We start from the raw sequence: 137146 nt of genomic DNA, 5'->3' as shown, positions 1-137146 counted from the left end.
GGAGTCATTTGCTGCATTCAAATCCCAGCCCTTAATTGCCGGCGCTAACCTTGAGCAGCGCTGGGCTCCTGGTGGCACAGACCCAGCCCCACTGCTGGGCTGGACCCTCTAGAGGCCCCATAGGACTGGGTCTGGGGGACCAAGGGGCTGCCAGGGCTCTTGGTCCCACCAAAAAGATGTTGAGGTCTCTGTGCCATCAGCTGGTGATGGGCTCTGCACCGTCCCACTTGTCCCCAGGAGAGGTCGTGGAGCCTCTCAGTGGGGCATGAGCCCCCCCAAAATATCCTTCCCCGAGGCGGCACTGCTCTGCTCAGGGCTTCATTTATCATTCCTGGGGGCTGATCCAGGCCAGCCCCCATGGGGAAGGCAGGGGGGTTCTCACCCAGCTTCAGGGACCCTGGGGACATGGGGCCGGGTGTTGTGCATTGGGGCGGCTGCGCATCGGCATGGCCATATTTCAGGGCAGATGTGCATCCGTCCCGGGGGCTCTGCGCTGGCAGAGGGTGGCTGCTGGCACCCCAGGGCACCCCAGGGCAAGGCTCATCCCAAAGGAGTGTTGACCACCTTGGGATTTTGGGGGGCATGCACCCACAACCTGCACGGCCTTGTGATAGGAGGGGAGGCTGGAGGAGGTTGAATCTGTGTCCCCCCCCGCCTCCCATTGCTGGGGAAGGGGGAAGTTTCGCTGCGACTCAATTATAGGAGATTGTAAAATCACATTAGGAAAGTTGGCATTTAAAGCTTGATGCGTTTGGACAGTGTGTCTCTCCCCGACTCGGGGAAATCGATTACCCGTCAAGAGGGCTGGGCGGGCTGGGGCACCCCGCTCGCTCACACCGCGTGCACCGTGCACGCTGCTCACACCGCTCACACCGCTCACACCGCTCACACTGCTCACACTGCTCACACCGTGCACCTTCCACCAGCAGCCAGGATCGGGCAGCCCCAGGACCCCCGGCCGGGGCAGGAGCTGAGGATAGGGCTTCCTTGGGGCACCCATCTCCAGTGTCCCCCCCCCCAGCAGGGCAGGGGATGGGTTCCTGTCCCAAGGCAGGGGGGTGCCCGTGCCCCCGCGCTGGGGCGTGGGGAGCCAAGGGGTCCCGTGGGGCTGCTCCCAACCCCCCCGCGGCGGCGAGCAGCACGGCTCAGCGCTTTTTTATTTAATAGCCTTGATTGTGAATTCCTGTCCTGTTTGCTCACACGTGCGTGGCTCAGCTCCCGCTCCCGCCCAGCAGAGCCCATCTGCTGCCGAAAGCCCCCGGCACCGGCACCGGCACCCGACTCCCTCCATGCTGCGGGGTCCCTGCCGGGGCCACGCTCGCTCCCCAAACCCTGGGTACGCGGTGGGTGACACCCAGGACAACATGGGAAGTGTCACTTTGCCTTAGGCTCGCTTCTTTCCACTCCACGTCCCACAGGATCTGTCCCCACTGTGGTGTGGGTGGGGATGTACGGCTTTGGGGGACGAGATCGCCGTTATATTGGGGTGTTCTCCGAGGGCTCCTCTGATGGGCCAAATTCCACCCCCCTGGGCACAGGGAGAGCTCCAGGCGCCTCGGGCACAGCTTCAGGCACCGTTGGCAATGCCGGGCTGTGCCGGGTGCCGGCATCACCCTTCCTGTCCTGGCTGTCCCGGCTACCCGGAGAGCCCCTGATTAATTCCCTGAAACCTGCAGTGCGCAAATGAGTAATAATCCCAGCAAACGCTAATTGGTGAGCTGCGTCCTGACAAATTGATTTGCCGGCGCGGTCGCGCGGCGGGGCTGTGTTAACATCGCACGCCCAGCCGGCCCCGCAACCACCCCGCAGGGGGGTCACATTGGCCCGTCGGGCGCAGGTCCCAGAGCCACGGGGCCGGACGGCTCCTTCCTTGCTGGCTCCTGCCTGCACTGGGGTGGTCAGAGATGGTGGGTGAAAACGGAGTGATGACCGAAGTCTTGCAACTTCACCTCGCCATGGGCTCAGGGGCTCCTGTCCTCTGGAGAGCACGATTCTCCAACCACAGGAGCATCAGGGGAAGGAGGTTGGCTCCAGGGACGCTCCAGGGATGCTCCAAGGGCTTCCTGTAGCCAGCACTTCCACTATGTTCCCATGACACCAGATCACCAGGAAGGACTCAGGATGCTGTAGCCAGGCTCAGTCTCGGCGCCCGAGAGCAGGATGAGTGGGGACAGTCCCTGCAGGGATGGGGACAGTCAGAGACGGTGGCTGGGATCCACCACAATGTCTCCTGTGCCTCTCCTGTCCCCTGGATGACATCCCCTGGGCTGGCAACAAACCTTTCCAAGTCTGCTCTTGCCCTCCCAGCTCCAAGGCCAGCAGAAGGAGGCCAGGGACAAGCGGTCCCATCTCCTCAGCACCCAGGTAATGGTGGAGCAGCACTGGCTCCTACCTCCCCACAGCTCCACCTGAGCCCCTTCATCGTGGGGCTGGAGTTCCTGCCCTCCTGGCAGGGCAGAGGGACCACTCCAGTCCCAGATAGTTTTTGGGGAAGAGGGGCAGCCTGGAATGGGGAGCCAGGGGGCTCACAGCAGGGATGGGACCCGACGGGAGCCTCAGGACCACATGGGGGGCACAGGCAGCCCCCTAGCCCCCCAACTCCAGCAGGGGGGATCAGGTGGGGGTCAGAAGGGGTGGAAACCTGGGAAGGAGCATCAGTCCCCACCACCCTGGCTCACCCCGGCTCTGGCACCCGTGTGGCTTGGCCAGCCTCACCAGTGACTTGTTGCTGCCGAGCTGGGCAGGAGCCCCGGGCTGCGCCGCTGCCGCTCGCTCTCGTCAATTCTTTATGGTGCTGCATCTTTAATAGCTTTACAGAGCCCATTTAATGTGCTCCGAGACATGAAGTGCTGTCTAATCAGCACATTTAGGAGAATTGCCCACATCCTGGTCTCGCTGCCATAAAACAGTGCCCACAGAAGCATCTGTAATTAATGCTTTTTTTTCGCTCGCTCCCTCTCTCTCCCACTGAATCAATTTATAAAGCGCGGACTTCCTCTGCGCTGGAGCTTTTAGGCTGTTTTACTCCGGCATCCGAGGTGACTAGGCAGCGCTCGTCAATTAAGCAGCTGTGTATAATGGATGCTTCAGAGTGAAAAACACAGTCTGATTCCCAGAAATGATCAATGCGCATTTTTCTCACAAAAACACAGGCTCACACGTACCCACTGGGCTCCTCTCAACCTCCCGGGGTGGAGCGAGGCCACCGAAAAGGAAAGGGGGGGATGGTGGTGGTGTTGGAAAAGAGCTTCTCTTTTCTCCTGCCTTTGGAAGGAAAAAGATAAAACGGGCTGAGAATTAGGGACAGAACTAATTACTGTCACCTGCCTGGTCAGGGACCTGCCTGCTGTCACCTGGAGCGGGTGTGAGGTCCCTGGGGAAGGCACCGACCACAAATTGGGGGTCCTGTGCTGGGGGGAGCGGGTCAGTGCGGCCATAGAGGGTGGGAGGGAGGAAACCGGGACCCCCGGGGGGTCCTGTGTGGGATGACCCCCGGCACAGCCCCTGACACTCTGTCTGGGGCTCCCTGGGAAAGTTTGCAGGTTTTATTGCATGAGCCGGAGGTGGCTCCTAATTGGGAACAAGGAAATAAAAAGGGAAAGAAAGGCCGGGGGGAGGAGAGGGGGGTGCTGGGCCGGCTGGGAAGGGCCAGCCACCACCCCCCCCGTCCCCCCCGCTCCGTTTTGGGAGACTTCAAAGCCTCTTGGCGCACAAAGGCGGCTGCCTTTGCTCTTTTCCGTGCGGATCAAAGCCCCGCGGCAGGGAGGACACCCACCAGCGTTTGGAAAACTCAGCAGTGCGTGATGCCGTGTGGCCCCCAGCGCCCCCGGCCCCCCAGCTCCCAGCAATGCCCAGCACCTTCTGGCATTGCTGCCTGCTCCCTATTCTCACTGCCATGGGATGAGACAGGAGCTGAGCCCTCCTACGCTCTGTCCTGGCCATCAGCCCACTGCGGGTGTCCCCGTGTGCCCCCAGTGCCCTCCCCGCACCCCAGTGTCCAGCTCTGGTTCCTGTCACCCCATGAGACCTGCTGCTCCAGGGATGGGGACAGCACCACCCTGGTGCTCAGCACCATCGTATCCGCTACGGCTGGTGTCACTGTGGGGGCTCAGGGACAGGGGTGGGAAGGTGATGGTGTGGGGTCAGGAGCAGTGTCCCCCCAGCAAAGGCAGCCACGGGCTCTGGCAGTGCCACCGTAACCCAAGCCCCGAGCCACCCTGCCAGCTCCCCGGGCGGTGGGTGACTAACGGTAACCTGCTCCGAAACGGAAAACTTATAATGGTGTTTAAATTGTTTTGAAGCAAGACCTAATTGGGACCATACACCTGGGCATCGTGCTAGTTTCCGAGCAATAATTGGCCTCGTAAAGAGGAGGGAGCAGCACGGCCAGGCTGCGGCAAGCGGGATGCTGGGATTGGGATGCCAGGAACAGGGTGCCGGGAGCGGGGTGCTGTGGGAGATGGGGTGGTCCTGCCAATCCACCGGGCTTGGCAGCCCCCAACTGGGAGCCCCGCCAGGCTCTTGGCTCTGGCAAGCTCACGTCAAGTAATCCTGGAACAACAAGGCTCTTGGCCATGGGGGCTGTGGCTTTTCCAGGAGGGATTTCAGGGCCAGCTCTGCCTGGAGCCAGGCTCGGGGGCACACAGTGCCTGATTTGCATGGTCTCGGTAGCACACAAAGGTGGAGCAGCGCCGGTGGTGATGGATACGCTGGCTCGGTCACCGAGGCTTGGCTTCCCCCTGCCCAGCCCCGCTGCGACTCACGGGGCGAGGATGGTCCCATGGGAGCAATCACAGTCCCAGTGGGGCTGGGGGCACCCTCTGCTGCTGTCTGGGCTGTCAGAGAAAAGCAAGGTGCTGCGGAGAAAATGGCTTTTGAAAAAAAAAGGAAAAAAAAGCCCAGTTTAAATCAGTTATCAGCCTTGGAGGCCATAGGCTTGGGAACAACCTGCTGAGGATGCGGGAAGGTTTCGGTGCCAGGTAGCAGGGACAGCAAAGGGAGCAGAGCCGGTGGCTGGGATGGCACGGATGGATGGCAGATTTCTCTTCCCACCCTGCAATGTTCCAGCTGAAGGCTGTGATGAGGCTTTTTATTTCTCTCCTGCAAAAATATTGATTGCAATCATTATTGCCCTGCCTCCCCACAGCTCTCATGGCCTCATGCCTGCGTCGTCCTGCCGAGACTCCGAGCGGGGCCAGGCAGCGTCCCGCAGGGATGGGACAAGCGTTTCGATGCCACAGCTGAGCGGTGCCGTCAGCATCCATGTCACATTGTCCCTGGCACTAGGGGAGTCAATGCCAAAGCTGGGAAAAAACTTCGATAGTCCAAACTGGAGGCTCTTTGGGCAAGGAAGCCCTTGCTGGTGAGGGCCAGGGGGCTGTGGGACTGGGGACTCCCCCCCCAGAATGGCCACAGCCCCCCCCGCCCCCCTCCCCTAAGGGCTTCCAGCCAACGCAGGAGGTTTCCCATTCCTTCACTTTGTTTCCAAAATTGCCTTAATAAATCCATCCGTGAGCTGAAGCCCCCTAATAAACATAATTGGGAAAATCCAGGGAGATGGTGGGGGCACGGATCAATCCCCCCGCTGCTCCCACGCCTGCCCCCGCTGACCTCTGCTGCACTGGGGCAGCCGGTGTCCCTGCCTCCCTCTGTCCTCGGCTCTACGGCTGAACTGCCGTAACCGGATTTACGGCCACGGGCTGGAATACATCACCCGGGGACAGAGCCTCTCCTGCACTGTGTATGTCTCCATTAATCTTCCCCGTGTGCCACAGGTCACCGGGCCCCGCTCCTCGGGAAGGAATCCCCGGCTCCTGGGAGAGATGGGGCAGAGGAGCAGAGCCTGGAGCTGCGGTGGCCACCGGGCCACAGTGTCACGGCCAGGCTGGACCGAGGGGACGGGCAGGGGTGTGGGTAGGGGTCTCCTGCCCATCAGTTTGCCAGCGCAGTGCTCGCTCGGCTGCGGCACGATGCTGCCTTCCCGGAGGTCGCGGCTCAGCTGTAATGCCTCCCGAAGCCTGACTGTGTTAGCCTGCGGCAGTCTGCCAAAGATTAATATGCAGAGTGGGGGGATCCTTCCCATCCCGCCCCCCCTCCAGCGCGGGTGCCACGATAGGAGCCATTTGAGTGAGGGGAACGTAAACCCGAGCCGAGCGCGCCTGCCACGGGAGCGGCGCAGGAGACGATGCTCTTATCAGAGCAGCGACACCAACAACTGGGCTTTATACATTTTTAATAAATCATTTTAAATTCTTCACTGTCAGGAGGATTGAATCAGGTTCTTCCCTGGCTGAAAGGCTGAGGGGCTGTGCCGGTTCTCCGGGCAGCCTGACACTGCTGTGGGTGCATGGGGGGCTCCGGTCCCACCAACGGTGTCACTTGGGACCACCGGGCATTGCTCAGGGCCACCGGCACCGGGCTGTCCTGCCGCAGCGGGCTTGGGAATTGTTCACCTTCCTCTTCCCCCCATTCAGTGTCCTCTGCCATGCCAGGGCCACTGATAGCCCAGCAGAGCCCTGACGAGCTGGGAGCAGCCCAGGGGAGAAGGGGGAACTTGCTGAAACAAGCAAATTGCAATGATTCCCCTTTTCCAAGTGTCAGCAGATTTGGAAGGGAAAGAAGCAAATAAGTTAAAGGTGAAGATCTCCCGGGAGCCTCCAGCTCTCTCCGGTTTCGTTCCCAGAGCCCAGCTTCCAGCCCAGCTGCCCACAGACACGCACTCCCCCCGGGCTGCCCCCTGTGGCAAGGACCACCTTGTAGTCCAGGCTGACAGCACACGCTTCGTAAATGCAATTAAGCAGCGTAATCGAGTCATTTGGGTGAGAAGGAAACAAGTTGCAGAGCAATGGAAGGGAAATAAAAAAAAAAAATCTGTGCAGGAGGGAGGTATGTAACACCGCACGCAAGGAGCAAATCCAGAAGAACCATCACACCCGGCCCTGATCGTCTCCTATTCCCAGGAACCGGTTGCTCACAAAGCCAAAAGGTTTCACCCAAGGAGCTGGTGAATCCCCTGTGATGGAGCTCTGACCCCCTGCCAAGGGAGGAGGCACCCCGGGCTCTGTGGGCTGAAAGGTGCCCTGGGGACCATCGGGGAGGAGGTGATGCCCATGGGAAGAGGGGGACAGTACCCAGCAGGAGGTGGCTGTGACTGCTGACCCCTTCGCTGCTCTGCGATGGCTGGGGTGCTGCCTGCTGTGGGTCCCCTTGGCAATTAGAGGCATGGGGACCCCCTGGACCCCCCCCTTGGCTGCACCTCCACCCAGCAATGCTGCTGAGTGCTCCCGCACAAAGAGGCTGCGGAACGGCCCTGTGCCGGATATGAAATGTTCCCAGGTGAGATAAAACCGAATCACCTGTCAGTCAGCCCCGTATCTCTTCATGGCATCAGAGACTCGTGACTAATAGGGCTGGAAAATGCACCACAGGCTGGAATCTGCTCTTCCTTGTGCTCTCATCCCCGCTCACAAGGGCTTTCACCCAAGCTTTTAAGCGAGGTTAAATTTTTCACAAAATACAAGCAGGGAAATAAAAAGGCATGGGATCTGGTCTGTCCATGGAGAGTGTGGGGAAAGCAGAGAGCGAGGATGCAGCGACCCTGGGATGCTCCCCGGTCGCTGCTGGGATGCAGAGCTGGCGTGGGGCCATGCAGGGGCACGCTTGTGTCGTGCCCTGGCCCCAGGAGCACACGGGTTCTTCTTGAACCCCCACAGCGTGGGTGTTGTGATATCCCCTCCGCGCTCTTATGGGGTGAGAAGTATGCGGGGGGGCTCTCGCGGGAAGCCTGACTCCATTCTGTGTTTCAGAGCTGGGAAGACCCTGGGGGGAAGTCGCAGGAGCGATGATCCATCATGTGCCAGTGACCCGGACTGGGATATTTTTAAGCAGGGAATAAAAATAGACTCCGGCTGATGGCGAGAACTCACTCCCGGCATCACTGTCAATGGGGGCTGGGGGCTGTGCTGGGGGGAGGAAGGGTGCACCCCAAGCCCTCGCACCCTGGCCAGCCCATCCCCCTGCCATGGATGGTTGGTCCTGGCCTGCTCTTAGGGCGGCCCTTGTGTCACCACCTGTGCCCTGGGGACCGTCACCCTGCCCAAGCAAACCCCTTCCTCCTGCAGCCTCAAACGCCGGGTTGTTTGTGCTGTGCCCCCATAGAAATCGTGCTGCCTAATGTATGGCTGCCTGTGAGATAATGCAGGCTGCCGCTGGCCCCAGGACCTGACTGAAACAGAGATTTGTTTCAGCTGAATAACTTGCTGAATCTATAAATAAACTGGGAGGGGAGTTGCGGGGGGAAAGCAAGCACAGAGCACAGGAGCTTCTGCCTGCCTGACCCCTGCAGCCCCCCAAGGCAGCTGCCCCCAAATAGTGCCCAGCCCCACACCTCTGCCACCTCCCACGGCAGCAGCACCCACGGGGACAGCGAGGAGGATGCTCCTGGGACACGGCTCCTTGCCCAAATGGGAGCTTTCCGTGCCTGGACCAGCCACTTGCCCACCGTGCCCCCCGGCTCCAGCTCTCCAGGGCTGGCCCCAGCCCTTGGGGGGCTTCTGACCCCAGGAACCCGGGCAAGGGGCCATATGGGACCAGTTTCTTGCTTTGGGCTTCCAGTGGGCAAACTGATCTCACACCAGTGAGATTTGCGATCCAGGAGCGAGCCCACTGGCTGGTATGGGGTGAGGGGCAGTGGATCCATGCCCCAGCAGCAGCTTGGAGACACCCCTGCTCCTGCCTGCCTGCCTTCCTTCCTCCTCCTCCTCCTCCTCCTCCTGCTCCTTTACGCCTGGCTGCCCATGGCGGTCTCACTCCCGCTCTCCATTTGCTTTCCCAACAGATGTTGGTGTCTCTCCTCTAACGAGCATTTTAACGCCGGAATCTCCCTCACCCCCTTGACTGGGAAGCAAAAAGCTTGACATCTCCCATCAGCATCAAAGTCACTCGCCCAAACGCCCCCCACCCCCCCGCGCCCACCGGCCGGTGATGCCGGAGCCATCCCAGGAACACCATGAAGGCACTCAGCGCCCACTCCCCACCGTGTTTCTGTCCCCCACGGTTGCCCCGTGCCCTCTCCCTGCCCGTGGGGACCCACCTCTCCAGAACCCCCCATCCCAGCAGTGCCCCTTGGAGACCCGCCTTTGGAACTGGCTGGGAGCTGTTGAAAACCTCCCGGGATTTGCCGTGGAATGGGGACCGGGGTCGTTAGCCAAAAATCTGAAGCACCCACCTGCCCACCCACACCTTCGTTATCACCGATGAACCCTCAGCCCCACGCATGGCTGTGCCCGGGGGGTATTAATTACAGGCAAGAGCTGGGGAGGGGGGATGACACGAAGGTGCGGTCCCCCCGCCGTGTCCTTCAGCATCTCTTTGTGTCCCCGTTGCCAACGCGGGAGGGCTGGGAGCAGGGCAGGAGACAGCGATCCCAAATATCGATGCCGGCCCCGATCAATGCTATCTCCTTTTTCCATGCCTATGAGCTCATTGATTTTTTCTTTTTTTCTTTTTTTCTTTTTTTTTTTTTTGTTGTTGTTACCTCTCTGTTTATATAATGTCTGAACTTTGCACAACTGAACCGTTTAATGTGCAGAAAAAGAGCCCTGTTGCCATGAAAACGGACCTGCAAATGACAGCGCGAATGCGGAGATATCCCTGTTTTATTGGGCCATACGGAATGTATTTTAACCTTGATAAGTCAATAACTTTTCGTACAAAAGGAACGAAAGCGGCTACGGCTTTCAGAGCCTTGAATGCGTTTAAAGCGGAGAGTAATGGCCCGGTTTTAATCCCCTGGAAATCGTTCTCGTTCTGAGGGCCAGTCATTTCCAGAGCAGGCTGACATTTTGGTCAAAGAATTACAGCCTGCATTTGTCAGGATGAGAGATGGAAACCCTCAGCGCTCCGGATTGCTAGCGCCGGTCAAAAATAATGATATTAAATTAAAGGGACACCGTCGTCTTAAAGACTGGGGGCGACGAGGCTTTCCGAGGAGGAAAACTTTGGGTGGGCTCCCGGGGGGCGGGCCGCGGAGGAAGGAGTTCCCCGTCACCACCCCGGGTCCCGCTGATGCATTATTTATTTGTGCTGGAGGAAAAGGACTTCTTCAAAACCTCTCTCCTCCGGCAGTGAGGGTTCCCGCTCCCTTTTTGCCATTCCATCCCTCTGGAAGTGGAAGCGGAGCCGGTCCCACTTTGTAGAGCTCATCCATGAGCAGATTAATTAAGGCTCTCCTTGTGTTCCCAGCATCGGCTGGGTGAAATTTATGTTCCGGGCACAGCGTTCACGGGTTGCCTGAATCACAAATGTGTGTTTCTCCTCTGTAAAGTCTTTAAAAAAAAAAAAAAAATGGAAAAAGTCCCCAAGGATGTACCCGGGGAGGTCAGAACTGCTGAATAGCATCTTCTTGAAGGCAGTGCCCAAACACCCTGTCCTGGGTTGAGAGACACAGGACTAACTTTTCTTCTAATGCTGGGCAAAATTGCACTTTTAGAAGACTCTAGCGTCTGAATTTGTGAAAATATTTACTTTATAGCCAGCCAGGCTCCGTGGGACTCAAGGTTTTAGTGTTTTCGAGCCTTGCCAGGGGCAGGGACGAGGAGGAGCAAGGCCTGGGCATTTGACCCAGGCTGGCCAACAGGAGTATTCCATACCATGAGCGTCACAGCCGATATAAATTAGAAAAGTTTGCTGCGTAGCTGGCTCTCTCTCCCCGATGGCAGTGGGTCCAGGCAACTCCTTGCCCCGGTGCCGGAATCCTGAGCCCTTCCCTTCCTCCTGAAGCCATTGCGCTCCCAGTGTCCCACATTTGCTGTCCCTGCTGGGATTGCACGGCTTCTGCTGAGAGAACGGGCTGAGTATCGTTCCTGCATATCTTATATCAGTATCGGGATTAATACTGGTTCTTTAGCATTATTGTTAATTATTTAGTCTTAGTCTATTAAATCTATTTATATTTCAACCCTGGTGTTTCTTTGTGTTCCCCGATTCCCCTTTCCGGGTGGGGAGGGGTCATCGGGTGATAGAATAATTGTCTAAACGACGATAGATTGTTAGGGGTTCTCTCAAACCGTAACGCACCCACCTTTTGAAGTTGGCTCTTTCGAGACGGATCTCTTCCCCGGCAAAAACGCCGTCGCCCTTTCAAGTCCCTTGTGAGTGACTTCAGGTGGTTAAAACATTTTTCTGAGAAGAATGAGGGCTCCTGGATTGTTTTTTTATTTTATTTTATTTTTAAGTGTGTGTGTGCGTGTGGAATAAAAAGCAATCTTTCTTCCTGACTTACTAATAGCTTTGATTAAATTATCTTTGAAAAATCTAAGTGCTGTTCGCGAATCCATAATGGTTTTATTCTTATCGCTGGCCTATATGGCAACGCAGAAAGCAGACAAATAAGCTGCAGAGGACGTACGAAGCCACGCAAGAACCTCCCGGATCTATGAGCTAAAAATGTTTGAACTGAAACAAATGAATAGTATGAATAGCCCCGCTCGAAGAGGGAATTTATTCAATATAATGTATTTTCACAGGGAGGATAATACGCATTATAATTGCACAGAGGAATCGCTCTCCTGAAAGCATATCTAGCTATTATTTTAATTTCTCAACCTTCAGCGTGCGCTGGATCAGGAGTGGTGACTGGAGCATCTCCCCACCTTTGGAGATACCCGGTGTCCCCAAACGGCTCCCGGGTTTCAGCTCTCCTCCTGCGCACCCAAATCCCTGGGGAGCTGCCGGGGGCTGGCCTGGATGGAGGAGGTGGAATGGCCTCGGGAAGAAGCCAAACCACCCCAAAACTCCTCAAAGCCGTGTGCTGCAAAGCAGGAGCCGGGGAGGAGGGAGGCGGGAAGGCAGCGAGCCCCGGGGGCACACACTGGGGTGCTTTGGGGGTGCTGGGTGGTGTGGAGCTCCATGTGCACATGCACAGGGCTCCTCGTCGTCATTAGGGGCCAGAGTGAACGGGCTGCTCCTCAAAGCTCTCTCTAACCACGGACGCTCGCACTGTCACTGCCTGTGGCAGGGATACACTGGGTTTGGGGAAGGAATAGAGGGATGAGAGAGTTGGGGGGGTTCAGGCTGGAGAAGAGAAGGCGCCGGAGAGACCTTAGAGCCCCTTCCAGTCCCTGAAGGGGGTTAAAGGAGAGATGGGGAGGGACTCTTGGTCAGGGAGGGGAGCCATAGGATGAGGGGGAACGGTTTTAAACTGAAAGAGGAGAAACTGAGATGAGATCTGGGGAAGAAATTCTCTGCTGTGAGGGTGGTGAGACCCTGGCCCAGGTTGCCCAGAGAAGCTGTGGCTGTCCCAACCCTGGAGGGGTTCAAGGCCAGGTTGGAGGGGGCTTGGAGCAACCTGGTGTGGTGGGAGGTGTCCCTGCCCAGGGCAGGGGGTTGGGACTGGATGGTCTTTAAGGTCCCTTCCAACCCAAACCATTCTGTGATTCTATGAAATGGGCTGAATCTGCTTTGTCTGACGCAGGGTTGGGAGGGACCTCAAAGATCATGGAGTTCCAACCCAAACCATCCATGGTTCCATGATTCCATGACTCCAGTGCTGACGAGGGCGGACCCAGCGATGACAGCGCTCGCTCTCACTGCACAGACGGCGGGGGCTCGGCGGGGGCTCCAGCCATGCCATGGGGGTCGCCAGCTCCCCGGGGGTGTGTGTGTGTGGGGGGAAGACGCTCTCCCCGTGCCCTGGAGGGTCCCGGGAGGGCTCCCCACGACTCCCGCGTCCCCACCGAGCCCACCCCACGGGGGGAACACCCCCCTCCGCCGCGGGGGACTACAACTCCCATCGTGCCCCGCGGCCGCTTCGAATTTTCCCGCGAAAGATGGGGGCGGGGGGGTGGCGGGGTGGCGCGTGCTGCCGGGGAGGCCCCGCCCCCTGCCTCCTCCTTCTCCCCCCGCCCCCCTCCTCCTCCTCCCTCCTCCCTCCCCCCCCCCCCCCCCGCAGGACGCGCGGCGGCGTCCCCCTGGTAACGCGCCGGGGGCGGGGCCCAGCCGCGTGCGGCCGCCGGGCCCCGCGCGGGGCGCTCAGTGTCGCCGCAGCCGCGCGCCGGGCGGGAGGCAGCGCCCGAGGGGGGTTGGGGGGGGGGGGGAGTGCCGCGCCCCGCGCCCCGCCACCGCCACCGCCACCGAGCCCGGCCACCGCCACCGGCATCGCCACGCAGCGCTGAGCCGCGGCCGCCCCTGCCACCCCCCCATCCCCCCCCCCCCCCCCACCTCAGCGTCCCCTCTGCCGCGCCACCGGCCGGCGGGCACCGCTCGCCGCCGCACAAAGGAACCGGAGGACCCGGCGGTGTGATGCCCCCGGGAGCCCCCGCGCCGCTTGAGCCCATCTGCGCGGGGGTTATTTTATTTTAATTTTTTTTTTATTTGATTTTATTTTTTATTTTTTTCCCCTCGGATATTTTTCTCCTCCCCCCGCCCTCCCCCGTCCCCGTCCCCCCCCCCCCCTCGCCCCCCCCCTCACCGGCCCCGGGGGCAGAGCACCGGGAGCCGCCGCACGCTGGCCGCGCACGGGGCGGGGCGGGCCGCCGGCGGGGCGCGGGGCCGGGCGGGCGCCGCCGCTGCTGCTGCGCGGCCCGGGGGGGGCGGCCCGGCGCGCCCCGCACCGCAGCGGCCGGAGCCGGGCCGGATCCAGCTCTGACGGTAACGGGGGCCCGGCGGCGGCGGGTACCGCGGGGAGGGGGGGCGGTGGGTTACCGGTGAGCTGAGGGGGGGGGGGGGGGGGGCGCGCAGGGAACCGGGGGGCTCCGGCTCCCGGGGCGCATCAGGAGGCGGCGCCGCCGCAGCGCGGTGCCCGGCGGTGCCCGGCTCTCCCCGGTCGCGCAGCCGCGGGGAAGAAGGCACGGCGGGCGCGGAGCCGCCGCCACCGGCTGGGGACCGGCTCGCTCGTCGCTACCGGAGAAGAACGGGAGCAACTTTTTTCTTTTTTTATTTTTTTTGTTTTTCCCCCTCTTATTTTTTATTTTTTTTATTTTTTTTTATTTTTTTGTGGCTTTTTTTGGGTAAAGCCTGACTCGTAAGTGGAAATAAAATATCCACGGGTGCCTCCACGAGGAAAGCTGAGACACTTCCAGCGTGAGCCGTCCGTGAGCTGCTGCTGCCTTTTCTACCGACCCCAGCTGCCCCTTATCGCCTGGAAAAAAAAAAAAAAAAAAAGAAAAAAAAAAAGGGTTTTTTTATTCTCCTCCGCCCGGAGCCGGCCGGGGAAGGGCCCAAGCCCGCAGGGACACCGGAGCGGGTGGTGGCAGAGCCAGGACACCCGCCATCGACCTCCGCGCTGGTGTGGATACCGCCGGTCACAAAGGAGAGGAGAGGAAAAGGAACCACCCTGCGATGTTTTATTTAAAAGCCCATCTCCCCGGCTGCCTCCCGCGGTGTCGGGTGGCTCTGCCGGAGCAGAGCCGTCTGCGGGTGAAATGCATTTCCCGAAACGAGCTCCGCCGCGGAGGGAGCATCCCTGTGGCATCTTCTGGACCGTCGACGCTGGGAGGACGATTCTCACCGGGGATGAGGCGTCGTGGTCCCCGAGAACGCGGCTGAGCATCCGCCGAAGCTGCCTCCGGCTCCGGTCGGGGACGAGCGGGATGTGCCGCCTCTCCGCCTCGGTCCCCAAGAGAAAAACGAGGTGTTCCCGGTGCCTGTGGAGGTGGCTCAAACCCAGCTCAAACCCAATCCAGCTCCGGGGGAGAGCCGTGAGATCGTGGGAATTTGATGGCCGGAGAGGCAGGGCCCGGAGGCAGCGAGCCGGCGGCAGCTCGACACAGGGCTCGCCGCAGGGCACCCGCTGCACCGGGTGAAACCGTGGCACGGCTCCGGCCCTGCGGGTTTATTTCCCAGGAGAGGCGGCGGTAAAGTTTTACAGCAGCCGTGCGTGGTGTTTTCCAATTTGCTTGGCATCGGGCAGTGGCGGTTTGCCTGGCTCCGGGTGTCGGGGCGCAAGTGTCTCTTTAGGGTTTGGGGTTTTTTTTTTTTTTTTGGATATATATGTGTGTATGTATAAATATGTGCATTCTCCTACGAGGGATGCTCTTGCCCGGAGGCTGCAGGCAGCTTGCCTGGGTGGGCGACGTGCTTTTGTGGAGGGCAGAGTGCTAAGGGCATGTGGCCGTGGGGCCCTGCAGGCGTGGGGGCAGAGCCACATGGCCCTTCTCTGGGTAAGCAGCGTCTTGCTCGGGCTGGTTTTGTGGAATTTGGCAGTTTTATACCTTCCCGTGCCCCTGCTGTGGGGTTTGACCATCTAACGGGCCGGGCACATGCCATACTTGCCGGTCCCCGGGTGCCTGAGCCGCTCCGGTGGGACCCCAGCTGGCAAATCCTTGGCATGTGGGCTCTGGTGTTGGGGGACAAGGTGGGAAACACCCCTGGCAATGGGCACCCAGCATCCCAGGCTCTCAGGAGGGACTTTTCTTATTAAGGATCCCTAAAACTTTCCGGAGTGGGTTGTCAGGTGCCCAGGGGGCGAGCGGCCGTGTGAGCTGTGTGCCGTTGGTTTGGGCTGCCTTGAAGCCACAGGGGAAGGAGAGGGAAGCTCTCACCATGTTGCCTTCCTCTGACCTTGTCTGTAGAGCAGGGGGAAGAGAAAGCCATTCCCTGGCAGTGGGAGCCTGGCTTGTTTTCCTGGCTTTAGGAATGGTTTTCCTGCCGGCTGGGTGGGTCGGTACCGGTGGGGTGCGTTCTCCGTGCCGGAGCTGTGAGATGGGCCCCGTTTCAGCTGACCGTAGCATTACAAATTGAAATATCTCAGTTGGGAATATTTATCCCCAGGCTGGAGCAGAGAAGCCCACGGAAGGAGGGGATGGGGTGGCTGCTGCTGGGCCATGCCCCAGGGGACAGAGCCCCCTCCAGGAAAGCCACATCACCCCATTTTTTTAAGCCCCTCTGGTTATGTTTTATTTGTGCCCGAATCACTCGTCTGTCCCTGAGCAGGCTGCGGAGGAGCACGTTTTCTCCCAATCCTTGTTTTTTAATTCCAGCCTGCTGCCCTGCCCGAGGAAGGGCTCTGGCTCCCCGGGCCGAGGGGCTCCCACGACCCCGTGGCGGTGGTCGGCACCGAGCTCCGCGCCCGCCGCCCTCCCCGAGCTGCCCCCGCGCTCCCCGCCGTGCGTGCGGGATTAGTGCCGGGCCTCTGCATCCCTGCCAGGCGGCAGGGGTAATTTTTGCCTGAAGCGGGTTTTTCCTGCGTGGCCTGAACTTGTGTGTGTGGGGGGGGGGGGGAACCTGCGGGCGAAGCCGGGCCTGACCCCCTTGCACCTGCGGCACAGGGAGCTACGGCCCCCTAAATTTTTGGTGGCCAACCCTGCCATCCTCCTGCTATCGGGGTACCCGGGGCAGGGATGCGGGTCCCTGAGCGTGGTGGGTGTCGAGGGTGATGGGGCTGGTGGTGGAAGCCTGGTGGCCCCGCGGCTCCTTTTGGGGGAGAGAGCGGGATATCCTTTGCTAGCAGAATAAGGTCCTTTGCTGGTGGTTGTCTTGTCTGATCCTCAGACGGGGGGGGGGGAGTCCGTGCCCGGTGTCCCCCCGTCCCGTGTCCCCCCCCCCCCGGGGGCTGGCTGGTGCCGCCCGCAGGGATGCTGCAGCTGGCGGGGTGGGCCGGGGGCTGCACCTGCCGGGACCCCGCTCCCAGCCCCGCCGGCATCTGTGCCGCCGCATGTCCGTCTGCAGCGGGCGCATGCATGCAAAAAATAAGACATTTCTTCTTTCTCTTCTGCCTGCGCATTCCTCAAAAAGCTAATATTCATGAAAGGTAATTCAATCAAACCGCGATGCCTATCAGCTAATGCAGCAAAGCTGGCGCAGGGGTGAGAATGGGAGCCAGGAACACAAAAGCCCTGTTTTATTACCTCCTGCTTGCCTGAGAATTGCTTTTCTCCCTCGAGTGAGCCGGCTAAAGCTGGCTTTATTATGTTAACCTATTTGCGTGTCAAGAGCTATTGTGCCTCTCTTTATCTGTGTTTGTATTTGCTCGATGCAGGGAATAAAAGGACGAGGCGAAAATGGATGGCTGGTCAGTGCTTTGCACTCTGGGGGCACTGATTGGTTGCTAAGTGATTTGCATCCCCGGTAATCGCTTTTATCTCGGAAGGATGTCGTGTATAATTATAAGCCTACTGACATCTTTTGAAATCTGCCTAATGGGTGTTTTTAATTTACATGGGAAGCAGGGGCTATTTGTGTTGCTCTGATTACAGGTTGCGCGAGTATATGGTTTAAAATATAGATATTTCCATAGACGTGGGGGACCGTGAGTGATGAGGGTGTGATTTTTGGCGAGGCTCTGCTCTCCCGGGGACGGGTGGGAGAGCAGAAGTCGCCGTGCGTGAGTTTGGGGTTTAATCTCTTAGCACAGCCCGGGCTGGTGCTGGACCATGTGCTCGGCCCGTGTTATCAGCCATTCCTACAGCCGTCCCGTGAAATAAAGCAATAAAGCTCTTGGCTTCTGCAAGCTGGACCCGGCTGTGCTGCTCGTGGCCGTTTACCCCCAGGAGCTCCCCCCGGCAGCCCCAGGGTGAGGCATGGGTTGGGGGGGGAGGGGGGGGGCATGCCACCGAGCCCCCACTCCGGTCATCTGTGCCAGCGTGGTGCTGAGCATCCCCACCGTGCTGTGGCCGGGTGGCGTGGGGGGCTGGCTGTGCCGGTGGGGGGGGGGGATGGACCCCGGGCTCTATGGCTCCCCCCTCGGCCTCCCATGCAGAGAGTGCTGGGTGCTTCACTGAGTGTGTGGGGGGGGTAAATATTTAACTGGTGCCCTGCCAGGTCGTGGTTCTCGGGAGCCGTGTGATCCCGCGTCTTTATTAGAGCTGCAGCTGGTGGGTTCACACGGCCGTGGTGGAGCCGCCGTGTTCTCTGATGGCAAATAAAACTCCTGATCACCTGCGGTCCCACTGCCAGCCCCGGGCACCTGCACCCGGCGGGCTCCCAGCCACGGGCACACCGGAGCCTGCTGAGGAGTTAACGGGGCTCAGGGTGTGCTCCTGGTGTTGGGGGCATCGGCAGTGCCGTGGGCGCATCTCTCGGGTGGGTGGTGGGATGTGGGTGCTCTGAGACTGTCCTGAGTGTGTTTGGGTGCGGAGGAGCCCCGGTGTGCCAAGCAGCCCGGCAGCAGCGCGGTGCCGTGCCGGCATCGTGCTTGGCTTTCCCGCTTTCTGCCTCCCCGGTGGTAAATCATTGTGGGGTGCCAGGGAAGGGTGGAGGTTGTGGTGAGATGAGGGGTGTTGGGGTCCTTCCCAGGGCTTCGTGTGCCAGGACTGGGACATCTCTGAGGTCCCGACGCGAGGTCGGTGCTCACGATGGGCGCAGGGGCTGGGGTCCCTCTGCAGCGGGTGCTGGGCTGTGTGAGGGTGCAGGGCAGGTCCTGGGGGCAGGTTACCCATGCAGGCAGCTCGCACCAGCTGCCTTCCTCCTCCTCCTCCTCCTCCGGGAGAGACCACACCTGGACTGTAAGTGCTCCCAAGCACGTGCTACCTGTCTCCCTCCGGCAACACACAAGGTGACCCCATGGATTTGTAGGGATGAGGGGGTTTCGTGGCACATGGCCCTGCGGGCAGCGCTGTGCCGGGCTACGTGGGTCCCGGGAAAAGTCGATCAGGTGGGGGTGAGTGCCAGACCCCGTACCCCGGGGTGCTGTACCCTCCTGTGCGGGCAGCCCCGTCCCGTCCCTGCCGGCGAGCCGCGGGCGCCGCTATTTATGGCTGACTGTAAACAAACTCCCAATGAAAGAAAGTTAATGACCTGAGACTGACGGGAGCCTGCTGGGAATTTTTATAGCCCTTGGGACTCCTTTCGCTGAAGAGAGAACACATCAGCGTTTTAACCCAAAACGGCAAGCCGGGGGGGTGCGGTGGCCGGGGTCCAGCCCCAGCGCGGGGAGGGGTTGGCCCTGGGTGAGGAGGGGGTTTTCAGTGGGGTTCTTGCAGGGGGGACCTAGCTCCTGACCCTCTCCCTGTTCCCCCTGCGTGGGAGTGGGCTGCGCAGCCCCCTCCTCGTCCTGGCAAGGACAGGCATGGCCTGGGGCTTGGGGTTCTCCAAGGCTTTCGCCATCTGCCTCTTGTAGGTCATCTCTGCCGTGCTCCAGGCTGGAGCGAGGGCTGGCTTAGCCTCGCTGGTAACCACACTAATAAAGCCTTAATACCCTGCAGCAGGGAGATTTTGCTGTCGGAGATAAATATTCATGTTGCTGTCGAATTCAGCCTTGGTTACAAGATAAGGGAGATGTTGGGGAGACGGGAACGCTGTGGTGTGGGGTGCTCCACAGCCCCCCTACCTTGCCCACCCGGCTAACGTAATTAATATTGCACCCTGGCTAATTGCAGGGTATGAATATCACCGTCGGTGCTCTTGGGGGACAGGATGGGGAGCACAGCGCAGGGTGCCCCGCTCGCCGTCTGCTCCCTTCCCCGCCACCTTGCACACACAGCCTCCGTCTGCGTGCGACGCTTGATTTACCGAGAAGAGTTGGCAGTTAAACCTGACAAATTGAAGGCGGTTTTAAGTGGTTCAGGTTAATTAATAGTCAGGGAAGTATCAATTTTTTAAGGGATGTTCTTGGCTCGCAGGGAGAACCAAAGCTTGACTTTCCCTGTGCATGTCCCCTGGACAGGGGGACAGAGATGGACTTGGTGGCATTGCTGTTTGGTTTCTGACCCCCAGCCTTGTATTTCTGCCTAAATTTCTCACCCCGTGTGGCTGGTGCTGAGAGAAGCGCTGGGATGGGGGGCAATGGGGCCATCCTGTATGACTGACCACAGTGCCAAAGCCCCAGCGCTCCTCCAGGTGCCCTTTGGGGGTCTCGTTGTCCTCTCTCTTTTCATGATGACCTTCTGCTGCTGGGGTCTGTGCCATGGCAGCAGCACCGTGGCGTACGGCCGTGCCACCCCGGTAGCTGGAGTGCTTTGGATGTGTAGCAGTGCAACTGGGTGGCCACATTGCCCCTGCTCGCACGGGGGACCTGCAGGTGGGCTCTGGCATTAATGGGACCATCAGGCTCCGTCCCGTCTGGGACTGGGAGCTGATGTGGATGAGCTGAAGCTCCCTTTGCTTCATGCACTCCTGACCCAGATGCTCACACCTGCCGAGCTTGGGCTGTGGGAATGCCGTCCAGGGTTCAGGTTTTAAGAAAAGTCATAACAAAAGGTTAAACTTATGTATAAGAAAGAAAGGTAGAAAAAGGCAGTGGCCGGTCTCTGGGGGTGAGCAGTATAGAAAGCATCCGAGCTGTGTATGATAAAAACTTGATGGTATGGGGACCCGAGCAGCGTCTGCGGTGGTGCCGGCACACCGGTGCCACGGGGTGCGGGAAGGGTGGGCACCGCCGGGCTCTCACGCTGGGTCGTGTCCCGGAGCGGCACAAAGCCTTTGCCAGGCCACCTGCACCATCTTTCTCAGCGTGGACTGGGATGCGGATGGAAGTGGTGGTTTTTCAGCAGCCCTAATGCTTGGGGATATGAGAGATTAAGGTTAGTGACCATTTTTTAACTCAATAAAGGGGAAGACAAGCTGGAGTCTGCAGTCCAGAGATATAATTAGTTCGCAGCAGTGGTGCTTTCTTGATTTAGCTTCAGAGAGCAGAACAAGACAAGGATGTTATACCCAATTAGCAATAACATACAGTCTGAGCCTCGCTAGGTGAGATAACAAGCCATTTTTATAGCTCTTCTTTACGGACCTTTTTTTTTGAGGGAGGGTGGGGAAAGGGGAGAGGGACTGAGTCTTTATTTCTTTTCATCTGGGAACAATTATTAGTGAGCTCAGAAAGCCCAAAGCTGAGTGATAGGTTGGCTGACACAGATGATTAAAAAAAAAAAAAGAAAAGCTGAAACAGCCTGGAGCTGGGCTGAGTCCGTCCGTCCGTCTGTCCCAGCGGGCTACGCGGTGGCCCCAGGGCAGCCGGGGGGAAGGCTGGGTGGATGCTGGCTGTGTCCCGGCAAGGACACAGGCAAGGGCCACCCACGCACCGTGGATGTGTCCAATCTCCTGTTGCTGCGAGGGTTTATGGCACGTGGACTGGCAGCGCTGCTCGCTGCCCGGAGGGACACGGTGCCTGCGGGGCGGCCGTCGGCGCTGCTGGCAGCCCGGCCGTGTGCCCCCCGGCGACCACGCCGGTCCCTCAGCAATGTGACCCCCGGCCGTGTCCCCTGCACAGCACCGGTCAGATGCCAGCTGCCTGCTGCCTGCCAGCGCCACGTTCCCGCTTTATATTGCAGATCGATGGCCATTGATTTTTCCTCCCGTGTAGACCTGGACGGGTTGGGGGCTGTGGAGGGTTTTTGTGCACGTCTGGCTCCGGCTCTCCCGCAGTCGGCGCATCCTGTGCCGGTCTCCACAGCCCACCCACCCTCCCACAAGCCTCTGTGCAGCGGCGAAACTCAAGGACATCGGAAAAAACAGCCTTGTAAAAAGTCTAGAAAACTCAGGTTTCATTAATCAGCTTTTAATAACGGGCTTTGCTATTTACGTGGGTCATTTGCAGGTTGCTCTCCCCTCTCCTTGCTCCCCGGGGCAGCACCACCAGCCCCAGTTCCTCCTGTGGTGCCCAGTGAGGATGTGGCTGTGGGAACTGGTGGGGACCTGGCTTCTTTTGGGGCACCCATGGGAGCAGGGTGGCCCGGTGCTTCCCTCTGGGCAGGGCCAGTGTGGGGCATCCCTGGGGACACCCCTGTCCCAGAGGGGTCTCAGGGTGGGGGACATTCTCCCTCCTGGTGTGTCCCCTCTGAGCCACCCGCCTCCCATGGGACAGAGCCAGGGGATGGGACAGGAGCCGCTCACACCCCTGGGGAGGGCAAGGGGCTGCTGTCCCTTCCCCTGTCCTTCCCGTCCCCTTGGCAGAGAGTTGATGAGCAGTGTTCCCTGATCGGGGTGGGTCTCTGGCCACACGGGACCCCTCGAGTGCGTCCCGTGGGGTGGAGAGACCCACCCTGGGGGGCATCTCCCCTTGTACGGCGCTGATGGGGACAGGGACGGGGGAGAGAGCCCTGCTCTCATCCCCACCAAGCGCCGGGAGAAGCCGCAGAGCCGTTCTCCGGCCTATTAACGCCCCACGATGATCATCAGCTCTCGTCGTAATCATTAAGACTATTAGAAAGAAATGTTGGCTTGCAGCTAATGTCAGACTTTCTGTTCTGCTTTGCAAACGCGCACAATTAATGCCAATCAGCCGGGGGAGGCAGCCAGCTCGCAATCACGGCTGCTCCGGCGCGGCTGTCAGCTCTTGCCATCCCGGCTTGTACATTTTCATACAATTGCTATAAACATCCCAGGGAAACTCCGCGTTCTTCGGCGGGTGCGGGTATTGTTCTCTGTTCCTTTTAATTACTCGGCATTCAGCAGCTCATCCGGCCTCGGATTGGTGGGGGAAAGTAGGGCTTTGTAAAACAAATATATAAATCTCGAGAGATGCCTTATTTTCCCCATTCAGTGGCTGCGTTAGGTTATCTACGGCTAAATAAGAAAAGCCTGTTTAATTTTTCTTTGGCTTTTTCTTCTTTCCCTCCCCCCCCCCCCCCCGCCCTTTGCGTTGCTTTTTCCCTGCTGGGACACAGGCCGGTCCCTCTCCCCTGGGGAACCCCAAAAGCAGGGCCAGCTTGGGAGAGGGGAGGGGGAGGAGCTGGAATTACTTGACCGGATGGTGGTATAATCCTCGTTACAAAAGTACACATCAATTATAAGAATTCCTACAGTAATCTTAGAAATCTATCTTTTCTGCTGAACCAGCTCATTAAAGAGCACCATTCATTTCCATCTCTCCGGGTGAGAAGGGTTTAAATCTCCAGAGCTTTGTATTACAAAATAGACTTAGGGTGATGGACTCTTGTTAAATATTAAAAGAAAGAAGTTGATTCCTTCCCCCCCCCCCCCTTTTTTCCCCTCTTTTCCCCCAGACTGGCGGCGCAGACGAAGCGTAACGTAAGGAGGGGAGGGTGGGAGCTGAGGGGGGGGTTCCCCGCCGTGAATAGCTTCCCCATCTGTTGGCGGGGCGATGCGGGGCTGCGCTCAATGGGCGCCTTTGAGGACCCCGTGCCTCCCCTCGCCCGGGGGACCCCAGCCAGCGCTGGGGGCAGAGGGAGGGAGGTTTCCCGGGGCCACCCTGGCAAGCCCCTGAGCCTGTGCTGGACCCGGCTGCCGGCACAGGCAGGGCTTTTGTCTGCCGGCGGGGCAGCGGCCGGCCACGGGGCGAGGGATGGGCACAGAGCCCCTTTGTGTGCAGCTGCACCCCGAGGCGAGCAGGGGCAGCGGCGACGGAGTGGGTATGGGGAGCAGCGGTGGGGATGGGGAGCGGGTACCCGAGGATGGAGAGCGGGTACCCAGGGATGAAGAGTGGATACCTGAAGATGGGGAGCAGGCATCTGTGGATGGAGAGCGGGTACCCAGGGATGGGGAGTGGGTACCTGAGGATGGGGAGCGGGTACCCAGGGATGAAGATTGGTTACCCGAGGATGGGGAGCGGGTACCCAGGGATGAAGAGTGGGTACCCAGGGATAGGGAGCGGGACCCGGTGATGAAGAGCAGCGGCCGGCCAGGGTCGAGGGCGGTGCGGGGCGATGTGTGCTCTGCCGCCGAGGCTCTGTGCAAACACGTTAATTTGTTTTCTTTCTTGCCTCGCCTTTCAGGGTAATTGGTTGCATTTGAAGCCTTTGTGAAAGCCTTTGATTATAGTAATTTCAGCAGCGCGATCTACCCTGGATTCCTTCGTCAGATTCTTTCACAGCTCAGGCGCTCGGGGCTGTAATTACCGAGCGGCGTGCGCCTGGCTGCCGTGCACGGTGCAGCCGGACGGGCGGCTGGCCGGCCTGGGCACCGCGGTGCTGCCGCAATAACTGCGGGGGTCTCAGGACCCCCCCCCCCCGTCACTGTGGGGAGCAGGTGAGCCCCCGGGATGGGGCAGGAGGTTCTGTGCTGGGTGCTTTGGCCTCTGCGGTGTTGAGTCTGTTGGGTCTCAGCTGGGAACGTGGGTGCTGCACACACCCACGGGGTGGATGCCCATCCTGGGCTGGGTTCCTGGTTTGTCTGATTCCGGGTCGATTTTAATTGCTGCTCTGGAAGTCTCCCTGGAGCCACTTGGCTTTTCTGCTGGTTTGATCCCTCATCTCGGCTGGGGCTGGGATCAAAAGCCCTGTGAGCATCCCAAGCATCTGGCTCTTGGTGCCAGGAATGTTGGGCAGCTCGGTGGGCTTATCCCCCCGACTCCTCTCCCCTGTCTGTGTGCAGGATGCAGGGAGAGCGTGACCGTGTCAGATGAGTGAGGTTTCACTTGGAGAGGCTGAGCAAAGGCTCTCACGGGTACCAAATGACAGGGGGATACTTAGGTCTAGGTAGATCGTGCCCACACGCTATGCGCTGGCCCTGCCGGGACCCCGCTGCATGCAGCCAGCGTCGGGCTCTGCCAAAAACACCGAAGGCACCCGAGCGGGGCCCTGACCTTTGCTAATGGGGCCGTTCCCCCCCCTCACTCTTGGCATTTCATTCCCAGTCCCACGTAATGACCTTCTCAGCAGTGGTGTGCCAGCGTCTGCCACTTCCAATTACCCACGCCTGCCCAGAGCCGCAGCCTCTCCTCGCCTGGCGGCAGCACGGGGGTTTCTTCCTCCCTGGCAGGATGGCAGCAGGGCAGGGGGGACATTACACCGATGTCCCCCACCTTTCCTGCTCGGGGACCCTCAGGGACCTGCCGGTGCTGCCCAGGGCTCCGGCTGCTCTGCCCTGGGGCGCTGGAGACGCTTGGGTTTCCAGAATCATTATTAACCTGTTCGAGAGCTGTTCCCGCTCGCAGCTAAAATAGATCTTTAATCTCTGCCCAAAATAGCTCATTTGATGAGAGGCCTCCTTAAAGCTGACACATAAATTTAACCAGGCTGCCCGAGCCCTGCGCAAGGATGTCTGCAAACGCTCAACATCACTCGAATTGTGGTGTTTTTTTTTTTTTTTTAATTCCATCCTTACGGCCACATCTAATACCTTATTTCTTCCATTGGGTCATTCGTACCGGTTGGGAGGCAATTTGGTTGTATCCTCTGCTGCCGGCTGCGGCAGCCGTGCTCCTGTCCCAGCCACCCTGGCCCCACACATGAGAAAAAGGATATCTTGGATTTTTATTTTTTATGTTGATGTTCCTAACGGTCCAAGGTTTCTCCTTGGAGCCACCCTGGGAGCAGAAACCTCTGCGCTGGGTGGGGTGGGATGGGAGAGACCTTTCCTCGTCGCTCCCTTAAGATACTGGCAGAGAGGGGATGCTCTGTCCGGCCGCCTGTACTCGGTGCTGCTCCTTCCCTGGGCGGTGAGCTCTGTGCTGGTCCAGTGTCCTGACAGCCCTGAGAAGGCACCATCCTGGTGGCAGTGAGACACCAAAATGTTTGCCTCCGTAAGCAAAGGCAGGCTGTGGGGCAGTGGGAAACCGGGATGCTCAGTGTGGGACCTGCAGCCGCCCCCCAGGTTGGGGCTGAGATGGGGCGCAGGCAGAGTCTGTCCCTGCCTGTCCCCATGTGTCTCCTGGTGTCTCTGTGCTAGAGGGGACCGTCCCCTCCCCGTGCAGGGTGTGCTGGGGAGATGCTTGTGTTCCCAGTGGGGTGTGAATCGTCTCCTCCATGGGCTTCTCCCTGCAGGCTCTGTCTCCCAGGATGGGGGATGATGGAGAAGCTGGGAGGCGAGGGACCCCCCAGGTGCGCAGCTGAGCAGGGTTCAGCCGCCGGGGTCAGCCCCACAAGCTGAGGGCACAGCTCTGCCCGGTGCCAGCCGGGTCCTGGGCTCACCCAGGGCACCTTCTGAAGCCGCTCAGCCGGTGTGGGTCGCTCCCCCAGCCCCCCCCAACCCACCCGCTCGCCCGCCGCCCCAGCGAGATCCCGAGCAGCAAAATAATCACTTCCAGCATCATTATCCGTTGCAAACCCCAGCTTCCAATTTTAATCAGAGGAGCTGGTGTTGCTTTAAGATCTGCGGGTTTTAAAGATCACAAGAGGGGTTAGAGAAAATTACCCTTGACTCTTACATGCTAATGTAATCTCTAACCAGATCTGCAGCACTGCAGCTAAAATTGCTTTTTAGATTAACATTTAATTATTAACAGGGCCCCCTGAAAGGCCCGGGGCTGGAGCGTGCGGAGGGGAGCGGATTAGCCGGGCAGGATGGAGCGGCGGCCGGGCGAGGGGAAGGTTGCGGCACCGCGCCGTGCTTTATGGCAGCCCTGGGCATGGCGGCCTCAAACTTTTCTGCTTTATTTTATCTGGTGCTCCCCTCACCCCCCCCCCCCCGCGCCGTGATTTACATCGGGGTGACCTTTCCCGCGCTCGCCCGTCGCGGGACCGAGCTGCGGCGTCACTCGAGCGCCGTGTCCCCTCCACCGCCTCGCCTGGGGGACCGTAAATCTGCGGCTGGATGAGAGATGGGCACGAGCTGGCACGGCAGCTGCCCGCACTGCCGCGGTGCCAGGCGGCAGCGCCAGCTGAAATCCCACGCTTGCCCTCCCCCCCCCCCACCTTTTGTGCGTGGAGGGGAAGCCTTCCTCCCCTGGCACCTCCTCGCCCTCGCGGGAGGGATGGCATCTGCTGGGAAACCAGTGTCCATGGGGTCTGGGGACGGTGGCAGGAGCTGTGGGGGTAGCACTGATGGATGTGGGGAAGGGGTGGGTGGTGGGTTCCTCCTTCATCCCAGCATGGAGGGACAAGGGATGGGGGTGTCCCTGGTCGCAGCAGGTCGCCCTGGCACCATGGCAGGCAGGTTTGTTGTATTCAGCATGCTGGGGGGGGGCTGTTAAAGGCTTTTGCTTAATTTATCGGTGCCGCCGGCTTGTGAGGATTGCTGCCAGCCTTGGCCTCGCTCCCACGCTGTCCGTCTGTCTGTCTGGCACTGTCAGAAGCCTCTTGTGCCTCTCCTAGGCGGGGTGACCTGGTCACCTCCTGTCCTTGTGCCGAGCCCAGCCCTAGCCCTGTCTTTTAATAGCCGGGGGGGGGGGGGGGGGAGATGCAGCAGTGTGACTCGAACAGCTTTGCAGCATCCCCGGTCCTGCCCCCCTTCCTCTCCCAGCCCCCAAAACTCCCTTTTTATGAGTTTGCACCCCAGCCCCCCCCCCCAGTAATGCCCGGTAAGGACTCACACACGTTACACCGGAGCCTGGATGGTGACCGAGACCTTGGCCCTTGCTTTTCCCAGCTGCTCCTGCCCAACCTGCTGCCCTCCCCTCTGCCCTCGTGCTGCCCGCCCAGCGGCACAGACCCAGTTCAGGCTGAGACTTTCAAAGTTCCCTACTTTTTTTTTTTTTTTTTTTTCCAAACCTTCCCCCCCCACACCCCCCACCCCGTCACATTTTCTTTTATCTAAATCCTTGCCTGCGAAAGCCTCTATCGACAGCTGCGCCGGCCTTATCTCGCCGGAGGGACCTTCGCGGGGCTCTCGGAGGAGATAAGCCTGACTTATCAGCTGCTGATGTCAGAGGAGGTGCCAAACCCTCCCGTCACGGGGGCTTTAGACATAGAGGGTGTGGGTTGTTTGGTTTTTTTTAATTCTTTTTTTTTTTTTTTATTAAAGTCACAAAGACCTTGGGTTTATAAATAGTGTGATGTAGAGATAGGGCTTCGAAATTAGCTGGCCCGGAGTTGGGGGGGTGGGAAGGAGTGGTTGGAGAGGGGCTGGGGAAGGATGGAGGGGGATGATGCTGTAGGACGCCGGGGCTGGGGCTCCTGGGGGACCCTGGTCTGGGTGTCCCCAAAGGACTCTACTCCTGGCATCCCTGAGAGCGGGATGCTCTCCCCGTGTTCCGCGGTGCCGGGTGGCAGCGGGGCCATCGGCGGAGGCTGGGGCAGAGGCCGTGCAGACTCGGGGCGGTTGGGCAAAACTGCTGAGTGTTGTCTTTCCTGCCACGAAAGAGCCAGAGCAGCTTGAACTAAATCGGATCCTGCTGATTGGAATTAGTTCAAATGCAGATGGAGCTAACTAAGCCGGCGCTAAGCGTTCGGGCAGCCCAGCGCCCAATTCCCATCAGCTGATTCAGGGGCTTTTCTGAGCGGCATTAACGAAATGCCACCGCGGCACAGATGCCCATTGTGCCGGGCGCCCACCCTCTCGCCTACGGGTGCTTTAGGGAGCCGGGGGGTGCCCGTCAGGGTGCTGGGACAGAGGGACAGTGTTGTGGTGTGTGTGGCACCAGGGCCCTTGTGGTTATGAAGCCTGCCCGTGAAGGTGGGGTGAAGCGCAGTGTAGCTGTTGGAAAAATCATCTCCACCGCCTGACGCTGGGAGATGGAGGCAAAGCTGGGGTCTGAATTAATTGGCAGCTTGATTTAGTTTGGCGTGTGGCTCCCACGTCTCTCCCCGGCTGATGCTCATGATGCTCCTGCTCCTCATGGCTGAGGTTGGGATGATTCCGAGAGGATGCTGGGCTGTGCGTGGTGGGGCCCGGAGAGCGGTGTTGGGGAGAGCACCCCTGCCGTCATGGGGGTGTCCTCAGGGGATCTGCTGGCCCCCCAGGGCCAAGGGCACCCACAGCTCTTGTGACTGGCCACCAGCATCCCCCCTTCTCTGGGGACTCTGGGGCTGCATCCTCATGCACCCTCCTGTTGGTACCTGGATTTTGTGACCCACCGGTGGCCACATCTTGCCCCATGGGGTGGGTTGGCCTCTCTGCTCGCCCCATACCACCGCTTTCTCCTTGCTCTTGGGCTCCCTTTTTCCAGGGGACAAGCAGGGACCTGATGCACATCCGGCATCCCACGAAGCCCGTGCCTGGGGCACGGGGACAGGGACACGGGGCAGCATCCTGGCGCTGAGCTGGCCTCGCTGCAGGGGAGGAGGTGACATCCGCCCGCTAATCGGCCAGATGGTGACAGCCGACAGGACGCCAGCCCCGAGGTCACTGCGTAGGTGAGGCTCAGGTACCCGGTGCCGCCGTCCCCCGCGTGGCCGCGGGTGCCCTGACCCGGGTCCACCCCGTGGGGACAGGGGGTCGGCGCGGCAGCTCCCCGGCACGGATGCAGCCGCCGCCGGTGCCGCCACGTGCCGGGGGAGCCGGGGCTGCGTAATGAACCCCGAGTCCCGGCGGGGAGAGGCGAGCTCCCTGGCAGTCAAGTGCGCTCAGCCTCTGAATAAGAAGCACTTCATTCTCTTTTCAAACTGTATAATTTCTGCCTGATTGTAATGGCATATTTTAAAATTACCAGAAATCGAAGCCAGAAAATGGATACGGCTGCTTTTACTGCGAGCTGCGTTAACAAAGGATATGTAATGCATGAAATAAAAACACCTCCCTACCCCCCTCCTTTTTTTTTTTTTAAGACAGTAATAGGAGAAAATTGGTTTTGAAACTGAATAAAAGTCCCTTTCAGAGGAAATCATTTCTTTCAGGGTACCTTTGCTGAAAGTAAAATAGTGAATAATGAAAGGTGGTTACATGATTGTCTTTCATTTAGAGAGCGCGAGGACAGATGGAATCTGGGAGAAATGCACGATTGGAATAATTGCATGGTAACAAGGCGCTTGTTGTGAAATTAGTATCTTAAGAAAGTAGTGAAAAAGGCTTTTACTCATGAATACTTCATTATTAGGAGAAAACAGCACAATTTGGGTTCTCCAGACACCTGCTTGGTATTAGATGACTTCCTCCTCCCCTCCTGCTCCTCACACCTTTCACTAACAAGTCTCTCCCTTGCCCCCAGTTTGTAGTGTGGGGAGGACTGGGTGAGACCCCCAGCCCCGTTGGGCACAGCCCGCCCACGACACTGGCACCCTGTGCAGGTCCCACCATGGCTGGCCATCCAGCCCAGCGACGAGCCCAGAGCCTGGACCCCCCTGTCTGGTGGAGGGGGGCTCGGGGAGGGAGCGAGTGGCAAGTGTGTGGCTACCATCATCTGTGCACTGCGGTGGCTGCGATGGCACGTTTCGAAGGGTGACATTGAACCGTTGGGGCAAGGAGAGCCCTGGGCACAGCTTGAGGAGCATCCGTTTGTGCTTTGCTGCTTGGCCAGTGGTGGCCACAGGCTCTGCCAGTGTGTCCCCAAGGCCACCACCGCACAGGTACCCTGGATGCCGACCCCAGCAACATTTGCCAGCGCCGAGGCGTGAGGGGAAACGTCCCGTGTGCCTGATGGCTCCAGGAGGAGACAGTTGCCCCGCGATGAAGTGATGAGCGCAGCCGTGACCCCCCCCAGCCACCAATAAAGGTTCAGATCAGAAACTGCGACGTCGGAGGATGGGCACCGCTGCCTGCTTTTCTGCTGCTCCTGCCCACCTCTCCCTGCCCTCTCCGAGTGGGAATATCGCTCCCCGCGCCAGCCGGAGCGGTGGGAGGGTGTCAGCAGCAACCGGTTATAATTCATGCCCTCCGCGGCAGCTCGTGAAGGATGTACAATTAGCAGAGCGGTGGCGGCGATGACTTTGGCCTGACCCCTCCAGCTTTTGTCGAGCAGATTTCGATGCCAGCTGGGAGCTGGCGACGCATCCCAGGACCCCGAGCGGGACTTTTAAGGCCGTTTTTCCCCAGCTTTGGCCGAAGACGGTGGGGGTCGCCAGCTGGCACTGCCAGGAGCACAGTGCCGGAGGGATGCCCTGGCTCTGCCCCATTCCCGAAGGGAAGGGTGGAAATCTTTGCAGGAAGCACAAACCACCTACCGAGACCTTTGTATTTGTTTTATATACATTCATATTTATTTAAGGCTTTCGGAATTATTTTATTTATCTCCAAAGGAGCAAAGGGCTCTGAGCAGCGTGCCTGCCTGAGGTTGGCGCCGGGAGCTCCTGCCTCCGGCTCCTCTGCCCGGGGAGCAGCTGGGTGGGCAGGAGGGTGGTGGGCAACGTGGCGGGCAGGTCCCCTGGGCTGACCGGTGTGTCTCCTCTCTCTCGGCAGGACGTGGGCCGGCGGTGGGGGCGGCACTGCCCACCGGGAAGCCCGGACCATGCTGGCCTGCCTGCAGAGGACCCAGAACCCCCCAGCCCAGCACCTCCCCTGCCCCAACAAGGCGCTGGAGCCGCGCAAGTGTAAGTGCCCCTGGGGACGAGGAGAGGGGGGTGTGTGCCCACTTTGATGCTGCTTCCCTTATTGAAAAAGACATTTATTTAACCGATAATTAAAAAGAGCAGGAGAAGCCGGGAGCGGGGGGTGGACGGATGGATGGCGGGGGGAGGAAGGAGACAAGATAAGCAAATTAAATTGGGTTGCTCTGGTTGATAAGTTGAACTTCAGAAAATGTTGCAGAGCTGTCTGGGAGCGCGGCGGCAGAGGATGCTGCTGTCGCCTGCTCTGCGGCCCCCCAAACCTCCCCGGCCCTTCCCCCCCTAATTACTTTCCCCATTTTGCCGCAGCTCGCCTTCCCCAGGAGCTGGCCTTTCAGATAAGCTGTAAACTAGTTACATTAAAATGGGATCCAAAAGGTCACTCCAGTAAAGCACCTGTCTCTCCCAGCCTTTGTCTCTCAATCCAAACCATGATTAAATGTATATTTAATGAGCCTGCTTTAGGCAGGCGTGTTTGACCTCCCCGGCTGGGAAAGACGCATTAAGATTCTCAAGTGATGAATGTGTGTTTTAAAGAGGGGAGTGGATATTTTTCTGCTGGTCTCAGTTGGATTTTTAAACATTGCCGGCTGAAGACAAATCAGCTGCTAAAGCTCTGCTTGTTAGTCTGTGACAGCCCCCGGGCATTTGTTTAATGATCTGTGTTTTCCTGGAGACGGTTTTTTCCCCCCTCTACCTGGGCACCCCGGCGCAGCCGAGCGAGCTGGGAGCGGGGTTTGGGCGATGCTCGGCCACCCTGGGGACCCCCGGCATCGCTCCGGCGGGGCTTGGGTCCCGCTGGCAGCCAGGAGGGTTATTTTTTGGGTGAAGGTCCCCAAACTCCAGCCCGGCATTGCTGCAGGGAGCGGGTCACCCGGGCCAGAGGCAGGGTGATGGGCTCCTGCGGGTCCCAGCATTGGGAAAGCACTTGTGTGTGCATCAGCAATTGTGGGGGCGGGGGGGGATCGGAACCCCCCAAGCTGTTTGTACCCAGACACCCATTGGGGTGCCAGCTCTCGGGGGTCTCAGCCAGTCTGCCAAGCGGGTGCATGGACCCCCGCACGCTTGCGCCTCATCAGAGCTTGCGGAGCCGCTCGGGTCTCCTTCTTATTAGTGTCTGGAAGGAAAACGGATGTTGCTCTTGTAAAATTATTCCTAATCCGTCACGCCTGAGCAGCGCGTGGCGGTGCAGGGCTGGCGCGAGGGTCCGGCTCCCGGCGTGCCTCGTTGCCGTGGGCTAATGAGCTCAGCCGTGCCCGCACGGGCCGAGACCCATGGGTGTGCTGAGCCTGGCAGGGTTTTCTGGAGACCTAGTCGTGGCTCAGAGCTGGGGACCATCTCCCTGTGGGGATGCTGAGGAGCAGCACCCTGGGAATGGGGCCCAGGAGCACCCTCCTGTGGATGGGGATTGGTGCATCCCAGCATTTCCTACCCCACCAGAGACCCCTGTGGAGAAGACGCTAAAATAAGGAGGTTTGGGGAGTGGGAGCCCGTAGGTGGTGTCCCCACGCAGCAAGGCACTCATCAGTGGGGAGAGCTACTTCTGGGTGCAGCCACCTGCATCCTGGGAGGGGTCCCCAGCCCCGGGGTGCAGGGGGTTCCCTAAACCACGCCGGTGCGAGGAGGGTGGGTTGCAGAGGTCTGACCCCAAGGCAGACCCCATTAGGTGCAGGGGAGAGGGGTTTTTGGTTGATTGCACCCCATCCCTCGGGGCATCCCTCACTCGCCCGAGATCTCTGAGGCTTGTCCCCCACTGGGGCATGTCCCATGGGGTGGGCAGCGTGCGGTGGTGGCCACGCTCCCCGGCAGGACCCCTGCGCCGCGCTCGCCGCCAGCCACCGCCAGCCAGGTCACCTTAATCAAAGTTTAGCTGCCCGTATGTTTCCGCTCATTATGGGCAAATCCAGCACGTCTCGCTCCTCTCTGCCTCCCGCTAGTGCAAATTAAATTGCAGGTGACATCCAGGGCCACGCATCTGGTTTGGAATACCATTTTCCCTTCTTTATTTATGGCACCTGCGGTAAACGCGGCGCAGAGGGGCCGGTGAGCCGGCACCCGGGGCCCAGCCTCCCGCCGCCTCCTAAACGCCCGCGTAGGTAATCGACAAAGAGAGCGTTCTCTTAAAACGAGGCACAATTTAGAAGTGCCTCTGATTACTTAATTTGCTCCTGAGTATCTCAGTAATTATCTTTATGGGTCTTATTTCTGTCCTCTGGCATTGTTTCTGTCGATATTAAATGAGTCTGGCTCTCGGCACATTGGCCGTCTGGCCCGGCACCACTGTGAAATCCTATTATCCTGCCCGCGCTGCTGATTAATTTTTGTATTAATTTCACGTAAAAGGTGAGCTGACTAATTTTCCTGCCCGTGCTGGGAGCTGATGGCCCCGGTGCCTTCGCCCCCGCCGGTTCTGCCCCTTGGCTCTCCTGCTAATTACCGTCCCCCCCCCGTCTCGGTGCCCCACGCGCCGGCACGGCCAGGTCCCAGCAGGCTCAGTGCATCCCGCAAAATCCATCCCAATAAATGCCGTAGGTGACTTTGCCACGGTGCTCGCCGTTGCCAGCTCACGGCAGCGGCCAGTTTCCCTTGCCGGTGATCCCGGGGCTGCACCGTGGGTACCGGCCCGGCATGGCGGCATCGCATCCTCGAGGAGGATGCAGGAGGCAGCAGGAGGGTGCCCGGAGCCCTGCCTGCCTCTGCCCGCCGAGGAGCAGGAGCCTGCGGAGACACAGCATCCTCAGGAAAATATCACGTCCAATTAACTCCGGCAGCCTGGTCCCTTTTGATTTTATTCTGTGCGCATTACAGGAATCCTGAGCTTTATTTAAATTATAAATCAAATAATACCGCTCTCAGCTTGGCCAAACTCTTTGCTGCTCTTGCTCTCTGCAGTAATGTAGCGGTGGCTTATATTTAATTAAATGTTACTTTCTCTGTGCCCTCCTTCAGCCTGCGCGGCTCTGCCGTCAGCCTGGGGCTGGGCGTGCGGATGGGGGGGTGCGGGATGCCTGTTCCCATAAGGGGGTGGGATCCATAGGGAGCTGGGAGTGATGGGGAACTTCCCGAGCTCCCTCCGTGCTAACATCACGTTTCGCTGTGGGAGCATCAGCCACCACCTCCCACCGTCCGTGTCCTTCTGGTGGGGCTGGATCTGGACCCCAGCCTCGTGCCGGGGGGGTCCCGTGGGACCTCGTACCTCTGCCCTGTGGGGACAATGTAAGAAATGGCTCTCAGGGGGTGGCGTGAGCCGGCGCCAGGGTCCGGCTGGGTTATTAAAACGCTAATGAGGGGTGATGGCCAGGGCTCAGAGAGCAGCAAAGTGTTGGGGACCCGGCTCCAGGGTCACCCACACCTCTCTTCCCACTCACCCGTGGGGGCTCTCATCAACGATAAAAGTGTTTAATTGCATATGGGATAAAGCCCTCTTTAATGGCTTCTCGTTACCCAATTCTACTTATTCCAAGGGCATTTTCATTAAAGTAGCTGCAGCAGGGCTCTGCTTTTGTACACACCCATAAAATATCATTTTAATTTCATGAGGGGTTACACATGAGTGAAATAAGATTAATTCTTTCATTTTCAGTTTCTGGAAGGGATCGGTTAATGATAGTTCTGTGTATTTATATACGTGCCATAAAAAGGAGTTCAATTAACTGCCATGCCCAAAATGTGCTGTTGACTTGCACTTTCCCTGCCAGGAAACGCTGCAAAAACACTTTTCGATCGGTCACGTGCGCGGTGGGAGATGGATGGGTGAGGGGGGGCTGCTGGGCGCCGGGGCAACCTCTCCAGATGGGACCATCTCCCACCGGGTCCGAGCCTTGGTCTTCGGGTGGGCTTCGCTGGTAATGCCCTGGCACAAGAGGGGTTTTGGTTTGTGTCCAAACTTTCCAGGAATTCACGATCCGTCACCCACGGAGCAGGTTCCTGGGCATCGGTGGGGCTGTGGGGGGCTGCAGACCCAGGGACGAGGCACCCGATCCCCGCAGCCTGTGCTGGGGATGCCCACCGTGCTCCCCTTGGCAGGAACGGGGTGCCATGGGCAAAACCTGTGTCTTAAAATTAATCAAATGCTAATTTACTGTTGCTGATAGAGCGCAGGGGCTGGGGAGCAGCTGGGCTGAGCTGGGGGGCTGTGGGCCATGGTGGGGTCCCCCCCGGTGACGGGGTCCCCTCGGCGACTGCGTGGTGGGATGGCATCAAGGGGGCATCAGGGCTGTGTTGGGGCAGTGTTGGGTGTCAGAAGGGTGGCATCGGGGCAGTATTGGCTTGGCACTGGGGGGGCATTGGGTGGGTATCAAGGTGGCATTGGGACAGCATTGGCGTGGCATTGGGGTGACATTGAGGCAGTATCAGAATGGCGTTGGGGTGACATGAGGGTTGTGTTGGGGTGGCCTCATGGGGAGCCTTGGGGTGGCATCAGGGCTGTTTGGGGTAGTAGTGGGTGTCAGAAGGGTGGCATTGGGACAGTATTGGGGTGACATGAGGGTTGTGTTGGGGTGGCCTCACGGGGGGTCTTGGGGTGGCATCTGTGTTGGGGCAGTGTTGGGCCACATATGGGTGGTGCTGGTGTGGCATCATGATGGTCTTGGGGTGGCACCTGGGTGTCATAAGGGTGGCATCAGGACAGTATTGGGGTGGCATGGGGGCAGCAGTGGGGTGGCACTGGGATGGCATTGGGGTAGTATCAGGGTGGCATTGGGGTGGCATCGGGGCAGCAGTGGGGTGGCACTGGGTTGGCATTGGGGTAGTATCAGAGTGGCATTGGGGTGGCATCAAGGTGGCATCAGGGCAGCAGTGGGGTGGCACCGGGGCATCCTGATGGCCACGATGCCGCCCTCCCTCCGTGCCTCCTGCCCGGCGCCATTCGCCTTTGCCGCGCCGGTGGACGTGGTGGCACGGTGCATGGCGGCGCGCGGCGCTAATACCTCGTGGAGGAGACAAATGGGAAGTGACACGTGTGTGTGTAGACGGGTATTTGTGGTGACGCTTTGACTGCAGATAATAAAGTGCTCGCCCTGAGGTGATCCAATTCAGCAGCCGCCTCGGCAGAGCCGCGCGCCGTCGAGGGGGAGAAGAAAGGGGAGGGAAAAAAAAAAAAAAAAAGAAAAAAAAAAAAAAAAGGCCCGTCTGAAATGACATGTCAGCCTAAAAAGGGAACGTGTTAACGGATGAATATCTGGGGACGGCGAAGCCCGGCGCTTCCCTTTGTGCTTTGTCATGAATTTTGTTGTCTTTGCAGATTACGGCTCTGCCGCGCGGGGTTTGCCACCTACGTTTTATTCAGATGGATTTCTCCCGCTATTATTTCTGTAGTTGGTTTTAATTTAAGCCCCCGAAGCCGGGGCGCGTTTGTCTCGGCTCCTCACGCTGAGGATGCTCTGCCGGAGGATGCTTTTGTCCTGGCTCCACACCGGGGGCCGGGATACGGGGGGGTGTCCTGCGATGGAGGGGATGTGCAGGGGGGACGCAGCATTTATGGGGACAGCCACTGTGCCGGTCATGGGTGGCTGCTGTCACTGCTGGGGCTGTGCTTGTGGAGGGGGGGGCTGGGGACCGTACCGGCGCACGGAGCCCCCCCGCCGCGGCGCGGTGGCCTCTGCGCCACCCATCCTGGGGACACCGTCACCATAGAAACCACCGCAGTTCACAGGGTGGGAAAGACGGTGCAGCGTGACAGCAGCCCAACCTGCCTGGCGCTGAGCGAGCGGCGTGGGGCGGGGGCAGCGCCGGCAGCCCCCTCTGCCCGGCTGCACCCCCAAAAACTGCTCAGGGGATGCGTGGGAACCACGCCGGCTCCCACGGCTGCTCTCTCTGGGGCTGGGGGCTGCACAACCCCATGCCTGCCTGTGGGTCACCTAGGGGCAGCATCCCCCAGCTGACCCCCCCCAGCGCCGTCTGGGACCCCCAGAGATTTGCCTTGCCCTTGGGAGGGGGTCGCTGGCTCCAGCACCCCCCTCCCTGGCCCTGGCTCTGACCTCTGGCCCCGCGGGGCAGGCGGGGGGGACCAGGAGCTGCTGCCTGCGGGGAGGGGGCAGCCCATTCCTGCTCAGGCAGCTTTACAGCCCCAGGGCTTGGACCCAAACTTCCAGGACTTTATTGATTTGTGAAACGCACCAGGTTTTGTTTGTTTTCTTCCAAGTGTTTTCCAAATATTGAGGTTTCTTCCAAGTGTTTTGCAAATATTTAGGGTTTAGCTCTTTGAAAATCTGCTCCTAGTATTGCAGGCGGAAAAAAAAAGGGGATTTTTTGAAGCTTTGAAGATATTTGGATCTTCTTGCTGCGAGGGGAACAGGGAGCCTGGTCCCAAAGGCAGGGGGACGAGCTCTTGGCTCATGCGGCGTTTAATTCATTTGGAGGCTGCAGCACTATTATTTTTTTAATAAGAGCCATTGGCACGCCGACCACCGAGTGACACCTCAGGTCCCCAGCCTCTACTCCTGCCTCCACCCGGCACTTTCAGCCTCCCTCCCCTTCCCACCCCCTCCTGCCCCTGTGCGAATTAAAAATCCTGCCTAATTGCTGCCCTTTTGCCCCACCGGCTTGGGAAGGCAGAGCAGGAACGAAACAGGAGCTCAGCGCACTGGAAACACCAGTGCTTTCCTGTAAGAGGAGCAGGGCGAGGATGGGGATGGAGGCGAGGATGGGGAGGCAGGGTGAGGATGGGGATGGAGGCGAGGATGGGGAGGCAGGGTGAGGATGGGGATGGAGGCGAGGATGGGGAGGCAGGGTGAGGATGGGGATGGAGGCGAGGATGGGGAGGCAGAGTGTGGTCTGGCAGGATGCTCGGGGCAAGGCAGGATGGTTCCTGGGAAATGCCCCTTCCCAGGGTGAATGTGGCGATGGGACCAGGTGAAACCAGGGTGGGCAGAGCAACTGGGGCTTTGTGTTGTGATTTGGGGCAGAAAACCTTGGTCAAGCTCTTGGGCATTCCTCCTAATGGCATTGGGGCAGGAGCAGGATGGCATTGGGGTGACATGGGGGTTGTGTCAGGGTGGCCTGAGGGCATCATTTCCAGTGCCCGAGCTGTGGGCATGGTGCTGGCCTCTGCAGCCTGCTGAGCATCCCTGGCAAACCCTCTTGGGCTCACCCGAGCCCACCAATGGTGCTGAGCCCCTGCCCGGGTGCCAGACCCCGCTGCCTGGACAGACCTTCACAGGGAGGAGGAGCTGGCATCAGCTCCAAGGGTCCCAGCACAGATAGGCTGGGTCCCCAGCGCCAGACTGGTCCCGCTGGGTGGCTCTCACCATCAGGATGGGGTTACCCCTGAGAGATGGGGTGTCCTACTGCTGGTTGCCCTCTGTGGTGGAGCAGCTGGGATGTGCCCGTGGTTTGCCGGGAGCTGTGCTGTGGCAGGAGGAGTGTGGCAGCCCCAGAGGCTGGGGCAGCCCCAGTATCAGCTCTGTTCCCACCTGAAAAGGGGCAAAGAGCGTTTTCCTTGGGGGCCGCAGGGAAGCGAGGTCCAAGCAAGGCGCCAGGTAGCTTCCAGCCGCAGCTTCGCCTTCAGCAGCTTTATAAAGATTTACCTCCGAGATTACTCCTTCCGTTTGTCGCGAAATATTTTAGTACTTTCGATGTGTAAAAATAAGGTTTGTCCCATCTTATCTCGCAGAGGAGCGAAGGAATGGAGGAGAGGGAGGGAGCTCATCTTGCCTGTCTGTGGCAGGCAGCGCATGTCTTTCGTGCTGGCTGTTAACCAGTTAGGTGCTATGTGCTGCCACCACGTCCCCACTCGGCTTGTCCCTGCTGAGTTCTCGCTCAGGGCTGGGGTTCTGCGGGTGCTGATCCCCGGGACAAACCCTTCCCTGTGCACCCTGATGTCCTGTTCGTTGTCCCCTTCCAGAGCGGGGCAACCGCAACCTCTCCTGCAGCATCATGGCTAGAAAATTAAAGCCATAAATTGCTGGTGGGTGAGCTTGCCCTCCTCCAGGGAGGAGGGGGCTCAGCCAGGGATGCTGCTGCCAGCCCCAGGCCAGGGGACACCCAGGACAGTTGGGCTGTGGGAGCAGTGTGGAGCATCCTTCCTGGTCCTGAGCATCCTTCCCAGTGCTGAGAATCCTTCCTGGTCATGAACATCCTTCCTGGTACCAAGCATCCTTTCCGACGTTGAGCATCCTTCCCAATGATAAGCATCCTTCCCGTTATCAATCATCCTTCCCATTACCAAGCATCCTTCCCATTATCAAGCATCCTTCCTGATGATGAGCATCCTTTCCAGTGCTGAGCATCCTTCCTGGTGCTGAGCATCTTTTCCTGGCGCTGTGTTGATCCCACAACTGCTTTAACCGAGCAGACACTGATTGCCAGAGCCCCGATGCTGCCACTTCTGTGAGCTCCTCGGGTGCCGAATTGTTCGCCTGACTGACAGCTGAGCAGCCCAGACAGGTCTATTATTTCTATGGGGCCCAGGCCCCGCGGGCCTGCAATTTAGGTCTGCGCTATTAACCCTGCCTTGTTCTCCACTTTATAACCGCTTTAGTGCCTTTAAAAGTGTACAGTTAAAATCAGGGTTAATTAGGGGCCCGGCAGCTGGGCTTTGCCGGCTCCCATTGTGTCCCAGCGGAGCCGGGGCCAGGGGTAATTGGGGACTGTTGTGGGTTTGTGCCGGCCGACTCCTGCGCGGCACAAGCCCTGGATCGTAGGCCTCCGGTTCGTCTTGGTCTCTCCTGACATAACGATGTCTTCAGTTAGCTTCCTTCCCCTCCTTTCTCCCCATCTTTCCTTCTTCCCCAGGCCTTGCAGGCTGTGGCTGCAGCTGGGCACAGCATGGGGGACCTTGGGAATGCTGGGGATGCCAGGGATGCGGGAGATGCCAGGGATGCGGGAGATGCAGGGGATGTGGGAGATGCCGAGGATGCCGGGGATGCAGGAGATGCCGGGGATGCAGGAAATGCCGGGGATGCTGGGGATCCCCATCAGACATTTTGCACAGACCCGGCTGCTCCGGGCATGGCAGGGCAGGAGCTCTCCGACCCATAAACAGAGATTTATTCTGGATCACGGCACCGGTGGGGTCTGGGATTTACATCTGTGTCTCGAACTGGGTTTGGTGGCCAATTTGCTAAAGTAAAAAGTTGTTTAGCTGGAGGCGTAATCTTATAAGCCTGTGCTGCCATTATAATGGCTTCTCGTTTCTGCCTGGCTTTCCAATAATGCTTTGAGCAGAAGCTCGGAGTAATATAAAAAGCCATCGGATTATTACTGCAGGCGATGCATTTTCCATTTACAGTAATAAAATACTGAAGAAACAAAACAATTTAAAATTCCAATAAAATTCAAAACAAATCTTTGGCTGCTGAGCAGATTCAATTATTTAGCTGTTATTGAGTGCAGGCTGGAAAAAATAGAGCAGGTCAGGGAGGGAGGGGGAGCCCGGAGCTGGTGGGGGGAGTGTTGGCCGCATCCCGTGGGAATGCTGGTGAGGGAGGGAGGAAGCCGGGAGCTGGCGAAGCATCTTCTTGGAGAAGCGGCTGTCCATGGGTGTCTGTCCCCGGGCCGGTGGCTGGGTTTGGTTTAGAGGTGGCGAGAGCCAGGGATGCTCGTGTGTCGGCAGCCGCTGGAGGTAAAGGGTGCCAGCCGGGGGTCTGTGGCACATCCCACCCAGTCCCGATGTGATGGCTCCAATGGTTCAAGTTCAAGAGGAGGGAGGGGGGGGCCAAACCCGGCGGTGAGCGCCTGGTGTCAGGGCTGCCTGACGGGTGACGGCAGTGGTTCGGAGAGTTTGCATCTCACAGTAATTACAGCCCGTTAGAAAGCAGTAATTACTGCGGAGAGGGGGGAGCGGCGGAGCTGCGCAGCCGCCAGCGTGCCGGGAGCCGCCGGGAAATCGGGCGCTCTGTAATTTTCCCAGCGGGGGTTCGGTGCGTCACCCTGATATGTGACAACACACCGAATTGGTGGCTTGTCACATCCAACCCAGCTGGCGTGAAGAGGTGACAAAGGCGGCTCCGGGCTCCCCACCGGCCGGCTCGCGGTCGGCCGTGGTGCTCCACGGGCGCGTACCGGCACCGGGGCTCACGGGTGGGATGCCCCCCTCCAAGCTCAGCTCACCGGGGTGGGCAGCTCTGCCCATCCCACAGCGATGGGCAAGTCCTGGGGGGCTGCATGGGGCCACCCCAAAAGAGTGTCCCGTAGACCTGGTGCTCAGGGACAGGGTTTTGGTGGCTCGTGCTGGGGAGCTGTGGTGCCCGTGGACGATGCTGCTTCCCTCCCTCCAGCGATGGCCCCTTTTTTTTTTTTTAAAATTATTTTTGCTTGAAAAGGAGAGCTTCCATGGAATGGGCTCATTAGGGATTCCGCAAGTGTCACCAGCTAATTAGTGTCATGTTAATTGAGTATTCACGATGCTGCCACCTCCAAGGACAGCAGTGCCGGCATGAAGGGGAATGCAGATGTGCGTGGCTCGTGGTGCCGGGCGACCTGCCGTGCCATGCCACTGGCCAGGAAGGGTCCCGTTCACAGCCCCCTGTGCCCGCTGCCTCGGGGGGTGCCCGTGCCCAGCAATGCCCAGCGTGCACGCTCGTGTGCCCTCGTGCAGCTCCTTGGCTGCTCTGCAGGTGCCACCCAGGCTTTACGGACGATCACCAGTTGATGCCTGGGATGTGCCCAGCAGGGCTGGTGGCACAGCCTGGGACACGGTGTCCCTGCACGTGTCCCACCATAGGGAGCTGCTGATACCATGCCTCCTGTCTCCCGGCAGCTACATTAAATCCTACTCAAAAGCCCTGGTTTTAATTGGCTTAATATACTCGTTAATAACAATGTCTATTTAAGACACCTGTAAAAAGCCCATAACATTAGCTTAATGGGAGGAATGGCTGGTGAACGCTCCGCCGTTCTGCCTGTTAAATTACTGCTGCACCGCTCTGATGGAGAGGACGGAGAGCGGCCACGGCCTCTCACTCCTGCATCTCCCCGAACATCACTCTGCTGCCCCGGGGTGGGGGGGGTAACATGGAGTCCTGCAGCTGCCAGTGCCCCAACCTCCCCCTGAATCCTGGTTTTAAGGTCGTGCCTGGCTCTTCCAGGCATGCTCGTGTCTGCAGGCACCGGCGCAGGACTGAGACAGGCATCGCAGATCAATTATAACGACCGCGTTAGATGTGCTGAATGCACCTGATGGCGCAGCTCTTCTGCAGGAACTTTTGTCACCCAGCACACGGCAGCATCGGGAATCGCTGATCCCAGTGGCATCGGGAGCAGAGCACTCCCGGCATCCCCGCAGGGATGCTGGGTGCCTGCAGTCCCCTTCCGCCGTGGGGCTGCGCTGCCTGGGAGCCTCCAAAAGTGCCTGGTGGCAGGGGAAGGGTCCCTGGGAAGGGCTGGGGCTGCTTGGGGGGGGGGGGTACCAGCCCCAAGCCCCAGCCCCCCCTGATTTGACCATCTCGCCCTTGCAAAACCTGGCTCCGGGCAGGCACCGTGTCCAATGTCCCCAGGGTGCTGCAGACATCGCCTGGCCGATCCAGGGGTTTTGGGACCGGCTCGGGAGCAAACGTCGTCCCCCATGTGCCGGCATGTATGTGCATGTGCGAGTGAGTGTGTGTGTGGAGATTTTAAACACCTAATTTATTCCATCTATTAGATAGATTTTGTAGATTTAATCATTTTCACAGTTGGTGGCTCATTGGATACTCAAGATAAACTCCAAATGAAAGTATAATGGGTACGACAAATGAGTTTTCACACCAGAATGGCAGAAACTTGCTCGGGAAAGAGTTTGAAAGGCACAAAAATATATACATATATAATTTTTTTTTTTTCTGCAGTGGCTTTTGCTGACTCCAGTAGGTTACCACAGTTAATTTCACCAGTTTTGTTCATCTGTAAAATTGCATAAAAGTGACATTTTTGTGCTCATTATAGGAACTGCTGATTTATGGCTGGTAAATGCAATGCTTTTCCATTTTTGGTGAGGTTCTCGTAGCAGCGCAAAGCACCCATGAAATTGCTTGTATAATGTAGTTTAAATCCAATCTCGGAGAAAGATTCCCCCGTTGGGTAAAGTGACATTTCCATTCTCCACACCGAGTTTATTTTAGGCCACTTAGAAGTTCTGACTCTGTCAGTGGGAGGGGGCAGGTTGGTGCCCTGACCTGGTTTTTGCCGGGAGCGGGTGGGAGCCGGAGCTGGGCAGGGGGGGGGGGGTGACGGCTGCCGGGGTGCCGCGTCCTTCTCCTCCCGGTGGCACCGGATTCACCCTACGCTTTGCTCCCGCAGGTGAGACGGCGGCACCCATGCATTCCCCGCGCTACCCCAGCCCCGCCGAGCTGGACGCCTACGCACAGAAGGTGGCCAACAGCCCGCTGACCATCAAGATCTTTCCCACCAACATCAGGGTCCCCCAGCACAAGCACCTTAACCGGACGGTCAATGGCTACGACACCACGGGGCAGCGCTACAGCCCCTACCCCCTGCACGCCGGGGGCTACCAGGGTCTCCTGGCCATCGTCAAAGCCTCCGGTAAAAGCGTGGTGAAGAACTCGGAGGGGAAGCGGACTAAGCTCTCGCCTGCCCAGGTCGGCGTCGCTCCTTACCCCGCGTCAAGCACTTTAGCTCAAGGTCCCTCCTGCGCCGGCCAGCTGAGCTACCACGGCGGCCAGAAGCAGCTGGAGGGTCCCGTGCCACCCAACGTGACGGTGGCCGCCTCCGTGCTGCCGCTGGCGGGCAGGAGCCTGGCCCTGCCGCCATCCAACCTGCCCTCCATCCAGAGCATCATCTACCAGATCAATCAGCAGTGCCAGGCGCAGGGTGCCCAGCCGGGCTGCCCGGCCGTCGTGGCCACCAACCCCAGCCCGGCCAAGCACGGCGCCTTCCCCGGCACCGCCGCGTACGCCGGCGCCGTCCTGCCGGAGTGCCGCAAGGGCGCTGAGCTGGCGCTGGGCTCCAACCCGGCGGCGGCCCTGGGACCCAAGGCGGGCATCTACCCCGAGGGTATGGACTACCTGGTCTGGCAGCAGAAGCAGCAGCAGCAGCACCTGCGAATGTACAGCGGGGGCAGCGGCGGCGGGGGGGCCCTCAGCAAGTCCCCCGAGACGTGTGCGGGCGCCTCGCGTCCCTACGGCCTGGGTGGCGCGGCCGAGAAGGTGAGCTCGTCCCCCTTGAACTGCATGCACGGCAACTTCTCGGTGGGGCAGTACTTCGCCCCTCCCTGGAACAGCATCTTGGTGACCCCCAACAGCGACTGTTACAACCCGCCGGAGCTGGGGGCCGGGCCCCGCGAGCTGGGGGTGCCCCCCGCCGAGGGGCTGCCCAGCAAGACGCTCTGCAATACCTCCATCCTCAGCAGCAGCCTCCAGTCCCTGGAGTATCTCATCAACGACATCCACCCGCCCTGCATCAAGGAGCAGATGCTGGGCAAGGGCTACGAGACCGTGTCTGTGCCAAGGCTCTTGGACCACCAGCACGCCCACATCCGCCTGCCCGTCTACAGATAAGGAACCGATGCTGCTTTTCCCAAACCCAGGGCGAGGACTTTGGCAAGGAGCCGTGCTCCCCTCCGGCACCGCGCGGGTACCGGACCGTGGCAGCGAGGGCAGGGGGGGGGACGGGGAGGGGGACACGGGGCTGGTTGCCGAAAGGGCTCCCGGGACACTGGCATTTCACCGGGGTCCCCAGACTGGATACACCTGGAAGCCGAGAACGAAGGACCGCTTGTCTATATAGCTCAGAAATCATTTTATCTCCACGAATGTGAACAGGGAATCGCTACGAGTTGCTGCTATCCAGGGAGAGGAGGCTCCGTTCCGTGCCGGCGGGCGCCCGGCCGGGTCCGTGTGGGGCAGAGCCCCGTGCCGTGGCCGGCCGGGGGGGGCTCACCGGGCAGCCGGCCGGCGTGGTGGCCACAGGGAGCTCGCACCTGACCTGTAGCTGAAGTCCGTAACTTGCACTGCTTTGATTAAAGCTAATAATTGGGGACAGTCTGGAGGCTATTTAAGAAAAACACTTGAAAACTTGAACAGTTTTTTTGTTTTTTTTTTAAATTTTATTAATTTTTTTTTTTTTTTTTTTTTTTTTTTTAGTTGACTAGGCTGTACATCTACGTGTTGGCTGCTACAGAGTCTCCTCCCGCCCCTCTTCCTCCTCTTCCTCCTCCTCTCGCCCAGCCCCACGTTGGCCACCGGCTCCTATTCCCACTCAACTGGGAGGTTCGGTGCCCACCCCCCCCCGCCCCCAGCCCCTCTCCTGCCCCGCGGCACCCCCGGGAACCTGCCCAGGTCTCACACTTCCAGGCTGTTTTCCCCCCCACCCCTTTACTGTCAGTTCTACCTTGGTTGTGGGTTAGAAGCGACCACAGCACCAGGGGCACTCACATACCTCCTTTTTTCTCCCTTTTTTTTTTTTTTGTTTTGTTTTTTTTTTGTTGTTGTCGTTGTTTTTTTAAAAAAAAACAAAACCAGTTCCAAAATGCTCATTACGATCCGTTATTCACTATGTGTAATTATGTGTTTAATAGATTTATTCATTTAAAAAAAAGGCTCCGCACCACAAAATACGAAGTGTTTTGACGTTTAAAGGAAAGAAAAAAAAAAAAAGGAAAATACCCTGATGAAACCCAAGGTGATTGTGCTCGGTAAAGAGGTACTGTATCCCTGAAAGGCCTGTTCAAGCACTAAGTGCATTTACAAATCTCTGAGAATGTTTTTTTTTTATACTAAAATCGACCATTATATTCTACTGTGAGAAGTGCTGGCTGCACTATATTGTTTTAAAAATGAGAGAAAACAAATGGAAAAAAAAAAAAACAAAAAAAAAAAACAAAAAAGAAAAAGAAAAAAAAAAAAAAAAAACCAAACCACAAAACCCGCAAGCTGTGTGTCCGGATGGTGTTTTTCCCAAAGTAAAACCAGGATCTCGCTGGACGTGTGCTCTGGAGTCTCTTTGCTTTGCTGTGGCCTCCCCTGGGCACCCTCCCGGAGTCGGGATCCATCCCCCCTTTCCTCCCGCAGATTTTTAGGGCACGGAGGAGCACCTATAAATAACCTGCTAACGACACTGAGCCATTAATCCGGACCGGGCGCCAGCCTCCGCCTCGCACCCAAAGGGTGGCCGGGCGATGCGGGCACACGTGGGCCAAATCCCCAGGGATTAGGGCTATGGCCCCATGTGCTCCCGTGGGATGCTCGCCCCTCGCAGCCCCGAGGGCCGGGTGATGGGTCCCGGGGGGGCCGGGTACCACATCCCCATCCCGGGACTGGTGGCCACCACCGGTGCAGCGGTGGCATCTCCCATGCCATCCAAGTTTGCCACCAAGTTTCCCCCCAGAGGGAGGGTTCCCGGTGCCGGGGCAGGATGGGGGCTCTCTGACAGCCCTGCTCTGGCTGGGGGGGGGCTGCTCTCCCTTAACCCAGACCCACCCCCCTGCTCTGCTCCGGCAGCAGCTTCCCAGCCTGAACAATGAGCCGGTTGCATTAGGATAATAGTATTAAATCCCAAATAGCTCTGGGCGGAGGGCACGTCTCCCCGGCCCCCGCGTCCCGCGGTGGTGACATATGGCGTGTCGTTATCCCGGCCGGGGAGGGGGCTGAGGGGGGGTGGGAGTGAGGGGGCTCCGCTGCCCAGTTGCACCCCTGCCCACGGCTGCCTGCAACCCCAGCACGGGCTGGGGGGGGAGCTTTATTTTCCACTTACCCACCTGCAGAATTAGGATCATTTTTAAACCTGTTCCTGCCCCAACTTGCCCATGGCCACTGCTGGCTGCCGGACTGGTGTCGGGAGAAGCCCATGGCGGGGTTGCAGGAGTAGCTGGGTGTCTGGCAGCGTGGAGTAGCCACGACCCACACCAGAGCCACCAGCCTGAGCCCTGCATGGTTGGGGTGGGGGGGGGAGAGGTGACACCCAAAATACAGCAAAGCCATGAGTGTTGGCTGGGAACCACTAATGGGAGGCAGAGGGATGGTTCACTGGGGGCAAAGCTTTATTCTCCTTATTTTTGGCCCCTGTGCTGCTCCCCCCAGCCCTGCCAGGGTTGGGGATGGGGTTGGGGACAGGGATGGGGACAGGGACACGGCCACGTGCTGCAGCCGGGGAGCGCGGCTCCGTTTGCTCTCTTGCCATAACGGCGGCACGTGAGGTTCTGCCGATATTTATGGCATGCCGGGAGGGGACCGCTCCGTCACCGGCAGCGAGCGGCGTGACAGCCGATCCAGGGAACAAAGAGAAATTGGGACAAAAGGAAATTTTCACCGAGGTTAATGTTACTGGGCTGGGGGGGTGGGGGGATGCCATTGCCTGCTTGCGCGTTAAAATTAGACCGGCTGGAGAAAAATATTTGCTTAGATCTTTGTCGTTTAAAAGATGCCACATCAAAAGAAATGCGAGGCTGAAGCATGGCGGTGCTTTAAGTGGTGATGGGGGCGTCCTGCTGTGCTGGGCACAGCGTGGCAGCCCCACTGCAGCATGACACAGCCTGGGCTGCCCTCACTGTCCCCTGACCCACGGCACAGGGCTCCCCTGGGCTTTGGCGGCTACCAAAGGGGTGTGGGGGGGGGCCCCACAGAGGCCAGGGCTGCCCGGTGCAAGGAGTCTCTTTTGGAGGCCCGAGGAGAAACTTTTCTCCGTTAGCGGTGTCCCTGGGAAGGGGGATTCATTAGCGCTGCCTCCATCATATTTCCCACGTCGCCATAAATCAGGGTGAGCGGCTGGAAGCGACGGCACGATCCATCTTGCCGGTCTCGCAGTCATTACATTTCATTAGGAGGTACGCGGGGTTTTTATTATTTAGCAGGTTAATTCTCCCCTCAGACAGCTCCTTCTGGGAGGAGGATTTCACTGCGCACGGGAAGACTTCAAATGGGTCATGCCAAATAAACGGGTCCTTCCTTGGTGGGCACCTGCCTCCAGGTGGGCGCTCTGCAGCGCCGGCTCCAGCGGGCACAGGTGGGCCAGTGGGGACCCAAAACGCACGTCACACCGGCTAGAGATGGGGCAAGGGCCCCCTCACACACCCAGAGATGTGTCTCAGCACCCAGGGTGAGGCCACCACCGTCCATAGCCCCACCTCGCCCCAGCAGGGCACAGCACCCCACAAGTGCTGCAGGAATACGGGGGGGGGACCAGCTGTTCCTGGTCTGCAAATATCCTCCTATTAAAATAATAATAATAATAATTTCTAAGGCAGGCATGCATGAGGCTGATATTAAACTTAGTGGCTGCCTTTGCTGTTTGGGAGTGAGGAGAAGAGACAGGCAGTATAAATTGCATGGCTGCAAAAGGACTTAAAAAAACCCATCTCTCATTTTGATTGATATTAGCTTCACAAATTAAGCTTTAGATTTATCTAAAAATAAATTTGCTTCCGCACGCTCCGCATTCTGGATGACAAGTGCTTTTCTCTTCCCTTTGTTGGGTTTGTCACCGCTGGCAGGGCGGCATGGGGTGGGGGGGCGGCGGGAGGGGACTTTGCCCAAGCACCCCCAGCCCGCCAGCCCCCTGGGTGCCCCCCACCTCTGCGGCCATGCCTGAAGGCAGAGAGTTCAATAGCTCACGGATTTGCAGAGCAGGCTGTGAAAGGGCCAAAGGCAAGCCCCGCAGGCCCGAAGGTGGCAGAGGAATCCTGTGCCGGGATGTCACTGTCGTGGCCACAGTGTCCCCCTCCCCACCGAGCCATCGCAGTGTCCGGTGTGATGGCACAGGGTGCTGGGGCACGGCCGTGTCTGCCCATCCTGACTGCTTTAAACCCCGCTCACGCACAGGCCCTTGGCTTCGGGACATTAGAATTTCCATGGGGATGGGGGGAAAAATTAGTTTATTTCCAATTACACTGGAAAATCCCGTCTCCAGCACCATAGCTGGGGGCAGCCGCCGTGCAGAGCCTGTCTCCGGCACACCAGGCAGCCGAGCCCCATGTTGGGGGTCCCCCAGCCTGTACCCCCAGTGTCTGGTGGGGGCTGGGCGAAGGCAAAGTTTATCATTTTCAAATAACAGGCGGCGTGAAAGTGGGAGCCGGCTCAGCTCCTCATTCGATTATGCAGCGAGGCGAGAGCTGAAACCTCAGCCTCTCCTAAGTAGTGATAATGAAACTTATTCATTCCCTCACCCTGGGGAAATACTTAAACCACAATATGAGAGATATATGTAAATCACATTTAAACGGAGACAGTGCAGTTAAAGCTAACGACGAGTAATCAAGTTTGAAGATGAAGTGTCCCCTTTTCTGCTATACCATTTGCTTAGTGAGCTGGGCTGCCTCCAGGGTCCCTGCCACCATGTCACTGTGCCACCACGCCATCGTGCCACTGGTGCACACCCACATTGGTCCTTCAGACCTACATGATGTCCAGTTGAAAAAGGGAACTACGTCGTTGCAGGCGGCTGTGAGGCGAGGTGAGCAAAAAAAAGGAGTACCACCATTAAAGAGATGATGGGATGGGATGGGATGGGATGGGATGGGATGGGATGGGATGGGATGGGACGGGATGGGACGGGATGGGGAGCATCCTGCTGAGTCAGTGCTGCCCATCCTGCTGCCCATACTACTGAGACCTCAACCTGTACCTGCTGGGAAGCCCCCAGGTCCCAAACTTCAGCCCCACTCCCTGCCCGAAAGCAGAGCAGCCAGGCAGGAGTGGGTCAACGGGCTCATCCCGTGGATCCGCATCCCACAGGCTGGTCCCCAGCCGAGGACAGGGCGAGGACCGCAGAGGGACACCGGGACGGATGCCCAGCTCGGCTGCAGACCCTCTGTTTGCCCCCGCTCCGTCTCCCCCCAGCCCAGGGCTGCCCAGCCCCACAGCCTGCCCGGCCGGGTGTGGGGCAGGAGACCGGCAGGGCCCGGCCCCGGGCTCCCCCCCCCGTGCCTACCGGGACCGGGGCCGGCATCGCACGGTGTGTGCTGCCCTCCCGTGGAACAGCGGCCGCGGCGGGATGCAGCCCCGCATCCCTGGCCGTGCACCGCAGCCGTGTACGGCATCTGTACCCTGCAGCCGTGCACTATAGCCGTGCACCGCAGCCATGTACTGCACCTTTACACTGCAGCCACGCACTATAGCCATGCACTATAGCCGTGTACTGCACCTTTACACTGCAGCCACGCACTATAGCCGTGCACTATAGCCGTGTACTGCACCTTTACACTGCAGCCACGCACTATAGCCGTGCACTATAGCCGTGTACTGCACCTTTACACTGCAGCCACGCACTATAGCCGTGCACTATAGCCGTGTACTGCACCTTTACACTGCAGCCATGCACTATAGCTGTGCACTGCAGCCATGCACCATAGCCACGTACTGCACCTGCACGCTGCAGCCATGCATCACAGCCATGCACTATAGCCGTGCACCATAGCTGTGCACCGCAGCCATGCACCACAGCCGTGCACTGTACCTCTACACCGCAGCCAGGCACCATAGCTGTGCACTATAGCCCTGTACTGCATCTCTACACTGCAGCCATGCACCGTAGCTGTGCACTATAGATGTGCACTGCACCTGTACACTGCAGCCATCCACCATAGCCATGCACCTCAGCCGTGCACTGCATCTGTGCACTGCAGCCGTGCACCACAGCTGTGCACCGCAAGCCCTGCACCAGTTGTGTACCAGAGCCATGTACCGCACCTATACACCACAGCCGTGCACCACAGCCGTGCACTATAGCTATGTGCCATAGTCATGCACCATCACCATGCACCACAGCCGGGCACCGCAACCATCTAGCAGAGCCGTGCACTGCAGCCATGCACCGTACCAGTGTATCACAGCCCTGCACCACTGGCCATCCACCGGAGGAGTGTGGGGGTGCCAGGGCCGGGATCTCCTGGGCAGAGCAGCCAAGGCTGCGAGGGCAACGCTGGGTGCTGCAGCCAGCCACGACCCCCACCCGCTGCTCGGCACAGCCCTGCCTGTCTCCGCAGGCACAGGGTGCTCTGCTGCACGTCCCGTGGGATTCTGCCTGCTCTGCAGCGTCACGGTGCCCTGCCAGGCTGACAGCACAGGGTCCCACGGGAGGGTCCGTCTGAGGAGGAGCGTGAGCTCAGGGTGTTGGGTGGCCACCCGCTGCCAGCATGGCACGGCACGGCACGGCACGGCACGGCACAGGGAGCAGCCGGCTCCTGCCTCCCTCCCGGAGACCTGCCTGCAGCGATGCCCTCCCAGCCGGAGTCAGCCGATGCCAGGAGGAGGCGGCGGTGGCAGGTCAGTCTTTATTACTAAATAAATAGTCGTATAAATCTTGTGCAAAAACGTGTGGCAAAAAAAACATTGGCCTTGATGGGCAGAGGGGGCCCACGGCAGAGGTTCCCGGCGCGGCACAGCCGACGGCCCCGGCACGGCAAAGCGAAGCGGTGGCACTGGAGCAAACCTGTGCAAGCCGGAGACCCCCAGCACCTCCTGTCCAGGCTGGACACCCACTGGGACAGCGGCTGCCAGAGGGATGGAGGCTGCATAAATCCCTGAGGAGCAGACAAGCACCATCCAACCTAGTCCGTGATTCTGCTGGCCGTGCCCTGGCCGTGCCGGGGCTGTGCCGGGGGCCGGGGCAGAGTCCATCGGCTGCTGTGCTAAAGCGCGGAGTTCGAGGCTTGGCCGTGCCGCCGCTCCCGTGCCTCCGCCGTCCCCACGGTCCCCAGCGGCACCACCACCTCCTCCGGCTGGCAGCTCTTGTTTAGCTCCACCACGCGCGGCACCACCGTCGACCAGCGATCTACGGAGACAGTGGGAGTTTGTCAGAGCCGGGAGCCTGGGGCTGCTCCCCCCTTGCCAGTCAGCTCCACGCCACCCGGCCCCCAAATGCTCCTGGGGTTCATCAGGGGCTGCAAGCAGCGTCCCGAGGGATGTTCCCAGCCCACCTCTGTGCTCACCTCCCCACAGCCCCCAGAGGATGCTCCGAGCCCGCACTCACCTCTCCGCAGCCGGCCCACGGTGTGGGAGAAGCCGTAGTACTGGTACGTATCGCTCTTGCCTGGGTCCTCGCTGATGATGCCCAGATTCTGGTTCCAGTGAGACCAGTTCACCTCGTCCACCCTGTGGGGAAGGTCAGACCCTGAGGAGCTGCATGGAGAGGCTGGGAGCCAAGACGGCAGCTCCTGCATCCCTGTGCCATCCCACCACCGGCAATGCCACCTGGCTCCAGGTCAGTACAAACTACCCAGCAAATGAACGCACGATGCCAGCACCCCAAAATGCTGCTCACTGTGGTGGGAGAGGCTCCACTGCTCCTGGTCCCCAGCTCCCCAGGGCACCTGCCTTTACCTGAAGCACCAGCGGCGGTCGGGTGTCCCATCGGTGCCCTTCCCCACAGTGACCATCTCCCCCGAGCGAAAGGCTCTCCGCAGGAACACAGGGAAGGAACGCTCGATATCCAGGATGGTGGTGGCCCACTGCCGGGGACACCAGGGACCCCTCAGCCACTTGGGGATGGAGGCATGGGGGGGTCCCTCGCCCAGGTGGTGCTGCTTGGGGTGGTACCTGTAGCTTCCAGATGTGCTTGCTCTCCTTGGAGACTTGGCCCACGGTCTCACCCATGAGAGCAATAAGCATGTTGAGGAGGAGGACGAAGGTGAGGATGATGTAGGTGACGAGGAGGATGATGAAGACTCCAGGGTACTTGGCGCTTTCGAGCATCTCCAGGTCGCCCATGCCAATGGTGAGCTTGAAGAGGTCAAGCAGGAAGGTGCTGAAGGTCTGGCTGTCCCGGCAGGAGGGGTAGGTTGGCACCGTGCAGTTGGACTGCTCCTCACCACAGGACTCACTGCTGGGACACGGGTTGAGGAGGGACACCAGAGCTGGGGGAGAGGGGACAGGGACGGTGAGTCTGCAGGGGCAGTGGCAAGGATGGGGTCCACAAAAGGTCCACATGTGGCTCCATGCCAGCAAAGCCCCTCTCCACCAGAGGAGGAGGCAGGTGGGATGGAGTGGGGGCTCCGCAGTCCCCTGCCTGGCCCTGCCGTGCCACAGGGCTCCTCCTTCCCCCAAACCCCGCCTCGTCAGCCAGGTGCCTACCTGATGCATAGCCAATCATGAAGAGCAAGTAGACCAGGAGGAAGCGGAAAAGGTCTTTGAAGAGGATCTGCAAGTGATGGAGAGGGCGGTGAGATGAGCTGGACCACAGTGCCCAGCCATGTGCAGGGGCACCATCTCCGAGCCATGCTGCAGGGATGGTGGGGCTGAGAGCAGGGCATTGGTGAGCCACAAGAAACCCTAAAGAAAGCATGGAGAACCCTCCTTTTGGGCCACATATCCACAGTGGGCTCAGCCCAGCTGGAGAAGGAAAAGATCCTCCAACCCCACCAGACCTTCTGGATCATGATGCTGTAGGTCCCTGTCAGCTTGAGCCCCCGGGTGAAGTACAGCGCGTTCATCCAGCCCAGGACCAGCGCGAAGACCATGACAGCCAGGTATGCCTCAATGCCACCCAGGTACAGCCCCGCCGTGACAATCACCAGCACCGAGTAGATGAAGCTGGAGGAGAGCTGGTGTCAGAGCCCACAACGACAGCCACCACCAGCAACCAGCCCTTTCAAGCCCGGGGGTGCTGTGGCTTGGGGTGGCCCCAGGGGTTCCCCACGTACTAGAGCAGCTGGAAGGAGCCGTCTATGAAGAAGGAGTTTATGCCTGGACACTTCTTCATGAACAGATCTTTGATCTGGGGAAGAGAGGGAGAGGTTGAGAGAGGTCAGAGGACCATGGCAGGGTCCTGGTGTCCAGGGGATATTGCAGCAGGAGCTGATGCCTTAGGACACGAGGCTGTCACCCTCAAGTCTCTCCTTGCATGGAGACCACAAGGGCTCAGCTGTCCCACTGGAGGACCCCCTGCCTCACCACACTGACGTTTGTGAAGAAGAAGAGGATGCCGGTGAGAAGGGTGATGATCTCCCCAGCCAGGCGCAGGTAGTCGACGGTAGTGGTGTATGGGTAGGGGGGCTGCGGGGAAAGAACAGAGCTGAGCTGCTCCACCATCCCAGGGATGCTTGGGGCAGAGACCCAACAAACCCCCCTGCCAGGAGCTGCTGGCCCATGGGGCTGTGGCATGGTGCCACGGGACTCACAGTGCCTTCCATGGGGCGGTAGTAGGCGACAAGGGTGAAGATGACCATGGCGCAGAGGTAGGAAACCACACTGATGTAGAAGGAGACGGCCCCGAACTTGCGCCACTTGTCACGCAGCAGCTCGTTGATGGGCTCCACGGCCAACATCTCATGGCGGTTCTGGTGGGACACGAGTATCGTCAGCGGGGAGCTGGCCCTGTGGACCCCCCAGACCCGCCTGACCCACGCACACCTCAATCTTGCTGTTGTAGACGAGGATCTCCAGCACGGACACCTCCTCCCCACAGGTGTCCAGCGAGGAGAGGTCATAGAGGGAGGAGTAGACGGGGCCGTACGCCCAGTCCTTGAACTTCCGCGAGAGGTGCCGGGCGTCCTCGTCCGTAATCTCCCGACGGATGATGTGCTGGAAGATCTGCCAGAGGGAGGACCACTCACCACGGGCCAACCTGTTCCCAGTCCCCGCCTCCTCCCACCCCACCCCAGGTACATCCTCTCCTGCCGCTGCACACCCCAACCCACCCCCTGTACCCTTGGGCTGCTCCTGGGATGCAGGGACACTGTCGCAGTGGGCAGCCCCCCAGGATACTGCAGCTTCTGCATTTTTAACATCCCCCACCCCCACCGCTGGAGGATGAAGGCAAGTGAGGGGAAAGGATGGGATGAGCCAAAGACCTGGGGTTAATTAGGGAAAGGTTAATTAGCCAGGTTGACAGACTGCATGCCAGGTTTCCAGCATCATCTGCAGAGGGAAGCCGTGCTGCTCGCTGCTGGCAGGGACATGCACTGAGTGTGACAGTGCTCAGCCGAGAGCTGACAAGGGCTCAGCCCTTGCAGCCGGGGACAGCAGGGTCCCAGCTCGGGGTGTGTGGGGGTCACCGTACCCCGATCTTGCCGGTCTTGGCAGCCATCATGAGTGGGGAGAGGCCGTCGTTGTTGAGCAGCGCCTCCAGGTTGGTGTCGGGGAAGAGCTTAGCGCACTTGACGAGGAGCAGGTCGTACATCTTGGTGACGAACTTGGTGTTCTCGCGGGTGTTGTCGGCGATGGCGACCAGGGCGTGCAGCACGGTGTTGCCCCGGGAATCCTGGCGCCGCAGGTCCGCCTGCTTGTGCCCGTTCTCCGTCAGGTAGTGCACGATGTGGGGCTGGTTGGTGCAGGCGGCCAGCGAGAGGGGCAGCTCGCCTGCGGGGACAGCACGTCGTCGGGGCGCCCATCACCCTCGCCCCACCACGGGGCCATCCCCGGGGCTCACCCGGTCCCCCCGGGTGACCCACCGGCTCCCTGCCCGCTCACCGAAGTAGAAGTAGCCACCCTCGTCCTTGGGCTGGAAGAAGCGGCCGCGGGCCTGGGCGTGCACGTCCGCTCCCTTCTCCACCAGCAGCTCCACGTAGTGCTTGCAGCGGCGCTCGATGGCGATGTGCAGAGCTGTCTGACCTGCGACAGCGGTGCCTGTCAGCCCCCACCTCATCCCATGACTTCCCCCGGGCCCCTAACCCCCCTGCCCCAAGTCCCCCTGCCTCCCCAGGGTCCTCGATGCTCTGGTCCCCAAGCCCTCCAGCATCCTCCATCCTCCCCAGGGTCCTCGATGCTCTGGTCCCCAAGTCCTCCAGCATCCTCCATCCTCCCCAGGGTCCTCGATGCTCTGGTCCCCAAGTCCTCCAGCATCCTCCATCCTCCCCAGGGTCCTCGATGCCCTGGTCCCCAAGTCCTCCAGCATCCTCCATCCTCCCCAGGGTCCTTGATGCTCTGGTCCCCAAGCCCTCCAGCATCCTCCATCCTCCCCAGGGTCCTCGATGCTCTGGTCCCCAAGCCCTCCAGCATCCTCCATCCTCCCCAGGGTCCTCGATGCTCTGGTCCCCAAGCCCTCCAGCATCTCCCATCCTCCCCAGGGTCCTCGATGCTCTGGTCCCCAAGCCCTCCAGCATCTCCCATCCTCCCCAGGGTCCCTGCTGCTCCGGTCCCTGAACATCCCCAGGATCCTCCATGCCCAGGCAGGGCCAGCGGTGGCCCCAAGCCCCCCTACCTCGGTAGTAGACATCCCTGAAGGGCGAGTTGATGAACTCCCGCATGTTGCCCGTCTTCTCGGCGATGTCCAGGAGGAGGGGGATGGTGTCATTCCTGCCCCCGCTCAGGTTGAGCAGCGCCTTGGGCAGGCAGGTCTTCCCTGTGGAGGGCTCTGGGAGCAGAGGGTGTTAAGGGGGGGCTGGGGCGAACCCCCCAGGCTATGGGGGTGCCCAGCCCCACAACCCTGCACTCCCCGGCCAAATCCCCAGCTCATCCCAGGCAGTGCACGCCACAGCCCCTTGTGCCAGGGCTGTGCATCACCATCCCCGTGGGGACACGGGGACCACCGGTGGTCCAGCACAGCCCCAGTACCGTGGGAGCGCAGCCCCAGGTGCTCACCTCGAAACTCCTCATCTGTGAGGCGCTTCTTGTGGGTGAGGAGGAAGGAGAGGAGCCCATCCAGGCCGGCCGGGGACCCCCGGGAGACGATGTCAAAGAGGATGGGTCTGTTGAAGACCTTGAGGACGGGGGGCGGGTTGGGAGCCGGCCCCTTCGTGCCCGGTGCCTGCTTCCTGTGGGAAAAGCAGCAGTGCTGGATGGAGACCAGAGCCGCTGCCGCGGTTTCCCACTAGTGCAATGAGCTCGAGGTGACTCAGCTGCATGGGGGGGGGCCCCCCCAGCCGGGGTCACCCACGGGGCCGGGGCAGCCTCCCCACCCACAGCAGCCCATTGCTCCCAGTATGAACGACAGGGGCTGGTGGGTGCCTTGCCAGCTCCCATCTGGGGACTGCAGCATTTTGGGCCCCCAGCTGTGACCCCCAGCTGTGCCATGCCGTGGGTTCGGCCACGCTCCATTGCCGCGGGTGAAGCCAGACCGGTTGGAGCAGTTGGCGGCAGCGGGACGGGCTGGGGACAACCGGCCGGCTCCGGGAAATAGGGGGAGGAGGGACAGTGGCTGCCCCAGCCAGGGATCTCCGGGGCTGGGGGCACGTGGGGCACACCAGCCCCCTCCACCCACCCACATCCCTGCCCACCCAGGGGACCGAGCTCCCCCCGGGGCACGGGGATGCCCCGCTGCCCCGAGCCAGGCTGTGCCCCCGGGGTGGGGACAGTGGCTGGGGGCCACGGCAGCCGCCCCAGGTGCCCGGCACAGAGGGGCATTGTGTGCCCTGCGGCGGGTTGGCCCCCCCCCGGCTCTGGTTTCCTGGCGCAGGAGGGTGGAGGCCCTCCTGAAAAGCCCTTTCATGCCGGGGAGCCAGACGTCCGCACCGGCCAGGGGAGCGGCTGGGCGCACAGAGCCTCTTTCACGGCACGGCAAGGGGGAAGGGGAGCCATGCTCCCGGCCCCACGGCACCGTGGGGCTGCAGACCCACACCAGAACACAGCACGGCATGGCACAGCCCAGTACCGCCACTGGGACTGGCTGGGAGCTGGCCCATGTGCGTGCTCCCCCCTGCCCAAAGCACCCCAAAGTGCCACTCCAGGAGCCACGGGGGGGTCTTGTCCCTGTCCCCAGCTGCCTGGCACCCCCATGCCCATGGTGCTGCATCCAGTGGGGTGTCACAGAATCAGAATCACAGAATCACATGGGGTTGGAAGGGACCTCTGGAGATCATCTAGTTGACCCCCCCTGCCAGTGGTGTCCCCCACCCCATCACTCCCCCCAGCACCGGGGTGCACGGGCATCCCCGTACTCACTCTGCGACCCTCCTGCGCCAGCGCTTGTTCTCGCTGGGGTGGTGGCGGTAGGTGCCGTAGTCGAAGAGAGAGTCCATGGGGGCTTTCTTGGGCCCGGGGACCACGGCCGACTCGTAGATGGTGGACTCCAACAGCTCCATGGGCTTTGGGGGACCTTTCCGGAAGGCGCCGTGGAATTTCATGCGGAGGTTTTGCTTGCCATCCCCAGCACCGGGGGGGCCCCGGGCTGCCTCGGCAGGGGACGGGGTGTCCTCGCTCTCAAACAGGTTGGCCAGTGAGGAGAGTGGGAAGGAGTCGTTCTGGAGGGACCCGTCATCCCCAGGGCCCTCCCCGGCATCGCCGCGAGTGGGGTCTTCAGCATCTGCCATGATCCCTGGCCGGAGGGAGGGGTACGAGCAGCCTGGGGGGCTGCAAACCCCAGCTCCTTCCACGAGAGCAGGAGACCTGGCAGAGGAAAACCCAGCGTCATCTCCAAATAACCCTTGTCCCTCCCCGTCCTCTCCCACGGGGCACACAGGAGCAGGTCCCTCTCCGTCCCCAGCAGCAGTTGGGACCAGTGGGACCCCCCCCACAGCCCAGGGTCTCCTGGCCTGCCCTGACTCTCCTTGCCGCCCACCTACCCGGCCACAGGGACCCCTCACGTCTGCAGAGGCCCCACCGGCTGCAGCGCTGCCGGCTTCAAAGCGCAGCCGTAAGGGGTGAGGGCGAGCCCGGCCCCGCTGCGGTCAGCCTGGGTGCAGCCCAGGACAGGGCACAGAGCAGACCCTGTGCGCTCCGATCTGCCGCCCAAGGAAAGAAAACATTCCTGGGATACACCCTGCGCCCGGGGAAGCACCCGGAGGCAGAGGGGAGTTGTCACCGCAGCGGGGCTGGGAGCAGGACCGGGGCTGGTCCCCGATGCTCCATCGCTCCTGCAGCCCCGGGGGGGCTCGGTGTGACCTGGTCCTGGGTGCCCACCGTGCTGGCAGTGCCACGCTGGGCACGGGGAGGGGGCCAGACATGGGACAGGGGAGCTACAGCCTGAGGGAAGGCAGGAGCAGCGGTTAGGACAAGAAATTACGGGTTTAGGTTGCCCAGAGGGAGACGGGACTGCAGGAGAGCCACGCTACCAGCACGGAGAGCAAAGCACCGCACCGTGCCCCCGGCATCACCGTGCCCTGCCAACAGGTCTCTCCGGGACCCACAGGGGCACGAACAGGGAAGGCAGACATGTCAGTGACCCTGGGTTGTCCCCCAGCCCCTCTTGCCACAAAAACATTCCCGTGAAACACATCAGCGTTAAGGCTCAGCCCAGCTCCTGCCTCTGGGGAGCTCAGCCCTCCCTGCAGATCCCGGGACAGAAAAAGCAGCCGGGAAACGTATCATTTTCTGCTGGGCTGGAGCTCTGTACAACAAGCCATAATGGCAGGCTGGGCCCTCCCGGGACAGGCAGGGATCTCCGCTGGATAACGTGCTTCTAATTAGGCAGCGTGTCCCACAGCCGCCCATGGCAGCCCCACGGTGGGAGCACACGATGCTCCCACAGACACGGGGGATGAGGGCTGCCAACAGCCCCCAAATCCTGCAGCAGCAAGGGGGGGGAGCTCAGGCAGCGGTGTCCTCCTCCCCACCACCCTGCGGGACACCCAGCGGGGACGGTGTAGCCCTGGGGAGACGTGGGGCAAGCCGCAGAGCCGACACCGTTTCTCCTCCTTGCTGACTTCCCTGCCATCGCCCTCTCTGCAAGAAATTCCACAAGCACCTGCCAAAGCCCGCAGGTCCCACACCCTGACCCCGGGCAAACACGGGCCCTCGCATGGCCGATTTGTCCTTGGACAACAGAGGGGATCGCCAAACACACCAACCCCGCGGGCCATGCATGGGGACCGTGGGGACGGAGCACCTAACTCCTCAGCTGTGCTGGGAATCCCAGCCCCGGGACAAGCGTAGCTTCAGGGAAAAGTCCAAACTCATCATGAGCTGTCACATGCGGTCGGAGCCCAGGGCAGAGCCTGGCACAGGACAATGTTCCCCATAGGAAGCGGCTGGGGACTCAGCCGGGGGACTCGGCTGGGTGGCAGGCAGCCCTGGGGACGCTCCCGAGGCTGGAGCCTGGGAAGATGTGGGGCAGAAGTGAGGGGACAAGTGGAAAGGGCAGGTGGGGCTGGGACCAGCACCGGGGCAGGAAGCTCGCATCGGAAACGCCAGGCTCGCTGGCCGGTGCCGTCAGCCCGGGTGCTCCCGACGGGCGCAGCCGCTGCCAGGAAAGGTGTTGTCAATGGGGTTTTATTTGGCTTGTTAGTTATTTGAGTTTTTTATTTTTCAGACTTCCTCACCTCATGGAATAAATGATTCAAGGCGCAGCTCCCCGCGTGCTGAGGCTCGCCCGCACGGCCCCGGCTCCAGCGTCCAACACAAACTCTCCCGCCCGCTCCCCCACATGCGCTCCCTCCTCTCCCCAGCTTTCCACCAAGTTACCTCCCAGCCAGACCCAGTAACCCCAGTTAGTCCCCCAGCTCCAGCCCATCACAGGGGCACAGATGCCGGCACCGACACCGGGACATGCCCTGGGTGGGCATCAGGGAGGATGCCCCTATTAGGGGGTGGTGCAGACTTCGCCACGTGAAAGTGTTCCTCAAACTAAAGCATGAAGGGCTCCAGCTAGGAGTGAATCACTGAAACCACATCGTGTTCACGTTCAGCCCTGGTGGAAATGCTCATCCGGAGCGAAGCAGCCACCTCCCAAAGTAAACCACACCACCGGGGCCACGCTCACCTGGGTGAGGGCCATGAACTTGGCACGGTCCAACAGATGAACTTCAAAGCTGTTGGTAACCCCTTCCCAAAGGGAATGCACCCAGCACCTCACCCTTGCAGTGGTGAGCCCCCGGATTGACCAGACAGGCTAGGACCCCTGGTGGTGCCATGGGGAGGGCCATGGGGCTGCACATCCTGCAGTCCTGTCCTCATCCCGGGGGCTCCATCCTGCCCTGGTCCCTGTGTCCTGTCCCAGGGGCTCCATCCTGGCCCGGAGGCTCCATCCTATCCCGGTCCCCATGTCCTGCCCCGGCGGCTCCATCCTGCCCCGGAGGCTCCATCCTATCCAGGTCCTCGTGTCCTGCCCTGGCGGCTCAGTCTTGCTCCAGGGGCTCCATCCTACCCGAGTCCCCGTGTCCTGTCCCAGCGGCTCAGTCCTGCTCCAGGGGCTCCATCCTATCCTAGTCCCTGTGTCCTGCCCCGAGGATTCCATCCTGCCCTGGTCCCTGTGTCCTGCCCCGGTCCCTGTGTCCTGCCCCGGGGACCCCATCCTGCCCCGGGGGCTCCATCCTACCCTGGTCCCTGTGTCCTGCCCCGGGGGCTCCATCCCGCCCCGTTGTCCGTGTCCCGCCCCGGTCACCCAGCGGTTCCGCCGCCTCCCCCCGTTTTTGCGGGACCCCGCAGCCCCCCCCGCTCCCGGTCCCTACCGCCACACGTCCCCCGAAGGTTCCCGCAGGCTCCGGCGCCTCCAAGTCGCCGCGGGGCCCGTCCCGGAGAACGGCCCCTCCCCGGCCCGGCTCCGGGGGCGGGCGGCACCGGGACCCGCCTGCGGGAGCGGCCCCCGCCCCCGCCCGCCCCCTCCGGCCCCCGGGCACCGGCACGGCCCGAAACACCCTCCAAAAACAAGCCTCAAAATACCCTTCCTGAAACACACACCCCCACACATACCCCCCCCGCCAGGAACAGCCCCAAAACACCCTCCCCCGGAACAGACCCCAGAAACACCCTCCCTGAAACAGCCCCCACCAGGAACAGCCCCGAAACAGCCTCCCTGGGAGCAGTCCCCCAAAACACCCTCCCCAAAACAGTCCCCAAAACACCCTCCCCAAAACAGTCCCCAAAACACCCTCCCCAAAACAGTCCCCAAAACACCCTCCCCAAAACAAGAGCCCCCTCCCCCCCCCCCCGAACAATCTCCCTGAAACAACCCCCCCACAAGGAACAGCTCCGCAACAGCCCACCCCTACCCTCACCCCCAGGAAAAGGCTCCCAAATCTTCCTCCCCAGAACAGCTCCCCAGGAACAAGCCACAAAACGCTTTCCCTGAAACAGCCCTGAAAACTCTCCTGCAAACAGCCCCCCCGCCAAGGCACAGCCCCTCGAAACACCCTTCCTGAAACAGCCTGCCCGAGGAACAACCCAGAAACACCCTCCCCAAAACAGCCACCCCTGATCACCCTCCTCAATACAGCCCCCTTCCCCCAGGAACGGCCCCAAACCAAGCCCCAAAACACCCTTCCCGAAATAGTTCCCCCAGGAACAGTCCCGAAACAAGCCCCAAAACACCCTTCCCGAAATAGCTCCCCCAGGAACAGTCCCGAAACAAGCCCCAAAACAGCCGCGGAGGTTACCGTGAGTTTTTATTAAATTTTGCTTCCCTGCCCCGCGGCGCGGGGCTCGGCAGCACCGTAAGGCGGTCGGTTAATAAGGCAACTCGTGCTTCCACAAACACGGCATCGGGACAGTCCCGTCCTCCCGGCTCCAGCCGTCCCGGCGGAGGGGGCTCGCTCCCACACAGGCGCCGGAGGAGTCGGGGTCACCCAGGGAAAGTCATCGGTTCCTCCGCCGCGGGCACCGCCGGCATCATTCGGGAAGTTTCTCACCCCGGTGCAGCCCGACAGTCCAAGGTGGCACCGGGAGGACGCTGCCACCAGCCGCGCTTCATCCCCCCCCCGGTACCGTGGCAGACGTCAACCCGGCCGTTAGGACTAGAAACACTCGGTTTCTCCCTCTTTAGTACAAAAGCTTGGGAAATCCTACGACGACGTGGGCTACGATTGTTTTATTGCCGTATTCTCAATAGAAAATTAATTTTTTTTTTTCTGGTGGTTTGTTTTTTTTTTTTTTTTTTAGAAAACAGGTTATTCCACTGCAGATCCAGAGGAGAATCAAAGTCGCCTGACAGCCAGGGAGCAACCCCCGGCTGCCTGAGTGATTTAAGACACAGGTAGCACCCGTCACACCTTATTTAAGCCCTGCTAGTCCCCCGCCGGGAGCCTTTAGGCTTTGTAGCTCAGCTCAGCGTTCATCTTCGTGTACATCTCATAAATGGCATCCAGGATCGGGGTGACCCTGGAGAGAAACTGATGGATCTTCTCGATGCTTTCCTCCTCTTTGACTTCTTTCCCCTTCTCTAACGCCTTCAGCAAATCCGATTTGTACGGGAGAGCGTAGACCGAGCCCTAGAAAACAGTGGGAAGAAGCTGGAAGGATCCCACAAACCCAAAGTCCTTCCCAATCCCACATGCAGGACGCTGGTTTGGGTTGTTCCCGGGCACCTCCGAGCGTCCGGAGACCCTGCGGCGTCCCCATTTGGGGACGCCGCAGGGTCTCCGGACACTCGGAGGCGCTCGGGAACAGCCTTGAGGATGGTGGCTGGACCCCTGGAAAAGCAGGGATGCGCAGAGAGAATCCCCTGGAAATACTGCTCCAAATAGATCATCAGCATCCCATGTTTCCAAGCCCTTAATTCCCTTAAAGCCCATCAATTTTTGGGGCAACTGGGCTTAAAGAAAGGCTGCTTTTTCTCCGGGGAGATTACGAAGGCTCACCATGAAGAGCTTCTGCAGCATCCAGCCGTGGTATTTCTTCAGGGCGATCTCGTAAGCCTTCATGGCGTTCACACGGATGAGGTTCGGATGTTCCTCGTCCCGCTCGCCATCGGAGATGCTCTGCAGCAACACCAGCATGAACTTCAGGCCCCTGCGAGAAGAGCGGAGATGTCCGGGTGGGGAAGGGGATGCTGATTCCCAACCTCCAGCAAAGCACCCCCTGAGCCTGGGCGCATCCAGGGTCCTCCAAAACCTCCCAGCTCCGGCAGCACAACCCCTCGCAGGGCTGATTCCTGCCCCTGTGCCTTCCTGCTCATGTACCCCACGTTGCTCCGGCCAGATCCAGCCTGAAGGGACTCCAGCCGGTGTTCGATGGGGTCCCCATGTGCCGGGACACAGCCCGGAGCAGCCCCCGACGCCGTGAATCACCTTTTCAACCACATCAGCGCCAGCGTCGCGCCCGTCTTGGGCCAGGCCGAGCCGTGCATCTCCTTCTCCGCCTCCAGGATGTTCTGCAGCGTTTTGAACTTGGCGGGGTTGGAGTCGTAAACCGCCCGGATTTTCTGAGAGAGCAGAGAAAGGAGGTGGCGGGGGTGGTGGTGGTGGGAATTGGTTCCCGGGAGCTGCCGGGAAGAGGGGCTGCGGGCTGGTGCTCACGGCCACGGGGCGGGGAAACGCGGTGCCCGCAGCGAGCGCCACCGCTGCCAAACGGCGCTTTCATCAAGGAGCCCCATTAATAAAACACGCGCGACCCAGACGAGCCGCCGCTGAGCCCGAAAGCTCCCCATGGGAAGAAAAGCCCTTTTAAGCACCTCCGGGTCTTGCCTCTCCAATCCCACGGCATCTCTGCCAAGGGGTTCAACCCCTTACCACCCCCCCCACGCCCCTTCCTACCTTGATATTTCCAGTCAGGTCTGCTTTGACCGGCGAGTAGACGATGGGAGTCCCCAGGCAATCTGTGGAAACACGGAGGGAGGACGATTAGTCATTAGGGGACACAGGAGACACCGCCAAGTCCCAAGTTGTAGCCCAAGAGGTTTCACCTTAACCACCGCCAGCAAAGGGCTCTTGAGGCTTCACACACGGCCGTGGGGAGCGGTTGCCGGCCCTCCGGGTCACCTCGGCCCCTCCAGCGACCCTCCGACACCCCCCCATCCTCCCGGCTCTGGGACACGGCCCCGATGTGACAGTCTGGAACAGCAGGACAGGCACAGGACGCTCTCTGCCTGTCCCCAAGTGTCCTGCCCGGCCGAGCGCCGCCACCGAGCTGTCACACAATAGCCGACATTGTGGAGGGCAGCGGAGGGCGCAGGCCGTGGTGGCACAAGGGCGGCCATGCCCACAAACACCCACGGCCCCGGCTTGGGGCGAGCGGTCACGGGTGGGATCCACGGGCTGGGCCCCGAGCAATGCCTCCGGCCGGGGCGTACCGGGGGGAAGGCGGCCGGGCCCCGCTGAGGCGTCGGCGGCTCCCCAGGGACGGCGGGACGTTTCCCAATGGGGCTGCCCGGCAGGTTTGACAGGACCGTGATGCAACCCCGGCCCCGCCAAGCTGCTTCCCCGGCGGGCATCAGGCACCGGGGACGAGGAGCAGTCGGGCCCGGCGGTGAGCACCGACCGGGGCGGGGGGGGGGGGAAGACCCAGAACCGGGGGAGCCCCAGGAGCGAGCACCCAGAACCAGAGGAGGCTACGGGGACCGGAGAGGGGGGACCGGGGAGGGACTACGGGGACCGGGGAGGGGCTACCGGGACCGGCATGGCCCGAGGGCCCTCTACCCGCAGCCGGCCACGGCTAGACGCAGCGGCGAGGCCGGTACCGGGCCGGGCCCTACCGCAACTCCCGCCCCCGCAGACGACCGGCCCGGGCTCACCGAAGAAAGGCGGCAGGTGCGCTACGGCCTCCAGGAAGGGCAGCGTCTCGACCTGCTTGTCGGCCGGCAGCGGCTTGAACTCGTGCTCCAGCAGCAGCGCCATGGCCCGGCCCGGCCCGCTCCGCACCGGCCCCGCAGCGGCACCGGCACCGGCTCCGCCGCCCGACCCGGCAGCGCGCTGCCACCGCGCCCCGCCCCCGCCGCCCCCCACCAATGGCGACGCACCGCCCACCCGCCCGCCAGCCAATCGGAGCGCGGGAGGCGGGAGGAGGGGCGGGGCTGCGCTCCCCTCAGAGACCCCTCAGGCCCGGTGGCCCCTCACCCCGGTAGCCCGGGGCCTGGCCGCAGTCGCCCGCTCGGCCCCGGTTCGTCCCCCCGTTGCGGCCCCGGAGGCGGTGCGGCTCGGTCAGGGCCGCTCGGGCGCCTGCAGGCCGTGCCCCGGGGGAGGAGAAACCGGAGCGTCCCCCGCCGCGGCCGCCGACCCCCCCCCCCCCCCGCCTCCCCGTCCCGGTGTTCCTGCCCGGTCGCTGTGAATTATTTAGAGGAGATAAATTTTTCACAGGGAGCAGATGGTTGGGTTAGCGCGGCCCTCGCCGCCTGCCCTGGACAAACAGACCCGCCTGAGGCGGGAGGGGGTTAATTTCACTTTTAATTTAAACACCAGCGTAAAGGGGCTGGGAAACCGACCCCAACCCCCGGGAAGAGCGAACGGGGGGGGGGGGGCGGAGGGAGGCTCGGCCACCGCCGGCAGCGTGAGGAGGGGGATTTTACACCCCCTCAAACCGGGTGTTTTTACCGGCTGTTCTGGAAAAACAGGTCGGCGGAGGCGAGACCGGCGCCGGGCGGCCGCCCCTTCCCTCCCTTCCCGCGAAGCGCGGCGCGGGTTGGCTTGTCCCTCGGCGGCCCCCGTAGCGGGCGGGCGCGTTGCCATGGCGGCGGGCGGCGGCCGTTGGCGGCGGGCGATGGCGCTGCGCTGGGCGGCTCGGGGTCGGGCCCCGGAGCGCTGGGCCGCCGAGCGGCGGCGGGAGCTGGAGGCGCGCAACCGGCAGCAGTGGGAGCAGGCCAGCCGGTCCTTCGCCCAGGCCGCCATTTGTTGCTCCAGGCAGGCGCGGTGGAGCCAACCCCGAAGCGTCCCGCCCAGGTACGGGCCGGGGACCGGGAGGGGAGGCCGCGCTGGGCACCGGGGGGGCCGGCGGGCACTCCCCGTGACAGGCTGGGTGTGAGGGAGTAATGTGCCCTTGTGGCCAAGGAGGCCAGTGGTCTCCTGGTGTGCATTAAAAAGAGCGTGGCCAGCAGGCCGAGGGAGGTCATCCTCCCCCTCTGCTCTGCCCTGGTGAGGCCCCATCTGGAGCACTGGGTCCAGCTGTGGGCCCCCCAGTCCAAGAAGGATAGGGAACTGCTGGAGAGGGTACAGCAGAGGCTAAGAGGATGATGAGGGACTGGAGCATCTCTCTGATGAGGAAAGGCTGAGACCTGGGGCTGTTCAGTCTGGAGAAGAGAAGGCTGAGAAGGGACCTCATCAATGTTGAGCAATATCTGAAGGGCTGGTGGCAAGAGGATGGGGCCAGACTCTTCTCAGTGGTGCCCAGTGACAGGACAAGGGGCAACGGGCACAAACTTGAACATAAGAAGTTCCATCTAAACATGAGGAAAAACTTCTTTACTTTGAGGGTGGCAGAGCCCTGGAACAGGCTGCCCAGAGAGGGTGTGGAGTCTCCTTCTCTGGAGACATTCATACCCCACCTGAATGTGTTCCTGTCCAACCTGCTCTGGGTGGACCTGCTGTGGCAGAGGGGTTGGAGGAGATGATCTCCAGAGGTCCCTTCCAACCCCTGCCATTCTGCGTGGCAGCCCAGCGGCGGTGCGGCGGGAGGCGGAGGAGGCAGCGGCGCGGCTGGAGCAGCGGCGGGAGCGGCTGCGGCGGCTGCTCGGCGAGGAGCGGGAAGCGCTGGCGGCAGAGCTGCGGGAGCTGCAGTGGGGCGGCAGGACGGAGCTTGCCGGGATGCGGCAGCGGAGCGAGGAGCTGCGAACCGGCCGGGAGGAGCGGAGGAGGAAGGTGAGGGGAGCAATGGGGACCCCCGTGACCCCCTGTGTTGGGTTCTCACAGCCGCGCGTGGTGCCAGGAGAGGCCTCACAGCCCGGGGTTCGTTCCTCATCTCTGTCGATGAAGGAGCGGTTGAACAACCCTTCCCAGTGACAGGACTGGCAAGGCTACTCCCTTGCTTTAGATGTGTGAATCGCACCTGCTGGGAGATGGATATTTAATATCTTCATCAATGATGTAGACAGCGGGATGGAGCACACCCTCAACAGGTCTGCAATGACACCAAGCTGTGTGGCACAGTCGACATGCTGGAGGGAAGGGATGCCATCCAGAGGGACCTGGACAGGCCTGAGAGGTGGGCCTGTGTGAACCTCATGAGGTTCAACAAGGCCAAGTGCAAGGTCCTGTGCCCGGGCAGGGACAATCCCCAGTATCGATACAGGCTGGGGCATGAAGGGGTTGAGAGCAGCCCTGAGCAGAGGGACTTGTGGGGGTGTTGGTTGATGAGAAGCTCAACATGAGCTGGCAAGGTGTGCTGCCAGCCCAGAAAGCCAACCGTACCCTGGGCTGCGTCCCCAGCAGCGTGGCCAGCAGGGAAAGGGGGGGATTCTGCCCCTCTGCTCTGGGGAGACCCCACCTGGAGTACTGTGTCCAGCTCTGGGGCCACCAACATCAGAAGGACATAGACCTCTTGAAGCAGGTCCAGAGGAGGCCACGGCAATGATCCAAGAGCTGGAGCCCCTCTGCTGTGAGGACAGGCTGAGGGAGTTGGCGATGTTCAGCCTGGAGAAGAGAAGGCTCCAGGGAGAGCTTAGAGCCCCTTCCAGTCCCTAAAGGGAGCTTGTAAGAAAGATGGGGACAGACTTTTTAGCAGGGCCTGCTGCAATAGGACAAGGGGTAATGGCTTTAACTAAAAGAGGGAAGATTCAGACTAGATATAAGGAAGAAATTTTTCACTCTTGAGGGTGGTGAGACCCTGGCCCAGGTTGCCCAGAGCAGCTGTGGCTGCCCCATCCCTGGAAACATCCCAGGTCAGGTTGGATGGGGGTCTGAGCGATCTGAGATGTCCCTGCTTATTGCAGGGGGGTTGGACTAGATGGCCTTTAAAGGTCCCTTCCTGCCCAAACTATTCTATGATTCTGTAATTCCATGGACAGAAGTGCCCCGTGCCGCATGTTTCAGCACTTGGTTCAGTTAACTAATAGCTGCCTTGGGAGGGTTTGATATCTCAGATTGTTCTGGATTCTGACATAATCCACCTCTCGTGTTTCCAGGTTGCTGAGCAGCTGCTGTATGAGCACTGGAAGAAAAACAATGCGGAGCTCCGGGAGGTGATGTTACTTTCTTTTTAGTTCCTGCTGCCTTGCATTTATTAAACGCAAAAGTCATCATATATCTGCTGTTGTTGTTCACCTCGAATCACAGCAATTGTCCTAAGTTCTGATAAGCAAAAGGCAAAGAAGAAAATCACTTAACTGTGTAAGAAGTCTTCTCATAGCTGGTATTTTTTCAGAAACAGTCGGAAATCTGTTCTGACTCAGAGCAGATTTTCAGTGCCCATGATGTAAATATCTCAGGTGCTTTTTAAAAGCTGTTCCTGCTGTACCCTTGGTACTTCCTTATTCTTTATTCCGTTGACCTGCTGCTCAAGCTGCCACAGCTCTGATTTCAGTGTCACTGTAGTGTTTCCCAGAACTGATGTGTGACATTGACCCTCAGCACGGGACCCTGGTGGGCACCATGGACACCCAGACAAGCCCACCTCTGCAAAGGCAGATCCTGATGGGGCTACAACTGGGACAGACGGTGCTCCAGAGAGTCCAACAAGATCCTGGGAGACAGGAAAGCCTCTGGCACAAATGGCGTCTGTTGTTGTCTACAGGTGGAGTCGGAGCTGCACAGGAAGCACGTGATGGAGGCCTGGGGTGACCAGGTGACGCAAAAAAACAAGGTACGCTGGGGTGGCCCTGGTGTCACCGGTCACTAGGGCAGATTCCTGAAATGCATGAGCCGGTGGAGGTGTGACACTTTGTGCCTTTTGACCCAGGTGGCAGACAGCTTGCCTGCCTGTACAGGCACAGCTCAGATGTGGAAGGAATAGGAATTGGCTGACTGTTTGGTTTTCTCACACTAGTTTTGAACCTTGCTCATTCCCGTAGCAATGGGGAGTTCTGGTGTCTGCAGAAGGACAGGAGCTGCTAACAGGAAGGATGCTTTTAATGAAGAGCCATCATTCCTGCCTAACAAGTAGGAGGCCTTCAAATACAGATTTCAGAGTTAACGAAAACAACGGTCTAGGTTGAAATAGGAAAATCTGAGTGTATTTGTGAGACCACCTGGGCAGGGTCCTGTGAAGGACGTGTATAGACCGATAACCATTTTCAGGCAGCGATGAGCAGATAGTTTGGCTTTGACCTTGTGTTCCTTCCTAGTGTACTTTGTTCCATGATTTCCCAATACATGTCAGCTTGCAGGAGTTTGATTTGTGGATTTTCCTGAGCCAGAGGCTGTTTCTTTGCGTTAGCCTAACCTTAAATGCCATGTTTTCTTTTGGCTTGAAAAGCAAGAAGCAGCTGAACTTGAAGAGAAAAAACGTTATGAAAACAAGTATGAAATTGCGCGAAGGGAAGCGCTGGAAAGAATGAGACAAGAGGAAGAGAAGCGTCGGCTGGAAGAGAAGAAGCGAGCGGAGACATTGCTTCAACAAATGGAAGAACTGAAATTACAGGAGACAGAGGTAATCTTTAGCTTCTCCTCATTTGAGAAGGAAATTCATTGTTTCACATAGAAATACAGCGACACTGGCCTGACCTCTTCTCTCCAGGTTTCCACAAGATTAAACCTGGAACAAAGTTAGCTATGACATAATTTCTATTCATAATGTAGGCCTCTTCCCCTGGACGGTAGCATATTAACTGAATTCTGGTAGCTTTTGTTTGCTCCTCTTGAAATGTGAGCACCCTTTTGTGCTGCGCCAGGTGAGAAAAGGATTTGTAGAAACTTTGAGGTGTGACAGGCTCTGGTCAAAGGCTTTGTCAGCTGGGGCTCCTCACAGTGTCTGTTGTGCCACTGAGACACAAATGAAATTAAAGTGGAATATTTACTGCAATGAGGATTTTGGAGTAAGAGTAAAGGAGTAGAACAGGGTACAAACTCCAGTAGAAAAGCTCTCTGGGACTTCCAGCTCTGACATACTCTTTCTTAGTGGTTGTTTTTTTCTTGTAGGCAACAAAGCTGAAAAAAGAACGGCAGAATTTATTAAAGCAGCAGTGGGAGCTGGAAAACTTGGAAGAAGAAAGGAAACAAATGGAAGAGCAGCGGAAGAAGAGCGAGCTTGGGTACGAGATTTGAGTGTAGCTTGTTTCAGCAGAGCTTGGGTAGAATCTCTCCCTATTTCTGAAATGTGGGGCACGAGGGGATGTTGCAGGTAGCAGTGGTGGGTTGGAAATATTTGGGTTTTGATGGAAGCACATGGACCATCCAATGAGCAAATGCGTTGGTGCCATTACTACTTTTTGTTGATGGTAGCGGCAGCAGGTACCTCTGTTGCCTGTTGTCAGGGATGTACCTTCTATAACAACATAGGGCTTTAGAGTCAGTTTGAATGGTTTCTTCTTTTTTCCTCCTTCAGGCGCTTTTTGAGGCATCAGTGTAATGCCCAGTTAAAGAGACGAGCCCAGCAGATACAAGAGGAGCTGGTAAGAGAAAATACCCCTTGATTTATATCTTATAGATACTGTGTGCTGAAGACACTTGTTCTCTGCGTTTCATTTATGTGTCTGTCTCTGATGCCTATGGATAATTAGTTAGGAAGCCCCTTCCAGCTTGTGGACGGGGCTAGGGCAAAAAGACAACGGGGAAGTCATCAGACTGGGTGTCTTCCTGAGCACAGCCTTGACACTGTGTCACCAATAATGTGCAGAGAGTAGTCCTGCAGACAGGCTCGGAGCTTGTTGGATGGTTGTTAATCTTGTTTTTCTTTTTTTTCCTCAAGGAGATAGACCGGCAAATCTTATTAGCCCTCCTGGAGAAAGAGGATGAGGATCAGCGCCGCCAGTATGCCCGACGAGAAAAAGCAGTCGCAGATGTTGCCTGGATGAAACGTGTCATTGAGGAACAGCTCCAGTTGGAAAAGGAGAGGGAGGCAGAGCTGCAGGTTATGTTCAGGTGAGTCTGCCCACCTCTGAGCATCATCTAAAGGGACTGCACGTGCGGAATAGTCCTGCCTGGGTGGCAGAGCTCCACTCATCTTTGTTACGTGAATATTACAGCACAGGCAGCATCAAAGCCTGCACTTGTTTTTCAGTTACCCCAGCCCAACACCTAGTCCATAATTTGTTACATTAGCTTTGAGAACAAAAAAAGGCAGTAACACGCAGATGGCAAGAATTACCTTATAGTTGCAAGTTCTTTGTAACCAATTTTCAGTGATTCTGCATTACTGACGTGGAGGGGTTTAGTCTAAGTGACCCCAAAACCCGCCTACTGTTTCCTTTTGTGTTTGAGAGCTTGTAGGTAAAAGCTGCCTCGGGTCCCTCATTTAAGTTCACCTTACACTCTCCCCAGTGCAGAGAGCATCTTCACTGGTGATAGGATGGTGCGTCCTACCATCAAAATTTAGTTAAAGGGTTTGTTGCAGAGGGAAGATTTGCAGAATTTTCAGCTTTTCCAGCAATGCCCTTTACTACCCACCCCCCGCGTGAAGTACTGTCCCTGTGAAGAGGCAAAATTCCTCCCAAGGCCCTTCTACACATCCAGGAAGTCCCGCTAGAAGCCAGCATTTCCTTCGGTGTATGTAAGGGGTTTTTAACAGTAGGTAGTAACCTTAGAGATAATTCTTCCCCTCTCTTTTAGTGAAGAAGCTAAAAAAGTGTGGGAGAAGAGGGAAGAAGAATGGGAAAGAGAGAAGGCGGCCAGAGATCGCCTAATGAATGAGGTGATGACCTTTTTTGATGAGGTGTCTTAGTTTTTTGAAGCCATCGTTTCAGCTGTAACCCTCCAACCTCTAGGGGGTTATAGCACCCAGCGCAGAGTTTTTCTGCTTGTCTGATATGTTTCCTGAGAACGGTTTAACCATCTGCGCCAAGTTTTCCCCAGTTCTTGACTTATCCTTTCCCTTCACAAAGGTCCTTGCAGGCAGGCAGCGCCAGATCCAAGAGAAGATGGACTTAAACAGACGAGCCCAAGAAGAGTCCATAAAGTATCGAGAGCAGCTGATTAAAGAACTTGAAGAGGCGAAAGAAATGAGCAAGCGAGAGAAGGAGCGGGAGGAGGAGCTGAAGACAGCCCGCAGGCAGGAGCTGGAGGCGCAGGTACTGCAACGCTTTCCAGACACGCTGAAGGTGGCCGGTCTGTGTCCCATCTCCCTGTAACAGCCCCGTCTTCTCTGTGCCCAGCTGACCGAGCGCCGCTTACAGGAACAGGAGGAGCAGCAGCGCCAGAGGGAGGAGGAAGAAGAGGAGAGATCAGGCCGGCAGCACAGGGAGGAGTTAGTGCGGCAGGAGGCTGAGCGCATGGCTGAGCACGGGTACCGGGACAGGGTAAGTAGCAGCGTTAAAGGGACACATGAGCACATCGAGGAGGGTGACAGCATCACACAAGCAGAATTGTCACCGCCTCTGATCTGCACCTTAATTGCCATAAGCCCCCGCCCTTCCCCTAGTGCTATTTCTGATGGAGGTCTATAGTTCTCTCTTAGAAATTGCTTTTCTTTTGCTGATATTGATGCTTTAGGTCCCAATTTTTAAATAATTTTTGGGGCAGACTTGTTGCTACTGCCTCAAATGTTACTCTAATTATTTTCAGCATTAGCAGCTGCATTAATGCACATCTTGGCTGCTCAGTGTCTTGTCTTCTGCCATGCTTTGCCTAGCTCTAAAATTTAAGCTGAATTTGAGTACCCTCACCTAAACCACGTGCCCAGCAGATCCTACTCTTCATACCAAACTATGAGCTACTCTGCAGAGTAACTCACCTCTGTCATTTATTAGACAGTAGCTACAGCAGTCAGAGAAAGCTGGCAGGAGTCACTGCCTCGAAGTAGCAACTCTTAAACGCTACTGATGCCTTTTCTTGGAGGATATTCTGTACTCTCCAAAGTATCTTCTTTGCAAGTTGAATAGTGCATGTGTGGAAGATTAATTCTAGAACCCATAAAGTAGTTATAATCTCTGTTTTGATGCCGTTAGGTCTACAGTTACCCAAAAGCAGCATGGACCTGAGGATTCCTGTCCTTTGCACCTGAGGAATGAGCACTAAAGGCAGTTGCAGACTACAGAAAGGAAACTTCAAAGAATCAAGGAATTGCTGAAACAACGGTAGCTTTGGAATAGCCTACAATGATGTCAAGACTTGACTCAGACTTCTGAAAATACTTAGCTGTGTCCCAGCTGAACACAAGAGCAAATTTCTACTGGCTTTGAGAATGTGGAGGTGTCAGCATCCTTGGAGGAGTGCACAGCTCCACCTGCTCCGTGTTTGGGAGTTGCAATGTTGTATTTTAGTACATGCTACACTGGGGCAACACAGCAAGTGAACGGGCCCTTTGGATCTAAACCATGAAAGAATCTGTGCATCCCACGGAATAGGAACTATCAACCACTACTTGCTGCCTTTGCTATTTAAGCGTCAGGCTCCCACCTCGGGGAAGCAGGATGGGCAGAGAGGCCCAGCTGGCTTTTAGTAGCTATAAAATCCTAGAATCCTTTAGGTTGAAAAGACCTTTAGACTTAATTCATAACGCATTGCAAATCAGCGAGATAAGTAACCTGCGCTGCAGCAGTAATTCTTAACATGGCCAGTTCCTCTCCAGAAGGTGCTAAAGGCTTCATTAACGTCTTTTTTTTTTTTTTTCTAAATACTTGTTTCATAAATAATGAATAATTGCAACCTGATAAATTGTTTGTTACTTTACACAAGCAAACTGCTGCAACAACAGGAGGGGAGGGGACTTTTAGCTGATTATTGCACTTGATTCCTCGTTATTATTGTTGTTCCACATTATTATTAAGCTGCAACTGCAGCTTAAAAGCATCCACACAGGGCATGTTCAGATCCTGTCCTGGTGCTGGTTGAACACAACGGGCTTTACTCAACCACAGGAATTTTTTCAAGATCTTTTCTTTACAGAACCAGCCATCAAATAACCCCACATAATTTCACAGACTGAAAGGGTTTTAGCATTTTATAGTAATACAGTAAACAAAAGATTAAGTCAAAATATTGTACAGACAGAAAATGACACTGATAAATACAAGTTTTGGAAAAAAGGCCAAAAAAAGTTTTACTTTCCTATGCAGCATTTTGTAAAGAAGGAGCAAGTTTGTTTACAGGGAAGAAAAAAAAAAACCCACCGTTGTTATTTTAGGTATTACAGTGCTGTATGATTCGAGGGCCAATCTACTTACTACTCTTTAGTTCCACCGTTGGGTTTTGAACGGCTCCGCCTGTCTGTGAGAAGAGCTGAGGCAGCACGTCAGCGTGTGCTCAGACCACTTCTGTTTTACTGAGAACGTCAGGAAACTGCCTGTCCTGCGTGACCGTCCCCGTGGTTCTGGAGTGATGACGGACCAGAACAAACCAACCTAGAACAAACATTTGTTTAGAGATGGGGGAACTGACCAGAAATGCTGTTTTAAGTGACAGAACAGGGAATCTAAAATTACAGGTTGGCCGTGTTTTTATAGCTAAATGGTTGATTGTAGGAAATCTGGAACTAGTGGAGCTGCAACAAGGGCTTGCAGTTATCCAGGCGTCTGGTACAGAGGCAAGTTTAAACAATTGATAACTTACACTGTAACTCAGTGCTGCCCTGCTTTGGAAATCAGGTAAGATATGTTAAAGAAAAGCACACAATGGTGTCCTGAGAGATTTAAAAATACCGTCCGCTGCCTTTCAGTGATGCCAATTTAAGGAAAAGTTCCTAGAAGATTATCAACGTATTTAATAGCCAGTAGCGTAACTTTGAAGTAGGTTTTACAAATGTTTTTTGCAGCTGTAATCCCAGCCTGGCTGCATTCCTGTGAGTTTAGGGTCAGTTGTGGAATTCCAAAGTGCAGAAAGGAAATAAAAAACCCCACAATGAGGAACATTAATTTAGCTGGGTTGTCATCTGCTCATTCTCTCCCTCCCTCCAACTCACACTACTTTAAAACCAGAGCTAATTGCAACATACAGAAATCCAACAGCATTATGGCACTCCGTGTTTATATATACATACAAACACAGCAGGATTTGAAAAGGAACCAACCACTGAACTTTAGTTCCTTTGTTCACCTAAATATGGCAGTTTTTCCACCAGAAAGCCTCGAAGAGTTGATGGGTTTGGCAGAGCACATACTGTGGACCTGATGGCGGAACCGCAGATAGTTTCTGTGAAAACTGTCTGAAGGTTCACATCAGCTGCTGCTGTTCCCTAAATTCGCTCTTAACTTAAAGACCGCTTTAAGTGGCTGCCAGCTCCTTGCAAATGACAACACGCTTCCGAACGGGACACAGAGGCAAAAATTAGTAACTTTTCTCACCCCCTATGGAATTTAGATTCCCAAAGAACTCTCATTTTCAAATACACGGACTGACAGGGTTTTGTGAACTGTTATGAATGAAAAAAAACCCCCAAACACATTGACATTTGTCACCCACCTGCCCTCCTAACAGGCAGCCTTGCTTACGTTGCTTACGTTACTCCATGTGTAAAATCTTGAAAGATTTGCATAAAACTTACTAGTTATCAGAAATCTCTTCACATTTGGATATGTTGAGGTACAGAGGTTATATGCTATGGCAGACAGAGCTGCTTGTGCACTGGCACTCTTCTAACTTCCTTTTTTGTTTGTTTTTTTTTTTTTTTTTTTTTTAATTATCACAGAAATTGAATTGCATCTTGAGTTACTGAGCGATGCTGCTGCAAACAAGATGGTGCCTTGAAGATGACAGTAAAATTCTGTAGGAAACTTAAGAATGAATTATTAAATCAGAAACAAAGGATAATATTTTAACCACTAATGCCCTAAAGTAACATCAAACATATATATTAATGGCATAGTGACAACTAAAAGAAATAACTATTAAGTTTCAAATTCCTTCCAAAACAGATAAAGTGACAAAGACCTCGTATAGTTACATGTAATAAGCTCGGATGCCCACAACTACTATTGTTTTAGCAGACTAAAAACATATTATTGCACAACAGTTGATATGGGAAACAGATAATCATTCAGTTTGTACTCCGTTATCGGGACTACAACCTTCTTCCTGCTGGGCAGCAGTTCCGATCCCGGAGCCTTGGGAGCCTTGTTTAGCTACAGGTTGCTCAGGTCAGCAGCATAACAGCACTCCGGGCTGGACGGAGCGGAGGCGAGATTCCGCCCTGCGATACGCGCAGCTGACTCGAACAGGAGGGTTTGTTTTGTTTTTTTTGCAAGCGATATCTGAAAAGCAGAAGGTGGCCCCAAGGAAACATCTAGCAAGAGCTTGATACAACGCCCGGAACGTGATAATGGCTCAACAGCTATTCGCAACATGCTATTATCTGTAACTACACTGGCAACACAGGCACAAAATAAGGCAGTGGGTTAAATTAATCATAAAATCGTTAGAAAACATGCAAAAATAATACTGAGTTTTTCTTTAAAAAAAAAAAGTTTCTTGCCCCTTTAGTTTTTTTTTTCCTCATAAAAATGTGAATAGTTCCACACCTATATTTGAAATCCAACCTTTTAAAAAACAAGACTAAAAAGCCAAGTGTGACTCAGTTGTTGTTCTCTTTGGTTGTGATGGTGACCAGCTGTTTTGCAGCCTTGGCGATGTCGTAGGCGCACTGGATAACCTGCTGCGTGACCAGCTGGATGTCCGTGGTGGGGCACGTCTCCACGGGAAGGGTTTTTTTGCACTCGGATTGGAGTCTGTAGGCACTAGATGTCAGCAGACGCAAAGAAGTCCTTACCAGTTCAGATTTGGGTTTCTGGGAAAGGAAAGGAGAAGTTGAACTAGACAGAACAACAAAACCTTTTCAGGATCGCTTTTAATTAGCCGGTAGTGGTTGATGAGTGTTCTTTAATATGAAACTTCTGCTGCTCGGGCCCTGCTTTCTGTACGGATTTCTCTGCGCTGTAGGAGATGTTATAAGACATCGCTGGAAAGACGTGGGATAGGGGAGGAGGAAACAAACTCCTGGAATTTCTCCTCTCTCATCTCAGAGACATTTCAAGCTGCTGCCAGGCAGCAGGCAGGGAATACCGCTTCATGCCCTCATTTAGGAAGTTACTCAGACAAGTTTTCTAGTGCCCATTTAGTGCTAACCCAGCCCAGCTGACATCAGGGTACAGCACGTACAAGACAATCCGTTCAGGCAGGCACAAAAACATCAGGTTTTCCTTGCAGTTTTACAGAGGTGGGTAAAATTGTATAAAAACTTAACCATGTAGATTTCACTCACTAAGTTTGCTGTGAAGAAACAGTTTGCTTTGGTGGATGGGAAACATCCAAACAGACCTACAAATAAGAAATCCAACACTCAACTGGACATTTGGGGGTGATGAGTCCAGCAAAATTCCCATGTAACCACATGACTCCTCAAGCTAGATGCAAGTAACCTCCTGTTTTGGAGGAACTCCATGCAATTCTTAAGAGTTTTTTAACTAAGAGTAAAATTAAAGGCCTGGATTCACATGTTAGCCCTTCCAATTGACATGCTAAGAAATACAAAGATGCAAGATGTGACAAAACCCATCTAATCATTTCTCCCTGCCTTTGGCTTTTGGTTTTCATTTACCGAAAGGAAATTCACTAATGAGGAATGAGGCCAAAACCATTTTGATGCTGGAAGGTACTTACTTTGGGGAACAAAGCTGCCATCTCCGTTACTGCCACATGTATTCTCTCGGAGCACGGTATATAGCTGCAAAAAGATGCAATGTATTATTCATTATGCAAAGACTCCTTTCCTCTTCAGTTTTACTAATCAGTGGCTAATATTCTAAAAACAGCTGAGTATCAAAAACCCTATATATATTCTAAAAATCTTTGTAGGCCACACTGAAGGCAAGTGAAGTAGCAGGTGCAAGACACGATATGGTGACTCTTGGTGCATTCCCCAGCTCACTGTGGCACGAGTTTGCATGTAACTATGAGACTTCAGAAAAAGCAAGGACTTAGCCAATAGTACAAAATTATTTCTTAAGTTTTCATCATTCTTCGATCAAAGTTTGTTGGAAAGAATAGCTGCCCACACCTATTGTACCAAACATTGTCAAAAAAAGCCTCAATTTGTATGCAATTATGGAAACGTGAGCCGGAGAGGGACTCTTTGTCAGGAAGTGTAGTGACAGGACAAGGGGTAATGGTTTTAAATTTGAAGAGGGGAGATTTAGATGAGATATTAGGAGGAAATTCTTTCCTGTGAGGGTGGTGAGGCACTGGAACAGGTTGCCCAGGGAAGTTGTGGCTGCCCCATCCCTGGAAGTGTTCAAGGCCAGGCTGGATGGGGCTTTGAGCAACCTGCTCTAGTGGAGGTGTCCCTGCCCAGGGCAGGGGGGTTGGAACTCGATGATCTTTAAGGTCCCTTCCAACTCTAACCATTCTGTGAATATTAGCTGCACATTAATTCACATGCTCGCATTTCCTAATTCCCCCCCCCCCCCCCCCGACAATTCAAATGCTAGAATTTGTCTCCAAACTGTACAGAAAATTGTTCAGCTCATCCTGTTTGGTGTTCGCACAAGTGACACATTCTTGTTAGGTGCATGGAAGTCGGGCACAAAGTAAAGCAAGATTCTGCAGTTTGAAAATATTTGAAGAAAATCCAGTGATACAGAGGTGCTTTGGAAAAAAAAGCAGCTTTTTTTTTCCCCCCCTCAGTGCAGCATTGACAATCAAAAGTGGATTAAAGAAACCACTTTGTATGTGGGATCTGAGTAAGTGTAGCTTGTTGTCATTTCGGGGAAATCTCTACCCGTTTGTTTCGAAAGAGCTCTTTCTGCATAAGCCAAGAGCCTGAAAACCAGCCTACTAAAAGAAATGTTCTAAAACTGCTAAGGATCTAAGCCGCTAAAAATATCCAGCAATCTCTGGAGAAAAGTTAAAATCTATTGAAACATCTTTGGGTTTATGTTTCAGAGTTGAATTTTGGCCACCTCTTAAAAATAATTTAACAGTCAAGTGTTGATATTTATATAGGACTGTCTTGTCTATACCTCTGAAACAACGCAATCTGTCTGCACTTCTTTTTCCATGTGTAAGTTACAAAGTAGAAGCCTTAAAAAAACCACTTTGTACCTAAATTACCAAAATACAGTAAAGCCCAAAAAACTGTATTCAAAACACTTGGCAGCAAGAGCTAAAAGTCTGAGCTGTGTAAGCTCTTAACCCATGGGTTCTCAGCTGAACTCTGAGCCATCTCTGTAACAAACACACGCCGCTAGGTCAGCGGCTCGGCTGGAAGCTTCGGTTTGTTGCAGAAATGCAGGCTGAAGACACACCTTGATATTCCAAGGAAGTTTATTTCCATCCTCCTATCAGTTCGTTATCAGTTGAAGCCAGGAAGGCAGCACTAGACACATTATTTCCCCTTTCCTGTTTCACAAATTGGAAGGCTAAACACCAACTGAAAATAGGCACGGCAAAATACGCTCAACTTCCTGTACAGAATTAATACCTTGCTCTTTTGGTAAAGTTTAACTAAAGGTAAATCATCACATGAAGGTAACTTAAGAACACCAAAATGCCTTCTTGGATTAATTTATACACAGTAAATAGACAACGCAGAATTCTCATACAGCAACTAATAGGCACATGCACCTCTAAACTGCCAACTGCTTTCACAGCATGTGAGCTACAGGCTAAATATTCAGTAATTCTGCTGAGTTGGCTAATAAACCAACCACAGATTCCATTAGTCCTCACAGCTTTCACTTCTGACATATACAAAATGAAAATTAGTCTGTTCAAAACAGTTCTTAAAACTATTTACCATCAGCTGCTGTGAAACGCCAGGTTAGTGCGGTCTGTCAAAAGTCTAATTTCAAAAAAACTTGTTTTTAAGCTTCAAAGACTCAGTATAAGTTAGTTAACGTGATTCAGCCTTAAGTAAGAGAATCTCAAAATCACAAAGCAACAGCATTCAAGAAAAAATATTCAGCCGCTGTAGGTTATGGTAGATCATTGCCCTTTCAAGCAAAAAAAAAAAAAACAAACCAACAAAAACACACAACAGAAAACCAGCCCCCTCCCCAGTCATTATTTCTGCAGTCACCTTGCAACACCAAAGGTGCAAAAATAGGTCAACTTGCAAATGCACTGAGAAAGCAGCAACACACTGGGGTCATTTTGGCAATGCAGGAAAATTGCTTTACAAAGGAGTATTTCCACATGTCTCAAATCACGAGTCCTTCCAAATAAACTAAAAGTGGAGAGAAGTTTTCCAAACTCACTGTAATTCCCATTCTGCTATTAGTTAACAATTAATTTGCTCCCTGCAAAGCCACGCTGAACAGCACTGTACCTCATTAAAAAGGCAGTTTGCTGATTAAACCCTTCACTAACAAGGCAGAAAAAACCCTAAGAATTATTTGAATGAAAGACCAAGATTAAGGACATATATTTCGTGATCTGTTCTCTAGGTCTTGGAGGAATGGCTTTATTTTATAGTCTAAACACTCACTGTAAGCTCATGAACTGAGCTGACACATTTGTTGAGTTTATGCGCATTCCGGTAAGACTTCAGGAAGATATTCAAGTAGTGACAGCTTGGAAAAAAAGAATCCATCATTAGCAGTAACTTGTGGTAACCTCTTCCTCCAATCCCGATATTCACCACTGACAATAATACCTGGGGTTAAAACTTCAGAAGTTCTGTTTTAAAGAACATCTCACTTAAATTTCATTTTTATTTTAGGCATTAATAAACAATATTTTGGTCAGGTTGGAAGATACTATATAAACACACTTTTTTTTTTTTTTCATCAATTCAGGATACAAAATGATCTCATTTGACACACCAGCTGTACAAACAGTCAAGGGCCGAAGCTGTCAGGTGTGAATGGTGTGTGTTTGGAATCACGGAACTTCTGTTACTTTGGCAACACCGCACAGAAGCGGCAACCGCATGTTGTGCTGTTGGTGGGGATAATTCATCATTTCGATGGACAGTAAACAGAAGAGAGACAGGAGAATCTCTTGAACTAGAGACAGTTCCGGGCTGTGATTCTGTTCTCCATTAAACCAATACCGAGAGCTTCGACTGAGTGGGTGATATCACAGGTTCGTAACTCTCTGGACGAGGTACCTGCAGGTTCTTTATCACCCGAAGCATTTCATGCATAGCCTTTAACGACCCCTGTGCAGATGGTGTGTGAGGGAAAGAGGCAGCAGAGAGAAACGGAAAGGACACTGTGCCTGGGAGGCAGGGACAGAGGCCAGAGTACCAGGAGGCAGGACCGGGCTGCGGGACGGTCAGAGGCTGCAGGGGAGACCTCTCGGCCCAGGGGACCCGCACGCTGAAGCAGCTGAGACTATGTCTGAGCTTGAGCGTGCTCGCACACTCCAATGGGCTACTCGGACAGTGGAGCACAGGAAAAGAAATGGAAGAAAGCAAGAAGAAAAAAAAAAAAAGGCGTTTCATTAATAGATGATATTCTTGCATCATTTTATTACTCTCCGACTATCTACGCAGCATGTGATTTTTATCTGCAACGTTCCCAGCACTCACTTGGAAGATGTATTATTACACCCCTAAATATCTCATTTTGTTAAGGAAGTGTTTCTCTTCTCCAAGAAGGGAATGATAGAAAAGCTCACTCCGTCTCCACCGTGCCCCAGGCCCTGCAGCTCTCAGCCCACTGGGACAAAGCCAGGGAACAGGAAAACAAAGAACAGCAGCTTCACAGTTCAGTGTTTTGCAAGATTATACTCATTTAAGTACTGGCAAACACCCCATACCAGGCATGGTACAGAAGAGAAAACAAAAAAGAACACAACAGGTTGTCTAAAAATCAATTCAATTTAACAGTGAAAGCAAGCTATGCTGCATTATTTCAATGTTTTAAAAAAATATAGTTCAAATACTGTAAACTGTGATATACATAAACCCCAAACTCATTTCAAGCTTCTCTTACTTGTTGCTTCTCGTGATGAACTGTGAGAAACAAGCAAGAAGGGATTGCAGTGGAAAAGGTTACAGAACCAGGGCAATGAGCTCAGCACAAACACGTTAGAACTCGCCATTCAGCGTGAGAAGGAGAGGCCGTGCGCTGGCCCTTCTAAAAATAGAAAAGTACGGGAAGGAAAAAACCATAGAACAAAAGTGGCCCTATTGTTGTGCGCTTCTCTCAGAAAGACAGGAAGCGAGGGCTTAGCACAAACCGCCAGCCGCTTCTCCCAGGCACGGCCGGGCACAGAATGTGGGGCGGGAGGCAGAAGGTAAGACCCGCAAATTCTGATTTTCTGGAGACCAAAGCTGTTCCAGACCTAAAACGTGTTTGTACCTGGGAAGACATAACTCCTATTTACAGCCTTCTAAAGGAGCTGCGCAGGAGGCACCACCTGATGAAGCAGGCAGGGGCACTATCATTTTTCACTCGCTCACAGCTATTCTGAAAATTAATTGTTCGTTTGGGCCAGAACTTCCCCGAGGGAGCCAAAACTGTGAGCTGATGTGCTGATGAACAGCCTCCCCGCTACCCAGCTACCTCTGTCTCTAAACCCCACAGCTCAAAATTGCTTTTGCTGATACATTATCAGTACTAATATCTCATTAGGGAAGCCAAATTCTCCCTGCCTTCGCAATTTTTTCCTGAAACCAGACTTGGTGTTACTATCACACTTGTGTGGGGTGTCCTTACCTAAGGACACGGACGTCTGAAGATCCAAGAGAAACTAAGACCAAGTTCGCCCTGCGACACTCATTTGATTTTGTATCTAAAACACCACTCACTGCAGCAGGACTTCCCAAGCACTTTGCTCCCAGCACTCCCATCCCTGTGCCAGTTGTGGGCAGGCAACGCCGCAGCCAGAACCCACTCATGGGGGCTGCGCTGGCTTTTGGGACAGGAGTGTGTGTTGCCACCGCCTGCACTGGTCACTCATCCCCACTCGCCCCCTGACACTAGTTTCAGTACACCAGGAAACACCAGAGACGTACACATTTTGTAGGTGTGAAATCAGCACCTCCAGCACTAACACGGGTGGTGGTGGTTGTAATTCCGCAAACACCTGAAGAATTTTCTTCGTTTTCTCACGAGCTCTGGAACTTTTCCAGCACTCACTCCTTACCTGTCATGCTTGTTCTCTTGCGCTGCTCGCAGCAGCTCCTGAATATTCTTTGTGATCTGCTCGGTTTTCCGAATCACGTCTTCTGTGCTGGGCAAACTGGAGCTGGGAGCCGTGTCGGTGTCTTCAGGGATGGATCCTTCCCCCTGCCAAATGACGCTCCTCTGCCGGCCCTTCCTGCCTGACCTGCAGAGGAACAAAGCAGAGGTCGGCCCGCTGGGACAGAACTGGCTGCTCACACAACTCCTTGGCCTCTGACAGCACGGAGCTGTGCCATCAGCTTTGCATCACCGTGGCGTCAGCTCTGTGTCACCATGGCATCAGTTCTGCGTCGTGGCACCTACCCCGTCTCCTCCAGCTCCAGAGGGGCGGTGGGATTATCGTAGTCGCTCTCGGACACGCTGCTCTGCTTCTCCAGCTTTGAGGCCTGCAACGAACACACATTTATTTCAGTGCCGTGCAGGAAAGAAGGGTCCTGAGCTGTGCCAGCGCCATGTCCTGCCTACGTGGGCTTGCTCTTTAGCACAACAGCTCCTGCACCAGCCTCTACCCTGGAGCCCGGCGTGTCCCCTGCCAGGCTCCTGCCGCCACCGAGACCCTGGCATGGCACAGCCCCACCAGACCCGCAGCAAGACCTCTGCCCTGGTACCCAGCAGGGCTGCAGGGAGGGACAGACGGCCACAGCACAGCGTCCTTCCCCCGCCACCGAAACTGCCACGCAGGGGAGCAGAGGCCAAACGGAGAGGGCAGGACCACCAGGGAGAAGGATGCCAGACCCAGAGAGCGAGGCCCATGGCAGACTCAAGGCCAGACACAGCGGAAACCAAACCAAGCAAGGGAGGCTGGAACGCGAATTGAGGCCCAGCACAAGGTGGGAGGTCAAACCAAGCATGGAAGGCAGAGCAGGAGGCTGGACTGAGTGTGGGAGGCTCATGATAGTAGAGGCCAAATCAAGATGGGGGTCCGACCACACATCAGAGGCTGATCCAGGCATAGGAAACCCACTGCAGAGTGGGAGACCTAAACAAAGGTTGAGGACTGTTACAATGGGAAAGCCAAAATAAAGACTGGAGACTGAAATGATGGTGGGAGGATCCGTTGAGGAGTAGAGGCCAAACTGCAGGTGGAAGACCAAAGAGCATGTAGGAAGCCAAACTGATGAGAATTGGAGCCCACTGCAGATTGGAAGCTGAAACGGGGGTGGGAGGCCCACTGCAGAATGGAGGCCAAAACATAGTGGAAGCTGAAACGGAGAGCGAGTGGAGGCACATTGCAGACTGGTGACCAAAACAAGGTTGGGAGACCAAATAAATGAGAGTTGTGGCCCGGAGCATGAGGATGAAACGAGGGCAGGAGGCCTAACCATCAAAAGCAGAGGGCCACTGAAGAATAGGTGTCAAAAGAAGGGTGGGTAGGCCAATTCCAAAGTGAAGGCCAAATTGAGGGCAGGAGACATACGAAACCTAACCTGGTTTTGTAACCTTATCTACAACAAGGAAATGAAGGCCAGAGCAAGCACTGGAGTCACAGAAAGAAGTGGAGGCCGGACCAAGTGTTGTAGGGACACACAAAGTGGAGGCCAGATCAAGTGTGGGAGGCCCACTGCAAAGCAGGAGGCTGATCCAACCGGGATTCTGAACCCAGAGTAAAGGATGAATGAAGTGGGATACCAAAATGAGCTTAGAGGCCAAACCAATAGTGAATGCCCACAGCTGAGTGGGAGTCCGAACTTGGAGTAGGAGGGTGAACTGAACTTGTGCCTCTGACCTCAGAATGGAGGTAGGACCACAGAGTAGGAGGCCAAACCCAGATTGGGAGGCACACAAAGAAAGTGAGGTCAAACCTAGAGCGGGAGGACCATGGCAGAGGGAAGGCCAAAGATAAGAGCTGGAGGCTGAACCAAATGAGGGAGGCCAGACCAAGCGCGGAGACCCATTGCAGAGCAAAGGTCAGATCGAGTATGAAAAGGCCCAGCTGCAGAGTGCTGCTCCAGAGAGCGGAGGCCATAAACAGAGTCAGAGGCTCAGTATTTTCCCACTCTCCCCTTCCTGTGGCATTCCCTGGGGAGATACACAGTGACTGTGTCCACACTGCGAACCAGAGTGCTGCCCATTCCCTGCCTCTGAGCACACGGGCTTCCTCCCAGGTGCGATGGCAGAACACTCACCACCTCCTACTCCCATACAGACCAGTTCTGCACCTCCCAGTCCATGGGCAAAGATGATGCTCAGTTTTTTTCCCTAAACTCCTTTTCAACTTGGGCTGCTGACACAAATAAGCGTACTTGTACCACGACAGCTTGAGCACCCTCCCGCAGATCCTATCATGCAGCCCCCTCTGTCAGCACAGAGCGCTAGGCTCCCTTCTCTAACCTGGTTTAGCCTTCTTGGATAGTTTCTGCCCAGGCAGTGCAACATCCTGGAGGTTTATGCTATGAATACTCACTGTCAGGCCAATCTCTGCAGTTCACATGGATTTGCAGTCTGACACCCCCAAAGCACACTCCCATTCTCAGCCAGAGCCCAGGATCACCACGCATCCGCCTACTCCAGGCTTAAAAATTACAAAGCTCATCAGAAGTGCCTACTACAGCGATACATCAGTGTCACTGTACATCCAGATCGGCTCTGGCATCAGCTCCCGCCTTCGTCACAGACGCTGCTCACGTGATAGGGTCCTTCGCAATCTCCATTGGTAACCTTGGAGCTTTACGGGAACTCTGAAGTCACAATGAGGGAATCTCAAGTGTTCGACTCTAAGGGACACCTTCAATTTGCATCCCTGATCCATACATAAGGAAATATCACTTCTACCTCAAGGACAGACCAAAAACGTGACTAGAAATTGGTTTTCATTGATTAAGCTCCAGTACGTTTCTTAAGCACTCATCTGATGTTAAAACCAACAACTCTTAGCTCCCTTCCCTTGAGATATTCAAGGTGAAGCTCGACAAGGCCCTGGGCAACCTTTAGTTGGAGGTGTCCCTGCTGACTGTGGGGAGGTCGGACTAGATGACCTTTGGAGGTCCCTTCCAGCCTGGACCAATCTATGAACCTATGAAGCACCTTGAATATGAACACTTCCCGCCCATTTTGAAGTCACTCTGCACAGAAGGAAAAAACAAGCATTTTTTGAATGCTCACCTCTCAGGATAGCTTGTAAAGATCAATTGTAAAAGTGACACATTTTGAAGATATGAAACTATTACGCATAGGGTCTGACCTTTCCCCTCTCCCAGACATATAGAGGAGAACAATATGATTAGTGGCAAAGCTCTACACTATGGTCAGAAATACAGATGACAGCAATTAATTACAAGAATAGGATATTATGGAAATAGTGTAAAATAAAACCAAACAAAACCTCTGCAAGTTTCTAGTACTACACAGTACTGACACCAGCTCCAGCCAAACCTAGATTTGCATTTGACCAAGCAGGATATTCCCTTTTAAGTTGTATCATCCAGCCCTACTTACAAATCTAATATTTTCCTCGACTGACATGTCCAAACACTATACAGTAAAAATAAAATGGGGACATAAGAATTTAAAAAGAAGGTTCTTTATCCTGGCAGAAAGAGGCCAGAGTATGACCATTCAACATCTAAACCCGAAAACTTGTTTTTTGAAAAATTTAGTATTATATAGTAAAATTTGATTAGAGACTCTGCAATGCTTGCCCAAGAAACAGAGTGAGATGGTACCGATTTCATTACATTAACCACACAGAAAAGGCAGAGCAAGAAGAGAGCTTTTTGTGGAAAGATCTTTCCACAATCAATTAAGTCTTACACAGAAATACAAATACTTCTCTCTCAAGTTTACTCTTGGAAAGTCTTGTTTTAACACAGAAATAAGCAAAGCCTAAATCTTGAACACATGATACAACAAAATGGGTATAAGCTACTCATTATCTTCTAAGAAATGTGACATAAACATCTAAAAAACCAGCCCAAAAGACCTCGTATTGATATTTGCTTCAAAGTTAAAGAGGTTTAGTCAGAGTGAGACCTCAAAATGTAATCAACTCATTCTGCTGAGGCAGGGTACTTTCTGCAAGCAGTGCAAGCTGGTAGCTCAGGCTGGTCCAACAGCAGCGTAAAAGCTGTGGGTCGTTCATCTTCAGCATTCATTAGTCTGTGACACATTAAGATGGACCTGCTCAGGGTCCATGACTTCAATCACGGCCCCTTCACAGCCAAAAATGAATGTTATTCCACAGCTGCAAATGTCCTGTGCTTTTCCCTTCTTTGGAAGATGTAACTTGCAATTAGTTCAAGGATCCCAAATAAAACCTAGTCTAAAAAGAAGTTGTCAGGGACAGACTAGTGTGTCAAACAGTTTGCCTTACTAAATGTGTCCTCGTGCAAGGTGGCATTTTATGCTCCCTTCTAGCAAATGAATGAGTAAAACTAGATTTAAGTGTCCCACTACAAAAAGAGAACAGTGTTTAAAAAATTATTAAGAAGCTAGACAAGGCTTCTTCAAATAGCTAATAGCTCACATATGAGGCCACAGCAAAGCCAGTGTCTTTGGAATAACATAAGCTTATAAAATGTATTTAATGTTTCTTTGTAACGCTGCAATTTTTTCCCTAGTCAGTACTGTAGCTAACAAAAACTGTAAGAACAGAGTTTTGTAGATCCTGATGGAACACTAAGCTTCCTTTATACACTCTCAGTGTCTTTAATCTTGCCCTTAAAGGAGTCCTGCTAAAAACAATTCCCATGCCCGTTCAGTCTTTCCTCTACGATGGTCAGCAGAAAGCAGGCCGGCTGACACTCAACGTATTGGGGAGCAGTATCAATGGGCATCTGTTTGGGTGCTTAAAGAATTCACTTCAAACAAACTAATGAACATCTGTAAGATAAAGAGTTAAACAGTACCACTTTGGATTGGTGCGAACTGACAGCCCTCGAAGAAAGCAGGCTTTAAAGCTAGGACCCAGAGAGCTTCATACGCCTCATGCAGTGCATTTTAGTCAGTAGGAAGAGTTACGTATCAGCTTATGAAATATCAGCAACGCCTGCCAAATTACTTCCCAAACAGCAACCAACTTGTCTTCTGGCTGTTTTCAGTGTTACGCGGTTGAGCAAGTGATCTGGAGTAACTGTGCGTGGTGTTAAACGCTCAAGATTTCAGCCGTTGTGAAGTTAGAGATAGGCAAGTATCCACAGCACGTGGCAGAAGAAACGGAAAGTGATGAAATACCATTCATGCAAGCATGAAGGCCAGTGAGCACGAAAGGGGAGAAGACAGAGGCATGATGGCTTCTAGGGAGATCGCCACCTCCTCCAGGTAAAAGACCAATCAGGAAGGTACTTAACCCTTCGTGTGCTTTCATCCCTTGACCAGGAAAGCGTGGAGGGGAAGGAAGGTAGAGATGAAGAGGAGGTCACAAACGCACTCCTCCCGATCTAAAAATGGGAAAAAGAAAAACACTCGGGAAAAACCAAAAACAAAACACAAATATATTCTTAACTGAAATAAAGGAACATTCTTAAAACCATGGAGATGACATAAAGCAAGAATGACTTGGAGAATTTGGCTAAGCCTGAGTGAGACTTAATTCTTTCAATACAATTGACTTCTTGTTAATTCTAATATTGATATTCCAGAGGTGCTAAATTCCACAGAGAATAAAACACATTCACCAAAATAGGAAATTAACTAACTCCACATAGCAAATCAGTGCTTCAGAACCGCTACTTCTATTCAAATTTCAATCCAAAATACTTACAGAAAGCATTGTCATGTTTTGCAAACACTGCCACATGCAAAAGAATTCTGACATTTCTCGCTGCCAGAACTGCCTTTGTATCAACATGCCAATATAATTTAAAATGATCCAGATTTCACAGCTTGAAGTTCTCATTAATTTAACTGAAGGCAGAGAAAAACCCAGCGTATGAATTTCTGCACTGATTCCCTGGTGCACTCAACTGCATGGGACATTTGCCCTCCCTCACACCAGTCAAAAAACCCATTAACTTCCAAATATGTTTTAAAGGGCTTAATTGTTTATCTGGAAGGAAATACAAGATCCTGCTACTAACAGGGAAACATCTTTAAGCAAATCCACAAATGTTAAACACATGCCTAAATAAAATATCACCACATATTCCTGCCCACAGGGCAATCTAAAAAGATGCAATAAAAAATTAACTTTAATAAGCACTAGTGTGTGTTGGATCAATTATCTAAAGTGTGAACACGTCAGTGCAGAATTCTTGTGGCTAATACAGGACTCCCTCTCCGCTATTAGCGCATCATACAGGAAATACTACACCAGAAGAATTTGTCAACTACCAGATCTAGACCATCTTCAGCCTGCAGTTCCAAACTCGGAATAAGAAATTGGTGGCTTAATGAAAAAGTTAGCTTCCGTTTTGTTTTATTTCGAAAAGGTGGCTCTGAAGTTCCATAAATTGGCACATGCCTGTATATCTCAAGAAAGAAATCCATGAACTTTACCTACCTTCTTGGAATACTATTTTTTTTTCCCCCCTCCTGGTTTTCAAACAGCCACACATTGATATTTGGCATATATATTGTGGTAAAAAGAAACAGCTGAGCAGAAGCCAAAAGCTCCAGTTTACATATTCCAGAATTGTTATAGCTTTTACTTTTTAAAACATCAAGCTCCTGCAGACATGTTAATACAGCAAACATTAACAATTCTTACAGTTCAAACTCACTCTGGAGCAGACAGTTGAGCAGCTTTGCTAAAATGAGCTTAGTTGGAATAGAGAGAAAAGCTGAACATAAGAAGAAATGCAGAAGCATCAGCGGTTTTACTTACATGTGGAGGGAAAGGCTGCAGTCGCGTTATGCTTTCTTCTGGGTATGGGACCTCTCCCAGGGGGAGGTAGGGTTTCTGACCTGATCCGGTCTCATACATGGACATGGGCCTGCTACCCCGTGCAGACGGTCGCCGCTTTAAAGAAGAATTGTTGGTGGGGTCTGTGTATTCAGAACCAGTTTGGACCTGATATATATTGGTTGTGGCCTGTCTTCTGAGGTTGGTATTTTCACTCTGTAGCGTTTGAAGCTGAAAGAAACGTTTAGCAGTGGGACTTTGTTTTTCTAATAGCAAGCGTCAAAAGCAAACTGACTATACAATACACGCTTGTCAGCTTTACTAGTAAATCCAGTTACTAGTAGCTGGGGTTTGATTTCTTTTTCCAAATCTATTTGACTTGCTTAATATAAGCATAGAAACATCTACATTCCAGATCTGGAAGTATTTATGTGCTGATTTTCAGCACTTCTTGCTGGGATGCAAGCTAAATTAGATCTTAAAATTGGCTGTTTTAGTTAAACACACAATCCATTTCTTCCAGCCTGGCTGTACTGGCACACGAATTGTATTAAGATAACGAGGCTGTGAGGGGATGGGCTGCCAACTAAAGTTTTTCAAGCAAAGTGATCTATTTCAGTAGTCAATACAAGAGCTTAAAAGAGGATTTTAACATAAGGCCTATGAAATCTGAAAATGCCAAAACTACAGCACAGACACCAGAGGCAGCGCAAAGAAAACTAGAGCTTGCTCTGCAAAGCAAGAAGAGAGTTTAGCTTATGAAAATCAAGTATCAGCTACTGCTTTCTAAGAAGCCAACAAGAAATAATTTCAAAGCTTTTTATTATTATGTTTTTGATGGATAGTAAAAATGCAACAATTACGATTTTTTTTTTTTGTGGAGTTACTCGGAGTAAGTTTGCTATATTAACACATCATAAAGAAAAGATGTAAAAAAAGGTCAGTATCAGCAATTCTCTAACAATAACTGAGTATAATATTTCAAACAGCTGATGGCCTTTTAAACAGGAAATTACATATTTACTACTTGCATTTACTTTGCATCATATGAACCTTCAAGAACATTATCTCTATCAAAAAAAAAATCCTATTTTGCCTAGAGCACTTCCCAGAACTCTAAATCGAATGCACAGATTTCTATCAAGATAATTTGTTCTTTTTTCTCCCCGCTTTCTGTGTGTTCTGTAGTAAGATCCATCCAGTCTTAAGATCTGAGAATCAGCCAGGAGTCAAGCTACCCATTTAAAGTTTGACATTAAGGGTAATTAAATAGGACAACTTTATAGGCTCCTTCTTCCAAACTTCTTCCACATTTTATAAAAGTGCTTTTGGTGCAGTTTTAGCCAACAGCTAACGTAAACTCAGACTAAACTTTTAACTGCCTATAAGCACCTAAAAAAATCCATAGGCATTAAAAAACATTACCTTTTTCCATTAGAATGCCCATTAAAGTAAAAAGAAGTATTTTCATTTTTGTTTAGGAAGAATCTACTCTAAAGTGTCATTCATCAAGCCTAGCTTTACCTCTTCTTTAATTAGCATCTTTTGCCTAGTAATTGCCATGCTAATAAGGTGATAAAGTGGATTGGGTTTTTCAGTTTATGACCTTCTAAGCCTTTACTTAGAAAATACCAAAAAAAAAAAAAAAAGAGATTAAAAAAAGAGAGACTCTTGAATGGCATCTATTGCATTAGAACTGCTAAAGTAATACAAATTTAGTGGTGTCTTGCCACAAATAACCCAGCAGAGAATTCCCATATTGCACTGACGACCCCAGTAGCTTGGAGCAAAGACAGCTGTTACCCCTTCCTCCTACCTTGTGTTCTGCAATGACGCACGGTTATATCGATTCTTCACCAACCCAGAGCCACTGAACACTAAATTAAAGAAGCTCCATAGCTACATACATCACCGGGATGTAAAATTAGTGCAACTCATCTTCAAGGTGAGCGAGCCCTGGCTATGCCATCTCTCAAAACAGGTTCAGCTGCAGCACAGCAACGATCTCTCTCCTGCTACACCACACAAATATACTTAAGTCTCATTCATTCATAGGCCCTAAAGATTATTTTTAACCCTAGATAGACTGTATCTGTTTAAAGAAACTCAATATAAGTGAAAAGGTAATTCAATTGATGCAGAGAAATGCTTAATGAGTAGAAGTTGTTAAAAGACCAAGGAAACACCTTGAGAACTCTTAGGTTCCTCTCAGTATTCACCATTCCAAGAGATCTGAAAAGCTGAACACAATTGTATCAGAAGGATGGCAATTAACAGATGAAGATATACGAATCTGCAGAATAAGCTTGGCCTCAGATGTGAAGAGCTCAACAGTTCCCACCACTCTCCAAGGCATCAGCCTCTTTGCCCCCAAAAAATGGGGAAACAAGCTCTCAGCACAGGTTCACCTCTGCAGGAGCTTCAACAAGTGTCTCTACAGGGAGAGCGCTTTCTGCATCACATACTCCAAGTCTTGCGGTACTGCAATTATTTGGAAAGGAGGATTTTTAACACTAGATAAAAGAGTTAGTTTGAGGAAGCAGCCAGCCCTTTCCAGGCTAGCATGACAGAAAGGACAGTGAACTCAATACCGATAGAAACCCTCCTTTACCCCAAAAAATTCTCTATTTACCAGAACACTGGCAAAGCATTCAACAAATCGTTGATTTGCTTACATAAGGATTAAAAGGTCTAGTTTCCAAACTGGGTTTTTAGAGCTTTAAATTTAGGATTTTAGCAAAAAGTGTTCAGTTTTCTGCCTGTATAAGACTATCTATACACAGTAAGTAATATTGTAAATGAGATACTTCTACCTTATCCTCCTCTAGATAAAACCCACACTGAAGGTTTAAAGCAGTAATTGCGTTTATCACTAGAACTTTTAAGTGCTCTTTCCCACGGCTTCAAATGCAAGCAAACAAGTAAATCTTGCCCTCCTGGTACACAAGAAATTGACACTGTATTGCCACTTTTCAGATTATTTTCTACTGCCAAAGAGGACTAGGGTTTTCATTTCCCTTCATTTCAGCTAGGCTTAATAATGGAAAAAACACAACATACTTGATTTCAAAGAATTGGAAGTACATTATATAGATATCTGCACACAGGTAAAATGTGTGCTAGCACTTACTTCCTCATTGTTGAAAACTGCTTATCTTGAAGCAAGAAAGCAGAACCACTGAAGACTTATACAACTGTCTTGTCACTTGGAAAACTTAGATACAAGCGAACTAGGCAGATATCATCACCTCCACAAAAAACCCAACATTCAAAGCATGTGCCACATGGGTACATTTATAGTCTCCCATCTGATTTTAAAATGGAGCTGCTTTGGAATAAGTTTTCTCACTATCCTAATATTGGGCTACTGCATCTTCAGTTTCAGCAGTTTTATTCTGGTCAGTTTAAAATACACCAAGAGATGAAGGGGTTGCACTATTGCGCCTGTTACCTTTTTCTGCATGATTCTCAGCTCATCACTCAGGTTGATGTTCACTTTCATTAACTGCTGAATCTTTACCTCGGAAGCCACCAAAGCATTTTTAACTTGCATATACTCTTGGGCTGTCACTGGTCCATCTGACAGGTCTGAATCCAGGCTCTGTAAACAGGAAGAGATCAATACTTACACCACCGAGAAACAGATTACCAAAAGAAAACAGGACAAGGAGATTTTACTTACTTTAAAGGAACCGTGGTTCAAATTAAGTTCAAATTAATGAGATCCATTCATTAAATTAATTTTAGTCCAGTATAAAAGAAATTTGATGTCAATCAACTCTTAGCTCCTCTATGCACAAAAAAATTTATCTCAGCCTTTGTGACACAATATTCTTTCATAGGGATTTTTTTTAAATACACAATAAAGAATTTGAAAGTCATAAAAGACAGATTACTAAATATCCAGTGTACATGTTACCAGGGAAGATTGAACTAGAGCTACTAAGTTTACAGCTGCTTTTTTACCATTCTGCAGTATTTTAAGGAATGGTTTAAAACACTCAGTCATGATTGGTCTGCTGTAAATATTTCTTCAAGAGGAAGCTGTAAATGTTTGTGAAATACCACGGAATCACTGATTAGGAGTAGTTTTGGTAGATCCAGTTATTTCATCTGTGCCATTAGATCTATATCTGAACTCCAGACATGCAGTGGTGCACATTACTTTTCTAGTGGAGCATTTTATTTACAGTAAAAATTCCTTAAATCACAACTTTTGATTTTGTTGAAGTTCATAGACTGAGGCATGATTCTGAAATGAATTTGAAAACGTATTAAAATATTCATTTTCTGATCATTTATGTATGTTAAATCCCCTCACAAGGGCAAAGAGTCACTGCAGATTACCTTTATGAATAAAATTTGGTGTGTGTATAAATATCTCAAACCTACCTTCTGTCTGTTTGATTTAGCTGCATTCGTTTCGAGATCTGTATCTTCATCTGAAGCAACGCTGTCATAATCAGGCTGGTCATTATCCTGACTTTCACTACTATGTTGATTGCTGATTGATTTGAGTATCAGTTCCACATTCTCTGTAGATCAACACACACCATTTAAAAACGTACTAGTAAATTTGGAGAAGAAATCGAAGAGCATACTTTAAAGTAATTTAAAAAACATAAAATCAGAAAAGATCTGATACAAGACGTGCCACCATAAAGTATCATTTGAGTAGCCCAGTTCAAAAAAGTTCATTTAGATCCACCTAATTGGGTTGGATTATTACTGTCCAAAATGCCAAACTGTTTTATGGTTTTGTCTTTTCATTTCTTGTGTTTAGACAAGTTAAGTGGTGAGAATCATACTTTAGCAGCTTAATAAAATGCACATAAGGGGAAAAAACAACAAAACAAACCAGACTACACTGGACAAACGGATGTCAACATTCAAATGAAAAATATCGGCAAGAGTTAAAAGTTGGAAAAGATTTTCTTTATATTTTCTCTCCAGTGGAAGAACTAGTGTTCAGATGTTGTTTCATACCATCATGGCTAGAACTATGGCTCTGTCTGGCTGTTGGCACAGGTATTTGTATCCTTGACATCTATCATGCTCAAGAAATACAGAGAGTAAACATTTTAAGGCAAATCAGCAATAAGCTCAAGAGCATCTAAATTACAGCAAAGTCCTGCATGTACAGAGCAGGCAGGAAAGCCAGCATCTAACACACAGACATTATCCTAGCCGCCAGTCAAAAGAAGTACCATTCTAAAAATGTACAGCAGTATTCTGGAAAATTTTCCTAAGTTACCATAAAAAGATGTTTCTGAATTGCGTATATCCCACTTGATTTTAATTTGTAATTGTATTACAAATACCAACCTTAACAGACAGATCTCCTGTACTTGGGTATTATTTTGGTGGCCTAATGCATGCTGTCAGTAGCCTGCTATCCACGTGATTTAGTTCTTATCATTTATAAAAAGAGCATAAATCCCTTTCTTCATTCATCTAGTACTCCTGTACGAGGCTATGGTATTGATTAAACTACTGAAGAATTACACACAGAAGAGCCGACAACCAGAATCATACCCACCTTTTGAGCCAGTGAGAGGGTTCCCCTGTTGTCTTCGTTTGGCGTCACTTAAAATATCTATAACTAGCGTAGCAAATTCATGGGCGTTAAATCGAGCCAGTTTTTGTCTTCCCTGAATTACAGAATAATGCAGAAAAAGTAGTACATCATGTATTAGATGAACAGCAGAGTTCCCAGATAAAACTAAGGCTATAGCACCTACAGTCAGTTGATTGTTCAATTACATTTACTGCAAAAAGTGTGATTTAAATTATCCAGCTGCACCCTCCAGGGCAGGGGAAACGTGAAACTTTTAACCTCTTTACAAGTAGATGCAACTCTTCTACAGTAACGAGGTACAGTAAAGTAATATTACTTAGAATATCAGGCCCATTGAATAAAAATAGTTTTACAGTATTAACAAGGCTCCATACCTGATTCCTGGTTGAGGAATATTCAGGATTTACGGGAAGAAAAGGGACCACTGTGGTCTCTGTCACAAGCGTACTGTGATTCTGAGTAGCAAGCCAAACTGCTCAGGGAAGAGGAAAACAATCAAAAAAAAAAAAAAAAAGAGAGAATAATCTTCCTGTACTATTTAACATTGTTTCTTGTCAAAGAATAAAAGACCACAATTTCAAACACAAACACAACCAATTCAAAGGAAAGCTTTTTTCCCCAGAGGGTTCTCTACTTTGTAAAAACACAAGAATTTTTTCAATAAACGTCACCTTCAGACAATGCAAGACAAAGAAACTACCATTCTCAGTAATTACTGAACACAAAAGCACTTTAAACAGAGCATATGTTTGCACTAGCATCTTGTACGTAACGTAACAATTCAAATTTATTTTATACACATTCCAGAAAGCTTCACTCACCTGCATCTGTTTCCCTTCGGTCAACTTCATCATACACATCCATGGCAAGTTCTTCAAATAAGTGGTTGCTCAACTAAGGGTAGAAGAGAATAATTACAGCTTGAAAATAAACAAAAACTAATAAGACCTCAGAAAATACAAAAGCACAACTCCGCTCTTGCTTGGCTGTTTTTCAGCCTGTAAAATTCCTTGTTTCTCAGCCTGGATAGTAAAGTAATCCACGAAGCACACATATTCCACCACCCGATTGCTAGATACAGAGACAAAAACACTGTTCTACGCTTTTCCTATACTGGTTAATAGATTTTTTTTTTTTCTCTCCTACCTGATCACAGAAGGACCTTGTCCTACTATGGGAATTAGGTATCCAAATGCCACTGTAGATGTGGGCTCAACTGAACAGTGAAGACTCACTAAATGCTTGCATGTTTCAGACTCTGTTCCTACAGTAGATGGTTCAAGAGAGATACCTGTGTTAGGAAGCAGTGAGCTGCTGGAAGACCTGACCTGAAATTAAGATGTCACAGGGCTTTGTGGATGTCTCACTTATTGACGTCCAGTGCATTAAGATCAGTAACAGGTACCAGACTTGGTAACTAACTGGCAGTGTCAGCAAGCCTGACTAGATGGCTGACCTTCCTTCTCTGGGACAAGCTGTACTAAAAAGGGTGAAAAACCTAACGCTTTTTCTATGGTTTAGGTTTGTTTACAGGAAAACCAGACCTGCTTTTTCCAGAGGTTGAGTCCTAAATTCTTCACCAAAGAGGAACTGCCATCATTCTTCAACCCAGATAAAGCCAGTATGTTTATTTGTGTATTGGGTCTGGCTCAACCTATGAGTTTTCTTGCTTTTGCTTTTCCTTTGCTCTCCCCAGTCCTGCTGGGGAAACTGTTCTGCAGGGTCAGCCCACCACAGCTGGTGAAAATACAACACAGGAATCCATCTACTTCTAGCTAATGATGCATTTAACAGCACGTCAACAGCAGAAAAACAGTTCTAAAGAAGGATTCATGTTTGGTTTGTATTGATTATTATTTGAACGCCAGTTCTACACAGGCTGGCTTGCCTAGCTGGAATTTTTAGGACCGCCGGCATTATCTTTAGAGAAAAATGGACCTTGTTGAATAGAAGAATCTCACCAGGATTGTTCTTTCCCCAACCGCGAAATTTTTATCCTTTGATACCATTTGCTTCAGCTGAAAGCTTAAGTAGAGAGAAAACATATCCCCACTCCAATTTGTACAAGGATTTGGTCCTCCACACTTTACTAAAACTAATGAGCCGGCATTATTATCAACTAATTAGTAGACAGTAATGCACTATTCTGGCTTTCCAGGGAGCTAAAGGCAAATACTAAAATTTAACATACAGATTTACATAAAATACACGAGAACAAGACAAATAACAAAGTTTAAGGTTCTGAACTGTGGAGACAGAGCTAGAGACACTACCCTAAACAAAACCAACACATATTTGTGCTCTGCCACGCATTTGTCATCATCTCTGCTTCTCCATTTCTGCGTATTTTCCCGTTTCCCTCCAGACTTTTAACTTGCTACAGAGTTGACATTTATTTATGCAGGAATTAATAGCAGCTGGAACCAGCCTGAAAGATGAAGTGCAGAGTTTGCCACATCCAGATAAAGATGTGTGACACAGCACACTGCAGGTTTTACTTACAGACTGAAGCTTCTTCTTAGCTGCTTTTGCAAGTTCTGATAAATCTAGACTGCTATGAAAACAGAAAGTGATCATTACATCTACAGCATTTAATGGCTTGTTTAAACACAAATTCTACACTTCAGTAATTCAATTACTAAAATGACACTTTTATTTGAAACCCCTTAATCTTTTAGTATCTTTAACATCGTTTTTAACACATTGATCTTACCAATATTGCTAATATATCAATTAATATATTTTAAATTTAAGATTGTTCTTTAGAAAAGCTTAAAAACAAAAGAATCTCAAAATCCTTTGGAATATAAATACCGGCATTTGCATAGCTCAAGAAGCAGCCAAGTTGCAGTGCAACAAAATGCTTTCTGTAAGGAATCTGAAATAATTATTCTGACCAAAAATTGAGTCCACATGAAACACACAGGATTTGTTTCACTGGACTCCGCAGGAGGCAGGTGACCACCAGGCTGTCAAATGGCTACAGTAATAGGGCCATGCTTATTCTGTACTGATTAGTAAATAGTACCTTCTACCAGTTTCCTGCTTTGAACATGAGGCACAAGATGAAAATTGTGCAGTTCAACAGAATTTATCATAAAAGCCACAGATCAGGAAGTTGACAAATTTTGAGTCCATATTTATATCAGCCAGGGGAAGACTCCCCTGACGTACGAGGATGGAAAGGCTCAAATAAAACCTCTGAACGATTAACTGACATCACAGAGTTTGCATAGGTAATCACCTAGACAAGGGGGGGAAAAAGAAAAAGAAAGAAGACCAGCAGAGGACACGAGGCAGAGGTAAGGCACTCAGGTTGTACTGCAGGCTCTGCAATCTCAGCAGCATCTTTGAACAAGTTCTTTTCTCTACATGTCAACTTCCTTGTCTGTGTAACAAGGCAAATGATACTTACTCTGCTCTGCAAAATACTTTGCACTGGAAACACACAGTACTTTATCCAATAGCTAAACACAGCATAGCTAAAAAAGACTACAGATGTTAACACTAAGTATTTTACCAACCATTACATAGTTTCTCTCTATAATTTTTATTTTATTACACTTTTTCATAGAAATTCTGCAAGCAATAAGTTGAACAGCAGTTTACTCACAGCCGTCTTATTTCCAATTGCATAGCAATAAAAGAAAAATAAGGACTTATGATTAGTACTTGATGTTTTATACAAACACAATTTCATTGATCATAACCAAAATTTAAAAGTACTCGGATAAAAAGTATAAATACTTTCAGAGAAAAATGCAGCTTTCTTGCAAGTATGAGTTTCAAAATGCTGTAGCAGGAAGCTAACTCAATTGGTCCTTACGTTATTTACAAAATCTGTTTCCCAGGAATCCCCGTGTGTATTCCCTTAATATCACTATCTCACCTTCCCCCTGCATTTTAACAAATACAGTAAATTTTCTGATTTTGTTTAAATGCCAACATTTTTTCTAGAAAAAAGAACTTCCACGATCAATAGAGGCACACATTGAAAAGTTAGAATGGCAACAAGCATAAAAGTTGTTTTAGAAAGGAAAAGAAACTTTATTATTATTATTATTATTAGGGTCTTTTATTTTGATGTTTTCAGACATGCCACGGAATCAGCAACTTACCTGTCTGCCATCTGAGGTATAACAAAGTGCTGTCCATTTTTATGCTCTAGAATTGAAAACAAATTGCACTTTAATAGGTTGTTACTGGACTATAGTTTTTAATGTTGTCAGGATATAATACAGCTGGTATTCAGTTTTGCTAAAAGACACAGTAATAAGAAACCCAAGATGATATGCAACAGGCAAACAGAATAATTTATCTTGCATGTAATTACTCAACTTGCAATTACAGGAAGCCTTAAAAGAAGGTTCCTACCACAATTTCCCAGTGTTATCAAAGATTCTAATTAAGGCTTATCAACTGTATTCAAATTCCATTAAAAAAGAAGTTCTAACATAGGTGCCTTTACAGCACCTAATGGCTAAAAATTTTGAAGTGTGCTTGTGTTCAAAAGGTACCTACTTAATTGAATACTCCCCTGCTTTTGCTTTTCAATGAGGAGAAACTACTTAGAAGAGCTTCTACACCATCTCCTGCAGACTATTCAACAGTCGCAAAATTTGTATTTTCCCTGCAATTCACTCCTTGATGTTAAACAGCACTCATCTGATCTTCTATGGAGATTTCTCTACGCTTTCAGGGGTATTCCATTTATAGAACACGTATTTGTGGTAAAACAGGAAGGAACTTAATTTTGAATTTAGGTATACTTAAAATCCTATAGTTTCATCTGAAATTTAAATACATTATTCACTAATCTTACATCTTACACTTTCCTTAGTTCTTCCTGTATAATTTATATAAGGTTAGAATATTTGAAATGCATATCAGAAGTGCAGCAACACCGACACAAACATTATATACTGCAGTTTAACTCTTCTATAATTAACACTAAAAGATCTCGGAGTGTAGGTTTTTTTTTTTCTACTTACCTGGTTTCCTGCCACAGAGATAGAAAGCCAACCTGTCCGTGAGCTCATACTGAATTTCCACCAGGCGCTCTGCCAGTTCATGATGCCCACCTTGTCTGGTTTACACACACACACACAAAAGATTCATTAGTCATTCATTTTAAGACATACAGAAAATTAAAAAACAGTCAGAGAAACAGACTTGGTACAAGCCACTGTTCAACACTGCACATATTTGAGTGTATCAACACAGCACAGACTCGCAGCAGGACTTCCAACAGTATGTTCCAGTGAGCAAAAAAGCTATAGACAAAGTTTTATGAACTTCCCAAAATGAGTCAGTGAAAACTCTGAAAGCCTTTGCCTACTGATTTGCTGTAGAAAAAAACCTCGATTATATAGCCCATTTTGAATACGCTATTTACAATTTTTGAGACAGTTCCTGAGCTCACGCAGCAAACTCACCCAACTTCACATTTGATTATTAGCACTGAGAAATAGAAATATTCTGGCATATTGTGTTCTGCAGCCAAGTGAACTCATTCAGTCTTCAGATGCCATGTATGGCCTCAATTCCCAAGCAATCAGAGCAATGAGGATGTTTTATCTACACAAATGTGCAGCTTCTGGTTGATCAGTAATGTCCGATTGTGCATATAAACACAAAAAAGATCTTCAGTGCTGTGCTGCAAATCTCGCAGTGCCTCATTACTGCCCAACTGATCAGCAGAGACATTCACGTTTAATCTTTCTTGACATGAATGTTGGCTGCCCTTAAGAAGCCTAGAGCCTTTCCTGAGGTTCTGTGACTGGATGCACCTAACAGTTCACTGCCCCTAAAAAGCCTGGTTCCACCCCCTGCTCCCTGACCCATCTGTGCAGTCTGGCCCTTTCCTACAGCAATTCCCGAGTTAATCCACGCTCGCGGAGCCTACTCAGCTTGCTGAACTTGCAGAAACTCTTCTCCTCAGATTACTCTCCTGTGAGCTACTAGATTTCATTGGGATCGCAACTGTTGTCTCAAGTATCCAGGAGAAGACAGAGTATGAAATTATACAAATGCTTCTTTATTCTCTTTATGCATTAGCTCTTTCTGGAACAAGTACTTATTAGCATTTAACAATCAAACTATTTTCAGGACAGAAACATATCTAAGCAGGTTCATCATGTGATTTATGAACATCAGTTAATAGGTAAGAGCAACACATCTAAAAGCATCATGTATTTCAGAGCCTTCTACCTTGCACAGTCAACTGGAGTTTTTCCATTGGAATCTTGCGTGCCAGGATCAGCACCATAAACCGCTAATAATTCGGCTTGTAAAGTCTGTCCTGCCTTAGCAGCAACATGGAGCGGGGTGTTTCCTTTCTCCTACAAGTTATTACAAAAAATATCTTACTTGATCAAAAGGTCTGAACAGAAGATTGAAATATAACGAGTATCAGCTGAAATCAGGATAATTATTACAAACTGTAAGGATTGATTCTCCATCAAAATAAAGAAAAAAAATCCTCGTACAGGATGAAAGAAGTTGGCTTGAGCTCCTAAGGAGAGCAATCGCAAACACGTCTCCAGATTTCCTGTCCTTACACTGGAATGGAGTTGCTGAAAAAGAAGCAGAATTGTATTTAATACAGCAGCAATAACTGCGATTCAGCATTTGTTTTTTCAGCCATGCTTTTAGAAATGGACATGCAAGAGTTCTTGCTACAGCTGGTTTGTGTAAATGTTTTTCTCCAAGTTAACCTAAATTGATGCTTCTCAACCATCCACATCTCCACTATCCATATACGCTACCCAAAAAAAAGTGGCCTCAAGTTGAAGTCAAGCTGCATTTGTTTACGTAGCTATCGCTGTTCTTCAGCAGTATTATCTCAAGCCAAAAGCAATTAATTTAATTCAGTCAGATTTCACTGTTGTGTTACACAGAAGTTGTAGCTCCTGCAGGCTGTCGGGAGAAACGTACTCACCTTACTGAGATCTTTGGCGGTAACGCTGTCATCCTCACGACATGGCAAGCGGTGAACAAACGCTAACATTTGATATTTAGCTCTAATGAATTCTGCTTTATTGGGACTGTAAAGAGAAATCCAAGCAACAGAAGGGAAAGAAAAGAAGCATTAGTGCTTTCACAATCAGACAGAAAAAGGAAAATTCACAAGTGAAGATTGCATTAGATCTTTGCTTGCTACTAGTAGCAAAGTTAGACATAGAAAAAGATTTTCATTAAAAAAAAACAACCCAGTGCAGATTGTCTAACTATACAAAGCACGCTTTTGTTAAAAAATTCAAAATATCTGCAGACTGTAGAATGGATTGTGTATTTCTTAGAAGTAAACATTGAACTTAAAACGATGCCAACTTAAGATCTATACTTACTATGTGCAGTTATTTACATTTTAAAACAAAGCACCATATTCAGTGACAGAAATCTTCTCTCAATTTTTCTTACATTCATCAACCAAACTCAATCTCATTGGCAGCGCTGAGTTAACTGAAGCACGTGGCATAAGAATTAAAAGTTTTTTGATTCAAGTACTAGTAAACGTCATCACTATTCAAAGCTAGAGGTCAGGAATCAGTAGTTCAGAGAATTCAACCAATGTATTTCCATTTCTGTGATAAATTTAAAAACATTAATCATTGGGAGTTTAAAAAAAAAAAGTGAACAAGTAACTAGTTTACTCCTGTTCTCTTCCAGGAACAAAATATACACCAGTTCCCATGGATACCTTGCTGCCTCTGTCACGGCTGAATAAAATAATCAGACTTCTACAAAAATAAAAATTCTGTAATTTTCCACTTACTGGACTTTATCCTGTGGGCTTGCTTTGCGCCTTCCGCTCATAACAGAGGCAGGATCCAGCAAGGAATGTTCCCATATGGAGTTAGCACCATTGTTATACAGTGTTTCAACCATCTGAAATCCAAAATGTAGACAAACAGGCAGTAAAGAAATTTTGCTGGTGACTCCACAGACTAATCAAATAACTATAATTATTTTCTAGCGGAGAGCAAGCCAACAGAGATTCATATTCTGTGTGGGCAGCATCTATATCCACTGGGATATCAGAACCAGACACACACCTAGGAGGCTACAGTGTGAAATGTAGTAAGAGCACCCTTAAAATTCTCTACTCTTTCCAACAGCAGCTCTACTGAAAACAGAAGCTTGCTACATATTGAAAATTTAGGTTGAAGCAGATGCATCGCAAAAGTCTGAAAGAAAAGTTGAAGGTGATCTTCCAAAACAAAGGTATCAAATTAAAAAGGCATAGACAAGTCTGATTTTAGTGGTCCGGTATGACAAAACAAGAGGGGAAAAAAAAGGAGACTAACTTGGAAAAAGAAAGCTTAAAAGGCCCAGCTCCTCTCAAACAAAAGCTTAGTGATTTAAATTCCATTAAAAATATTAAAAAAATAATATATCTATTTTTAATGAAGGAAGACAGTTTCACTTTTTACCTGCAGCAGTGTTGGAGGCCATGGTGTATGCTTGAGATGTCTCACTTGAGAGATATGACGCCCCAGACTTCGATGGACGCTACAGCACTCGTCACAGATCAGAATCCCCCTGTTTATAGATGCCCAACAAGGATCTGAAAAAAAATACATTAATTAAAACACAGAAGGCAATGTGACTTTGTATTTCAAATAAAAACAGTCTAAAATGAGGAGCCCTGCCTTCTGACCTTAAGCCTTACTGCTTAGCCAATATATAAGCTTGTAAATGTTACAATCTGGATGCTGGGGAAATAACAGTCCTTGCACTTACTGGGGATGTAGGAGTCATAAAAAGCGGTAATAGTAGTCATGTTTTTTCACATACTACCCAGTCTTCAGTTCTATATTATTACAATGTTTTTTATTTTCATGTAAAATAATAAAAGCACTCGAAAGTGTCACAGTAAAAAAAAAAAAAAAAAAGCAAGATACATATGTGTCACAGTATAGGATCAGTAAAATCAAATGCTGTCAAGCAAATTGACTTCAACTCTGAACAGATCCAAACTGAAGCCACCTTATAAGCAAACCAGAAAGACAACTGATGGAAGGTAGAAGTAGTAAATAACACATACTAGCTATTATGTAGCTTCAAACATCAAAAAGTATAAAAGCGGGTAGGAACGTTACATCAGATTGAAACTGAAGATATGCACAACAGGACATTAAACTGAAATCCCTCTGCTGCTCTTCCCTCAGTCTTCAGAAGAAACTCTGGTTTTCTGTCAGTGACAAGAGACTCAACATGCCAAGAACCCTGTATTAACTCAGCAGCAAGACAGATCTTCAGATCTAGTACATCCCAGCAGAAAGAAAAAAGAACTCAAGATCTCTTCTGTCTTGGAAAATTCTTAATTTCAAATCCAGAGATGAGTTTGAGGCTAAATAAGTGAGGACAACACAAGCCTGGTATCGGATGAGAGATCTCCTGCGTCCTGTCAGAATACATCTAAGCAATTGTGCATCATTAAAAAGTCTTCTCTGACCCATGCAATAAATTTAGTGAATCCCTGAAATATGAGATCTGATCACAGTTGTGGTTTTTAAGCAGAGTTGATGTTGTGTGTGTGCTGAAGGCAATGTAGGCAAACCTGTTCAAACCACGGGCCGTGAAGGATGGGAGCATCTATTCACAGATGATAACTATCAGAGCCCAGAGCCTAATTAAACATATGTTTTGGAAAAAAAAACCCAACCAAACCCTAACCAAATTTAAAAAACAAATTAATAACAAGCACACAACCTCCTTATTAAATCATTCCATTATTTTAACAACTTTCACTTCTAAGAAGGAAAAAAAATAACACTGAAATGAGATGCATTGGGGCTAACCTAACAACACAAGACTGGAGGCAGCCTTCCAGATTAATGAGCCTAGTCCCTCCTCGTTACAGACAACCTTATCACACGCTCATTCATAAACTAATAGGATTCTTCTGAAAGCCATTACGTTTCTTGTTTCAATCACTACTTACAGCTGTTTGTGAACCTCACTGTTTTGACTCTCAGTCATCATGAGATTGTTTTTCTTTACCCCCATCTCAATACCCAACTTAACCAGCCCCAAACAACGGCCGGCTAGCCATGAGAAAGTAAGCTGCTGTTTATTTGGTTATTTCATAGCAGAAATGCAGCTTTATAATTCTTCTGAAGGATAAAAGCTGAGGCCTTGCTTGTAATTACAGCTTATACATTCTACTTAAAAGAAATCACATTGATGAAAGAATGTTTATGTAGAATCTGTCAAAAACTAGCACCATTGGAAATGTGGATGGTGTGTTACAAAAAAAAAAGATGACAATAAAAGAAAAAAAAAAAGATCCAATTACGGACACAACCAAAATATGCTTAAGCTTGATACCAAAATACGACAGACCAAAATACGACAGCTAGAAAGATAGGTCAAATCTGTTTTCAGAGTGATGCAAAACAGGAAGCGTGTGCTGAAGGCAAGCCTGAACCGTGTGAACGGTGAACTCCTGCCTGAGAATAGGAAGCGTGCCAGAAAAGCACATGTAAAATCACCTCACGTGAAAGAAAACTATTTATACTTTGCCACAGAAATGGAGTGTCTATTGATGAAGCTCAATGGGCAAGTACTAATTACCCCAGCAGTCAGGCGTCCTGCACTTGCTACACCTGATTTGAGTGAAAAGGCTGCATTTTCCCCCCAGCCTCCAGACACAGCCCCACACGTCGCAGCTCCCAAACACCCTTCTGACAAAATCCCTCTGCTTTAAGTAAAAGAAGGGTTTGATATTTTTTTTTTTTTAAGAGAGGATTAAGTTAAGATTTCTTTACATATACGGATAAGCCAGCAGATTTTTTCACTGAGATCAAGTAAATATAGGACAATGCTATAATGTCACAACACAACAAAATAAAAGGCCGGCTTATAAGATTACCCTAATAGTGATTCTGATACACTGCAGACTCCCGACAAGCTTAATGACTACAAACACGGTAAAACAACTTTATCTCAGAGTCATAACACCACCAGTGTTTAAAAGCATAGATATACCACCTTGTATGAGATAGGGACAACTGCCTACCTAAGATATGCAAGCTCTATTTATTGTGAAAACAAAATTCTATGAAGACAAAAAAGTAACTCCCTGGGAGTTAGTGTGGGATTTTTATTATTTTACCTTTTTTTTAAGCAGAAGTCCCACTTTACAAAAGTTGTTATCCCCTCTCCCACATCATACCTTCCGGCCATTCGAATGTTATCAACATCACAGCGTTTTAATTTGTTTCAGTATGTACTTAAGTAATTATATTGGAAGAACCCGCACAGAACACAAACAATGAAAACTACATAGTTCTGAGAAGACAACAAACATAAAAGGTTGCTAAAAAAAAAAACCAACAAACCCACCCACCTAAACTGGCCAGTTTAAAATACAGAAACAGCCAGACTGGAGATGGTCAGAAAAGAAGATGTAACTGACCTTCTTAAAAACATTTCTTTCAATAAACTCTCAAATTTATCTGCAGCGTTAAGACAGGCAATGAGCGTGTCAACACCAAACGTTTGTTGCTCAATGGACAATCTCAATCCGAGCCCATCCGACACTTCACAACACCTTTTCTTGGGAAAGCCTGGGATACCTACACTCAGCTCAGGCCGTGGGGCGAGCCACGCGCTTAAAAAGTCTAAATTTGACTTTTCCTTAGCCCTGAGACCAGGGGATGCCTCCAAAGCCATCTTCATCTTCACAAGGGACACGGCCGCTCTCCCTTTCGGGGGCGACACAACCTACGCCCTCCTCCCACCTTTCGGGTCCATGGCTGGACCACTTCTTTAAGCCAACCTTCCAAAGCTGAGGGGATCCGGATTTAGGTAGGACCAGAGGGTCGGTCCATGGGCCTTTCCCCGACGGTCTGGACCCGGCCCCAGAACTGAGATGGGGCTTTAAAACTACAACAACGACAGCGAACTGAAGGGAGGGCTGAGCGCACCATCGCTCGGGACCACAACGGCACCTTCAAGAAAAAAAGGCCCGATACGGACAAAACCGCTGGAAAACGCCTTCAAACCCAGCAAAAGCCGCTTCCCCACCGAGGAAGGGCCGCTACATGGCGGTGACACCCCCGGAACAGCGCCGGGAGCACCGCCTTCCCCTCCGGGACGAGGAGCCAGGCTCCCCCCGCCCCGGGGACCGGGCAACCGGGGGCGGCCCCACTGACAGGAGCTCCCCACCCCCGCCGTGCCGGTCCCGGGGGCTCCCCGCGCTTCCCGCCCCTCAGGGCCGCCACCTGCCCGCTCCCCCCTCAGCGCCTGAGGGGAAGCGGGAGGGGGGAAGCGCCGCTGCCCGGTCTGAGGAGCGGGGGATGGGCTGGCCCGGCCGCTGAGGTGCCTTCGCGGCCGCCGCCGCTGCCTACCCTGGGCGCTGCAGTCGGCGCAGACCTCGCTGCTCCTCAGGCGCTTCGACATGGTGCGGGGCGGCGGCGGCGGGCGCTTCCTGCCGCGCTAACGGGTCCCCGCCGCCAGCCCCCGCCAGGCGGCCCAGCCGAGGCGGCAGCGCGCAGGCGCACGGCAGCGCCGCCCGCTCCGCCGCCGCCGCTATTCACCAAGCTGCGTACGCCAGCGCCGGGCTGCGCCCCGCAGGGGAGCCCAGCCGCTCGCCGCCATGCTTGCTCCTGGCAAAAAGAGTCAGCTTGCCAGGGACGAACGTGGCCCACCGCGCCTCGCCCAGGCCGACTGCCTCAGGCTACACCGGCCTGCTCGCTGTCCCCTCCCGACTAAAGCAGAGGGGAAGCTGGGAGAAGCGAGGTTTCGGAAGGCGGGGTCCGCAGGCTGGCGGAAGAGGCTGCTCTCCATCACGCCCTGCCCTCACCCAGTATGGCGGCGGCAGGGCGGGCGGGCGAAACCAACGCGCGGGGCGGGAGGGGGGGGGGGGAGCTAGGGCTGAGCGCCGTGTCCGACCTGACACGGCTCTACCCGCTCCCCCCCCCCCTCCTCCGGCGCGGAGGGCGATGGGGCAGCTCGCGGGCAGGACGCTCCATCTGCCCGCCCGCGGGGGGGTGTGGGGGGGCGTACAGTAGAGTGGGTGGGAAGCAGCTACTTCCTCTTTCCGTGGGCTCGCCGGTGGCGGTAGGCTGAGGGGAACCGAGGGGGAGTCGTCCGCCCCCCCGCCCCCCCCCCGCACCCGCAGCGCTGTGGTCCGTCCCGGCCGCTGCCCTGGAGAGGCAGGAAGAAGGGACGCGGGGGTGAGGCGGCGGGGTCCTGCCGGGGGCGAGGGGAGCCCAGGAGCAGGGGAGGGCCTCGGAGCAGTGGGGGGGGGTGCCCGTGAGCAGGGCCCCCCCAGGCTGTGGGGAGCCCAGGAGAAAGGGAACCCCGGGAGTGTGGGGCTGTGGGGGGCACCAGGAGCACGGGAGGCCCTCGGGAGTGTGGGGCTGTGAGGGGGCGCCCAGGAGCAGGGGACCCCCCAGGAGTGTGGGGCTGTTGGGGGCACCAGGAGCAAGAGAATCCCTCGGGAGTGGAGGGTTGCGTATTCGCAGGGGACCCCCCCAGGAGAGTGGGTCTGTGGGGGGGCACCAGGAGCAGGTGGAGCCCTCGGGATTGGGAGGCTGTGGGGGGTGCCCAGGAGCAGGGGACATCCATGAGAGTGTGGGGCTGAGGCGGGGGGAAGGTGCCTGGGAGCGGGGGATATCCAGACTGGGGGGGACACCAGAAGCAGGGGAGGTCCCCTCAAGTGTGTGGCTGTGGAGGGGTGTTCAGGAGGAGGGGAGGCCCCCAAGAGTGTGGGGCCAAGGAGAGGGGGGGGCTGTGTCCAGGTGCAGGGGACCCCCAGGAGTGTGATTTTGCATGGGGCACCCCTTGGAGTGTGGTGAAGGGTTTGTAGGGGGTTGTGGCCTGGTGTTCTCCCTCCCACGTCTGGGGCAGGTGGGTGCCAGGAGAGAAGAGAAGCTCAAGGGGTGTGGGCTTGAGTAATTTGGGGTCTCCAAGACAAAGAGTGGGGGGAACAGTGAGGGTAGGCACCCTGCTTCCCCCGCTCCTGCAGGTGTGTGGCATGATGAGTTCCCCTGGCAGGGCCAGCAGCGCGTTTCCCCTGCATGTCCTGGTCTGGAATAATGACTACAGGCGGCTGGATGAGGAGCTGCAGGACAAGGTAACCGGGACTCCTGGGTGATAGAGGGGCTGCTGTGGGGCTGGTGGCCCCGAAAAAGCTTGTGCCATGGTGCAGGGCTTGGTGCCCCTCGCTTACTGCCTTTCTAGGGAGAAGTAACCTTGATGGTCCTGCCAGGTCTGTCTGCTGGGCTTGTGGGATTGCTGTGCTTCTTTACCGATTTATTTGTGGTTGCGGGAGTGATGTAAGAAGGTGTAGGAATATACTTTTTGTTACGTAAGACATTAAACATTGACTTTTTATCTGTAAAGCTGCGCTCAGAGCATTCGAGTGCAGGTTGCAGAATAGCTCTGGAGAAAGTATTCTTTAGAAAGTCATTGAAACAGATCAGGAAGAGCAGATATGATGGACATTAATTTTTTTTTTTTTCTGGGCCAGAAAAGCAATAAATACTGCTTACCTTAATGGGAAGTCAACAAGCAGCAAAGGTGGCTGCTGCTGCCAAAGATTAAGCCAGCCTCTAGCTTGTTGAGGACCAGCAGTTCTGGCTTCATTGCTGTCCAAGACTGTGGGGGCAGCATTTTTATACTGGCTGGAATGTTTTCAACATCTCTGGTAAAAAAAAAAAGAAAGAAAGAAAAAAAAAAAAAAAGGATCAATTGTTTCATGCTGTAGAGAAAAATACAAAGCTGTTCCCTCTCTGGGATGGCTAAGGGAGAAATGGTAATGACGTAAGGAAATGGCCTGAAAAGCTGCAGCAGAGCTTGAGCAGCAAACATCCTTTTTGCTGAGATGCTGCATAAAAGCTCTGACATTCGCTAGCGTGGAGGATAGTTTGCAGAAGCAGAGCATATTAATTACATTATACCTGACACCACAAGTATATGAGCCAAAGATCAGCTGTGCCACCTCCCGACTAGTGACTATCATCTGCAATTCTAACAGTACACCACAATTTACTAATGCTTGCTTAGAGCATGCTCCTGTCCTGTTTTTAGGAGAATCTTTGGAATGCAGTTACTTTTTATCTAATTCATGTGATCTTATTCCTTAACAAAATCTTTAACCTTACTGGCATGTTGCTTCGGAGTATTTATTTCTGTGTCAGTCTCACGTGTGAAAGTTTGCCATTAAATAAGGATCATTCTGCTTCTTGTTAAGTCTGAGACTGCAGTTCTCACTTGTGAAGTGCTGTTTCCTACCTCAGAAGCTTTATTTTGTAAGGAAACGAGCAGCGTGTTAAGACAGAATATGCCTGTCTCTTACTTCCTTTATCTGCTTTTAAATAACTTCTTTTTTTTTTTGAAGTATTCCAAAGATACGTTTCCTCCTGCTTCCTTGGGATAAGCTTGTTGCTGTTGGAGGGTTGCGTGAGGGAATCAAAAGACACTTGCCAGCTGCACTTGGTATGGCAAACGACGGGTACAATGTGTGGTTACCGGTTAACAGCAGCAAAAACCATTGGGGGGGGACGCCTTAGAGTCCTTTACCTGTCAGTGCAGTGGGCATTGGAGCTGTAGGAAGTGGGGAAGCAAATCAATTAGTATTCCACCACGGAAAAGAGAATGCTTTAAAATGAAGCTTTCCCTACTCTCTGCGTGATCTTTCCAACTCAATGCTGTCAGATAACCGTGTTAACTTGCATAATAACTTTCCTTTCTTATTCTGCTATTGACTTTCCCCTTTTCCTTTAGTTATAGATGCTCTTCTGTTTCAAATCTCTAAGCTAATAGTGAAAAATATGTAAGGTATGAGTATGTTGTGCTTGCATGTTTTGGATATTTATGCCTGTGTATTTTTTTTCTTTTTTTTTTTTTTTCAGTGACTTGTACAAAACGTGCTCGCTCTCCATTGTGCTGTGTGTGTCAGTCAAATGGATGCTTTGTAAAATACCATTTGCTTCTATACTTTCAAAAAGTGCTATAAAAAATTGGTGTTGTATGCTCTGTGACTATTTTTTTTTTTTTTCCTCCTCCCATTGTTTTGTATAATGTTAAACCCTCTATCGGCCTCTCAGGCCGTTGACTGTCCACGGTGCAATTCATACAGACTAGAACTCCCGACTTCTCCTGAAAGAAACCCTTTCTGAAGGGAGATGGAAGGGGAAATAATTACAGAAAAAGAAATGAGAAGCATCAACGAGAACTCAGTCCTGTCTTACAGTGATGCCAGTTCTTCAGTTCTTACCGTGCTGCTTTTATTGGCCCTGTTCTGCTTCTCTTTATTTCAGTGGGGAAGTAAGGTCGCACTGGACGGAGGGCAGTGTAGTAGCGTTTGAAACGGAGTTGGCTGTGCCCTACAGAGTGATACGTGGGAATAGCTGGGGAATATTGACTCCGGGATTACTACTGGCGAGCTTTCTTCATATAAACTCTTCTCAGTGTGCACAGATTAGTTGTGTTTGACAGGACAGCTTCAGCGTTATTTCTCTCTTGGATACTCAACAGGATGTTGATCAACGTGACCCACGAGGCCGGACCTTGTTGCACCTTGCTGTTTCCTTGGGTTATATAGAATCTGCCAAAGTCCTCCTTCAACACAAGGCAGACGTAACTAAAGAGAACGCGCAGGGATGGACAGGTAAAGATAACTTGGAAACCAGAAGTTGTGCGTTCATGCTTTTCAGTTGCAGATGGTGTATTTTGGCAGCTTTTACATTGTGTGTTTTGCTCAGAAAGCAAACAGAAACTAGCTTGTGTCTGGGTTTCTTTCAGTTTTACACGAGGCTGTCAGTACGGGAGATCCAGAGATGGTACAAATGATTCTGCAGCATCGGGACTACCAGCAGACATCTATGACGCTTGGAGGAGTTCCCGAATTACTCCAAAAGATTAATGAGGTAATTGTTTAGTTCAAACCTCTCACTCCAGACTGTAGTTCTCCTTTAAGTAGTTCAGTTAAGTAAACTGAGATCAGATGGGCAATTGTGTTCTTTGTTTCAACTTGCGCATTCTGTAGTGCTGTGGGAGGTGGTGACTTCTTCCTTGACTTTACTTTGAAATCCACAGTCATGAACTCCAACATTGGAGGCTGAATCTTGAAGGTGTTACTGCTCCTGTAGTAAAATAAGGAAGAATAGCTCATCAGAAAGCAGCAGGGCAGGGCCAGTGGTTTTTTGTTTGTTAGTTTCAATTTCATTTTTTAATCTTCATTTATCATGTCTCAAGTTCTGTTCTCTTTGTTTTCCTTTATCTAAAATATTCAGGAGAAAAGCTGTGCTGAATGTTAGATTAAAACTATTTCACGAAGAATTCCTAAAGTATTTTTCTTTTCCAGACTCCTGACTTCTATGTGGAAATGAAATGGGAGTTCACTAGCTGGGGTAAGAGACCTGCTCATCGTTTCCTCTTCTAAGCTCTAGGCAAAGGGACTTGCTTGTGTACAAATGTCTCAAAAGATACTCAGAGAAATATCTGCTCCCCGGAATACTTATCTTTTCACCTCTCAGAGCAACCTCTTATACTTTTGTTGCACAGTTACTCTTTGTTTCCTGTTTATTTGGTTGGTTTGTTGGGCTTTTGGGCCTGTTTTTCAAAAGGGAGACTTTACCCATTGTTAGCATTGCTGAAGACTTTTCTTAGGGTTTTGTTTACTTATCTTTGGCTATCGGTGACTAAGACAGTGATATGTATCTCATATATAGATGCACAGACTACTCGGGAAATACCTGCTTTTCTTTTAAAGGAATGAACACTAGGCCTTACAGTCGGTTTATTTTCCAAACAGCTAACTATTAAGACTGCTAGGAAATAGGGTTTATGCCATTTCTTGTCCTTTAGTCTGAACTAATATCTTTTCACGTTCATCTTTAATTTAAAGTTGGTGGTTTTGTCCCTAAGCTGATTGTTCTTAAAGCTGAAGAGGGTCAGTATCTCACTTCCTCTGGAATAATGACCATAGTACTGAGCAGCCCTGTATCAGGGATTTAGCTTCTGCTTGAGTTCAGATTTCCCATGCCCTTAATCTCCTGAATATTGTCTATTTACATTTTTCTCATTTTCTTTTACAGTCCCACTGGTTTCTAGAGTTTGTCCGAGTGATGTCTGCCGCATCTGGAAGAGTGGTTCCAAGCTGCGTGTCGATATCACTTTACTGGGCTTTGAAAATATGAGCTGGGAGAGAGGAAGGCGTAGTTTAATTTTCAAGGGAGAAGGTAAATATTTCAGCATGTCCCTGCCATTGATCACCAAATACTCCGTCAGCCACAATGAGAAACCCCAATTTTGCTCAAAAAGACCTTTTGAGGATGAGTATTGAATTTAAAAAAGTTTTCTACATATATTCTGTGAGTGTCTCGGAGAGATACTGTTTTATGATTTAACGTAATGGCTTAATTTCTTTTCTTCGAGTAAATCTGAGGTCAAAATTTGGTAACAGGACTAAAATTTGACTTGAATATAGGTTTTTCATTCTGGAATACTGTCACTAAGTTTTTTAGATTGAGGTGTACCATTTCCAACAGATACCGGAGGCTGGGCAGAACTAATTGAGATCAATCATGATGATAAGTTTGTTGCAACGGAGCGTTTTGAGATTTCCCAACACATGAAGCGTTTGACGCTGGGGTCTATGACACCCAAAAGAAAAGATGTGGAAAGACGCCTTACATCTCCAATCATTAACACGTGCCTTGACACAAAAAATATTGCTTTTGAAAGGTAAGATACAAGGTTTCTCGTAACGAATAAGCACTTCAAGATTATGCATGGTCACACTTGCAATAAAGCTTTAAAGGCAAACTCTCAAAAGCCCTGCTAATAAAAACTTCTAAAGCTAGATCTGAAGTTACTTTAAACTTCACACACCATTAGATAAAGAAATTTGGCTTGGGTCAGCTTGCCAGTATTGCTTGGCAAAAAAAATCCAGTCGAAAGAACTGATTTGCAGAAGCTTCCAGTTTATCATATTAGTGGGATTGGTGTTCATGTCTCATTACAAGCTTGCATTTTGCCCAAATCCATGTGTATAGTGCCGAAATTAATGGGAAAGGATTTGCATCTTGTAGTTAAGTCAGTCAAATCTCACATTAATACTTAAATATATGTGTATAGTGTGTCTTTCCACAGATACAAGTTTTCCTTGTGTACTACATGTATTTACCCAGGTATCTGCCAGCTTAGGCAGTCTTTTTATGAAGCTCCTTTTGGAGTGCTCTGTGATGCTGTAAACAACCCCCATGATCATACAAAACAAGTCTTTCCAACGCGAGATGTGCAATTCCAGCATCTTTCTCCTGAATATTTTGTACCCTTTCAAAGCTGCCCAGTGATACTCACTGAGCCTCAGTAACTGCAGCATCTATGCATCCAGAAACTCAGATTTCCTACCATCCAGTTCCCCAAATCGCAGTGACAGGTTACTTTTGAAATTAAACTGTCTGTTTAAAGCTGCCCAGGCTGTCAAAACAAAATAATTGGGTAAGTTTTTAGTCTCTCATCATCCTCTGTGGCTCAAGTATCCTCATCTCAGTCTAAAATCTCTGTCTGAGCCTCTGGGCTTGTGCCTTGGATTGTGTAAGAACAGAAACAGCACGATTTCCTCAGCCCTCCTGTGGCACATGTGTGCGGGGACAGTTTGACCTGTGCTTTTGTCTGGGGTTAAATAACCTATCAAAGGTTTAAAACCAGTTTTAGAATAAAAAGGGCTGGGGATTGCGTAGAAATGCCACTGTATAAACGCTTGTGGTGTTTGTTTTTTGTCAGAACCACGTCTGGATTCTGGGTGTGGAGAACAGAAAAAGCAGAAGGTGTAAATGGCTATGAAGCAAAGGTAAAGCCCATTCTGTATAATTAAGAGGTGCTATAGCTAACTGAAGCATGATTGTGTTTTGCCTTTATTTCCCCGAATATTTCAGGTTCTAAACTTCCCATCAAGAGCTTTATTGTGTTGCCAGCAGGACTGAGCAGTTGAGGGGAGCTTTGAGGCTGCCCAGCTCGTGCAGGGGCTTTAGGGGAGAGGGACGATCAGAGCATTTCAGGAGAAGGGGCAAAAGCTTCAGCATAACTGCTAGAACTCCATTCCTTCCAAAAACTGGAATTGAACCAATTGGTGCTTAAAAGACAAGGAGCCCACTGGTGAAGTGCCTTGAGTGCTCTCCTGTAACAGTATTGCAAGGAAATAACAGCCTCCCGCTGCCATGAGTTGCATCATGAATTCAAGTAATAAAAAGCTGCTGGTAAATGAAAGACCCTGACCACGCTCCTGAGTCATACAGTTGCTTAGATTTGTTCCATGTCACACTGGTTTTGTCTTCCATTTCACTTCAGCGCAGTATTTTTGAAGATGGCTTTACAACCTCGCTGGTTTAGGAATTTAAGTTAAGAATCACAAGAATTAGCTTCCCTGATTCGTAAGTCTGTGTTTACTCTGGGTTTTGGAATTTATGCAGTAAATCATGGTTTACAATTTCATTTAACAGAAGAATAACTGCTGAATAGCTTTCTACGTTTATGTGAAGATTTTTCTCATAGTCTTATGTCAGTTAGACATTGGGATTCATTAGTGTTCCTGCAGAATTATACCATCGCTAAATTTAATTTGGAAGGTCTTACGTGCGACCTCTGTCTAGAAATAGTTATCTGACTTTCCTTCCCCAGTTCTCTTAAAACCTCTGCCCAGGTGGGGATTCATTCCAGCAAGCTTGGAAATGCCCGTATAATTTTGAGGTTGGTTTAGTTAGTTACAAAAGTGTATTTAACAGTGTGTAAATGTGCTTTCCAGGAACTCGGTTGAGAAGCTGATTTCTGTTGCCATCCAAGTCGATGACCAAACTCCTTTGCTATTCTTTTGGCACGGGATGCTGGCCAGATTCATGCTGTCTGGGGATACTCGGGTGTATAACTTGCAGGGTTTCTTATTTTATCAGCTTGCCCAGCAGGTGGCATCTGGTTTCAGCCTTGTCACATGTCTGTTAAGAATATATTAGGTCTGATTTCCACTATATCAAAGTGCAGCGTTTCCTGTTGATCACCAGTATGTTAGAGATTAAGGTCTTTGGCGATGAGAGGCAGATAGATACTACTTTATTCTGTCTTTAAGATTTGTGTACATGGTGTTGTACTAGAGAGAACTCTTTTTTCTTTTTTTTTTTTTTAACCTGTGATGCTTTTTGGGTTTTGTTCTTAGACTTTTTTTTTTTTTTTTTAAAGGTATACATTGCAAACAATGTGAATGTGGTCACAAAAATCCGAACGGAACATTTAACAGAAGAGGAGAAGAAAAGATATAAAGGTAGTTTTCCTATGGGATAACTGGAAATCAGTAGAACCTTTTAGCTCTCTGATACCTTCTCTGTGTGACTGCAGAAGGACGGGACAGATGGACAAGGGAAATGCTTTTCTTGCTGACTTTGCCCTGCTTTACTTTCACACGTTGTGTGTCTGAGGTAGCTCATTACTTGACTCTTAGCCTGCAAAGGAACCAGTATTTATCCTGGCCGTACTTGGAGGAAAGAAGAGTCCTTCAAAACTGTTGAAAGATTATTGAAAGTTTTAAAAAGCTGCATGTTTCCATGCTATTTCCTGCTCTGGAATGTATTCCTGCCTTTTCCTTGCTTTGGCCATGATTACAAGATTCACGTAGACTTTGTTTGCTTGGACTTTCTGTTTTGTTTTGGTCCACTAATTTCTTCTAGTATTTAAACTAGAGTAAAGGGTGACCAGCCAGTAACTTTGTACGGGAATGCTGCCCTTCATTGGCCTGTCTTAGGGCCCAGGAGGGGAGGCACGGTGAATAATACAGCTATTTGCTCGTGATAGAAACCACTAAAAATCTTTGCCTCTGTTCTGTGCATTGTACCTGTTTTGTACTGTCACCTTCAGGCCCTGGGCTTGTCTGGCAAAGCTTACACAAAATAATGACTTACTTGCCTGTGGATTAGAACCTTGCTTGTTAGCCTGGTGTGTATGTAAACTTTACTGCTAATTGATAGTAATAGATTTTTTTGTTTTTTCCCTCCTGTTACCTGAAGCTGACAGGAACCCCCTGGAATCATTTCTGGGTACGGTGGAGCATGAGTATGGTGCTCAGGTGAGTGTCTTTGACGTCAAAACAGGTCACTGCAGTGCAGAAATCCGTGCCGACAGGAATTGTAGGTGTGTGGAATCACCTCTTGTCTCCTTAGTTTGGCAGTAATTTTGATTATGAGGTTTAAATTTTCCCTGAGGGTGTTTTTTGTTTGTTTTAAGCCTGCAAATGTGTGTATGAATAGCAGGTACCTCCTTCGGAACACTCTTATGAAAAAGACACAGGATCCGTTAGTAGAGGAGGAGCTGGGCTATGAGCAGTGGCAATAAATCTGAGCAAGTGCAGGTCTTAGGGGCAACCCACCAGTGATGTGGGAAGGCTCATCCGTAGCCCTGCAGGGCTGCGGGTTGGGGACAGTGATCATCAGGCAGAGAAATGACGAGAGGATGAAGTGACATGGTAGCAAACTGCTATTCAGCAACTCAGGGAAAACCCACATATCGTCTGCTGTTCTGAAATGTGATGATAGTGATTTTGATAAGGATTTACCAACTGCCTTGCATCTGTATGTACTTACGTAAAGTAGATAACAGCCAACTGCTAGCCAACTGCTAGCTCTGTATCAGGATGGCATTGCAGATCTTTCGTGGATCTAGAGATTTCTTTTTAAAATACCCCATCAAAGTTTTGCCTTTAATGAAGGATTTGGAGCCTAGAAATGCTGTGGCTTATGTTTGCATTGTGGGTCGGTTTCTAGCTTTAAAGTATTTAAGTAGATTTTCCTGTATCTAAAATGCTTGGAGATTTTTAACCTCAATAGAAAGCAGTTTATAAACACGTGCCCTTGTATTTATAGCTATGTGTCACTGGTGTCTAAAATAAAGAACGAATGACTTCACAGGAGGTAACTTAAAAGTTTCTTGTAGTAGCCACTGTCTGTTTGTTCTGTACTTTTGTGTTTTGTTTTTCTTTCCTCCTGTCTTGCCTTATAGAGTACGACCAAGACAACAGAGTATGCCACAAGTAATAATCCCACTGCTATTACTCTGGAGGAATACTTTGACCCAGAATTTGATTTGAAAGGTAGAGACATAGGAAGGCCGAAAGAAGTCACCATTCGAACGCAGAAGTGAGAAATAAAACTTTTAACTATTTCTAACTTGTCTCTTCCCAGTCGTCTAATCTCTGGAAACCATTTTAAACAAATACCCAGTGTGGTTTCCCCCCCCAGCTTTCAAAATTAATCAAGAGAGGTCTTGAATTATTTAGGTATGGTGTAATTCTGCCATTAAGTCAAGGAAAACCTTTGCACTAGTGCTGTAACGTGTTAGTAACCTCCTGTGCTTTGCCTTTAGTCTGACTGGGAACGTGGTTCGGTTTCTCAGAGCAGTAACTGTTCTGACTCTCTGAAATGCATGAAGCAGGTGACAATGTTATGGAATTTTGCTTTGCATCTCTTCCTAAACTATGAACTTAGGATTTTTTTATGCAATTTTCTCTTTAAGATTTAAAGCAACCTTGTGGATGAGTGAAGAGTTCCCCTTGTCTCTTATGGAACAAGTCACTCCAATCATCGATCTGATGGCCAGAACTAGTGCTCATTTTGCCAGACTTAGGGATTTCATCACTCTGGAGTTTCCACCAGGATTTCCTGTCAAAATTGGTAACACGTAGCAATTTTTATTGTAGCGTCTTCTTCATTTCCATTCTTTCGATTGGTTTTGCAGCGTATATTTGCAGAAAGCCATGTTAGTTTTTTACTAGGTATCTCGCTGATATCTAAAACTGAAAACCCAGATGTACGTTGTCTTCTACATCTGGGGTCATAGAAATCTTATGTTCTTTCTTACAGAAATTCCCTTATTTCACGTGCTGAATGCCCGAATTACATTTGAGAACGTCAATGGCTGCAGGACAGCTGACAAGACACCGTCACAAATGGCTGGGGGCGCACAGTGCGATTCAGGTAAGGAGCGGAAGCTGCAGCGATCGCAACTTCTTACGTTTCTGTCAGTGGAATGCACAGAAGAGAGAGATGGGTTAACTGCAGAGAATGAAATGTTCGCGGGTGAGAGGGAGCTACGATGCATTACGGCTGATCCGGAGTGTGCGATGCTGATCGTACTGACCCATTCTGCCCCTTCTGTGCCTGCTGAACTGGCCGAACTGAGCTTTCCCAAGTATTTTGAGGTCTGAATTCTGGTGCGAGCTATTGCTATGGAAAGCGGAATTGCTGTGACAGCTCGGACTGCGCGCTCTTTCAGAAAAGAGTGGATTATGCTTGAGTAGGATGCTCATGACTGCGTGTATCCAGCGATACCCTGTCCTATGAACTATTCCAGGCCCATTCTTTAGGAATAACCTCAGAAGGGCCACTGCGGTATTTATCTTTTGCAACCTTTTTTCCCCCCCCATCTAGTTTTGTCGGAGTTTAGTCACCTTAGAGCTCTGCTGCAAACTGGTTTTATTTGTGTAACTTGCCAGCATCCTAAAGAAAGACCCAGCTTTGTGTCTCACTGTTGTGCTTGTTTGCCACAGAAGCCTTTCAAAACCTGTTGGTATATTTAGCCAGGTGGCTTATCTGAATTTTTGGAGTTAACTTTATCATGCATAAGCATTCATCAGAATTTTTTTAAGTCACGACTTGTAAAAATATACTGTGCCATGTTTGTAACTTTATTTGGCTTCTGTAGGTGGGAATTTCGAGGTTGACCAGTCGGTGTTTGAGATCCCCAAATCTTACCACGTCCAAGATGACGGCAGGAACATACACGTGCAGGATGAGGATAACGAAATCATGCAGTTTGCCATCCAGCAGAGTTTGTTGGAATCCGGTGGAAACAAAGTGAGTGTGCTGTGATCTGTGCAGTGCAGATCTGGCAGTTTTGACAAGGACTATGCAGCAACAGCTGCATCTCTGAATAAAACCCACATAGGGCCTATTTTTCTGAGAACCTCAGAAGAGAAAAATACAGTGATGTATTTCAAGGAAGAAATGAGAGTGATTTAAGAGTTGCCTTTCAGTGAGCTGCACTGCAGATCTGTTAATGGCTGTGGAATTGTCTGTCTTTCCCTGTTTCTAGGAGGTGGGGGTGCATTCCAATGGAGCGGTTGCATATTCACAGGACTTCAATATACAGTATCAGAGGTAACGAACCATTTTCACGTCCAGCCGTGCAGTGACAGAGCAAAAATACTTGCAAGAGCAGCGTGAAGCGATTTTGCAATTTTTTGTGGATGTAGGTAGCAGATGCACAGAACTAAAGGTCTCTTTTCTTGTGCTGCTTCTAACTTTTACTTTTCCAGGAAGCCAGGACTCTAAATTGGGCCTCCCTGGCTTATACGGTATAGCTTTTTAGCTCAGTTGTGGGACTGGTCTGCTCACATAACTGATTCTTTACCCAACAAATAAACACAGTCCTTCTGTTCTGCTCTTAAACTGTGAATTTGGTCCCTCTGGGTTGAATGCTTGCTTATGAGATGCTGCACACTTCAGGGTAGCTCTTCATTCCCTTCAAAATCACGATGTAATTCTTAAAAACTTAGCAACATGTATTTAAGGGACTCTTGAGAATATGCTCTGGTACCTGAGGTGTCTTCCTGCAGTTAAGTGCAAAGAAACCTTTGTGCGCACAGAAAACTGCATCCTCCTGGCTATTTTGTACATGGAAATTATGTTACCTTTAAACTAGGTGAGAATTTTTTAGAAGCCTGTTGAAAATTTAACTGTTAGGATGTATGAAAGATTCTGAGGAGACTTCTGAGGAGTCTTTTAGTCTGGAGAAGAGAACTGAGGGGGGATCTGATCAACGCCTATAAATACTTAAAGGGAGGGTGTCAAGAGGATGGGGCCAGTCTTTTTTCAGTGGTGCCCAGTGACAGAACAAGAGGAAATGGACAAAACTTGAACATAGGAAGTTCCATCTAAACATGAGGAGGAACTTCTTCACTTTGAGAGTGGCAGAGCCCTGGAACAGGCTGCCCAGAGAGGTGGTGGAGTCTCCTTCTCTGGAGATGTTCAAAACCCGCCTGGACACATTCCTGTGCAGCCTGCTCTGGGTGGACCTGCTTTGGCAGGCGGTTGGACTAGATGATCTCTAGAGGTCCCTTCCGACCCCATATCATTCTGTGATTCAAAGAACTGGCTTTACACTGGGAATTTTATGGATGCTAGAACAACCGCTCCTTTATCCAGAAAACTGCTTTATCCCCTTTATGGGGAGATTTTCAGGGTTGCAGTTAGAAAGCAGTTGCCAGGAAGGATCGTTGCAGGAAATGTGAAATAGGCTCTGTCTCTTTTACTTCTTGAGGTTCTTTTTCTCCTTTCAGAGCCCTGCAGGAGAGTTTTCTAACGAGCGCGGGTAACTCGCACTGCGGCACCCCTAGTGAGCCCTCCAGTTTTGAGAAAGACTTACAGCTTGCCATGGAGTTGTCTGTCCGAGAGCAGGAGGAACGGGAGAAGCAACGCCGTGAAGAGGAAGATGCGGAGCTCCAGCAAGTTTTACAGCTTTCTCTGGTGGAAAAATAACTCCTTAGCCACCTCCTGAAAACGAGGATGGCCAAATCTGCATAAAACCGAAGGCTTTCAGAGCCGTCAGTCTGAAGACCACTCCTGGACTGCTTAAGTAAACATTTCACCTGCCTTCTCAGTTGGCATCATCAGCTACAAAAAAAAGAAAAGCTGATTTATTTTTGTTTGAGGGAGTTTCGGATCACGGGACTCTGCATTTGGCTCCCCAATCGTGCAGTCTTAGCTTTGAAGGAAAATTTTTTTATCTAAACGTATTTATTGAAGAGTGGATGGAAATTTTGCTTAGCATCAGGATATAGGGTTGCAGTTAAAGCTTGAAACCCTGATTTATGGGGGAGTTCAGGAGGGAAACGTCATTAACTTACCAAAGAGATACTCATCTGCTTAGTTATTTCTGAATAATTAAAGCCATTGTCTGTTTCTTCCAGGTGTTATTGGAAGAGTATCTATATGCATATACACAGGTAGGGTAGTTCTTCATGCTGACAGATGTTTTCTTTTAGTTTTGTTTATATGTAATTATCTCTTCTCTAGTTACTGGACTTTATCATGTGCTCCTGCTTAAGAGGGATAATTTTATACTTGAACAGCTAATCCAAGATCAAGATTAAACTAGTGCTTTTTGGAAAAAAAAAAAAAAGAAAAAAGGACAAAACAAGTAGCCAGTAAACTTTTAGATCCTGAAATGGGACCATCTGTCCAGTAAAGTAGCAGTTTCTGCAGTGATTCAAAACCAGCTAGTTCCCGTAGTCCGAGGGCAGCAAGAAAATAAGCGGTAGATACAGGTGCTTCTTTGCGATCACTTGGTGTGTGTGCATGAGCGCGTGCCTGTGTGTGGGTGCTAAATTCAAATGGAAAAGAATTCAGGTGAAATTTTAATGTATACTTATTGGAAGATAAGTTTTAATTCTGTCATCTGAAAGGGAAAAGCGTGTTGCTTTTTAAAATTCAAGTGCTCATCCTTCATGTGAATGCATATATTTTTTTATCGGAATATTTTTATTGATTTTAAACCAAGCCAAAATGACTACACTCATTAAAAAAAAAAATAATTGTAACAACTCACAAGTATGTTTTAACCAGCTTTCCTCAGGTCTTTCATCATATGAGATATTTGTAGCTGTTTTACCTGCACTTCTGTCGGTGTTTACAGTATTTACACTGTGACTCTCGAGTGCACTCCGCAAGTACACAGTGTACATGCCCGGAAAAGCCTTACAGCAGTTAAATGGGAGCAATATTCCTCGGCTCTGGCTGGCAGGAGTGTGACGAATCTATGGTACAGATGCTCTGACCTTGCTACCTAATCCTGCACTTGTTCCTTGGGCAAAACAGGGCCGTTCTGCGTTAACCAACTATTAACCAGTCTAAAATCACGATAAAACGGACTTGGTCGTAACCAGTGAGATGGTTGGTAACTTGGAACCCTATTTTAAACCAATAATCCATTGTTTTACATAGCAAACAATTAAAATGCCTTCAGTGTACACTAGAGCTGGTAGATCTGCACCGTTTCTGTTTAACGATACAGCTTGCATCCCTAAAAATGGCTTGTTTGGTGTTGGCAGGAACGTGGACTTTCTTGCACAGTGGCAGTGGTGGAATTGCATCTTTCTTTGAAAAGGGGATTACTGTGACTTTCACAGTTGGAAAAAAAAAAAAGGGAATAAGCTTTGCATTGAGCTCTTGACAAAGCTGTGAGGTAGGAGATGAAACTGTGGGTTTTTTTCCTCCAGCGGAAATAAAGAGTGCTGTTGCCTTTATAAAACATCTGACGCTGGGCTTTTTTTCTATTAAGCATTTCAAAAGTTAAAAAGGGTGGGAATATCTTTCTTCAAGCTGACTTTTTCTGTTTGTGGGTTTTTGTTTTTTTTTATATTGTAAACTAAAGAATATTGAGCAGTTCCAGTCCAAGTTTGGGACTGTAAAAAAACTTGTGATTTGGGTTTTTTTTTTTCCTTTCTGTGACATTTGCATCATTCCATCTAATCAAGAAGACTCTGCTTCCCTCGAAGAGGTGCTGCTTTTCTTAAACATCTTACACTATACAGGTAAAAAGGATCCTCTGAGAAGAACCAGCCCCTTGGAAGGCAATGAAAGGCAGGTGGTGGCAGGACTTGGTGCCCCGCATCGGTTTCTGTATCTACTTTTTTGTGGGTAACAGAAGATGAGCAGAGGGTAGTACAGTATGTTTAATATTAATTAATGCTGAGCTGCTGAATAAAAGCTGAGTCCAACTTCTCTTTATGTAGGAAAGCAGAAGCTCAAGAACTACACATACTCGTAGTTTGTTCTAAAACTGGCTTTTATAGTTCTTTAAATTGATACTATTTCCACAGGGCTGTTTGTTCCTGAAAGTGAGACCAAGTATATCCTTCCTCATGCTTTTGGACTTTTTTTTTTTTTTTCAATGTACAACAATAATCCAGGCTGTGCTTTATTTGGAAATCCTTTTTTTGATGCAAAAGAGATAATCTTCGTAACCGAACTTGACCTGTTAACATCTGCTGGTGTCTGCACTACGTGTGCAGGAGGAGTTTTCCTTTCCAGTTTCCTGTTGACAGTTCCTCGCTAACAAACATCCATGAGAACTGGGGCGCTGCTCTCCTGTCCCTTGCCCTGGAAAAGGGGGTAAGAACCGCAGGATTACAAGAGATGGGAAAGGGAACCTGCCTCCTCCCTCCGTACAGCCCGGTTAATAACAAACAGAACATCCATGAATAAACAAGAGTCCTGGATTGTTTACGTAGCTTTTTATTTGTACAAAGGGACAGAGCAGGGAGCGAAGGATGAATGCAAACAGGAACGCTGCTCCCGGGAACCCGGAGCGGCAAACTACACCTTCCATCCCTCTACGAACAGCGCAGACCCGATGAAGGACCAAGAAAAAAATCAGTGATCAAAAAAGGAAAGGCTCAGAGAGCAACAGAACAGCGTTACCTCGCTTATGTTTCGCTTAGATTAGTAACTAGAGCGGTTCAAGGCCAATCTACTGTCATTTTACTACCAGAGCAGCAGCAAAGAGAATCCCCCGCTGCAGTGAGAGCGGTCGGCGTCCTTGGAAACAAACCAAACAGAAAACATCTCGGAGGCAGCACAAAGCTTTAGAGAACCCGTCACCACAGTTGTTCTGCAAGTTAAGTTTTAAAAATACTAAATAAATTACTAGCCCAAAACACCCCTATGTTAAATACCAAAGTAATACTTAATAAGCAAAAAAAAAAAAAAAAAAAAAATCCAGTTACTACTCGTGGCAGTGCAAAACGGAATAGCAGCATTCGTTACGCAAGTGTGATTTCAGTGTAAACACTTGAATTTGTTATTGAAAATGCACAGAACGGGTCTGTCCAGAGCTGGAACACTCCCAGAGAGCCCGAGCCCAGCAGTTCCATGCATCTGCCCAGCTTCCAGACTTTGGGAGGCTCCTGTTCTGTCGGACAGTGACCTGCTTGGGAGCACAAATCCACCTGCGAGGAGATGAGTGTTCAGCACAAGCTGGAGACCCTCGTCCGCACCCCAGTTTGTCACTGGTTCAGCGTGGCTGTCTGGGTGCGAGGCTGCTCGTGGCTATTTAGCTAAAGAATTAAAGCAAATAACATCAGGGATGACAAGCCTGTCACGGCGACACCGGGGTCTGCTCACGCTTCGGTATTTCTGCACGTACCGGACCCCCACGGCTCTGCTTTTACCTTCAGACGACTCGTGAAGGCTGCCCTACAACCCCTCAACACTCAGCGTTCAGGCAAGGGACTGAATTAATCAGAAAGCAAAATTAGAGGTGGTGTAATCGATGTGATGTTGGTAGTCTGGCCGTGTTCTCCTGCTGACCCAGGACGGCTCCCGGCACCGATGGGAACGGATGTCGTGGCTGGTCGTGGTCCCCGCACACCAGGGATGCCCGCGGGACACCAGGGATGCCCGCGGGACACCAGGGATGCCCGCGGGACACCAGGGATGCCCGCGGGACACCAGGGATGCCCGCGGGACACCAGGGATGCCCGCGGGACACCAGGGATGCCCGCGGGACACGGTGTCGGGTCAGCATCTCCGAAACGCCGGGTTTTGGGAGGAAGGTGCGTTGCTGCAGACCCTGCCGGTACCCACCCGGGGTTCGCTGCGGCGGCGGGGGCTCCCGGGAGTCAGTTCACCGAGCCCCCCCTTCCCTCCCCGGCGTGTGATTTCCAGCACCCAGCCATACTGTCCTTAAATGCGACGTCACGGTGGAGCCACTCGCACGACATCGGAGCATCCCTCGCCGCTGGGTGGCCGGCGGGGACCGGCAGAGCTTTTCCCCCCCCCTCTCACCCCCGCCTTCCCCGCCGGGTCCCGCTCCGCTACCGCCGCCGGAGGGGCTTGTAGACGCAGACGGCCATGAGGATGATGGTGAGGAGGAGGGCGCTGAGGATGCTGCCCAGCAGCACTGCGGGAGGAGGACAGGTTAGGATTTGAGTGCATACACACACACACACACACACCCCACACCACCCTCACCCCCAAAATTAGCTTTAAAAAAAAAAGAAAAAAAATTAAAAAAAAAATTAAATAAAAGGAAAAACAAGCAGAAAGACGCCCAAGCTGCGTAACCCGTCCGTCGTCCCCGGCTCCTTACCCAGGTTCTGCTTCTGCAGCACGGCGTAGGGCCGGCTGCGCTCGGCCGGGCCCGGGGCCAGCATGGCCAGTGCCGCCATCGCCCAGCCCCGCACCGTCGCCAGCGCCATCGCGGCTCCGCGACACCCGCCCCGGCCCCGCCGCCACCGGCCTTTGTGAGCCCGGCCCCGGCCCGGCCCCTTCCTGCCCCGCCCCGCGTCCGCACCGGCCTTCCGGGGGCGGCGGGACCGGGGGCGGCCGGGCTGGGCTCTGCCCTCCGGGACCCCCCCCTCTCCCCCCCCCCGTCCGCTGGGGGACGCGGGTGCCCGCCCCCTGCGTCCCCGCACCCCCCCCCCCCCAGCTCCGTGTCACCCTGAGCCCCATGTGTCCCCCTCCACCCCCGTGTATCCCCCCAGCCCCATGTGCTCCCCCAGCCCCGTGTGCCCCCAACTCCATGAGCCGCCCCCCCAGCCCCGTGTGTGTGTTCGTGTCCCCCAGTCCCGTGTCCCCCCAATGGCATGTGCCACCCCAACTCCGTGTGCCACTCCCCCAGCCCCATGTCCCCCCAACCCCATGTGCGCCACTCCCCCAGCCCCGTGTGCCCCCAACTCCGTGTGCCCCCCCCCAGCCCCATGTCCCCAGCCCCGTGTCCCCCCAATGCCATGTGCCACCCCAACCCGATGTGCCACCCCCGCAGCCCTGTGTGCCCCCGAGCCCCATGTCCTCCCCGGCCCCGTGTGCCCCCCAACCCCATGTGCCACCCCCCAGCCCTGTGTGCCCCCCAGCCCCATGTCCTCCCCGGCCCCGTGTGCCCCCCAACCCTATGTGCCACCCCCCAGCCCTGTGTGCCCTCCAGCCCCATGTCCTCCCCGGCCCCGTGTGCCCCCCAACCCCATGTGCCACCCCCACAGCCCTGTGTGCCCCCCAGCCCCATACGCATCCCCCAGCCCCATGTCCTCCCCAGCCCTGTGTGCAACCCCCCCAACCCCATGTGTCCTCCCCCAGCCCCATGTACTCCCCCAGTCCCGTGTGCCCCTTCCAGCTGCATGTCCCCCCCTTAGCCCTATGTGTCTCCCCCCAACCCCGTGCCCCCCCCCCAGCTCCCAGCTGCTCCCTCTTGTTCTGTTCTGCATCACCCTGAAGGAAAGCGGGAGCCGCCGGGAGGGGACGGTGAGTTGTCACCGTGGCAGAACAGCACAGGGCTGTGACACCCGGGGGGGGGGGGGGGGGGGGGGGGGCTGGGGGGAGCTGCTGCTTTGCCTTCACCGGGGTGACCGTGGGTGCTGGAAAGTGTTTGATGGGCCTAATAAACGCTGAGAAATGGTGGGGCTGCGCTGGAAGTGATGTGACATTATTGGGAAGCCGTGACAGGCGGCTGGTTCACGCCAGGGCTGCGTTACCCTGACCCCCATACTTGTTTGTAAAATGAGATCTATTAAGGTCTTTTCTTCTTCAAATGCTGGAGGCTGCCACTTTTCTGGGACTTTTTTCTTTTTTTTTTTTTTTTTTAGTCTACCAGACTTTTGCTCTTTGCGACAGAACAAGGTATTTGTGTGGCAGCAGCGGGGCCTCCCCCCGGCTCCCCCAGCCCAGCCCCGTGCTCTCGGCTGCAGTGAACACGGCGAGGTTCAGCTCCTCTCCCTCATCTGATCATCCTAAACTGATTATCACCTTTATTTTATACACGTCACGGCTAAAGGCATGCACTGCTCGCCCCAAAGCAATCCCTCCGCAGCTGCGCCTCCGTCTATCACCGGCAGCTGGGGTTTCACCCCCAAACTGGAGGAGTTCACCCCTTGACTTCCAGCCCGGCGGGACTCAGCGGCGGGTCCCCTTTCTCCCTGCTGTGGATCAGAGGTTTTTCCTGCCGGAAGCAAGAACGGGCTCCGGCATGTGCTGGCCGTGCCGCTTCCACCGGGATGCTCGGACGCGACGGGAGGTGATGGCCGGGGAGATGCCACCAGCACGTGCAGCCGCCGGGGGAGAGGCGAGGGGCCGGTTGCCGTGAGGAAGGTGACGGCAGCTTCTCTTCTGCCTGTCCCCTCGCTTCGTCGGGGCAGGAGCAGGAAGCCCAAGCAGTCTCTGCGTCCCCTTGGATGTGCCACCGGGGCTACAGGACGGGTGACATGCACATCTCCTCTGCTTGAGGGTCTCGTGTGGTTTTCTCGGGCCGAATGCAGACGGCGAGGCGCTGCAGGGTGTAAGCAGGCAAAGAAAAAAGCCAGTGGGTTTCCTTCCCGCACCAGGACCTGGTGCCACACGCAGGGCTGCCCACCATGGCGTGCCGAAGCCATCCCCACCAGAATCTTGCCTGCTGTAGGGCTGGGGCTGTGTCAGCCTGCCGCAGACCACAACGGGCAGGGGGTACCCCAAAAACGGGCTGAGGGGAGGGTGTGACAGCTGGGGACAGTCTCCTGCCTTCAGGGCCATGCTGACAAAGCATCTCCTGGCCCAGCCAAAATCACAGCTTCAGAAATATGACTTAAAATGATCGGGCCATCGAGCCACGCTCCTCTGAGCCCTTTTCCAAGCAGCTCTCCAGGTGTGATTTAATTGCCAAAGAAGATGAGGACATGTCAACCATCTGCCCAGTTCCCCGGCCCCGATCTCCAGCCCTCCCCAAGCGGGGGTCCCTGCCCACCCCCAGCCCATGCAGGGTCCCCAGGATTGTCTGTCCCACTCCTGACCTGCTTGAGAGAGCCCGGTGTCCAGACAAGCTTGTACACCATGTAGAAGGGGATGCAGATGAAGGAGGATGCTCCTATGAGGTACCCCACCGAGATGCTCCACTCGGGGTACTGATAGTCGAAGAGCGTCAGAGGCGGCTGGTCCAGGAGGGAGCTGACGACTATGAACTGCAAGGAGCAAAGCAGAGCCCCTTAGGGAAGGATGCTCCTGGAGCTGGACCGCGGCAGGACATCCCCCACTGTGGGTCACAAGCAGGCACAGGGCGGCAGCAGGGCTGTACAGCCCCCAAAACCCACATGCACGTGACATTGGTGGCTAGGAAAGCTCCTTGGTGGCATCCCTGGTGGACCAGCCCCGTTGGCTCCCCATGGAGAGCAGATCAGCTGCGACGTCCCCCCAGCCCCGGCACTGATGCCGACTCTTTCCATAGGTTAACACCATCCGTGTCCCACTGCCGCTGCTGCTTTCTTAACGGTGACATTTCCCAGACTGCCACCTCTCGCTAAGTGTGGGCTGGGAGGTCCTCGTCTAACGAACCCCACCGGGATGGTGGCCGGCAAAGGCTACACGTCCCCATGCTGAAATGAAATAATTTGCTGTCTGCTTCGATTATAATACTTCTCTCTTAATAACCTGGGCAAAGCGCCTAGAGCGGTAATTAATCCTCACAAGGCCTCTTCTCCTGCAGATCCGGGGAGATTAGACCCCTCTGCCTCTGCAGCCGGCAGCCTTTGAAGTGCTGGGGGAGCTGGCATTTCAAAGGGGACAGATCCAGCCCGGTGCACGGTGCCGCAGTGCCATCAGAGATGTGTCCCCATGTCTGGCCATGCCAGTGCAAGCGCAGGGCGCCAGGGACCAGGGCGATGAAACGGCTGCACCGTGTGAGCACCCAGCACCTGCTCCCAGCTTTGCCCTGGAGCTGCAGGAGAAGCTGGAAAACCTACTTCCAGCTCCCTTTCTCAGGGAAACCCACTGCCCCAGGGGCTGCAGGCAGCTGCTTGTCACCCGTGTCCAGAGCAGCAGCATGGGGAGCTGGCAGGGAGGGCTGGCACAAGCTCCTACAGCCCTGGCCAGGACCCTGGTCCACCCTCCTGGCAGCTCATTCACCCCGGGCAGGCAAGACCAGGTGCCCGGGGAGCTGGGCAGCAGCAGCGAGGGAAGAGCAGCTCCTCTGTGGGGTGATTCGGGGTGGGGTTGACAACCCCATCTTCAATTCTGGCTGTAGTTACTCACCGCTAACAAGGCAGGGCTGATGGCCACCCAGCACACCTTCCAGAACATCCCCGGGGTGAAGCCCAGCATGGCTTTCACGTCGTGGGAGAACCTCTGTATCCCTGCCGGAGGAGAGAGCCGTCACGGTCCCGGAGACCCACGGAGGATGTGGGTACAGGGATGAGGGTACGAGGCCCTCCATGCTCTCTCCCAGCCTCCTCAGAAGTCACACGTGTTTTTTCCCCCAAACCCCCTGGCATTCACACACGTGTGTAAGGTTAAATACCTCTGTAGGTGTCTGCAAGGATGTTTTTCATAACAGAGGTGGCTTCTTACCGTAAAACCAGGAGACAGCTATGGTTTCCAGCAGCACCACTGCCAGGATTGAGCAGCCAGCACCGAACTCCTCCAGCAGCTTCACCACGTAGGCTCCCCCCTGGAAGAGCACAGGGGAGGGGAGGGCGGTGGCAGACACCGCGGGCACGCGGAGAACGTCTTCGGCTAAGTCCCGCACCGGGGGTTGTTGGAGGAACGAGTAGGAGTGTGGTGGGGACGGGAGCGGAGCGGTGCCTGGTGGTACTCACGTAGGTGAGGGTGCTCAGGGAGCCCAGGAAACAGACTGTGATGAGGCCGAGGACGAAGAGCTCCCGTCGCCCGGCCAGCACCTGGGGGTACTCGTCCATCACGGCTGTGATCACGGCCTCCAAGCCCCCAAACTGCAAAGGAAATGCCGGCGTGGGGTAGAGAAATGCTGGCGTTGGGATGGTCATGCTCTTGGAGAAAACCTGCTCCTCCCAAGGGCCCCTCTGCCCATGAGCAGAGGGGACATCATGTCCTGTCCCCTCCCTCTGGGGCGACCATCCCCTCCAACGGGCTTTGGGGGAGGCCAGCTCACACCCACTGGAGATGATGGTGTGGTGTTCCCTCCGTCCTCATGCTTGGAGGACTTGGGCTTGGAGGCCTCCATCCCCATGCTTGGAGCCCTCCTGCCCAAGACCATAGCTCCCCTTGTCACCCCGCTATTAGCCATAGGGCATGTCCATCCCCAGTCCCCACTGGGGACACATCCCCAGGCTGCACGGCTGCGCTGTCATGCTCCACAGAGGCACCTACCGTGCTGTCCAGCCCCAGCGTTATCATCATCAGGAAGAATATGATGGCAAAGAAGGTGGAGCCCACCATGTTGGCGATGGCTTCAGGGTAGGTGATAAAAAGGAGGCTCGGCCCTAGGAAGGAACGTTGGTTCGGTTTGCTGTTCCCTGGCTCCTCTGGCGCAGCCCTGGGTGATGGCAGGAATGCCCCAAAGCCAGAGTGGCCGTGCCTGGCCCCAGCTGAAATACAGGGACGGCCGCCACCCACGATGGGGACACGGAGCCCTGGTGCAGCCGGGCACCGCAGGGACAGGACAGGGAAGTGACGCTGGAGGCAGGCAAACCTTTATCTCTCGCGACATCCTCCACCTCCACATCCCTCATCTCGGCCATGTAGCCCAGCACGGTGAAGATGACGAAGCCGGAGAGGAAGCTGGTGAGGCAGTTCACTGTGCTGGTGACAAGCGCGTCCCTGGAAGGCAGAAAGCAGGGAGACGTGTCCTGTGGCAGAAACCCCCCCACTCCAGTTCAGCTCTCACCCCGATTCACCTACTCTGGTCGCCTGCACCCCCACCAGTTCCCTCTCCTGGTCCCCACATAACCAAAACCATCAAGAAAATGGGGGAAGATGCTCAGGCTGTGGCCACGGGGCACAGGGATGTGGCCCCACGGCAGCTGTACCCGGTGCAGCCCCCGTGCCCACAGGGACCCACGGCTGCGGGAGCTCACCGGTAGCAGTTGTTGTGGAAATGGTTGTAACTGGCCAGAGCGAGGAGGACACCGAATCCGGGGCCCAAGGAGAAGAAAATCTGTGCAGCAGCGTCGACCCAAACCTGGCAGGAGAAGCAACAGGAAGGCTGGAGAATAGGCAGGGGGTCCCCGGGGCTGGGATGGGGTTGGGAGGTGCCCCACGACATGCCCACTCCATGGCGTGCCCACCCCACAGCGCAGAGATGGGGTCCTTGTTGGTACATGCTGCCAAACCTCTCTTGCCTGCCCCGTCCCCCCACGAGATGTCCCCAAAGCAGGGGAGTTACTGTGGGACAGAGGGAGCTCGTTTCCACCCTGGGGTCCTGCAGCAGCAGAATTAAACAGTGGCATCTGCTCTCCCCTGTGCCCAGAGAGGGGACGAAGTTGAGGGGAGCTCAGAGACCCCCATGCCCACTCCTGCCCAGGCAGGTTCAGCAGTGAGGCCCTGATTACCTTTAATGAGAATTCTCAAGTGCTGCTTGCTAATTATCCACAGGAAGCCTATTGTCAGGCCAGGGGGGAGAACAGGGCACAAACAAAACCCAGTGGCAATGAGATGGGTGATTCAATTATAGATTTACATTTCCAAGAGCCTCTCCAGGGCACCTTGTTTCTGTAGGAACAAGGGCCCCATCACCCTGCAGCTCCTGCGGTGGGGCTAGACCCATGGGCAGGGGTGGGTGTCCATCCCGGGGAGGGGGTCTGGGTGTAGCCAGAGCCGGGGCGGAATGTCCCACCGCACACTCACCGCGGTGCTCAGGAGCTTGCCCCAGTCTGGGCGTAGGTAGAAGACAACTCCTCTCCAGGCGCCGGGCAGGGTGGCCCCCCGGACAAGCAGGATGAGGAGGACGACGTAGGGGAGCGTGGCTGTCACCCACACCACCTGGAGGGAGGCACCATCAGCCCCCAGCACAGGCAGAGCTGCTTCACCGAGCACCCAAACCACCCCCGTCAGGCACGGCCGGCTCGCTGGTGGCTGCCCAGGGTGGCCCCGAGGCATGGGGAGGAGGCAATATCCCGTGTTTAAGCAGCCAGATGAGCTGCAAGATGCCACCAGGGCTCGGTCCCTCCTGCCTGGCCCTGGCCATGGAGGGGATGCTGCATGCCCAGGGCTCCATCATCTGTGCCCAGCCAGGGCTGGCACTGGAACCCTCTTTCTTACCTTCCCGGAGGTTTTCACCCCTTTCCACAGGCTGAAGTAGACGATGGTGAAGATGAGGAAGAGGCAGAGGAGCAGCTGCCAGTGGATCCCCCCGATGTCGTACAAACCTCCAGACTTCTGGATCTCCAGAACCTTCCTCCTGCGGGCAGGGATCCCCACGGCCGGGGAGGGGTCTCAGGCCAGCGCAGTGCTGCCATCTCTGCCCTTGCAGGCAGCCAGGGAGCAGGCTCAGCCCTGGGCAAGCAATTCCATGTCCGCCTCTCCCCTGGAGCACGGGGCACGGTGGCCATGAGCTCCCCAAGAGCATCCCCACGTGATGGCCATGGGCAGTAGCATACGTGCTCCTAGGCGCCCCGATCCTGCTACCCACGCGGCAGACCCCAGTGCCTCTGTGGGGACATGCCCCAGCTTAAATACATCATCCATATTCGTGCACTTACGTATAAAACTCTTCGGCGGGGGACCTGGAGAACTCGGTCCAGGTCACGTTGCTCCTCCCGAAGTAGTTGGTGCAGTTGGGGGTGTTCCAGGGGTTGTCGCAGCTCGCCCAGGGCAAGGTGCCCGAGAAGGACGAGTAGAAGTAATAGAGAGCCCAGGCGATGATGGTGTTGTAGTAGAAGGAGACGTACAGGCCGATGATGCAAATGGCAAAGCCGACGCCTGGGGATAGACGAGGGGCAAACTCAGCAGCCCACCCTGGTCCAGCCCTCTCCCTGTCCCCAGGGACGTGGCTGTGGGGACCTGCACAGCCCCACTCACCAACACTGTGCGGGGCTGGGGGGGGTCTCCTACCTTTAAAGATGGGGCAGATGCGCTTCCAGATGGGGATGGCTCCCGTCCTGTGGAACTGTCCCAGGGCCAGCTCCATGTAGAAGAGGGGCACCCCTCCGAAAACAGCCATCAGCGTGTACGGGATGAGAAAGGCTCCTGCAGGGCAAGGAGCAGAGCAGTGGTGACCACTGTGGCCCCACACCGGCTGGCGGGCACCGGCAGGCTGGGGATGGAGGGCTGCCACTGCCATCCCTCCCAGCGCTGCCGGGATGTGTCACGGAGGAGCGTGGACAAGGGATGCATATTTGTAAGATGCTTTACAAATTATCTGTTCAGAGGGGTTCAGAGAGGTGAGGACCTTGCTCAGTGGCCCACCTGCCTGGGCTGCTGTCCCCACTGGTGTCCTAGCCATTTGGCCAGGACAGTATAAAGAGCAATAGAAACCATCAGGGCACGGGGGACGGGACACCGAGCACCTCCCAAGTCTAGAAGAGTTTTGGAGTAAATCCCACTCGATATGCACGGTCACCCCAAGACACAAGTAATTAACGCTGGAATCTGCATTATTCATAACAATGTCATCTTTACCAGGGCTACACTCGTACCCCATGGAGGGTTTGGGACTGGGGCTGTTCTCTGCGCTCGTCAGAGTAGCCCTGTTGGGATTAGTTAATTTAACCCCCACGGCTCCTCTCTCGGAGAGCCCTCCACCCTCAAGGGTTTCTCTTCCAGGAACATCTTCGGCTGATGGATGAGGCCACCACCCGCCTGGATCAGCGCTCCCGCTCTGGGCGGACCACGGCTGTCCTTTCCAGGAGCTGCTATTTGAACTTCTCACCCTCCTGTGTGCGTGGAGCGGGTGAGGAAAGGATCTGCCTGAACCACATCAATGAAGAGTGGGTAAAGTTTGCCGCCGGTCCCGCAGGAGTAACTCACAAATAACTGTGCTTCTGTGTGGGCACCTGGGATCCACATTTTAGCCTTGAGTATGGTACTAATTACCTCCTTCTAATTTTCCCAAGCAATAGAGGACGTTACCCAAATGCCGGCATTCGCAATTAAATTGTGCTTTTGCAAACAGCACAAAATTTTCATTCCTCGTTTTTAATTTCCATGCCAGGGGTTTTTCTGCTCTGCTCTATTTAAAGCAATTTATTTCAATGTCATTTACTCAAGGATTTTGTTGTTGTTGTTGTTTCTTTTTTTTTCCTTCACGGAGCTTTTTTTATCTTAACTTTCTGTTATCCCTCACGGGAGGGAACCTCCCGAGCCCCGTGCGGTGCAGGGAATGCACGGTCCTGGGGACCGGGGCTGCTCCGTGGGGTCCAGCACGGCCGGGATCTGCGGCAGGCGGCTGGGATGCTTGGGAGGATTATTTTAAAAGAGGAGCCATCAGGAAGGGTTGCAGTCACGAGATCACAAAGGGTACAAGCCTCCCACCCCGAATTTGCCGATTCTTAATCCTTTTATGCAGTTTGGACCACGCTACTTTCCTCTTGTGATCCTAGAGCGGCTACCGCGCTGGGGAAGGGGTGAATGACGCCGGGGAAGGAGTGAATGGAAGAGGATTTTGAATGAAGAAAGACAGAAACCAAAGAAGAGACAGATGTCAGGAGAAGTTGGGTTGGTCTCTAAACTGCTCTGTCCGGAGAGGAGCAGGTAGAGACAAAGAAAGGAAAGAAACAGCGAGTTTTTCAGCATCGGAAAGATGAAAACCAGATTTCTTTTCTCCAAAAGAACACTTAAATACCCCCGGTGGTGTCCTTACCCCCTCCGTTTTGGTAGCAGATGTAAGGGAACCGCCAGACGTTGCCCAGATCCACAGCGAATCCAATGACCGAGAGGAGGAAATCCATTTTTTTGCTCCACTTGTCCCTGGGGTGGGTTTGGGGTCCCGGGGGCGCAGGGCTGGCTGGGGGACCCGGGTGGGGGACCGTGCCCTGCCGGGGAGGGCTGGCGGCGGGCACCAGGCAGGGCTGCTCTGCCATCCTGCCGCCCTGGCAAATCCTGCAGGATTCAGGCTGAGTAACTTGGGGCCGGGAAGGATTTTTCTGTTGCTGATGACAGATCCGAGGAGGGGAGGGTCAGGCTGACTGCGCTTCCCCACCTCCCGCTGGAAACCCACAGCACCGAGAGCAGCCGGCAGAGAAACCTCTCCTCTGATCAAAGGCAGGAGGGGGGAGAGCAGTTTTCCGAGCGCAGGGATGAGACGTGGGGACCAGCACGGGTTTCTGTCCCCTCTGCTCCCTGGGTCTGCACCCCGGTGGGTGCATTTTGGGGCTGGGGCTGTTGAAAGGGAACTATATTTGCACACAGAAGTGGTGTTGCTTCCTCCTGATAAATACTTATTTCTTTCTCCTTGGGCTATTTTGCAATTACCGCTCTGCGAATGGTGACACCAGACCCACCAAAGGAGACAATGGCTCATTCTTGCAGGGAAACTCTGCGGAGCGAGAGGGGCCTGGAGATGTCCCCTGGCCAGGAGGCAAGTGCAGGGCACGTACTCAACTGGTGCTCGCCATGGGTCCACCGGACCCCCGAGGGCTGG

At 53.0% G+C, this 137146-nt stretch overlaps 8 protein-coding genes across 15 annotated transcripts; 3 read left to right on the top strand and 5 right to left on the bottom strand.

The window, feature by feature from the left end:
- The first annotated feature begins 30862 nt into the window (after window positions 1–30862).
- FAM222A (family with sequence similarity 222 member A) lies at window positions 30863–44401 on the top strand. Its single transcript, XM_074159749.1, has 2 exons — window positions 30863–30953; window positions 43185–44401. Exons 1-2 carry the CDS (start codon window positions 30872–30874, stop codon window positions 44399–44401), a joined length of 1299 nt encoding a protein of 432 aa, XP_074015850.1. The 5' UTR covers window positions 30863–30871.
- A 7064-nt stretch (window positions 44402–51465) lies between these two features.
- Window positions 51466–58020, bottom strand: TRPV4 (transient receptor potential cation channel subfamily V member 4). The gene is made up of 15 exons (XM_074159441.1): window positions 57653–58020; window positions 56354–56526; window positions 55974–56126; window positions 55244–55384; window positions 54834–55132; window positions 54185–54364; window positions 53953–54111; window positions 53735–53827; window positions 53476–53549; window positions 53200–53365; window positions 52907–52973; window positions 52373–52689; window positions 52157–52284; window positions 51807–51928; window positions 51466–51608 (listed from the first exon to the last, which is right to left on the bottom strand). Exons 1-15 carry the CDS (start codon window positions 58018–58020, stop codon window positions 51466–51468), a joined length of 2583 nt encoding a protein of 860 aa, XP_074015542.1.
- A 3992-nt stretch (window positions 58021–62012) lies between these two features.
- Window positions 62013–65280, bottom strand: GLTP (glycolipid transfer protein). The gene is made up of 5 exons (XM_074159719.1): window positions 65091–65280; window positions 64114–64175; window positions 63649–63782; window positions 63220–63370; window positions 62013–62850 (listed from the first exon to the last, which is right to left on the bottom strand). Exons 1-5 carry the CDS (start codon window positions 65191–65193, stop codon window positions 62668–62670), a joined length of 633 nt encoding a protein of 210 aa, XP_074015820.1. The 5' UTR covers window positions 65194–65280; the 3' UTR covers window positions 62013–62667.
- A 739-nt stretch (window positions 65281–66019) lies between these two features.
- TCHP (trichoplein keratin filament binding) lies at window positions 66020–74026 on the top strand. Its single transcript, XM_074159637.1, has 12 exons — window positions 66020–66231; window positions 66942–67146; window positions 68409–68465; window positions 69017–69085; window positions 69698–69871; window positions 70360–70472; window positions 70766–70832; window positions 71129–71301; window positions 71989–72070; window positions 72261–72446; window positions 72531–72674; window positions 73323–74026. The coding sequence occupies exons 1-12, from the start codon at window positions 66020–66022 to the stop codon at window positions 73353–73355; spliced, it is 1515 nt and encodes a 504-aa protein (XP_074015738.1). The 3' UTR covers window positions 73356–74026.
- Window positions 74027–74300: 274 nt separating this feature from the next.
- Window positions 74301–108280, bottom strand: GIT2 (GIT ArfGAP 2). 6 transcript variants are annotated; one of them, XM_074159504.1, is made up of 20 exons: window positions 108154–108280; window positions 104230–104363; window positions 103572–103684; window positions 102735–102840; window positions 102283–102369; window positions 102005–102135; window positions 100786–100880; window positions 99913–99958; window positions 98297–98348; window positions 96616–96688; window positions 96169–96266; window positions 95756–95867; window positions 94609–94751; window positions 93668–93817; window positions 90199–90447; window positions 88724–88813; window positions 83742–83824; window positions 83401–83583; window positions 77968–78031; window positions 74301–77095 (listed from the first exon to the last, which is right to left on the bottom strand). In XM_074159504.1, the coding sequence occupies exons 1-20, from the start codon at window positions 108203–108205 to the stop codon at window positions 76883–76885; spliced, it is 2274 nt and encodes a 757-aa protein (XP_074015605.1). In that variant the 5' UTR covers window positions 108206–108280; the 3' UTR covers window positions 74301–76882. The 6 variants fall into 6 exon arrangements, with proteins under 6 accessions (XP_074015605.1, XP_074015607.1, XP_074015608.1 ...); XM_074159506.1 differs by lacking the exon at window positions 93668–93817 and having other exon boundaries at window positions 98297–98345; XM_074159507.1 differs by lacking the exons at window positions 88724–88813; window positions 93668–93817 and adding an exon at window positions 99408–99413 and having other exon boundaries at window positions 74307–77095.
- Window positions 108281–108401: 121 nt separating this feature from the next.
- On the top strand, window positions 108402–124095 carry ANKRD13A (ankyrin repeat domain 13A). 3 transcript variants are annotated; one of them, XM_074159510.1, is made up of 16 exons: window positions 108402–108462; window positions 109804–109883; window positions 112289–112421; window positions 112556–112680; window positions 113118–113163; window positions 113851–113994; window positions 114304–114499; window positions 115544–115610; window positions 116990–117071; window positions 117811–117869; window positions 118799–118935; window positions 119312–119469; window positions 119659–119772; window positions 120500–120651; window positions 120890–120954; window positions 122136–124095. In XM_074159510.1, exons 1-16 carry the CDS (start codon window positions 108402–108404, stop codon window positions 122332–122334), a joined length of 1818 nt encoding a protein of 605 aa, XP_074015611.1. In that variant the 3' UTR covers window positions 122335–124095. The 3 variants fall into 3 exon arrangements, with proteins under 3 accessions (XP_074015611.1, XP_074015613.1, XP_074015612.1); XM_074159512.1 differs by lacking the exon at window positions 108402–108462 and adding an exon at window positions 108838–108933 and having other exon boundaries at window positions 109776–109883; XM_074159511.1 differs by lacking the exon at window positions 108402–108462 and having other exon boundaries at window positions 109788–109883.
- A 2576-nt stretch (window positions 124096–126671) lies between these two features.
- On the bottom strand, window positions 126672–127055 carry C16H12orf76 (chromosome 16 C12orf76 homolog). The gene is made up of 2 exons (XM_074159781.1): window positions 126947–127055; window positions 126672–126757 (listed from the first exon to the last, which is right to left on the bottom strand). The coding sequence occupies exons 1-2, from the start codon at window positions 127053–127055 to the stop codon at window positions 126672–126674; spliced, it is 195 nt and encodes a 64-aa protein (XP_074015882.1).
- A 1979-nt stretch (window positions 127056–129034) lies between these two features.
- On the bottom strand, window positions 129035–136586 carry LOC141472628 (sodium-dependent serotonin transporter-like). The gene is made up of 13 exons (XM_074159780.1): window positions 136367–136586; window positions 134620–134754; window positions 134268–134487; window positions 133828–133966; window positions 133414–133548; window positions 132645–132748; window positions 132260–132387; window positions 131938–132050; window positions 131409–131540; window positions 131161–131260; window positions 130846–130946; window positions 129612–129779; window positions 129035–129115 (listed from the first exon to the last, which is right to left on the bottom strand). Exons 1-13 carry the CDS (start codon window positions 136584–136586, stop codon window positions 129035–129037), a joined length of 1776 nt encoding a protein of 591 aa, XP_074015881.1.
- Between the last annotated feature and the right edge of the window lie 560 nt (window positions 136587–137146).

The sequence above is a fragment of the Numenius arquata genome, chromosome 16 (genome assembly GCF_964106895.1).
Source record: "Numenius arquata chromosome 16, bNumArq3.hap1.1, whole genome shotgun sequence".
Taxonomy (NCBI): domain Eukaryota; kingdom Metazoa; phylum Chordata; class Aves; order Charadriiformes; family Scolopacidae; genus Numenius; species Numenius arquata.
The sequence above is the reverse complement of the archived record's forward strand: the minus strand, read 5'-3'. Positions and strand labels throughout refer to the sequence as shown.

Bases quoted from the DNA above. Each gene is read 5' to 3' on its own strand.
- TRPV4 (XM_074159441.1), bottom strand. From the start codon at position 58,020: ATGGCAGATGCTGAAGACCCCACTCGCGGCGATGCCGGGGAGGGCCCT. The intron at 51,929-52,156 runs GTAAAGGCAGGT...CCTTCCCCACAG, and splicing joins GACCGCCGCTGGTGCTTCAG to GGTGGACGAGGTGAACTGGT. The intron at 51,609-51,806 runs GTGAGTGCGGGC...CTGTCTCCGTAG, and splicing joins CGTGGGCCGGCTGCGGAGAG to ATCGCTGGTCGACGGTGGTG.
- GIT2 (XM_074159504.1), bottom strand. From the start codon at position 108,205: ATGTCGAAGCGCCTGAGGAGCAGCGAGGTCTGCGCCGACTGCAGCGCC. The intron at 93,818-94,608 runs GTAGGTTTGAGA...TCCTGTTTACAG, and splicing joins CTAAATCAAACAGACAGAAG to AGCCTGGATTCAGACCTGTC. The intron at 83,825-88,723 runs GTTAAGTACCTT...TGTTCGTTGCAG, and splicing joins GGGATGAAAGCACACGAAGG to GCCTCAAAGCTGGAGAAGCA.
- GLTP (XM_074159719.1), bottom strand. From the start codon at position 65,193: ATGGCGCTGCTGCTGGAGCACGAGTTCAAGCCGCTGCCGGCCGACAAG. The intron at 64,176-65,090 runs GTGAGCCCGGGC...GTGTTTCCACAG, and splicing joins GCACCTGCCGCCTTTCTTCG to ATTGCCTGGGGACTCCCATC. The intron at 62,851-63,219 runs GTGAGCCTTCGT...ACTGTTTTCTAG, and splicing joins TGCTGCAGAAGCTCTTCATG to GGCTCGGTCTACGCTCTCCC.
- C16H12orf76 (XM_074159781.1), bottom strand. From the start codon at position 127,055: ATGGCGCTGGCGACGGTGCGGGGCTGGGCGATGGCGGCACTGGCCATG. The intron at 126,758-126,946 runs GTAAGGAGCCGG...CTCCTCCCGCAG, and splicing joins GCTGCAGAAGCAGAACCTGG to TGCTGCTGGGCAGCATCCTC.
- TCHP (XM_074159637.1), top strand. From the start codon at position 66,020: ATGGCGGCGGGCGGCGGCCGTTGGCGGCGGGCGATGGCGCTGCGCTGG. The intron at 66,232-66,941 runs GTACGGGCCGGG...TCTGCGTGGCAG, and splicing joins CCCCGAAGCGTCCCGCCCAG to CCCAGCGGCGGTGCGGCGGG. The intron at 68,466-69,016 runs GTGATGTTACTT...TGTTGTCTACAG, and splicing joins ACAATGCGGAGCTCCGGGAG to GTGGAGTCGGAGCTGCACAG.
- FAM222A (XM_074159749.1), top strand. From the start codon at position 30,872: ATGCTGGCCTGCCTGCAGAGGACCCAGAACCCCCCAGCCCAGCACCTC. The intron at 30,954-43,184 runs GTAAGTGCCCCT...TTGCTCCCGCAG, and splicing joins GGCGCTGGAGCCGCGCAAGT to GTGAGACGGCGGCACCCATG.
- ANKRD13A (XM_074159510.1), top strand. From the start codon at position 108,402: ATGCTTGCTCCTGGCAAAAAGAGTCAGCTTGCCAGGGACGAACGTGGC. The intron at 112,681-113,117 runs GTAATTGTTTAG...TTTCTTTTCCAG, and splicing joins TACTCCAAAAGATTAATGAG to ACTCCTGACTTCTATGTGGA. The intron at 113,995-114,303 runs GTAAATATTTCA...CATTTCCAACAG, and splicing joins TTTAATTTTCAAGGGAGAAG to ATACCGGAGGCTGGGCAGAA.
- LOC141472628 (XM_074159780.1), bottom strand. From the start codon at position 136,586: ATGGCAGAGCAGCCCTGCCTGGTGCCCGCCGCCAGCCCTCCCCGGCAG. The intron at 132,051-132,259 runs GTTTGCCTGCCT...GTTCCTTCCTAG, and splicing joins GGATGTCGCGAGAGATAAAG to GGCCGAGCCTCCTTTTTATC. The intron at 129,116-129,611 runs GTCAGGAGTGGG...TACACCCTGCAG, and splicing joins CACCGGGCTCTCTCAAGCAG to CGCCTCGCCGTCTGCATTCG.